This window comes from Castor canadensis, chromosome 17, assembly GCF_047511655.1.
Source record: "Castor canadensis chromosome 17, mCasCan1.hap1v2, whole genome shotgun sequence".
Classification (NCBI taxonomy): Eukaryota; Metazoa; Chordata; class Mammalia; order Rodentia; family Castoridae; genus Castor; species Castor canadensis.
This window is the reverse complement of record NC_133402.1, coordinates 187,611-295,405: the sequence shown is the minus strand read 5'-3', so window position 1 is coordinate 295,405 and position 107,795 is coordinate 187,611. Positions and strand designations below refer to the sequence as shown.

Genomic DNA, 107,795 nt, shown 5'->3' with positions numbered 1-107,795 from the left:
AGTGCTGCCCAAAAAAAAAAAAAGGATAAGGTCTTTGTAGCTCAGATTGACTCTCACAGCCCTCCCTCAGCCTCCCAAGTGCTGGGATTATATGTATACACAACCGTACCTGTCTTTGACCTATAAGGTTTCTTGTGTTAAACTCTTGGCAACCCAAAAGGTCTAGGCTGGTCGGAGGGGGATATAGTCACAGCAGGGTACGGGCCAGCTGGGCTGTGGATCTTGGGGTTGCATACTCCAGCTTCTGTCTCCTTGTTGGCAATGATGGGCAGGCATTCACATCCTGCCTTCATTGACTCTTAGAGCCTGAGGGCTATGGAGAGAGGGCCCAAGCTGGTCATTGGTGTAGCTGCCAGAAGATCTGAGTGTGGCCTCAACAAGTCACTGCCAGTCACCTCCCATGAAGCCTGAGGATATGTCACCTCTCAAGGGAAGCCAGGAAGGACTTAGGTGGACTCTGGGTACGTCCTTTGCGTTGGATATGGAAACAGCCCTTTCCTGGTGGGAGGCAGCATGGGTTTCATCACATTCTCACAGACATCCCTGAATCAGAAAATTATAATCCTCAGTGAATGACAGGCTCACAAACCCAAAACAACAGTAACTCAGGTCTTAGGCCCACCACACTGCTGTTACTTTGTTCTGTCCTCTGGGATTGAGCTTTGAGCTGTGGGAACTAGTCTGGGGAGTGGCTCTCTCTGAATTTTCCTGCCCTCCATATATCTCACCCCTACCCCTCCAGGCCCTGGCCATGCTGGTTTTCTGAGCCACCCTTCTCATTCCTAACTTCTGTTCCTCTAAGACTACACCTGAGATTCTCTGTGTGTCTGAGAGCCTAGTAAACTGTAGAAGGCAGAGACACCCTGTGCTGACCTGAGCCCTTGATGTACCATTTGGATCTGACTGGCTCTGGCCCTCTCAGAGCCCACAGGGACTGAGCAGCTATGTATCCCAGGGATTGACTGAGCCCATGTGTTTCTGTGAAACAGCCTGAAGTTAACCTCAATGTTAAAAGAAGGTGCTGTAGCTGGGCTGTGAAGATGAGGTATACCATTGTTGCTGCCCCTTGACATGGGGCCCTTGGGGCTGGACAGTGGAAATCTGAGAAGGGGTGATCCTATTCTATGTAGGAGTGACACAAGACCAAGAAGGCCTCTGTTAATCATGGTGGAGGGGACATGAGGCAACCTTTAGGCCCACTCCAGAGCTCTACACTTGATCCCTCACTGTGAATAACTATCTCACCTGCCTCCTGAGCTCTGCTAAGGTAATCAGGGACTGCATCATGGTGGGAGAGGGCACGTGGCCCTGCAGGGCTGTCTGAGCACTTTTGACGCTGTCCTGCACCCCATTGAACTGCTGGGAGCCCAGGGAACAACCTGAGGCTCGCTCACATGCCACATCTGCTTGTGCATGGTGCTATCTCTGTTTTATATCTTTCGCCATCTTTCCTCATCTTTGGTATCACCACTTTCTGCTGATAAACTTGAACCTTCCTGGGCCCCAGACACACAGGGTCCCTCTTGTTACTCCTGAGCTACCCCCAAACTGGAGGCCCAGGCTGTATTAGCTCACTCAGCAGCATAGGCCCCATGAAATTCTGGTTCCCACTGCCACAGTGTGTAGTAGCCTCCCCAAGCTCACTGTGAGCCCCAGAATGGACCCCTGTTCCCAGCCACTCCAGATGATCCAGGCTGCTACTTCTATCCCACCCTCCCTTTGGAGGAGACCTGACTGCAATGGCTTCCAGCATGGTAGCCATTTGGGGAAGCCCTTGAAGGCAATGGCCTCTCTGTTGTGACAGGGCAGCCCAGTGGCACCAGCCCAGGCCACTGTGAAGTCTGAAGCCACATCCGTCCAAGCAGAAGGAGCCTGTGGCTCTGAGATCAGCCACAGTCCCAAACCAGTTGCACTCAGACCTATCCCAACTCCAATTCCCTAGACCAGACCAGCCAGCCTTGAGCCCACTCCCTTGGACATGGGAGGCCTCTGGACCCATGTACCAGCACCCCCTAACTCAGATCCCTCTGGCTTTGGCAGGGGCCTCCTCACTGACTGCTTGACTCCCTGGGACCTTCTGTAGTCCTGGCCTTTTCTCAGCAACTGGAGACTCACACCTCTCCTTAAAACTGTGAAGCTGCTCACTGCTACATTCTGGTCAGCAGGTGTAGTCTGAGTTTGAGCTCGGAAGGCTAGAGGGCCCCTGACCAATTGTACTGCTCTCAGGGATGATTGGACAGGTCAGGTTGTTACCGGCTGTCACAGAGATGGGTAGTGGTGGCTCCAAGGTTACTCAATGGCCTGAAATGCCCATGATGGTCAGTCCATGGAGAGATTATGACCATCATGCCTTTGCTGAAAATCTCTGGTCTTTGGAACATTTGGGAACGCCTGGCTGAAGCTGATGCTGGTGGGCCTTGGGGGCAGAGAGTTCTTCGTACACCAGAGGGCGCTGTGGTCAAGGGATGGGCAAGTTCAAAGTCAGGTGTGTGGCTTGTAGCCAACCTAACCTGTCTGCCAATCTAGTAACCATGTCCCAGAGTCCTGCCAGTGGGGACCCAAGGTCCACAAGGAGCAGGCCATGCCCCAGGACCTTGAAAAGTTCTTGAGAGGGGGTCCTGGGAGCATACCCATGTGTTCAGCAGGCAGTGGCCAGTAAGAGTGGAGTGGAGTGGTTTGTGGGCAGAAGATAAAGCTGGAAGGCTCTTTGCTGCCTGAGGTAGGTTGAGAGCTTTGCTCTGCCCACCTGGGGTGGGAAGTTCTTCCTGCTCTTCCTCCCACTTCCCTCACTCATTTTCTCACCAGACTGAGCCAGGCCTTCAGCCCCTGGGGCAAGCCTGACCTGAAGTCCTTCTCTCAGCAGGAACTGCAAAAGGACTGCAAGGTCACTATTCCTACCTCAGCCAGAGTGTCAAGCAGGGCATGGAGTGACCTGGGACAGACCATGAGAGGGACGGAGACCCATCACAGTAGACAGGCATGAGAAACACACACATGAAAATGCTTAATGGCTGGTATGGGAGCGGCTACCACACAGCCACACCTGATTGCCTCTCTGAGGGAACCCTGGCATGGGCCCACTGGCGGCACCGCCTGCTCCCTCAGCAGTCAGGAGTGGCTTGGGGGTGGCGGTGTCTAAAGGGGCTGGTTGCCATGGCTACCATAGGGTTCCGAGGCCCGTCATCTGGTCCCTGCCTCAGCCAATCGGCGGCGGGAGCCCGAGCTGCAGCCTAGAGTCACGCTTCTGCCTCCCAGCCACACAGTGGCCAAGAGCAGGGACCTGCTTCCTGGAGTGGCTGAAAGTGCTCGGACAGACAGCCAAGCCCATCATGGCGGACAGCAGGACGGTGGGGCCTGAGCAGGCGTATGGAACCAGGCAGGTGAGGTAAGCCAGGCGGGTGGACAGATGGATGGACAGACAGGCAGACAGGTGGATGTAGGTGGTCCTTGCAGCCCATTGTTCTTGTGGTTGCGGCCCTGCCCTTGGCCCACCCCACCCTCTGGCGCATGCACACCCACTTGCACCCTCACCCTGGACCCTCTTCCCTCATGTCCCAAGGACGGGTCAGGGGAGGAGACAAAGGAAAGAGCACGAGGCAGAATGAAGCCCACTGTGCCACAGACCTGAAAACCGCCCTGGTAGGTCTCCCACGTCAGATTTCACATGGAGGCGGCATCAAAGACCCCCAACTGGTCCCGGCCTTCAAAATCCTGGACACTGCCCGGGCTCAGCAACAAGCAGTGTCAAGTCAGCATGGTTTAGGGAGCGTTTTTTTCGAGAAGCAAAAAAAGCAAAAAAGAAAAGGAAGCAATAGAAAGAAAAAATGTCCACCTATAACAGGGGGAGCGGGCAGCCAGATGGATCAGAAGCACAAATCCCATTACTCGGGACTTCAGAGCACAGCCCCTCACAGGCAGCTGCGATTAAGAGCTTGTCAATGGAGTCCCCTTTGGAGATCAAAGGGGGGCGGGCATGTGTGTGTGTGTGTGTGTGTGTGTATACACGTGCGTATACATGTGTGTACGTGTGCATGTGGGCAGGAGTACATGCTGTGAGGTGACAGCGGAGGGACCAAGAACCTCAGCACAGTGGAGCCTGGTATATCACCTGCCTGCCGTGGCAACCCTCCATGTTGTTCTGGTCTTTGCTGCTGCATGTGACATGCGTGAATGCAGTAGGGGCCGGGCCGGGTGCAGGCGAGGCCTGGTCCCCGATGCTCACACTCTTTGGAAGATGGTCCTGGTGAGGCCTAGACCTCTCACTTGGGCCTCTACCTTCTACCAGCATCTGGTGTCTTTATCAAGTTCTGTGAGAAGTAGCCAAGCCTGTGGGAGCTGGGAATTCAGGCTTGTTTGTGGGCACAGCTGTGTGTGTGAGAATACGCTGGGATTGTATGAATAAGCACTGCAGCCAGGTCCTTCTGCACACAGAGGCGTTGAGCTCTCAGCAAGTGCATCCTGGGGGTTCAAAGGTGCTGTTGACACGATTGTTAGGTTATTGGGTAAACTCTGAGAAGCAAATCTTTTAATCCACTGTGGCTAATCCAGTGCACTTTTGTCTACCACGACAGATTCTACAGCAACAAAGGGGCCAGAGGGACCCCGGCATACATAATCACATACTTAGAACTTGGCCGCAGTGGCCGCAGAGCTCCTAGGCAGCCGAGAGAGACATCTCAGGACAGCAGTGTGGAGGGCAGCAGCAGTGGAGGACACCAGCTGAAGGAGAAGTGTAGGTGGGCCGTGGGTCTGAGCAGTGGCCTGTCTGGGCAACACCTTATCTTCTATCAGTATGCTCCCTGGCCACCAGTTCAAGTCCCTGTGACTGAGCGGGTTTCAGGAGTCACTAGGCTGAGTCAGGTGGAAGGACAAATGATACAGGGTGCAAGAGCCCTGGGCACCTGGAAAGGCCTGTGAAGGCAGAGGTTGTCAGGATGAGGAAGGGCATTCAGGTGAGGGAATGGAAAGGCAAAGGCACTGGAGGCAGGTGTGTCCAATGTAGCTGTGCAGGGAGGTGTAACTTTACTTGCTGGGGCTCTTCATGGGCATGGGGCCCATAGGACCCACCTTTCCTGGCAAAAAGTTTCTGGGGTTGGGACACATCTGATCCAGAGACACATCTGAGACAACTAACCTGGGTTATAGCCAGTAGTAGTTTCCATCCTGCAGCCTGGGCCTGCCCATGGAAGGCTGCATAGTCCAAAGGGTCTGTGAGTGGGTTAGGACCTATACTTTGTCAATGAAGGTACTATACTCAGGCTCAAAGAGATCCCTGCCTCACCCAGACATGGGCAGGCACTCAAGTCTCTAGGAAGGTCATTCCTGCCTGCTCCCTAACATTTTCAAGGCTGCCAAGTTGAGGAGGTAGAGGTGCTGGGCTGGCCGGCACACTGTTCTCTTTTCCTCCTTTCGAGGCCTCTGGAGTTTGGGTGTTGAATGGGCTGACTTGGATCTCACATGCTCTGAGCCCACCTGCTGGTGCTCTCCTACTTGACTGTACCCTAGCATCTGCCCTGCCTTGCTCCTGCACTCCTAGACATGTCAAAAATCCTTCAGAAAGGCAGTGTGGGGGACTCCCCTTTGAATGGCAGGGGTTAGAACCTAGTTGGAGGGTGTGGATGGTACCTGGTGGAAGACTCTGCTTGAGGCCCATCTAGGTAGAGAGCTGGCCCAGCTCTTACTCTACTGTCTGTGGCCACTATTTTCCTGCTGTTTGGGGGGACCTGGCTCTTGACTCCTGAGGCAGCAGGGATGTGGGTCAGATTTGCTGGGAGTAGGGGACATGGGTGTAAGTAGCTCTAGAGCTTGTCCCTACGCAACAAGCATGGTACACCAGTCAACAGGGTCCAGGACATGTACTAACCCTATACACTGATCAAGGGGACAAACAGTGACCACAGTGGCTATTTGTGAGAGCCAATGCCAGCAAGGCAGAGTGGCTCACACTCCACCCCTCTGTGGGAGGGTCCCTCTTACATGGGAGGAGAGAGCAGATATCCAGCTGAGTCAGGTCCTGGGAGCAGGAGCCATCAGGGCCATTTGTTGCCACAGTGACAGTCATATCAGCTATTATTCCTCAAGTTTCAATACTGGTTGACTCTAGAGCCACATTGAGCTATTGTTGTTTAAGGCAAATCTCTGCTTCTGTCCCCCTTGACGCCAGCTTGGTCTTGGGGTCAGCTTTGGCTACAAGACTGTTGGGGAACCCCAACAGCAAGAGTGATGCAGCATGCCAGTTTGGAAGTCACATTTGCCTGATGGGTGACAGGGCAAGAGGACATATTAGTGCTAAGGTGGCTGCCAGTACAGAGTCTGGGTTCAGGGAGGCCCCATTCTGGAATAAACTGCCCACAGGTCAGCTCCATCCTCAGGGTCCTCACCTTTGCTGCCATGTTACTCCCACGGGTTAATTTACACTGATGTGGATGGGAAGATAGCGCCCACTGCAGAGACCTTGTGGCTTCCATGTGATTCTAACAGTAATGTCACTACAGAATTTTTTTTTCGGTACTGGGATTTGGACTCAGGGTCTACACCTTGAGCCACTCCACCAGCCCTATTTTGTGAAGGGTTTTTTTGAGATAGGATCTTGCAAACTGTTTGCCCAGGCTGGCTTTCAACCGCAATCCTTCTGAACTCTGCCTCCTGATTAGCTAGGACTACAGGTGTGAGTCACTGGCACCTGGCTTGTGGAACATTCTTGAAGTGTAAAGAATAAAATGCAACCCACACATAAGGGCCCATGAGAACACTCTGGGATAGGTTTTTGGTTTTCTGCCTTCATAGACACATGCTGCTCCACAAAAACTGGAACCTGCATTTATCTTCTTAGTGCTGCATCTCATGCATGGCTCCATGTCCTCTGTGGAGCACACATAGCCCTTAGTCCCCCTCGCTGAGCTCAGAGCAGATGGAAAATGAAGACTCAGGGATGAGGGAGGCCTGGAGTTGGGCTTATGACCAAAGGGTGACTGATTGGTGATGGGTACTGTGTAGTCCTCACTTATCACAATGGACCACTCAAGGACTTCCTCCTGGGTTTTCTGAGCCATTTTGGATCCAGACATCTGCCCAATTCTAGAATGGCAAATAAGCTGCCTAAAGCCTCTAAGTCTTCCCTTCCCTTACAGAGCCCTCACCTGCCTGCCCACTCCCTACCTCCCATACCCGTGGGCTGGGTAGAAGGGGCAGGGAATGCACAGTAAGGAATGGGCTGAGCCTGAGACCTCCCATCTCCAGATCTGAGATCAGTACTGTCCCTCTTCCTCATCCCCTCCTGAGCTGGTTTGTGGACAGTGGACATTTGTCTATAGCTTGTCCTCTGCTGCGATTTTCTCCACCATGCATTGCCAGGCCAGACCCTCAACACACGTCCTCAAGGTCTGGATAATTTTCTTTGGATCACTTTTCATAAGTGGTATTCCTCCACACATTTAAGTCTTCAAAGTTCACTTTATTTCAAAGTATTCCTTTTTTTTAATGTCTGCATTGAAGAAAATAACTTCAATTTCTGCTCTTAACTTTCATTTCCTTTGTTCCTTGCAAGAAAGTATGAACAAATGTCATGGGAGTTAATCAAATCAAAGTCTCTTGTGGGAAACTCCTGCTCCTAATAAAGGGCTTTTGCATCTTAAAAGACCCTGTTTGTGAAAAGAGGGTGCACATCACTCCATCCCCCAGTGCTCCCCCCCTGCTTGCCTCTCTTCAGAGCCTTCCTCAAGGCCTTTCCAGTCTGGGCCTGAGTGGAGGCCTCCTGAGCTCCCTCCTTTGGTCCTACTTCCATCCCACCTGTTTGGACACTCTCCCACATGCCCATACCACAACCTACCTTAGCAGGGCTGCTGAAGTTTCTCCAGGCTTCCTGACTCCCTTCCTATCCCTGCAGGGAAGGGACCTTGAGGAGCTGGAGGCCCGAGGGTCCTATTCTGGTCCCAGGGCATGGGGATACCCTCCACCGTGGGCTAGGAGGAGGATGGACGTGGACTTGACCTCAAGACCCTGGCCTGGCCACAGCAGCAGCTCTACAGAACCAAGGCAAGCATTGGGGCCCGGGTTTGGGAGTGGGGAGGCAGCCACAGACTAATGCCTGAGAAGTCGTGCTGTCACCCAGGAGTACACCACCCAGGACTGCCTCATCCTTCAGAGGCTGGTCATGCTATGAGTGCTATCTATTGCCTGTGCAGTGGCCACCCACTGTTTCCTCTGAGGCTGAATGGGCTGGGGGATGGCTGCCAGGGTGTTCAGTGCCCAGCACAAGGGACCTGGCTGGACAAGGGTAAGTGTGGCACCTGCTGTCAGCATCCAGGGGAGCTTGTGTCAGCTGAGCAGTACTGCTTTGTCCATAGCCTGGCCCCAGCCTGAGGCACGGTGATGGCCCTAGAAGGGGTCCTTGGCTGTTGAGATGGCCAGTAGCACTTGTCCATGCTGTGCTTTCCCTACAAACAGCAAACCTAGGCATTGGACACTATTCTGAGTCCCTGGAGGCAGGCAGCAGGGCAAGGCCTATGAAGTCTCTGCACATGCTCACCTCAGGCAGGTGCCACTGGTGGGCAGCTGGATGGGAGGTGGCCTGGTGGCTCAGGAGCCCCAATCCAGGACTTCTTTACTTTCCTGGGATCTATGAAGGATGAGGGTGAGCATGACCAAGAGAAGATATGGTGGTAGCCTAAGAGGTGACTTGGGGGGGATCATCACAGTGGAAGCATGTAGATTGGTAAGTGACCACATGCATCTAGAAAAAGGTAGTATGGAAGAGAGACCATCAGGAAGGGTTCTGAAAGGACCATGGGTACTAGTGAGCTTGGAAGGCTTAAGACAGAGGGCAGGCCAGGTAAGGCTGTTTGTCTCAGGCATGGGATGGATTAAGTGCTGGTAGCCTATGGGCAGGAGGGAGTTGAGCTTTAGCTGCAGCCTACTATCTGCAAAATAAGGGGCGTGTGGAGTACCTGTGAGGTGCCAGGCAGACATTACTGTGTAAAGGATAGGGTCCCTGACTGCCATCTGTCCCTGTGACAGATGACATCCTCAGGGGCTGAGATTCCTGGTGCCCACATCCTTCTTGGGGATTGGCTGATGGAGGGCTGAGGCCTGGGTAAGGCCCCCAAATCATGCTGATTCTGACAGGTGGTACTGGCTGGAGCTGGTGCAGGGGCTGCTCCCAGGTAGGGGCTGGACACCCACTTTGCCCTGGAGTGCCCAATGCTGTGAGCCTTGTGTCCTTGCAGCCTGCTGGGCTTATAGACTGACACCAAGATCTCAGCAAGCATGCCATGGGTCCACGGTATGCAGAGTTAGGACATCCAGAAGCCCTCCCACTCAGGCAGGCCTACACTAGTGGGACCTATGGGCAGCAGATGGAAAGAGAACCTGTGTTTGGATTCTGGATGATGCCTGGGAGAAATTAAGGCAGAGAGGCTAGCCCCCTGTGGGGACTTGGCCAATCCTGGCCCACAGCTCTTAGGAGGTTGTGGCTCCTGTCCAAGTAGCAGCCAGCATTTATTGGATGCTTACTGTGTTCCCTGGTCTTGTTTGAGTCCCTGTTAACTGGGGGCAGAGCCCAGTCCACCTTCTTAGATCCTGGCCAGCTGGGGACGGTGGGTATAAAGAAAGGGGAACCTGAGGGGCAGGACATCACTAGAGGCTCAGCTCCTGATCAGCCTAACCCTGCCCATTGGCAGTCCAATCCCTGAGACATCTGGGTAGGTGGTGATGGTCCCTGAGAGACCTTTGGGCCAGGCCTGTCCACCCTGAGGGAAGACAGCCGGGCCTTGGACACCCAAGGTCGCCTTACATAGTTTGGGCCGCAGAAAAGAGTTGCTATCGAACGTGTGCCCCGCGGTACCTACATCGGGCAGCCAGTCTTCTCCGTGCACAGGCCTAGGGCTCACTGATAACCGTAGCCTTCGGGCTACACCCAGAGGTACCTTCCCTACGCTAACCCTCAGTACATTCAGCGGCCGTCGCCCGCTCGGGAGGCCCCAGGTACAGCGTCCTCTTTGCGCCTGAAATCGAAAGATTGCCCCAGTCTAGGGAGGCACGACCCCGCCCCCTAGTTCCGGCTCCGCCCCACGTGTGGCCCCGCCTCACGCCCGAGACTCCGCCCCACGCCGCGGCCCCGCCCCACGTTCTTTACCTCTTCTTGCTCCAGGTCCGTCCCACCCCACGCTTGAAGCCCCGCCCCACGCCGCGGCCCCGCCCCCGCACTTCCGGGCGGCGCCGGCGGGGGCGCTCGGGTGGGCTAGGGCTCCGGGCTCAGGGCTCGGGGAAGCGATCGCGGCCGCCGATACCGCCGCTGCAGAAGGCCGCTCGAGTCGGGCCGGAGCCGCGTCCCCGGGGAGCGGGCCGGGGAGAGCGGACGGCCGAGCCTCGGCGGCGCTCCGCGGCCTGCACCGCTCCGCCTCCGGGCCTCCGGCCGCCGAGTCGCCGCGGCCGCGATGGGGGCCGCCCCGGGCCGCGCCCCCGCCGGGGCCCGCCCGTCCCTCCGCCGCTGAGCGCGTGGGCCGCGCCGCGTCGGGAGCCGGGCCCGGGGCCGCGCCGCCACAGCTGCCGCGCGCCGGTGAGTAGTGTGGGGCTGGCGGGCCCGCTCCTGAGGCGCGGAGGGCCTGCTGCCCTCGGCTGCCGGTGTAGGCCGCGCTAGGCCGGCGGGCGCGGACCCGGAAGAGAGGGGCGCGCGGGGTGCGGGCGGGAGGCGTGTCGGAGCGCAGGCTGTGAGGGACCAGAGAGCGTGTGGGGCGGGGTGCGTGCGGGGAGGCGTGCAGCAGCTCGTGCTGTGCGGACTGGGAGTGTGCGGGGCGCCACGGGTGTGCGCGGCAGGGGATGTGCGGCTCTGAGAGTGCAGATAGGCGCGTGGGCTGCGTTGTGTGCGGGGAAGGTGTGTGGGGTGGGAGACCAATGTGCCAGGGCGGGGGTGATAGGAGGGGATGACGAAGGGAGAGGCCTTGCCATTGGGGTGTGCTAACCGGGAAGGGAGGGGGAGGACCCAGGATTCTGAGAAGGAACGGGGTCTGCAGTTCGGTGAGTTTGTTTGTACAGAATAGTGGTCCATGGGCCTGGGATATGTTAAGGATATGGGTAGGTGTGTACAGAGTAGCTGCTGGGGCCAGGAAATGTGTGCAGGGGTCCTCCCTTTCTCTCCCTGGCCCAGGAAAAAGTTGGAATGAGTGAATCTGCAACCCAAGGAGGTTACTCACTGGGTCTAGGCTGTGGTTTGGTTTGTTGGATACCCAATTGTTCTGGTGTCCGTATCCTTTCAGGTTGGTACCTTGCTGCCAAAGCACAGTTTTCTCTCTTGGGGTTAGGTCTTCAATTCTGTCCTTACCACACACTTGGAATTTAGCCTCTTGTGAAATCAGAGTGCACACTTTTTAGCTGAGTATGAAAACAGTAAAGATAAATCGTTCCTCTCAGGGTTCTTCTCAGCCCATCTCCCAGATAACTGATGAAGAGTTCTTATTGTCCATGCACATCCTTCTTTTTTGCTCACATGCTTGTTCTTTGTACTCATAGGCCCTGTTTCAGAGAACACACAGTCTAACCCTGGCTACCCAGGATAGCAGCACTAGCTGGATTCAGTTTTAGGAGCTTCCTTTCAGGGCAAGGGTGGGAAAGCACATAAAGCCATGTTTTTGTGTTGATTTCAGCACATGTTGACATATCTTAGATTTCTTGTTTTGGAGAAGCTACGTGTACTTTTTTGGGTTAGATAGGTCATTGAGAATTTATGTGATGGGGAAATGGATTAGCTGTGAGCAGTAACCCTCACTCTTCAAGAGTATAATTAACAGACATTTGGGAAAATATTATAGTCATGCTGTTATTTCCACATGCAATGTAAATCGGAAGTTTGGAAGTTATGGTAGAGAAAAATATATATACATGGATATATAGCATCCTCCTTGTTGCCATGGTACCCAGGACTGTATGCCTCAGCAGTGCCTGGGGGAATTTAAAATATGGTATCAGACTTGTATATTCCCTTTATGGAATCACTTTATAGGTGGTGGTTACAGGCTGTCGGCCAGATTCAGTGCTGTGGGCATTGGACTCTCACCCAATTAACATGGCTGCTGTATTTGTGGTGTGTATGTGTGTGCGTCCTAAATGCTAGTGTACTTCTCTGTGGGAGTCCAGAGATTTTGTGAACTGGAGTTTTTCAATGTCAGTAATTTGTGGAGGTGTTCATGTGCTTCCAGGGACACTGAAGGTCTTCTATCAGTCGACAGCCAAAAATAGATGTGAATTATAAGACATATTTCTTCTGGGTTCTGAAAATAGTTTAAAGTGATTTTGATGGACATGGTTCACACATGAAGTAAAGTGTAAGTTTTGAAAGAGAGCTACAGCTCTGTAATCAAGGACTGCATCTTGAATTTGCTGCTGTTTCTGCAACAATAATTCAGCGTCTGTGAAGAGCTCCTGTTTGGCATGTGGGACAAGCGTCTTTCTCCTTTGTGACAACACATTAAATATTTATGGATGCCCGCTGGTTGCAGGACCACGTGCTATATGCTGAAGGTGCTGCTGCAGTGATCTACATGGGAGACACGAGTACCTTGGGAGAAAATGACAGTGACAAGCTTCTTGTTTGAATACACTGCTTAGCTTCTTGTCAGTTTCCAGTGACTTGGTTCTTTCTTAAGGCTAGTGGGCTGTCCCACATCTGTAAGGGTAAGGTCAGGTTGTTGGGGATACATGCCCTCTTTCCTGTGATGGCATCCTGGACAAGAGGGTGGTAGGCATCATGAGCTACTGACATCCAAGGTGCTCACTCCTTGCTGATGGGGCTCACAAAAAGTGACTGCAGTTGAAGGTGTGGGTGTCTGAGCAGCAGAGGGCCCACAGCCCACTGAGGCCTTGACCTTAAAAAACAGGCTGGTCTTGCTGGGGCCAAGATTATAGACTACCTAAGAAGTCATTAGCTGTAGAAATATCATTTGGGGCACATAATTGTGACCCATGCTCCATCTTCCTTCTAACCATCAGCAGCTGTTGGAAGATGTGGTATGTACAGTTTAAGAATGCAGTGGGAGAGGGATTCTATGGAGGCCAAGGGCCAGCACAGTGTGGACTGATGGTCAGACAGCCACCCTTTGTGTTGGCTTTGGGATTTATTTTACAGCCTCTGGCTTGCTCAGTGCTCTAGATGTCTCACCCTGACATATGTAGTTTTTTCTGCAGCCTACTTTTAGGCTGGTCCAGTTACATCATGTTAGGCCGTTGCAGTCTCTCTGTTGGCTCAATTGAGAAGGACACCTGGAGCTCGTGGGCTATGTGGGCTCCTATAGGATACAGCAGGAAAGACCAAAGACCATGACTGAGAGTCCTGTCCATGTCTGATCCAGTATGGTCTCTCTTTTTTTACTTTTTTGTTGTTGTGCTGGGGTACATTGTGACATTTATAAAAGTTCTTAGATATCATAGTTGAATTCACCCCCTCCATCATTTTCCTTTTTCCTCCTTTCCCCATTCCTGGTAAAATTGGAAGTACAGACTGAAGTATTGTTGTTTTCTTTTCTTTTTTTTTTTTTTTGTGGCATTGGGGCTTGAACTCAGTACCTCATGCTTGCTAGGCAGGTGCTCTACCACTTGAGCCACTTCCCCCAGGCCTCCAGTATGGTCTCTTTTGCACACCCCACACAGCAACACAAATTGTACTTCCCTGGCCTCTGCGAGGATAGGTGGTTTGGTTTTCAGCTTAGGGAGTTAAATTGTATGAGCTGTATGCTTCTTAGCTAAAAAACATACTTTATCTTCTCTGTCCCTCCAAGTCCCCAGTTAATCATTTGCTAGCAGAAGAGAGCCTCCTTGTAAGAAGAGGTGTTAGCAACCAAGTGCAGCTTTGTGCATTTCTAAGATTGTCTACATTGGTGATGTACAAACACCTCTGCATGTGGGCCATGTCCTTTATCGCTTGTCCATGTTTTTTTTTTTTTTTTGCAGTACTGGGGTTTAAACTCAGGGCCTATACCTTGAGCCACTCCACCAGCCCTTTTTTTGTGAAGGGTTTTTTTGAGCTATGGTCTCTCGAACTATTTGCCCAGAGCTGGCTTCAAACCTCAATCCTCCTGATTTTTGCCTCCTGAGTAGGTAGGATTACAGGTGTGAGCCACCGGCGCCCCGCTCGATATATGGTATTGAAGGTGACCAGTGACTGACTGCTTCTTTAGGTGTGTGTTGAGAGTTGGAGGGACATCTTACTGTGTGCCCTCATGTTACAAGGCATATCAAATATAAGGTGACACAGTAGGCAGAAAACATAGACTGTGAACTTGGAAGTTACTCACGGTAGTACCTCATGGTCTGTAATGTTCCTCTTTGCCATTTTGAGTGTTGCTAGGGTGATCATTCTTACATGTGAGGCAACAGTGCGGGTTGGGGCTAGAAGCACCCTTCCTTCCTCTAGCCTTCCTGCCCCTTGATCACTCAGTTCTTTAACCAGGATGGTGGTCCTCAGGCCCCTGGTCTCTCTGTGGGGTGCTCACAGGAGGACACTTGAGAGACAGTTGTCCTTTGTGTTCTGGGAATTCACTTAGTATAAGAGGCATTCCTATATTTGTAAGCTTCCAGAAGTTTTCTTGATGTACAGCAAACTTTGTGGCCAAAGTATGTCTCTGCTGGAAACCTGAACCGAGTTTCTGCTTTGAGCGGGAGTGGGAGGGCCTTGCTGCGTGTCTCAGAGAACCTCCAGTTGCTTCCATGAACCACCTTTCCTAATCCTTGTCCTCTTAATGGTTTCAACAGGACAGATTGATTCCCTTTGGAGCTGTAAGTACTGATGTATTAGGGTCAGCGCTCATTGTTCATTGACGCACAGAGTCCCAAAATGAATATCCAGGAGCAGGGTTTCCCCTTGGACCTCGGAACAAGTTTCACCGAAGATGCCCCCCGGCCCCCAGTGCCTGGTGAGGAGGGAGACCTGGTGTCCACAGACCCAAGGCCTGTCAGCCACAGTTTCTGCTCTGGGAAAGGTGTCGGCATTAAAGGTGAGACTTCAACAGCCACTCCAAGGCGCTCAGATCTCGATCTGGGGTATGAGCCTGAAGGCAGCGCCTCCCCCACCCCACCGTACTTGAGGTGGGCCGAGTCACTGCACTCCTTATTGGATGACCAAGATGGGATCAGCCTGTTCAGGACTTTCCTGAAGCAAGAGGGCTGTGCTGACCTGCTGGACTTCTGGTTTGCCTGCAGTGGCTTTAGGAAGCTTGAGCCCTGCGATGCAAACGAGGAGAAGAGGCTGAAGCTGGCTAGAGCCATCTACCGGAAGTACATCCTGGACAGCAGTGGCATCGTGTCCCGGCAAGCCAAGCCAGCCACCAAGAGCTTCATAAAGGACTGCGTCATGAAGCAGCACATCGATCCTGCCATGTTCGACCAGGCCCAGACAGAAATCCAGTCCACCATGGAGGAGAACACCTACCCATCCTTCCTCAAGTCTGACATTTATTTGGAATACACAAGGACAGGCTCAGAGAGCCCGAAGGTCTGCAGTGACCAGAGCTCAGGGTCAGGGACAGGGAAGGGCATATCTGGATACTTGCCTACTTTGAATGAAGATGAGGAATGGAAATGTGACCAAGATGCAGATGAGGATGATGGTAGAGACTCTGCTCCCCCCAGCAGGCTTACCCAGAAGCTCCTCCTGGAGACAGCTGCCCCGAGGGCCTCCTCAAGTAGACGGTACAGCGAAGGCAGAGAGTTCAGGTGAGTCTGGCACAAGGTGTCCATTTTCTGTGCTCACCTCTGAGATCTGGAGAAGAAGCAAGGGAAGAGTGTTATGGGTGGCTTTGTCTTTTAACCCAACCAAACTGAATGTACTGCTTTATTATCTATTTATGATACCTTCGTCTTTGTCATTAGATTTTTGTTGTTGTTGTACTGGGAATTGAACTGAGGGTCTTGCAATTTCTGGGCAAGCAATCTACTTTTTGAGCCTTGCTCCCAGATAGATTAAAAAAAAAAGAAAAAAAAAAGTACACTGGACCCCATTGTTCTCATTCTAGAGACAACTCACTTTCAGCCCTTAAAAGCATAATCCTTTCCTAATAAACTTTACTCTTACTTTTACTGTAGAAAAAAAAAAAAAAAAGAATTGTAAGCTTGGGCCATGCTCAAGTAGTAGAGCATTTGCTTTGGACTGAAGGTGTGGCTCAAGCTGTAGAGCACCTGCTTTGCAAGCATGAAGCTCTGAGTTCAAACCCCAGTCTGACCAAAACAAACAAATAAAAAAGAGCACTTGCTTTAAGAAGGTTTTTTTTCTTTTTTTTTTTATTGGGACTGGGATTTTAACTCAGGACTTCATGCTTGCAAAGCAGGAACTCTTAACACTTGAGCCACAACTCCAGTCCATTTTGCTCTGGTTGTTTTGGAGATAGGGTTTTGTGTACTGCTTGGGCTAGCCTCAAACTTCCATTGTCTGGATCTCAGCCTCTCAAGCAGCTAGGATTACCTAGCTGGTGTGAGCCACCATCATCTGGTCCTGCCTAGTAACTTTGAGATCCTGAATTCAGTCCCTGGTACTGCAAAAACAAAACAAAACAAACAAAACACCTTCATTTGCTGGGCAAGGTAGCTCACATCTGTAATCATAGCTACTTGAGAGGCATAGATCAGGAGGATTGTGGTGCCAAACTAGCTTGAGCAAAAAGTTCCCAAGACCCCATTTCAACCAATAAAAGTTGTGCATGGTGGTATGCACATGTCATCCCAGCTTTTGAGAAGTGTAGATAAGAGGATCTCAGTCTAAGCCAGCCTGGGCATAAAACAGCAAGACCCTGTTCAAAAGCTACCTAAAGCAAAAAGCGCTGGTGACATGGCTCCAGTGGTAGAGTGCCTGGCTGAAGACCCTGAGTTCAAACTCCAGTACTGCCAAAAAAAAAATGTAGAGAATATTTTTTATCAAGAATGGCCTTGTTGAGTGTGTGGTGCATGCCTATAATCCAGGGTACTCAGGAGACTGTGGCTCATGGATTGCAAATTCAAGGCCAGCTTGGGCAACTTAGTGAGATTCTGTCTCAAAAAAAAATAAAAAGGGTTGGGAGTATAGCTCAGTAGTGTGAGTCCCTGGGTTCAATCCTCAGTACTACAAAAAAAAAAGCACTAAATGGCTTTGTGAATCATTTGGAAAATGGGAATGCTTAGAAGTCATAATGAGGCTTAAACTTTACCCTTGAGCACTAAAATTCTTGTCTTTTTAAATAGAAGATGGATTTTTTTTTTTTTCTTTTTGTGGCATTGGAGTTTGAACTCAGGGCCTCATGCTTGCTGGGCAGGCACTCTACCACTTGAGCCACTCTGCCAGCCCATAGTAGATTTTCTTGTTACATTTGTTAGAGACATTATCCTTTGGGCTTAATAATAGCAGGAAAGGACCTTCACATACATTGGTACTTAGAGAATTCTGTTGGTTGCTTTTTGTAAGGATCTTCTTGAGATTCTTCCTGGAGGCTGAAACAGTGGGGGAGTGATTTTTGTGTGGTGAATTGTCCCAGCACTCAAGAGAACTTTGGGGAGCTGCTCTTGGAGCTCCAGGATTGGACATTTTGCTTTACCAGCAAAGCATTAGGGTTGTGGTGTTGTCAGTGCTCAGTAGCCCAGGATGCTCTGCTTTCAGGAGTATGTGAGTAGGGACACTCACAGCTTTGGGAGGAGCAGTGATCTATGGAGAAGTTGCTACCACTTTGAAACCCATTTCTTCACTTTTTCTTCTCTGTAATCACTACATGGTTACAGGAAGCTCATTTGGCTTTTGTGTTGGCATCTGTTGCACTTGTGAGCAGAGTACTTGCATTTCCCAAGAGCTGGGGACTGGGGGTTGGGCCTGCCATTGACCACTGCTGACTTAAGCATAAGCTGAAAACTTGTCCTCAAGTGCTGAGACTGGTGGAGTTAAAAAATGATACCACCAAAAAATAAATAAATAAAAAAACGGGACCTGGGAGCTGGTGGAGTGGTTCAAGTGGTAGAGCACCTGCCTAGCCAGTGTGAGGCCCTGAGTTCAAAGCCCAATACCTCCAAAAAAACTAAGACACCAGTTCTTCAAGTTTTCTGGGACCATAGCACACCATGAGGAAACTGAACACTGGTAAATCAACAGAGGGTTAGACTTTTAGACTTTTTTTTTTGGCGGTACTGGAGTTTGAACTCAGGGCCTACACCTGGAGCCATTCCACCAGCCCTTTTTGTGAAGGGTTTTTATCAGGTAGCTAGTCTCTCAAACTATTTTTCTGGGTTGGCTTTGAACTGTGGTCCCCTGATCTCTTTCTCCTGAGTAGCTAGGATAACAGGTGTGAGCCACCAGCTAAAAACATTTTTAAGATGGTACTACAGGCCAGGCATAGTAGAGCATGCCTGTAATCTTCCAGCACTCCTAAGAGTTAGGAGGATCACAAGTTCAAGATCAGCCTGAGCTATATAGTGAGACCCTGTCTCAAAAAAAAAAAAGATGGCACTAAATATGAGGGCTGGGCTGCAGGGAAAAGATTAGCTCAGTTCTGATTTCTAACTTTAAAAGCTGCTGAGGGGCTATCAGAGTGACTCAAGTGGTAAAGCACCTGCTGCCTAGCAAGAGTAAGACCTGGAGTTCAAACTCCAGGACTGCAAAAAAAAAAAAAAAAAAGCTGCCAAGCTCATGCTGGAGCCAGCCCATTGGTCTACTTTCAGTTCTTGGTCATAGCAGCAGCTCTGTTGTTTCACTTTTTGGTTTGCTTTATTTGTAATAAGCAACTTTTGCTGCAAAGTTAATAGCACATGTGGGCTGCTTCTGTTAGGTAGTGCTTAACCCTAAGGGCTTTGGTACTTTTTTTTTTTTTTTTTTCAGTGCTCGGGTTTGAACTCAGGGCCTACACCTTAGCCACTCTACCAGCCCTTTTTTGTGATTGGTATTTTTGAAATAGGGTCTTGTGAACTATTTGCCCAGGCTGGCTTTGATCTGCAATCCTCCTGATGATCTCTGCCTCCTGAGTAACTAGGATTACAGGCATGAGCCACTGGCTCCTGGCTTACAGTTTGGTTTTATTTGCTGTCAGGGAGTTGGTGGCAGAGAACTCTGGAGTGCAAGAGTACTGTTGGACACCTATACCCTCCTGCTTGAGATTGCCTGTGGTGTAGTTTTGTGGTTTGGAGGTCTCTGGTGTTGGGGGTCATTTATTAGCACTGACATGATACAGATCCAACATGGATTTTTTGGGGTTTTTTTTTTTCTTTCAGTGCTGGGATCTAACCCAGGGCCTCACACATGGTAGGCAAGCACTCTACTACTGAGGAACACTCCTCCCCCAAGGTGCGAATTCTCATTTGAAAGCATTCTGTTTGTCACACAGGGGTGCAGTTAGGAGGCATTCAGTTGGGAGTAACAATCCAGCACACCTGGGCTTAAACAGGGACAGGAATTGGTTGACTTTGTTCATGTGCTTTAATCAGGACTTCAGCCCTTTACTTTATGCGCCACTGACCCTAGCTCCTTGCTGACTGCCTTTGTTGGCTCCCTTGTGCTGGAATTAGCTACTGCAGTGAACTTAGGCTCTGGGCGCCCTTGTTTATGATTACTTTCCATAGCACCTAAGGAGGGCTCTGCATTTTCTCAGCATGGGGAACACTAATGCTGCTGTGACCTGCATGTCCCAGCATGCTGAAGGCTTGAGGCTGTGCTGTTGTGCTTAAACCATGTAGGGCCATCTTGGATGAAAAGTGAGGTGCTCCATCCAGACAGGATGGCTTGGCTGTTCCTCAGTGAGGGAGAATGGGCTCTCAAAGAATGATGGGGGTTAATAGGGAGAAGAAAAAGGAGAGTGGATGCTGAAGAGGTGATCAGCAAGCATTGATTGGGGAAGGAGGCATTAAAGCAAAATCTATTTGGCTAGGAGACACACCTTCACAGTGGACAGCAGGTTAATGAAGTACAGAGGGCCAAATCTAGAACAGCACAACATGGAGGGAATTGGGGTACTGGCCTCCTTGCTATGTGTCCCTGTGGTGTGGGGCTGCTCTGCTGTTCTCCTGTCCTTATTTGTGCTATGTGTGCTGATTTTCATGTAGGTGATTTGAGGAAGGTCAAAATGAGTCTTTTACTTAGCTCTCTATCGAAACAGAGGAATGAGATACATTGGCTGTTTTCTGCATTTGCATGCTCAACATGCATGCATTTTGAGCCTGTGGGCCCAGGCTGCCCAGAACTCAGCTCCCTCCTTTGCTTCTCATAGGCTTTTTCCAGTTCTTGTTGCCTGTTGTCAGTGGAACTTGAATTTTGATCCTAACTTGGGTTGGTTCATATGCATCTTTTTTTTTCCCCCTCCCAATCCTGGTGACCCTAAGAGGTGTGGTTTAGTTTTTGTTTTTTTTTTCTTCTTTTTTTTTTTTTTTTTTTTAAACTTGCTGGGGATCTAACCAGGGCCTGGTGCACACTAGGCAAGTGCTCTGCCACTGGTCTATATCCCCAGCTCAGCCAGTTTAACAGGTGTGAATTAGCAGAATCTGGCTATTTACTTAGTGATTTGGCAGTCAGGCCTAGGACTGGGACACATTACCTCTGAAGGTGGGCCTAGTTCACAGGTGCCATCCAGGGCTGGCTGGTCTTCTGCCAGGACGTATTGGTAAGGCCTAAAGCCAGCCCAGCTGCCTCAGCCTCCAGCTATCTCGATGCTGGTTTATTTATTATTACTATTTTTTTTTTTGATACTGGGGCTTGAACTCAGGGCCTTCACCTTGAGTCACTCCACAAGCCCTATTTTTGTGACGGATTTTTTAGATAGGGTCTATGGGCTGGCTTCGAAACGCGATCCTCCTGATCTCTGCCTCCCTTGTAGCTAGGATTACAAACGTGATACACTCCACCGGCATCTGGCATGCTTCTGGTTTTGACTCTTAATGTTTCAGATGCTTTCTTTTCATTTCTGTTTGTTGCCCTTAAAGTCCTGCCTTTCTCTTACTGCTGTCCTTGAGGCATGAAGCTTGAGGGAGAGAGTATGTTCCCAATCATCTTCCACATGAGTGTCTGGTCCAGGGTGTTGAACTCCTTTCCTGGACAGATGATCTTGGAACAAAGGTGCTGGAGGTGTTCCCTGACAGGCTTAGTGTGCAGTTGTGGGGTTCTTAGGTGGAGAGTTTGTGAGTGTTCTTACTCGCCTCATTGGCTTAGATGGCTCCCTGTCCCTTCTAGAACTCATGTTTTGTTTTGTTTTTTGGTGGTACTGGGGATTGAACTCAGGGCCTTGCCCTTGCTAGGCAGGTGCTCTATCACTTGAGCCATGCTCCCAGCCCCAGAACTTATGCTTCTTGCTAGCAGGTTGCGCTTGGAGAGATGTCCAACCAGATAGTGATCACTGGTCTTTCTGCCCTGGTGTGCTACTTTCTCACAGAGTTTCCCTTTCTGTGTATACTTTGCCTATTTGATTTCAATCTAAAAAGAATTATTTTTGTTTAGGAATGTCCAGTGAAAAGGGTTAAAATTATTCCTCAACCAACCAAGTGAGTGGAAGAACCATCTTTCCCCACTAAGCTGTTTTTTCTGCTCTGAGAATTTAGGAACCCTAGCTCAATGACTTTGCAGGTGGTATTTTGTGGGGTATGACCAAGAAGAAGTGGTTACATCTTTCAGTGCTTATCTGTAAAAATGGGAACAGTGCAGTGAATATCTGATGAATGAAAGTGCCGTGGAAATGCCACAGATAATGCCAGGGAGGGGCTTAAGCCCTCTGATTTCATCAGGCGCTCATTGGTTTCAACTTCAGCTGTGCAGTATCTCAGTTTCCTCCAGACATAGCTTCTACTGGGCACTGGTAGAATTCACATCTGGGTTGCACATGGTTGCAAAGATAGGGCAGTGACTGGCACATTCAGATTTTAATGCCAGACTTCCTTAAAGTGAGGTGTATTAATCCCTCACCCAGATATGATCCTCTCCTAAGCTTCCTTATCCCAGAAGTGGCACCACTGTCAGTCCAAACCTGCCTCATTCATTTACCATTCAGTGGAATGGTGTTAGAGCCACTGTATGCCCTTTACCTTCCCACCACCCTCCTGCCCGTATTCTGCAGGAACCTCTTGACAAGGTCTCTGCCTCCCCAGTCCTGCAGCAGCAGAGGGTCTTTTATAGACGCTGTTCCTTCTACCAGTGCTGCAGGGCCTTCCCATTCCCTAGGAGTGAGACCTGAGGTCCTCAGGACACAACATGCTTCACTGGACTCACTGTGCTCTCTGCATTTATGAATACCCCTCAGTGGAGGTAGAACTCTGAAATTATATATTCTCTGCTTTATCATGTAAGGCGCAGAGTCTAACATCTTTATATGGAGTCTGTGAAGTGCTGTGGTTAGCTATCAATAAGACTGAAGAATTCTGGAACAGAGAGAAAGGCCCCTTTGCCTGGGTCGACTCCAGTTCTGAGTTTCTGGGAGTGGTGATGCTGCAGTGTGTTTATGAATGGAAAGGCTTACAGATGGCACATGAGCAAACATTATTTATGGAGGCTGTCTGCATGAACTATGCAGCCATGGCCCTGGAAGGCAGCAGCTGTTTCAGGATTGGTGTGTTTGGCTCAGGGTGCTGGCATGTGTGTATTTCATTGTGGGAACCATGTGAACTAGCCTGGAACTCCGCTGCAATAGTAGGTCAGCTGCCTAGTGATCTGCCCTATTTCTGGGTTTGTGTGCCAGTCAGTATCAGAGATTCAAATTTGGTTCTGGTCTGTCAGTCTTTCTAAAATCCCAATGTCATGTGCCCCAGTTTACTCTGCAGCTCTTGGGGACTGTTTGAGTCATGATGTTGTTGGGGAGCAAGGCTGTCTAATCTTTCAGCCTTGTCCACTTCGAGATTGCGTTCTTGTGTGTGGAAGAAAACAAGCTTTGCTTATTCCGCTGTGTCCCCTCAGTAAGAATGCACTGCTTTGTGAGCCATTGTAGTTCCTTTCAGAGCCTGAGAATTCCAAAAAAGTATTTGATCTGCAGAAACAACTCAGGAAATGTTTTTGGTCCCTTTGGTTGCCGGGGGCTGGCCTTCTGACTTTAAAATAAGTGCAGCCTCCTACCACTTTAGAACCTTCCAGGAAGTGGTAAGCAGACGTGGCAGTGAGGGATCAATGTCCTCTCTCTGGCTCCATGGAGAGCTGGACACTTGCTATGTGGATTGTAGTCTCAGATCCAAGCTGTCTGTGAACCACTGACCCTTCTCATAGCAAGTTGGTGCAGCTCTGTCGTTTGGATGGTTGTCAGCCCTGTGTTGTATGTCTCGGTGATTGGTCATTACATGCAATCCTTTTTTTTTTTTTTTTGGTGGTATTGGGGTTTGAACTCAGGGCCTCATATTTGCCAGGCAGGTGCTCTACCACTTGAGCAATTCCACCAGACCTTTTTTGTGTTGGGTATTTTCAAGATTCGGTCTATGTGAACTATTTGCCCAGGCTGTCTTTGAACCACAAATCCTCCTGATCTCTGCCTCCCAAGTAGCTAGGATTACAGGCAAGAGCCACTGATGCCTAGCTGTTTTGTTTTGTTTTTGAGGTAGGTTACTGCTAACTTTGCTCAGGCTGGCTTTGAACTTGAGATCCTCCTGTCTCCACCTCCTTAGTATCTGGGATTACACATATGCAGTATCATACCCAACTTTCATTTGACCTTAATGACTTCTTCAGTCCACGTGCAGCTGCACTGGGGGTTAGGGCTGCTGCATGTGAACTGGGGCACAGTCCCTTGTGGCATCTGGGTTGCACACCTGCCTTTGGGTTGTCACTTTCAGGCCTCTATTGAGGCCTAAAAGATGCATGAGGCATCTCTTCCACATGCCACCTTACACATCAAGATTCGGTCTTTTCATTCCTGAGCCATGTTGGGCCATGCATTTCCTTTCTCGTGCTTTTTTTTTTGGTACTGGGATTTGAACTCAGGGCCTATACCTTGAGCAACTCCACCAGCGCTTTTTTTTGTGATTTTTTTTTTTTTTTTTTTTTGAGATATGGTCTCAAACTATTTGCCCGGATTGGTTTCGAACCTCGATCCTCTTGATCTCTGCCTCCTGAGTAGCTAGGATTATAGGTGTGAACCACCGGCGCCTGGCTTTTTTTTTTTTAATTGAGGTAGGGTCTTGATACTTAGTTTAAGCCAGCCTTGACCTGTCACGATTCTCTTGCCTCAGCCTCCTGAGTACTGGGATTACAGATGTGAACTAACCATGCCCAACTTCTCTTACACAATTTTTTTTTTTTGGTGTGGTACTGGGGTTTGAACTGCAGGTCTCACATTTGCTTGGCAAGTGTTCTACCACTTGAGCCATTCTGCCAGCCCTTTTTCTATTGGGTATTTTGGAGATAGGGTCTTATGAACTATTTGCCTGGGGTGACTTTGAACCTTGATTCTCCTATTCTCTGCCTCCTACGGGAGTGATCCACCAGTGCCTGGCTAACCCTATTTTTGTGTGTGTATTTTTGTGTTAGTTAATAATTGCTTCACCTCCCATGCCCTCCATCAACTTTGTAACGTACATGTAAGTGTATGTCTACATTGTAACACCTGTTGGAGTAACTACTTTTTCCTGGAGACGTGTCCTGAAGCCTTCCATATTCCTACTTCAGTTGAAATGGTTACTCCCCATGCATCCTGTGGTACTAGGTACTATGGTGCTGGGCCTATGTCATGGTTGTGTTGTGGTGCTGGGTGCTCTGATACTGCTATGCTGTAGTGTTGGGTGTCACTGGTATGTGTGATGCTGGGTGCTGTGCTAATGGTGCACGTGGTTGGGTTGAATTTAGGTTGAGTGTCCCTTGAGTCTGGAGCATTGTCCTCTGTGCTGACATTGAGCTGGATGGGTCTGATCCTGCTCCTCCTGGCCTGTGGCTATGAGTTCTCTCCCAGAATGTGTCTGGATGCATTCTTTGTTGGCACTGTTGTTTCATAATGCAGTGTTTTGTTCTGGGGCTTTTTTTTCCTTCATTGCACTGAAGACACTTGTCCTTCAGTTCTGGGATGGCTTTCATGCCGTTTCTTTAATAATTCCTTCCCTTCTATCTTCACTGTTTTCTCATTTTAGAACTCCTGTGATTCATATGCTGTGCCCTCTGGAACAACCCTTTACATTTTAAATCTCTTGTTCCTATCTTCCATTTGTTTCTGCTGTGCTGTCAGATCTTTCTATCACGTTTTCCCTACCCTTTTCTGAATAAAATCATCCTTTAGTTGTGGGTTGACATTGAAGGTCTTTCCAGAAGAGTTCGTTGTGCTTTCTTTTCTTTTCTTTTTTTTTTTGTCTGTCCCCTCACTTTTTTTGTCTGTCCCCTCACTTTGACGTAAAGATAAGGCTGTGGGAATACCTTGAAGACTGTTGTTCTTGAAGTGCTCAGGCTACCTCAGGCTTTCTTGGTTGGAGTCCCAGAAGTTAATACTGTAGGTCTTTTTCTGGGGGTGATTTGCTTACTGAGAGAGCTGCTTCTGTCTCATTCTGTGGGACTATGGGATGTTCTGGGTCAGTGTTTGGACATAGACCTCATCTCTCTTTTCAGACCTTATCTCTAAATCAGGAGCCTGTCATATTAGTTTCTAATGGGTTGCCCCTTCTGTGCCCTGGAGGGTATGTGAAGCCAGGCCTACCTGTGAGACACGTTGAGTATGGTCGAGGACCTCCCCTGGACCTACCCACTCTGCATTGCTGCTAGACAATACCCATTCCTGGCATCTCACCCTGCCTGCCCCTGGGAGGGAGGCATTGGGTATTTATCTTCTTTTTACCATGAGATTTAGTGGAGGAAATGTGCACCAGCCAGTTAGAGAGGGTCTCTTGTGACTCCACACAATATGTAGCTGGAAGTGATAGTATTACGAAGGTATTTTTTCAGGGAAGTTCACTTTGGGATGCTTGTGAGTAAAAATTCCATCCTCCTCAGGAACACATTCTGTGCAGCTGGTTTTCTTGTGTGGGACACAGCTGAAGTGGTGGTATCTTGGAGTAAATGTGGGTGAGCAGCTTGGGGATTTTGTTCCTGGATCCTCCTGAGGACCTCTGTTCATTAGAGGAAATCAGTCCTTCCCTGGCAGTTACAGCATGTAACCATGAAGAAAAGGAGAAGGGAAATGTTGCACATGGCCTCAGAAAAACTGAGTCTAGACAGGAAAAAGGCGTACTGTGTGGCCCAGCGTACACACCACTGGCAGGGACATGCATTCATTGAATGTCTGCATGCCAAGTCTTCTCCAGGCACTAGACTTCACCAGGAAGCAAAACAGTCAGAATTCCCTGCATTCATGGAGCTACCATGCCGAGGAGGGAGAGATACCACGTAAGAAGAAGATGAGTGACACACAGCAGGGGACAAGTGCTGTAGGAAAGGCAGTGTGGTCTGGCAGGGGAGGGCTGCAGTTTAATAAGTTGGTCTCAGAGGGACTTTTTTTAAACTAGTCGTAATTTTCTTTTTTTTTTTATTACCATATTATTGTATTGGTGGTACATTGTGACATTTACAGAAGTTCTTACAATATATCATAGTTGAATTCACCCCCTCCATCATTCTCCTCAGATGAACTCAGTGTAGGATCCATTATTTCTTAGGTCCCTCCCTTTAGTCATCAGTTCATTGATGGTATAATTTACAGTCCTAGGTGAATGCAGACAGCAAAAGAAGAGGTGCTGTGAGTCTCTATACTGATTTGGGAGATGGAGCAAGGAGGAGGCTGAGAAGTCCTGCTGGGGAGGTGGGAGGAAGCTAGTGGTATCACATAGCTTCATGGAAGCCAAAGGAATAAAGTGTCTCAAGAAAAGCACAGTGAGTTACTGCTGAGCCTTGCCAACAGGTGAAGACAGGACTGTCCAACCATTAAGTTCAACAATGTAGAGATTATTAGTGACCCTGAGTCATTGGGTCCCTGAGTTTTGGTGGAGTTGGGTAGTAAAAGCTTATTTAAAATAACTTTCAGGGTTAGCTTTACACAACTTGGAGCCCTTTGAGAACAGACTGTGGACTGTCTGATTTGCAACCTTGGCTTGAGATAATGTCTTGCAGCTCTGCTTTTGTTAGATTGTATTAAAAAGGACTGACTGTAGCCATGATGCAGGAGTGTAAGACCTGCAGGATTTGGTGTCCTTACATATTTGCTGTAGCATTTGAATCTCACTCCCCACCTTTTTTTGGTGACAGGTGCTTGCTTTGTGGTCCAGGCTAGTCCCAAATTTGAGATCCTGCCTCTACCTCCCAGTACTGTATTACAGTTATGTACCACCACACCAGCTTGTACCCCTTTTCTCAGGAGCTCATCTTTTAGGAAGGTGGCTGCTGACAACATTGTAGCTGTGGTCTTAGCTAGTAGCCACCTCTGCAGCATGGTTTTCCTCTTTTGGCCTCTGTCTTTGATGAGGAAGTAGGTAATTAAAATTTTTTTTTTCCCCAGGCCCAGGTGGCCTTGAACTACTGGACTCAATCGAACCTCCTGTTTCAGCCTCCCAGGTAGCTTGGACTGCAGGTATGAACTACTGTGCCTCACTGGCTCCTTTTTTTTTTTTTTCAGTACTGGGGTTTGAACTCAGGACCTCGTGCTTACCAGGCAGGTATGCTCTACCACTTGAATCATTCTGCTAGCCCTGGCTGACTTTAAAGTTTCAATTTTGGTTTTATGCATATACATATACAAGTTAATATGAACTTGTCCTTTTTGCTTTTATTATTTAATACCTTTTCAACAATCTTTTTTTTTTTTTCCAGTGGTTTTGGGGCTTGAACTCAGGGCCTCATGCTAGGCAGGCACTCTGCCACTTGAGCTACTCCACCAGCCTGCTTTAGTACTGTTTAAAGTAGAAATTTTTCTTAGCTGGAGATTGAATGTAGGCCCTCAAACACACCAAGCATAAAGTAGGAATTAGAAGTAGGTGTGACCTAAAAATTAGGCCAGTCACACAGAATATAGTATGTATTGAGCACAAACTCTATACATAATCTATTGCATAAGTATTCACTTTTTTGGGGGGGTTGTTGCAACTGGGGTTTGAACTCAGGGCTTCAAACATGCAAAGCAGGTGCTCTACGGCTTGAGCCACACCTCCAGTCCATTTTGCTCTGGTTATTACAAAGTAATTTGTCTGAACTGGCCTTGAACTTCGATGCTCCTGATCTCAGTCTCTCAAGTAGCTAGGATTATAGGCATGAGCTGCTGGTGCCTGGCTCTTTTTTCCCATTTTGCAGTGTTAGGGATTGAACACAGGGCCTTTGCTTGGTAGGCAGGGGCACTATACCACTAAGCTACACCCCAGCTTGGATTTTGCATTTACTCATGAATCTTTTTTTTTTAATTAAATTTTTTTGTGGAACTAGGGTTTGAATTCAGGACCTTGAGTTTGCCCAGGCAGTTGGCAGTTGCTCTGCCACTGAAGCTAGGCTTCTCCAGTCCATCATGACTTATTTTAAACTGTTCTTTTTTTTTGGTGGTACTGGGGTTTGAACTTGGGTAAGCTTGCTAGACAGGCGCTCTATCACTTGAGCCACTCCACCAGGCCTGTTTTGTGTTGGTTTTTTTTTTTTTTGAGATAGGATGTCACAAACTGTTTGTCTGGGCTGGCTTTAAATCTCTGTCCTCCTGATCTCTGCCTCCTGAGTAAATAGAATTATAGGCCTGAGCCACCAGCACCTGGCTATTTTAACTCTTTATTTCTGGGATTTTTTTTTCTTTTCTTTTTTTCTTCTTTCTTTTTAAAATAGTACTACACAAGAAAATTTGAACAGAAAAGCAAATTACATCTTTACACATTTCCTAATGCTGTGTTCTCACTCCAGAAGCTGTCTTACAGTTACTTTTGTTGTTTTGTTTTTGTTTTTGTGGCACTGAGGATAGAGCTCAGGGCTTAACACATGGTGGGTAAGTGCTCTACAAATGAGCCAAACCCCCAGCTCTTTAAAGAGTTAAACTTGTTTTCCTTGTGGTCATGCTGCTGCTGGTGCTACTGGCATTTTAAACTGTTCCTGGCTGCTTGCTCCAGGGCATTGCTGGCCTGGCACAGTCTAGAACTGCAGATGAACCCTGGTACTCTCAGCACTTCCTTAACTGGCTGCTGTCATTGATATGTGGCCATGGAAAGTTGTGCACTGTGAACTCCCAAGCAGGCATATGAAGAGGAGTGGGAGTGTCACACTGTGCATGAGGACACTGAGACCTGTGAGGTTATACAACTAACTTTGCATCTGCCTTAGCCAGGGTCTGATCCCTTAACCACTATGAGGCCTCTGGACTCTAGAGGTTTGAGCAGGGGTCCCATGACATCTGGCACTCCAAGATCCTGGTGGCAGAATCATGCTTTCTTGGAGATTGCAATGATGGCTGAACAGAGGGATGGAGATGAAGGGTCATTCATGAGACTTGCACCTTGCTTCATGGAAATTCTGTTGACTTAGGAATGTGAAGTTTTGTGGTACCAATGTGGAGTTGTGTTGAAATACCTCAGGGATAAAACATTTTGATTGTGAACAAAGAGATTATAAGTAAAAGCAGTACAGATTGTGTTGGTTTTGTTTTTGTCTTCTGCATGCCATTTGTCATCATGTGTTCAGTCCTTCCAGGAACATTTGATGGTGCTGTGTGGTCAGCTTTCTCGTAAGGGGGTCGTTACTGGTTCATTTGGGTAAAGTGAAGCCTCTTGAAAAAAAAAAAAAAAAAAAACCCCTAAAACATTTTGAAAGAAGACCATAAGCAGGAAACTCAGATAACTCTCAGGAAAAGAAAAACAGATGTTCCATTTCTCCATTGGCTCTGCTCTTCTTGGACAGAGGCTTTCTTTTCCTTTATGCTCAGAGTCCAGAGCACTAGACAGAGGTGCCAGGTGAGAGGGAGGTGTCAGGTCAGCTGCTGTCCAGAGATGGTCTAGAGAGTCACCCAGATAATCAAGTTAGAAGGTAGAGAAGGTGAGCCCAGCTTGGGATTTCTGATTTCTGAGTTACTTTCAGGAAACGGTCTATGAACAGAATTTTGACCTTGACTAAGTTAATAAATGTAAGTTTTTTAAAGTTGTTAATAAACCATGTTTTTCAAGTCATTATTTTGGTCTTTTAGCTTTAGCTCTGAGAACTGGCCTTTTTAGGTGAGTCTTGTGCCAGATGGAGGGGTCACGTCTGTGAGTCCCTGGTTTTGGTGTAATCGTGGCTGCAGCAAGGTCTGTGTGCTCAGAAGGGCAGGGCTGGGTATAGTCAGCACCTCCTAAGTGGCTGCAGTTTGTTGGGAGTTGCTGCTGCATGGCGCCTGCTTGTGCTGTGACTGAGTCTGTAAAGGAGCATCTGCTGGGGAAGTTCATGGGTGCAGTGAGTGTTTCTGTAGGACAGTCTTCATTTTGCCTTTTTTTTTTTTTAAAGACAGGATCTTGCTTTGTAGTCCAGGTTGGCCTTGACTTTGTGATCCTCCTCCCTCAGCCTCCCAAGTGCTGGGATTACAGGTCCGTGCCACCTTGCTCAGCTCTCTTAGTTCCACTTTTTTTTTTTTTTTTTGGTGGGGGAGTAGTGGGGATTAAATCCAGGGCTTTGCTCCTGCAAGGCAAGTACTCTTGAGCCACCCCCCCACCCAGCCCTTTTGTTTGTATTTTGTTTTTGTTTTTGATTCAGGGTCTTGCTGCCTTTGCCTAGGCTGACCTAGAATTTGCTGTCTTCCTGCTTCTGCCTCTCAAATAGCTGGGATTATAGGTATGTACCATCATGCCCAACTCTTTGTCCCACTTTTAACTTTTTTTTTTCTTTTGGTTGTACTGGGGATTGAATTCAGGGATTTGTGCTCTATCACTTAAGCCACTCCACCAGTCCCTTTGTCCTACTATATAAATCTTGCCACTCTTCATGAGGTAGTGTTTCTTCATCAGATCTGTATGCACCTAAACTCTCTTCTGAGACCATCTGTGTAAGTCTGGGTCCTGAAGGATTTCTACTGACCTTACAGACATCTGCAGTGTAGGAAGGACGAAGTCTCTTATTTTAGGAACTCACCACAGTTGAGTCCTGACTTAGCAAGTTTCATAAGTGATATGTGTAGGGCTTTGTCATTTCAAAGTGCTCTTTATATATATTAGTTCATAATTTTCAGAGACTGCTCTGCAGTGATAGCATACAGGACACATGGTCGCTAAAGCCATGTAAGAAACACATTTGTTTCAGAAGCAAGAAAATATAGATAAATAAAAGAGGTTTGTACCCTCTGCCCAGACATGGCTATGCTCTGCTTGGACCCCTCTTAGCACATATATAATCTTTAGGTTTTTTTCCTCAAAAATGGGATCCTAATCCATGTTACCTATCGTGTGACTCTTTAACAGTTATTTTAAACAGTTACTGGTTTGAGTTGTCCAGAAATGTGTAGAGAGAACATGATGCCTGACCTGGCCCTTACCTGCCTGCCTTCTGCCAAGCAGTGGCTGTTGGATGAGTGCACTGCTGAGAATCTCCAGTGTGTGGGCTCTGGGTCTGCCGTTTTCTGACTTCAGAGCCTTTAGTTACACATTTCTGTCAATTTAACTGTGACTTGCAGCCGTCACTACCCTGTCCTCCTTCCAAGCAATGTGTGAGACACTGGGCCAGGGACAGCATGGTTGGTGGTCTGTGTTAAGGGATTTCTGCATTGTATGTTGAACTCTTACATGAGCACTATGGGTGCTATTTACTAAGATACTCAAAAATCATATAAAAACTGTTGTCATTTCCACTTTGCAAGTGAGGAAATGGTAACTCACCCCGGGTCAGTAGCTAGTAAGTAGTGGTGATGGGAAATTTGGCTCCAGTTCTCCTAGGTCAGCCTTCTGGAGGGCAAGTGTGAGTGGCCTTGCTGTTCAGTCTGCTACACCTGCAGAGTCTGTAGAGCACACACCCTCCCTGTCCCACTGTGTGATTTTGACCATACTGGGCCTTTGATGTGTGGTGCAGCCAGACTGGGTGTGCAGGGTACACCAAAGGTGTCATAAGAATAAACAAAATGCCCACAGGGGAGTGAAGCCATGTGGCCAGCCTCCTAGGCATGGATGACAGGAAGCACCTGCCCTTGCCACCCATGACTCATTCTGTCAGTCTTTCATGTCCTCACATCCTGTGGAGTTAGCGCAGAGCTCCAGTCTGCCCATGCAGGGTGCATTTAGAAGCTACAAAGAGAATGTGATGCCTGACTTAGCCTTCACTTGCTTACCTCCGTTTCTGCTGAATAGTGGCTCATGGTCAGTGGTGGGCCAAATGGAGACTTTGAGGTCATCTGTGGTGGCGACCCCCAGGGGGGTCCAGCATCTGCCTGACTGGTATATATATAGGCAAAACCCTCTGCCTGGTGACTGTGGTCCATCACAGGATAGAGGCCAGATTCCTGAATGTGTTGCAAGAGGCAAAGTAGAGATTAACAGCTGATGATGGCCTGATTTTGATTGCTTTTTTTCAGTATACTCTTTCTTTGACCTGAAGTGCAGAGGTAGGCCTGACTGCATCCAGGAAACAGATCTTATCTTTGGGCCAGTGTTGTGCTCAGATGCTAATTTAGAATTTTTGTACAGATGCTAATTTGGAATGAGGAAATATTCATTCCCTTATCACCTGTGGTTCTGAAGCCTCTTGATGTGAGAAAACAGAACTCCTGAAGAGGGCTGGGGGCATGGCTCAAGTGGTAGAGCACCTGCCTAGCAAGTGCCAGGCCCTGAAGTTCAATCCCCAGTGCAACCAAAAAAGAAGGAACTCTTGGAAGAGAAGTTGCCTTGGGAAACCTGTCTCTCTTCTATTTTCCTTTCCATGTCTGAGATAGACATAAATAAAAGGATTGCCTGGCAGAGCATACTCCAAAGACTGGTGACATCTGTTTGTTTAGGTGACACCTTCTTGCTGGGTTGTCAGTCTCTTGAAATTGGTGGAAAAGAACTCTGGCCTGGGAGCCCTAGTCCCACACGCCTGCTGAAAAAGCAAGAGGGTGGTCAGGGGCCTGGCCTCTGCTTGGCTGTTGGTGTTATGGTGGACTGTGCTAGCTGTGAAGTGCCATGTGTGGTGCAAGAGTTACAACTGTAGGAGGCAAGCTCCCCTACACAGCCACTGCCAGGTAACTGGCATAGCAAGCCATGGAACTTCACACCACAGAACACCACCTAGGTGGAACCTCAATTGAGTGACAAGTGAAAGAAGGCAGACCAAGGGAGTTTAAGTTCTGTGTAACTTTAAGTCCATTTTTGTAGAGTAATAGAAATGCAAACTGACTGCTGATGGAGCAGGACAATGACAGGACTGGAGCAATGGGATGGATGAATTCCAAGGGGGCTTCTGTGAGGTGAAGGGCGCACATATGTTTTTGTAATGGTGATGGTTTCCTGGGATGGTCACAAATTAGAACATCCACAACCTGCTGTTACCTGTGAGTGGACAGCTTCAGAACTCAGTGGCTCACTGTCATCCATGAGGGCACAGTTTCAGAACATTGATGGTCCACTATCATCTGTGAGTAGGTGGCATCAGAACACTGACCATCAATAACTGTCATCAGTTATTGAGCGTTGAACATTGATGGTATGCTGTCATCCATGAGTGGGCAGTGTCTTGTCATTGACAGCATGCTGTTGTCCATGAGAGGTCAGCATCAGAACACTGATCATGGACAATGCAGTGTCATCTGTGAGTGGGCAGCTTCAGAACGTCAGTGGCATGCTATCATCCATGTGAGCCGTGTCACAACATTGATGGTGCACTGTCATTCCTGTTGTTCCTTCTGTGTGATTTCGGCTTTAGTAAGCTGCTTTTAGAAGGCATTTTCTTGCCTTGGTCCACCTGGGCCCTGGGCTGTAAGACCTGAGAGTGTGTGGCAGTGTCTGTTTCCCTAATGGCTGGGGCAGATGCCAGCTGATGGTGTGAGTGGAATGGGCTCCTGTCACTTGAGGGTCTTTGTGATCAGTGGTGTTGAACCCAGAAGGAAAGCTGTGCTCACTGCTTGTGGGGCATGCACCTCTTGTCCTCTTGCTGTGCTGTTCCCCTGTAGGATGCAGATTGATGCATCCAAGGCAGAAGCTGGTCTGAATGATGAGACTTAAGGAAGACCTGAAGGCAGTGAACTTGGTTACCCTCCACACCCCATATCCTGTCCCCCAGCAGCAAGGCCTTCTGCCATGTTGCTTCAAGGCTGGCTTCTGCACCATGCTAAGCACCAATCCTCACTGCTACTCTCTCAACTGCAAAAGCTAATGGATGTCACAGGAGCCAGCAGTTCTGTGTGCAGAAGTTGTCCCATCAGAGTTAGGACTCTGGGACAGAGATGGCTAGGGACACAGGGCCAGGGGTCCTGAGGGACGGATAGACCATCTCTCCCAGTCCTCATAGTCACCTGCCCAGTGCCATGTGTCCCATCTGCCTCCTGGTAGATTTGACTCCAGCACTAGAGTACGGAGCTGGGTCTATGTAAGCCAGCCCTGGGGTTAACCACATTTGGTAGCTCTTAGCTCCTTCATGCTTAGTGCAAGGTCAGCCTTACAGGACATGCCAGTGACAGAGCTCAGGTAGGGGCTTCTGGAGGGGCCCAAGGGGCCTCTGCTTCTTGAGTGGTCATCTCCCACCACACCAAACTGCTGAGCCAGCACAGTTCCCTCCTGTAGGCCCTGCACTTTGGGTGGGGGTGGGTTTACTGCTTCCTCAGGAGACTGGGCCATGACCAAGTGACCACCTCTGCGCACAGGCCTAACAAATCAAAAATCCCCAATGTGTCAGAGGCTCCTGGCGCTGAGCCATGCTAGGCAAGGGCTCTACACCTGGATACACTCCAGCCCTGCTATTAGGGATGGGGTGGAAGGAATTGAAGGTTTCTGAATGATACTGTCACAGTGCCACTTTGTAACTTTTCAGTTTAAACTTTATAGGCCTCTATGTTGTGTTATTGTGTTGTCCTCTCATATGCAGCACTTGTTTTTTAGGCATTTGTCCCTTTGCAGTTTGTTTAGTTATGATTATTGGATAGGGTCTATGAGTGAACTTTGTAGTATGCCAACAGCAAGTGAATGAATTTGCCGAATATTTTTAGAATAAGTGACCATTTTCATTGGCTTGTGGTAGAAAGTCACAGGGGAAGCTTCAGGGAAGGGTATTTAGATCCAAAGTTGTGTCCAGCAGGGAGAAGAGTGAGCACTGAGCAGGGAGCAAGGTGTGGAGGGCCAGGTGGAGTGAGTGTGAAGTGTGGGGATGACTAAAAAGCACCATGGACTCAATGACTGTGTATTGTGTGTACTCTGGGGTGACCAGAGGTGCCCAAGCACCAGCCAATACCTTTACAGTGCTGGGCACAGGTGGCTCACACCTGTAATCCTAGCTACTTGGGAGGCTGAGATGGAGAAGATCATGGTTTGAGACCAGCCTGGGCAAATAGTTTTAGATACCCCATCTCCAAAATTTACCAGAACAAAACAGACTGGAGGTGTGACTCAAGTGGTAGCTTGCCTGCTTTGTAGGTGTGAAGTCTTGAATTCAAATCCAGTCCCACTAGAAAAACAAAACAACAAAAAAACCCTTGGTGGTGGTGGGAGAGGAGTGCTGAGTGCTGGGAACACCAGAGAGTGGATGGACTGGGAGTATGTGCTGAGCACAGGTGAGCAGAGGCTATGTGGATGGGGTGGTGGAGCAGCACAGAGATTCTGGGAGTCATGGAGGTGAGAATGGGGACTGAAAAAGCTGTTCCATTTTGAGGTAAATTTTGTATAAAATATGAGATGTAGGCTGAGGTTCAGTTTTTTGGCCTGTGCACATCCAGTTGTTCTTATCACTGTGTTGTTCAAGGCCATTAGAAGAGAGCCGGCCAAAACACCCTCCAGAGGGGCAGCAGCTAGAGGTTGGTCCCGTCAGTACAACAGCACACAGTTCAGAGGTAGAGTCCTGTGTGAGAGGGAAGTTGACATGTGGCCAAGAGCGCATTTAAAGTTGTTGATTATTCTTATTCAGTATTAAGTGGTTACAATTATTTGTTAAAAGACTATCTTTTCTCCATTGAATTGCTTTTGCACTTTTGTCAAAAATCATTTGGGCATATTTATGTGGCCCCCATTGAGTTTTTATTTTGAGAACTTTAAAAAGTTGTAGGGGCTGGGCACTGGTGGCTCACGCCTTTAATCCTGGCTACTCAGGAGGCAGAGATCAGGAGGATCATGGTTCAAAGCCAGCCCGGGCTAATAGTTCACAAGACCCTATCTTGAAAAAACCCTTCACAAAAAAGGGCTGGTGGAGTGGCTCAAGATGAAGGCCCTGAGTTCAAGCCTTAGTACTGCCAAAAAAAATAATAAAGTTATAGGGAAGTTGGGAAACAAATTCAGTGAGCCTCTTGTGCTGAATGTGTCTCTGTATAGTTGCATACATGCACAGGTTCATACGTATTCCAGATGTGTGCATAACACAGGCGCGTGAATATATCTAATGTGTGCATAACACAGGCGCGTGAATACATCTAATGTGCAGAGACATGCACGCACACACTACGCACAGGGCTCTCAGGCAAGCACTGTCGCCTGCAGGGTCCTTCCCTTGCTGGTTCTCAGCCCTTTCTCAGGAAGAGCCCTGCCACTTTGTGCAGCACATTCTCTTTTACACATCGTTGGCGTAATGTTCTCTGTCATGTTAGCCAAGTAGCTCCTCTTTTTTAGAGGCTGGAATATCGGGATGCTGGTACCTGTGCACCAGAACCAGTGCCGTTGTCTAGGATTTTCAGATGCTAAATAAGCAACTGGCAGTTTCCCTCTTTGCTTTTCTTTGATCTGAGTCCTTCTATTCTCTCCTCTTCTGGCCTTGGGGCTTCTGTACATAGCAGAGTTTGCTCCACATTAGTACTTGTGGGAAACAGACTTGCCATGAGCTTGAAAGGTCATCTGGGACTGTGAGTTGGAAGGGAGACAGGTTGGACTTGTATACACGTAAGGCTCTGTCCTGCTGGATGTGGCCTTTTCTAAACCAGCAGTATGAGAGTCCAAAAAGCGGAGGTGGGACATGGGATGCCATCTCTTTAATTTTATTTATTTATTTATTTTGGTGCTGGGGTTTGAGCCACTCCACTAGTCCCTTTTTTGTGATGGGGTTTTTCATGATAGGATCTCGAACTATTTGCCCGGGCTGTCTTTGAAACGTGATCCTCCTGTTCTCCACATGCTGAGTAGCTAGTATTACAGGCATTAGCCATCCAGTGCCTATTTCTTGAAAATTTGACCAAATGAGTGTTTATAGAAGGAAACCAAAGTTTAATATTCTTGGGCTGATGGAGTGGCTCAAGTGGTAGAGCACCTGCCTAGCAAGTGCAAGGCCCTGAGTTTAAACCCAAATACTACCAAATAAGTAAGTAAATAAATAAATATCTTAATAACAACATCCAGACTTAAGAATAGTTTAGGGGTTGGGGGTATGACTCAAGTGGTTGAGTGCTTACCTCTAAAGCACAAGGTCCTGAGTCCAAATGCTAGTACCAACCCCCTCCCCACAAAAAAAAATAAAATAAAAAAGAACAGCACTCACCCTGGGACCTAAATTTTACTTTGGTGATAGTTTTAGTGACAACATTGGTGACTAATAAGTAGCTGTGGGTATAATTTTTAAGGAGGAATAACAGAATCCTTTGCAAACTATTTCATGATACTTAAAGCAAAGAATATGAAGTTGCAAGCTGGCAGCATTGTGTCTCTTATGTCAGATGAGGGGTGGGGAATTAACCCCAGATACACCCTGCAGTCGGTGCCAAGTGCCCATTTCTCAGCTATGTCACAGTCACTTGCTGTGGGGTCCCTTAGCTGGCTATGTACTCCTCAGGCTGAGGCTATAAAGTTCTTGCTTTCCTGACTGTGACATGTTAGTGTTCTAGCATGAGTAACCTTAGGTAGCAGTGAGTGGGTCAGAAAGACTCTCTGACTGGCCTTGACAGGAACTTATCCTTGCTGAGTGTGTTTCCCAGTATGGTGGCCTGAGGGCCTGAGCAGTGGCCAGGTTACCAGGTGGACTGACTGTCCCACCGCTGTGGTTTCCCAGTGTGTCATCCATGACTAGAGTAAGAGGAGCATCATGACGCGCTGTTCTAACAAAAGGCCCGTATTTGTGTCTGTGCCCTCAGATGCTGGACCCTCCAACATGCATAGAGGTGGAGGACCAGGCTGTGTGCCCCATCCTATCCCCAGGCTCTGTGTGAAGGCCTCTCTTCCAGCTGTGCTCCCTGGCCCAGCTCATGGCCCATGTGTCCTAGTAACAATGGTCTGAGATTCTTAGATGCCTGATCCCCTGTTTTGTTTAAGGGCCTTCCAGAGTTGGTAGAATCAGGGCTTTCTGGAAGATTCTGTTCATCTGAATATGGGTGTCTACAAGGAAGCCTGTCACCTTAGAAACTAGCCAGTTCTCCCTCCATCCACACCAAGGGGTCAGTGCAGAGTATCCGGCAGTGAGTGCACCCTGTGACTCACTGCTCAGAGAGTACTTATGGACTTGGCCGGCACGTAGTGGGCTCCAGAGAGACTTTGACCCAGAGCCTAGAACTCAAACAGCTGAGCCTCCTGAGCAGTGAAACACCCATTGTGGCAGCCCCAACCCAGTTCACTAACTGTGGAGAAAACTGCATGTAGTGCTCTTCAAAGCCGTCATCGGAGGAGCAGCAGCTAGAGGTCTGTTCAGTCAGCACAACCCTGCACAGTGCAGAGGTAGATTCATTTATTTTTTGTTTTTGGTGGTACTGGGGTTTGAACTCAGGCCTCACATTTACTTGCTAGGCAAGCACTCTACTACTTGAGCCACTCACCCAGTCCTTCTTATGTTTGGTGTTTTCAAGATAGGGTCTCTCAAACTGTTTCCCCAGGTTAGCTTCAAACCATGATCCTCCTGATCTCTGCCTCCCGAGTAGCTAGGATTATAGATGTGAACCATCCATGCCTGATTGATTATTCAGTATTTTGTGCTAACAACTGGCTGGCTGTCCATTTTGGTACCAGGGAATGATCAAGCTAGATTTTACATGAATGCAGACAATTCAGGTAGAGATCCAATTTTTTGTTATTGTTGTATTGGAGTTTGAACTAAGGGCCTTGTGCTTGCTAGGCAAGCATTTTACCATTTGAGCCAAGTCCCCAGCCCTTTTTATAGGGATCCAGAACTTACTGGACGCCAAGCATGATGGTGCACACCTGTAATCCCAGCACTCAGGTAGCAGAGACAGGAAGATGTGAGTTCCTAGCCAGCCTGGGCTACATAGCAAGAATCAGTCTCAAAAAAATTTAAATAAATAAAATTGTCTGAACCATATAAAGAGAAAGAGTATGTGAGGAGGCCTGCCCATGCATGACACAAAAGGGCCAGGCATGGCACCCAGCCCCATGGGGCAACTGAGGTAGGAGGATCAGAAGTTCAAGATCAACATGGGCAACTTAGCAAGATCCTGTCTTCAAACAAAATAAAAAGGGCCCGGTGTTGGTGTCTCACAGCTGTAATCCTAGCTACTTGAGAGGCTGAGATTGGGAGGATCGAAGTTCTAGGCCAGCCCAAGCAAATAGTTTGCGAGACCCATCTCCAAAATAGCCTGAGCAAAATGGGCTAGAAGTTTGTGTAGCTCAAGTGGTAGACTGCCTGCTTTGCAAATGAGAAGTTCTGAGTTGAGTCCCATCAAAATAAATAAATAATAATAAATGAGAAGAGCTGGAGGTATAGCTCAGTGGTAGAGTGCTTGCTTAACATGTGTGAGGCCCTGGGTTCCATTCCCAGTACTACAAAACAAACAAACCAAACTATAAAGGAGGGGCTGATGGAATAGCTCAAATGGTAGAGCGTCTGCGTAGCAAGAGCAAGACCATGAGTGCAAGCCCCAGTACTGCCAAAAAAAAAGAAAACTGGGAATTCTGATTTTGTAGAAATTAAAAAATTTTGTATGACCCTAATCACCCTAAACAGAGTTAAAAAGAAAAATGATATTCAAGGAGAAAATATTTTTCACACATAGAAGCAGAGACTAATAGAATATTTAAAAACTTTCGTAAATCACTAAAGTAGGCAATGAACAGATAAAGAGAAAGAAATTTAAATGACAGCTATCCAAAACTGCCAGCCCTGCCATTAGTCAGAGAAATGCTGTTAAAAATTAGGTCTCATTTTCTGGCCAATTGTGGCACCAAGTGGAGGCGAATTCCTCTAGGGAACATGTGGGCACCACCACTCTTGGAAGGGGTGCTGCAGGGCCCACACATACCTTCATACCTTGGTCCATCTCCCCTGCCTGTCCAGGAGCAGATCTCATACATGGATGGGCACAGGGGCTAGGATGGCTGTGTGCTGTTCATGTGGCAGTGTGGCACTTGGAGCCCTAGAGCCTAGGCTAGAGTCCTGGTGCCCCTAGCTGGGAAGCCACTACTTGCCGCTCCAGAAATGCTGGAGGTTGTGTGGGGAGTCTGCGTTACTTTGTACGATAATGGACTGTCTCCAAGTGTGCTCTTTAGAGAAACAAACTGTTACATGTGTAAAAACCAAACCCAAACAATAATTTGTGTATGTGCCCATAAATGCCCAAAAAGCAGAGGAAAGATCTAGAAAGATATCTAGGGCTTTAACCATTCCATTGGGAAGGACAGGAGGATGGGGGACAGGGCAGTCTTTTCTGTTCTCTTAATTTATGCTATGTCTTAATTTATATGTTGAGATCCCTTTCAGCTATTTCTGAAAATGTGGATTAAACAAGAGAATGTTGTCCTGCTGCCACTCACGTGCCCTCATTGTTCACAGGTATGGATCCTGGCGGGAACCGGTCAACCCCTACTATGTCAACTCTGGCTATGCCCTGGCACCAGCCACCAGTGCCAATGATAGTGAGCAGCAGAGCCTGTCCAGTGATGCTGACACCCTGTCCCTCACAGACAGCAGTGTGTAAGTCATGCCTTTTCTGGCCACATGCTTCAATGCTCTGTGCTGACTGCTGACTAGGTTTTGTCTTCTGGTTCCCTTAGAACTTGGCTTAAGTATACCTGAAGAACAGACAGGCTGCTGTGAGCAGTGTCCTTCAAAACCCAGCCCAAGGCTCAGTGAGGCCCTGGGTTCAGCACCAAAACCACAAAAACAAAACAGGCAAACTCAATCTAAGCTAGAACTGAGGCATGAATTAATCTTTCTCTAAGGCCATCACTTCCTAGAGTTTTTGAGATAGGAGAACCCAGAGGTGAAAGCTGTGACAGACCCTAGAGCCACCCTGTGGGAGGTTCCAGCTGCCTCACCAGTTTGGCAGGGCAAGTGATGCAGTCCCTGGAAGGTCTCATGGCTGCACAGATGTGCTATTCTGTGTGTGCCCTTCTTATAGAATCTTGTCATGTCAGGTGAGCAGTCCCTGATATCTAAGTAGCTTCTTTGTGCTGAGTGCAGTTCCCCATGGCTCAGTGATGGCCTGGGACATGCAGCCTGGTGATAGAGCTTCAGAGTCATAGCTGAGCCTATGACTGTCTCCTGCTGTCATAGAGACAGTTATGAGCTCGTTCTTGCATTTTCACACTCTCAGGAACCCCCTTGTGGAACAGCCTGTCCCTTCCCTGCCCTTTGACCTGCTTCCTGCACCTCAGCAGGTGGCTTCTGAAACCCAGCGCACATTAGGTATTGAATGGTGCAAACACTTGTTGCATTGGCTGACCACCCTGCTGGGGTTGTTTGGGGACTTGGCTTGGTCACTCATGAGTCCTAGATGTGCCCAGGCAGGTCTGTTCTGGCCCTAAATGCACCCTTTATTCTGTTCACTGTTTGCCATTTGAGTACCAAGGAGAGCCAGGGCAGGGCTGAGCCCCAGGTATGCCTGGTCCTCGTCTGGCCACATCAGAGCATTTGAGGGAGCCTCTGGCCACAAGTGGCAAGCAGGAGGAAGCCTATCAACTGCCACCTCCTGTCTATTCCTGACCTCACAGGGGCCTGGATAGGACTCCCACCAAGCTCAGTGCTTGTCGTCTAGTTGTGGGTACTTACTCCCTGCTAGCTTGTCTTTGTTTTTGAAATAGGCTCTTGAAACTTTGCGTGACCTGGAATTGATCCTCTTGTCTCCCTAATAGCTGGGATTATAGGCTTGTACCACCATTCCCAGCTGCGAATTGTGTTTTTAAAGGGTGGTCCCACTTTATGTACCATTTTTATTATAGTTTGCTCTTTTCATCTGCCTGCCTTTAAACATTCTTCTGACACTGACTGTCAGATGTACCAAGCAGGCCATCACATGCAGCTCTGGGCTCAGGTTAGACAGCCACATGTGACACATCTTGGGCTATTTTGTTTTTTTTCACTATGATAATGGGTGGTTGCTGACACCATGGGTGGATGGCTCCCCCTTTGGATTCAGTTCTGTGTGCGGCACTTGTTTCTTTCAGTCTCCTTTCATTTTGAATCTTCATGTAGAGTGTTGGCATTTGGGCAACATCTTTTTTTGCAATTACTGGAGTTCCATGTGGCACCTCTCAGGTGCAGACCAGTGGCAGCAAGGTTGTGCGTCTGCAGTTCCTGGTTTTCCTTGTCCCTGGAACTGTGTCCCTTGATGAAAATTATCCTCCAATGTAATTTTGTCCAAGAAAAGGGCATATGTTTCCCAAAGGGAGGACCTAAAATAAAGACATTTTTTTTCTCAAATACCCTGTTCATCTGGGTTTGAACAGAGAGCCTTAAGAATCTGGAGCTGTAAAGTTGCTGCACACATTTGAACATAAGCCATGGGGAGGAAGCGGAGTGGTGCATTTCATCGTTTCTGCTGGGGTAGCTCTCAGGCTTCTCATGGGGCCCCGTGGGTTCATGCTCAGTGGCTCAGCAAGGTGCTTCCTGGAGTGCTGACCTTGAATGTGGAGGATGCTGATGATGTGCTTAAGTCACAGAGGCTGGGGAGCTTCAAAGTGCTCCATCTGAATATAGAAGAAACAGGTGTGAGTAGGTCTTCAAGATACCTAAGCTTACCCTGAGGGCTTGTGTAAGACATGTCATGTGAGTTTTAAATTCCTGTTCCTTGCCACCTGTCCTCTGTTGAGCCCTAACCGCCTGGAGGCCCTGCTGCTTCCCTCAGCTCCAGCTGGTGGTCTGACCCTTACTGAGGCCACTCCTGCTGACAAGTAAGAGCAGCATTGTTGGGGCTCCCCAGCCCAGCCCCTCAGTGCCTCTCCCTGAGAGGGCCAGGATGCACAGATGCACAGACACATACCTTCTTAACTGCCCTCTAGAAGATGGAGACTGAGGCCTTTTAGTAGCCAGATGATTTAAAAACTTCCCACCTAGTGAGGAAGTCACAGGCCCACCCCCATCCCCATGTAATCAGAGAGCTGCAGTGAGAGAGACACAGAGCTGAGACCTATCATCCTCCATTTCCTAGGGCTCTGGGGCATCTTCTTTTTTCTTTTTTTTGGGGGGCAGGGGAGGCATCTTTTTGTCACTGGTCCCTGTTGCTGCTGTGCTTCCCAGAGCAGCTGTCATAACTGGAAAGAGGGTTGGGCAGTTTTCAGAGTGTTGAATTTGGCATCTGTGCTGAATGAGCAAGAGCGCTGCATTTAATGATCTTGGTCCTGGGGTATGTAAGTATCCAAAGACTGTTATGTATATGCTTGTCATGAGCTTCTGAAGGCTCTAACTTGAAGCCTGGATGTAAGAAGACTCACTCGGTCCAGGGACAGGTGCTGCTGGTTCACTCCTGTAATCCTAGCTACTTGGGAGGCTGAGATCAGGAGGATAGTGGTTTGAGGCCAGCCTAAACAAATAGTTTGAGAGACCCCATTTCCAAAATAACCAAAGCAAAAATGGACTGGAGGTACAGCTCAAGCAGTAGAGTGCCTGCTTTGCAAGCAGGAAGCCAAGTCTCTCTCTCTCTCTCTCTCTCTCTCTCTCTCTCTCTCTCACACACACACACACACACACACACACACACACACACACGCCAAAAAAAAAAAAAAAAAGACTAACTTAGGCATCTCTTGGAGGTCTTGATGCTCTGCCAGCTTACTTGGAGAGAAGCAGAGTGGGAGAAGTAGAGAGGTTTCCTGGCTTCCAAGGATCTTGGTTCTCTTGCCACTCTTTTTGCTTCTATCTTGCACACCGTGTCCCTGGCCTTGGAATTAAAATGGGGTCACAGCAGACATTTCCATGACGGGCCAGCAATAAATACTTTAGTGTTGGCAGCCACATGCAGTCTCTCATGCATTCTACCCCACCCTACCCTTTAAACATGTAAAAACCATTCTTAGCTGTCAGACCTTCAAAAGCAGGCCTTGCACTGCAGTTGACTGACTTGGGGTTACATAACACTCGCACAGCTGAAAATGCTCAATAAATGCTAGCTAGAACATTCCAGGACTGATCTCCTGGGCTTTGCTGTCATGTATGAATTGTGTGCACGTGTGTGAGCATGCACATGCTGTCCTTTGTACGTGTGCATGTGTGGTGCTGCACCTTGGGTGTGGTCACCACCACCAGCTGATTGATGGTGGGCTGGAAACCATATGATACCCACTGGACCATGTTTCCTATTTGAGCTTACTGCCCCTTTTGTCTACACAGGGATGGAATCCCCCCATACAGGATACGTAAGCAGCACCGTAGGGAGGTGCAGGAGAGCATCCAGGTCAATGGGCGAGTGCCTCTACCTCACATTCCTGTAAGTACCACCTCATAGCCCCTCTTCATCCAGTCTCCCAGTGCCTGCCTGTTCCCCAACTTAGAGTTGGCCACTATGGTACCAACAAGTAGCTGAGACATAGCCTGCAATCTGAGTGATGCTTCAGTGGCAGAGTGGCAGGTGACAGGCCTCAGCAACCTAGTCTGTCTAGAAGAGCTCCACTGGGACACATAGTCACCAGCATGGTGGCAGAAAGTGTCTTCCATCAAGCTCCCTCCTTCGTGGTCTTCCCTTGTCACTGTGCAGCGAGATGCACCCCTGAAGGAGAACAGCTGTTAGTTAAGAGATTGTGGCTTGGAGCCCAGCCCCAGCCGATAAATGACTGCCTGAGCCTGTGGTACTGTCAGATAGCTGTATTGTGCTGCTCAAGGTGAAGCGCCAGGTACTGGCCTTTTGTTGCTGAGCAGTGGGCATGGCCACATGAACACTGTGGCTTGAATGCTGCCTCAGCTTTGTGTCTTGGGGAATGGCAGTGGCTCCTTCCTGGGACTTCATTGGTGGCAGGTCAGAATGGAGTATACACGGGGGTCCCTACTGAAGAGTCCTTTTGGTGATGAGCAGAGCAGTTAGTGTTCCTCATTCTGACACATAGCTTTGAGCAGAATGCCTTCTATGGAGAATTGGAGAGTTTGTGGTGGGTCTTCTCCCCATGGCTCTGATCTGGGGGTGAGAATGTGGTGCTGTGGGGGAGGGAGGGTGCTTAGGAGCGTCACACACTCCTTTTTTGTTTGGCAGTACTGAGGTTTGAATTCAGGGCCTCATGCTTGCTAGGCAGGTGCTCTATCACTTGAGTCACTCCTCCAGCTCTCATCATCATTTCTTACTTGGAGTCTTTCAACTTTTTAGTAGAACCCTCAATTCCCAAATCAGGAAAGTGACATTTGTGGTTGAGAACAAAGGGTGCATGTTTATTCTTGACTCTAAGGAAAAGGATGGTCAAGCACATGTCACCTCCCAGCTATCCCTCAGCACAGATTTATCTTAACTAGGCACTAATGGTATCCACCTGTCAAAAAGTGGGGCATAGCTGGGCACTGGTGGCTCACTCCTGTAATCCTAGCTACTCAGGAAGCAGAGGTCAGGAGGATTGTGGTTCAAAGCCAGCCCGGGCAAATAGTCCACAAGACCTTATCTCAGAAATACCCAGCACAAAACAGGGCTGGCAGAGTGGCTTAAGTGGTAGAGTGCCTGCCTAACAATTTTAAGGCCCTGAATTCAAACCCAAATACCACAAAAAAAAAAAAAAAAAGTGGGCTATAGGGCTGGAGGTGTGGCTGGAGTGGTAGAACACCTGCCTAGCAGGTGAGTAGCCTTGAGTTCAAATTGCATTACCACCGAAAAAAGAGCTGAGCGCCAGTGGCTCATGCCTGTAATCCTAGCTAGTTGGGGGGCAGAGATTGTTAAGTTCAAAATATTTAACGAAGCCAGGGTAAATGAGAAAGAAAACGAACCGACCTCAACAGACTGGATGGGCCTTTATTAACGCCAGAGAGGGGCACTAAATACACCTGGATGAATCCAGAAGTAAGTGGTAAAGCTCAATCCTTAAGTAGGGAGGGAGGAGGAAAAAAGGGCACTGGGTAGCTGGTTCCAGGAAGGGAAAACAGGTGTCTGGGTGGGTGAAATATGTCATGTTGCAAGTCGTGCAATGGTTCAGGGGAGAAGAGAAATTTTGAGGTAGCCTCAGGGCAGGGTTATTTGTTCAAGTCTTTTGTAACCTTCCAGAGATCAGGAGGATCGTGACAAATAGTTCTTGAGACCCTATCTCAAAAAAAATCAACACAACAAAGGACTGGCAGAGTGGCTCAAGTGGTAGTGCGCCTGCCTAGCAAGCATGAGGCCCAGAGTTTAAACCCCAGTTCTAAACACACACAAAAAAAAAAGAAGAAAAGAAAAGTGGGCTACACCTTGGGCCATTCACATGTATGGGGCATTCTGAGGCTGAGTGGAGCATTTACTACTGGACCAAGTTGGACAGTCAGCAGAAGCAGGAGGTCTAGGAGGCCAACTGTACAGGGCTCAGGCAGCCGGTGGGCCCCTGTTCGAGGAACACAGTGGTCTGTGACTGCTCTGCCTGACCCCTCTTGTGTGCACTGCACTCTTGTTTTTGTTGGGGTTCTTTGTCTTGTTTAGTAAGTGCCTGGGTCTGAGCACTAGCACATCAGGTTTTCTGAGCCTTTATGTGATTTTCTTGTCTCACCCTACACTGTTTTCTGAGACATTAAGTACTGGTTTTTTGTTTGTTTGTTTGTTTTTTGTTTTTTTTCTTTTTGTAGGTGAGATGTTGGGTTGCACCCAAAGTCAGGGCCCACCACTGGAAAAGCAGGAGTGGCAGAGCACAAGGTGGCAAGGTCCCCCACCCCCACCTATTTCCCACTTGTATCACCTCAGAGCAGACCTGTCTGCCATCAGGTCACCTCCCTTGTCTACCAGTACCCCCTTCCTGCTCCTGGGTCAGGAGGGAGCTGCTGTCCTTTCCAGCTTAGACCTTGGTGACTTAGAGTTTTAAGTATATTTTGCCACAAAGGACATTACTGGCAAAATTGGAGTAAGATGCACTGTTTGAAAACAGCACGGTCAGCCTTCTACTGTCCATAGTTCTATGGTTAGAGAACTAAACACCCTAGCTGGTTTAGAAAGGAGTGTGTACGTGTATGTATGTCCTTGTGAGCATAGTAGAGCAAATGTGGCAGAGGAGCGCACACACTGTGTGAGCAGTCTTGTGAGTGAGTGGGAGTGACTGCTACTATTTTTGCAATTGTTTACAAGTTTGAAATTATTTCAGAATAAAGCTTTTCCCCAAGGTCATTCCACATGTTGCTGTAAAATATATTGCAGATTTATATTCTTTTAAAAAAGAAAGCTCTCCAGAGTTCCAGAGTTTTTCCTGTACTTTTAATTTTATGTCTCCCACCCCTATAAGGGAGCCCCAAGTCCAAACTTCACCAAATCCAAATACCCTCCACCCCATACACATGGGTGAAATGGCATGGTTAGGACCATGTCCCGCCATGGTGTTTCCTGCCAAGAGGTGAAAACCTATCATGAAGCTTTGGGGCACTTGGTGTGGGATACCTCTGGTGAGGCCCTGGCTGCTATCTGGTTGGGAACATGGGCAAATGCTCAGCTTGAGTGCCTCAGCCTGTATTAAGAGGCCCTGACCTCCTCTGGCTCTGTCCCCAGATACTAAGTGCTTGGCCCTACAAGCCTCTATGTGTATAGTTGTGAGAGGCTGAAAAGAAACAGATCCACTTCTGGATCAGTGATGAATGGAAGGGATGAGAAGGTGATGAGAAAGCTGATGCCCAAGTGAAAGGAGAAGAGCAAGAGGAACAAACACCTAATTTAAAATAAGATAAGGTTCCCATGCTGCATCCTTTCACTGAGTGCTCTGTTCTCAGCAAATGATCCACCATGTGGTGGCAGCACCTGCTAACCATTGTGTCTTGCTGCAGCGCACTTACCGAATGCCAAAGGAGATTCGAGTGGAGCCACAGAAGTTTGCAGAGGAGCTCATCCATCGCCTAGAGGCTGTCCAGCGCACGCGGGAAGCTGAGGAGAAGCTGGAGGAGCGGCTGAAGCGTGTGCGGATGGTGAGTGGGCTGCACCCAAGGCCGTGTCCACACCACCTTGTTTCCTGTGTTTAGGGTGGCCACTGTCCTGAGGAGCCCTCCTCACCGTGCTTGGCACTGTGCCTCCTAATGCGGTGCCCCCTGCCCTTGATCCCTGGGTTCCCAGCCCTAGCCCTTTCCCTGCTCCTAAGCTCCAGTAACCATCCCAGCAGCCCCCTTTCCCACCTTTGGAAGCCAGGATGTGTCCTGTGGCCATCTCCCAAGAGGGGATTGCTGAGACTTTCAGGAGTTGAAGAAAATTGTGAAGCTAATGCAATCACCTGTGTGCCTTTCCCTTTGGGAGTGTCAGTAGCTAAACTGATTCATACTGTAGGCCATAGCAGGAACACCTGTGAGTTGCAAACTCCTCTCATGCACAGGGGCCACTACACCCAAGGTATGACCCAAATGCCATGAGTTCCGCTGCAGGTTCCATACTGGACCTTCCGCACCCTCAGAGTTAGCCTGGCTCACTGAGACACTGCACAGTCCTCAGATGTCAAGGCTTTTCTGTGCTAATTGTGGAATGGCCTCATTGCAGTGTGTCCCATGCTTTGGTAGGACATTTAAAGGCAGAGATGACTAGGTGTTTGTGTGCTTTTCTGATGTCTCAACCTTAGAACTCCCTCAACTCTGTGGAGTCCCAACTATGGCTAGATGGGGTGGCTCTGTCCCCAGCAGCAGGGAGGGCAGCGGATGTCGATGGTGTCCCCAGAGCTAGCACCACAGATCAGAAAGAGGGAGGCTAGCCCATTGCCAGAGCTGAGCAGAGCAGTGTTCTCTGACTTAATAGAAAATATTAAAATGAAAGCTCAATGTATTTTTCTCATATCAGCTTGGAAAATAATCTGTGGGCAGATGGTCTCCAGCTCAGGTGGGGTGCCACGTATACTGGTGGCCTCTGAATGTGGTACCCAGACCTTTTCTGGCTGCATCTGGGCTGTGCTTACCTCGTCTTGACTGCTGATTGTCTACTGCTGAACGGCTGGCAGTCTGACCACAGGCTGTCGAAGTGTATGATTCTGTAGTTTGTATGCATTATTACGTAGATTATAGGTTTTTTTCCTCAAAAGAATAACCTCATATTTTTAAAATAACTTACTTTCATTATTAGATTAGAAAGTAAAAACATAAAGAAGATAGTGAAAACCATTAGTTGAACAGTTAAGTTAACCAATACTGTTTCAAAACCGTACAGTTGGAACTGAGGGTATATATGGTTCAGTGGTAGAGTACTTGCTTAGCATGTGTGAGGCCCTGGGGTCCAAAAAATAAACAAATAAATGAATAAACCCTACAACTGACTTCCTACATGTGCAGAACTATTAAGAAGAGCTGGGTCTCTCAAGGTTGTCCTGTGGATTTGGAGGTAACCTGTTCCTTGGTCTAGCCTTAGGGATAGTGGCATCAAAACTTGCAGCATTTTTAGTCCAGAGAAAATCCTCTGCTAAGAACTGTCCCCGCATTCCCAAGCCCCATGGGCAGCTAGTGTCCAGTAGAGGTACCCTTGTCTGTCCCCTTGGCTCTTTCCCCACACAGCCTCTGCATCAACAAGTGAGCCTCAAGCCTATGCACCCCATGGGTCTGGTGCACTGGTTCTGATTGCATTTAGGTTCCTTTGGATTTATGATTAATTTGGTACTTAACGTTGAAAAAAATTTTTATGTTAAAATAGGCTATAGCCAAGCATCAGTGGCTCACGCCTTTGAACCTAGCTACTCAGGAAGCAGGTATCAGGAGAACTGCAGTTCGAAGCCAGCCTGGGCAAACTGTAGTTTGGGACTCGCCTCCACCTTTGTAGTTGTGCCAAATTCACTCAGTTTAATAAGATGAGAAAAAATGTGAAATGTGAGGTATGATTCATTATCTGTTAACTCTTGATTAATTGAATGAAATTCCCCTAGCTTATTAATGTGAGAATTTATCAAGACGTATATATGCAAGATATGTAAAAATCAAGAAATTCTTTATAGGGGCTGCATTCTCTTTGACAGTATCATGTAAAATATATATGGGTAGTAAAATGAAGGAATAGAAAGATTCATTTGAAAGAGAACAGTAATATTTATTGAGAAACAAAGGAAAACTAAATTCGCGCAAAGCTTTTTCAGTGGCTACCACTAACACTGAGTCCCAAGTCCCCTCTTTGCCCTCAGCCACAGCCCAACCTAATGGGAACTCAGTCAGCAGGGTCAGAGGAGACTCCTAGGGCACTCAGAATCAAGCACTCAGCATCTGGGAGTCAGGTGCCTTTTGTGATCTGGCTGCATTTTGAGCAGGGGCGCCTCTGTCCTGACCTCCTGAACCAGGCACATTGCTCTGCCAGTCTTCATTCTTGTGTTTTCGCGAGTGGGAGATATGTATGTGGGGCTGGTTATGACAATACTTCCCTGTCTCCACAGGAGGAAGAAGGCGAGGATGGTGACCTGCCTTCTGGCCCACTGGGGGCGAGTCACAAGATGCCTTCTGCCCCAGCCTGGCACCACTTCCCACCCCGCTATGTGGACATGGGCTGTGCTGGGCTGCGGGATGCCCATGAGGAGAACCCTGAGAGCATCCTGGATGAGCATGTGCAGCGAGTCATGAGGACGCCTGGCTGCCAGTCACCTGGGCCAGGCCACCGCTCTCCTGACAGTGGGCATGTGGCCAAGATGGCCGTGCTGGGGGGTATGGCCTCAGGGCATGGGAAGCATGTGCCCAAGTCTGGGGTGAAGCTGGATTCAGCTGGCCTGCACCACCATAGGCACGTCCACCACCATGTTCACCACAGCGCAGCTAGGCCCAAGGACCAGGTGGAGGCCGAGGCCACCCGCAGAGTCCAGGGCAGCTTTGCATGGGGCCCGGAGTCACACAGCCACACTAAGCCTCGCAGCTACTCAGACAGCACGGGTGCCACCCCCAGTGCTGGGGACCTGGCCTTTGGGTGAGTTTTGTGCCAACCCAACCTTGTACAGTAAGAGTAATGGTGTCTTTGTATCTGAGCTTTGGTCATGAACGTGTTTTAGAGAAAGACCAGCATACAAGACCATGTCCCTGTGGAGTAAAAGTTGCAGGAAAAGCCGGGCACTAGTGGCTCATGCCTGTAATCCTAGCTACTAAGGAGGATCGCAGTTTAAGGCCAGCCCGTGCAAATAATTCGAGACACCCTTTCTCAAATACCCACACAAAAAAGGACTGGTGGAGTGGCTCACATGGTAGAGCACCTACCTAGCAAGCATGAGGCATGAGTTCAAACCCCAGCACCTCCCAAAAAAACATCTCAGAACGGGAGCAGGAGGAGGGCCCAGCCATGGCCCAGTCTGGGTGGAATGGGGCCAGCTGAGCCCTGATGTGGGAGGTTAAGGTCAGGGCCTTTGAGCTCCTTTCACTAACTCTTTCTGAAGTGTTTGTCTGTGTGGGTTTGTCTTGTGCTGTAATCAGCACAGCTCTCCCAGTTTGTCAAAGACAACACAAACCCCTGATGGCAGACATTCACAGAGGTCTCCACAGTAGGGTGCAGGCCCTTCCATTGGGGCTTGAGGGCTCAGGAGGCAGCGTGGAATGCCAGGGTGACTTTCCAGGCCGTACTGTTATAGGGGGAAGGCAGGTATGCCCTCCAAAAGAAATACCAAGAAAGCCGACTCTGGGAAGAACACCAGTGCCGAGGTACCAGGCACTGCAGAGGACGCTGAGAAGAACCAGAAGATCATGCAGTGGATCATTGAGGGGGAGAAGGAGATCAGTAGGCACCGAAAGACTGGCCATGGGTGAGTACACAGCCCAGAACCTGCCCTGCTCAGGTGGGTTCCTCCCACCACAGCCTGCCATCCCCCACCCCAGAGCACCTGGTGGCCCTGGTCTCAGAGGGGGAGGGCCCTTGTTCTCTTGCCTCCAATACCACTGCTCTCTGGAGATTATTTCTGGCTTCTGGGTCACACATCACGTGAGAGTTCTTGTCACCTGGGAAGTTACATAAGCGAGCCGCCGTGGGAGAGCCTTCTGCCCTCACACCTGCTCATCCCCAGTCCTGAGGGGCAGAGGCTTTTCTGGGTGTATAGAGCAAGGGCTCAGGGCCAGTCCCACACAGAGTGGCTCTACGGATGTCATCTTACCTGTCTTGTCCCCTGTCCGTCTGTGCCTATACTTGGTCCCGGTGCAACAGAGGAAGTGCCACCCCTGTGTTATTCTTGGGTGACCAGAAGCAGGTATACTACCTCAGTCCCAAACTCTCCTGGTGTGCCACATGCACCCCATACTTTGCCCTCCACATGCTGGAGGTGAGAGTGGTGTCTGTCTGTGGGAAGGGAGAGCAAGAGAGGCATCTCGGCAACACCACCCTGTCTTTTTATAGCCACAAAGCCTCTCCTTGGGAGACCCTGTAGGAGGCTTCCATCTAAGCCCTGGTTGAAGTGAGGAGGGAGCTCTTGACTTCTGAATTTGTCTCTTCTAGGTTTTCTTTTTTCTTCTATTTTCTTTTTTTGAGATGGGGCTATGTAGCCCAGGCTGGCCTTGAACTCTTTATGCTGGGATTAGAAAGGCATGTGCTACCACACCAGCTTTTTTTATAAGGAATGGACTCTATTCCAATTGTTCCATGTGAACCTGGGGTTTCTAGTGGTTGAAAAAGGAATGTACACACACAGTCTGGGTAGGGTGCCGCTTGTAGGTGGGCATTCCAGATGAGGGTCCAAGGACTTTGTGCTGCTGTCCTGCCGGGGCTTTAAATAAACATCAAACACCAATAAGGAATAGTCTCCCCAGGCCTAGTGGCTCATGCCTTTAATCCTAGCTACTTGAGAAGCTGAGATTGGGAGGATTGCAGTTCAAGGGCAGCCCAAGCAAATACTTCTCAAGGCCAAAGTAACCAGAGCAAAATGGACTGGAGGTGGGACTCAAGTGGTAAAGTGCTTGCTTTGCAAGTGTAAAGCCCTGAGTTCAAACATCATGCCCAGCAAAAAACACAGCAAAACACTGGCTTGTCTTCTGGGCTCCCTGTCTCTGTTTTGGGGCTGTGCCTGTCTTAGGGTGCTGAGCCTCCACCATGGCCAGGAGGCTGGGATCTCCACTGGGCTCCATTCAGGTGTTGAGTGATAGGATACTACAGATGGAAAACATATTCCCAGGGTTTATAACCAGGGAAAGACTGTGAAATAATGTTAAGTTGTACAAAGCAGAGACAGTTACATGGTTTTTTTTTTTTTCCCTATTTTCTGACAGTTTTGTTAAATATTTGTAATGGAAGGGAATATATCAATATACCAAGACTGGTTATTTCTAAATTATGATACTGTGGACTATGTGTATTTTTCTTTAAATTTCCTGTACGTGCCAGGTTCTCCACCATGAACATACACTTTAATTTTGTTTGTTTTTTTTTTTCTCCATGCTGAGAGGATAGAACCCAGAACTTGTTAGGCAAGCACTCTACCATTTAAGAACATCCCCAACCCCAAAATTTTTTAAAAAACAGTAAAAATGGTAACTTTAGAAAAAGTCTGAAACTGGAGGCATGGCTCATGAAACCGCTAGTTCAAATCCCAGTACCACCAAAAAAAAGAAAGGAAAAGAAAAAGTTTGTATATAGTATATACAGTTTATATTTCAGCAAAGCTGCAAAAAATAAACTACAGAAAAAGAAACCTGCACTTGGGCACGATGTCACATGCTTGTAATCCCAGCACTTGGGAGGCCAGCCTGAGCAACTTAATAAAATATTAGGAAAGGGCTGAGGATGTAGTTCAGTGGTAGAGTACTTGCCTAGCATGCTCAAGGTCCTTATTAGAGCCCCCAGTAACACAGAAAAAAAAAATCTGTAAGAAAGGAAGAGACAAAACTGAGTGGCCGTGGCTCATGCCTGTAATCCTAGCTATGCAAAAGGCAGGGATCAGGAGGATCGTGGTTCAAAGCCAGCCCGGGCAAACAGTTTACAAGACCCTGTCTTGGAAAAACCTATCACTAAAAAGGGCTGACAGAGTGGCTCAAGCAGTAAGAGTGCCTGCCTAGCAAGTGAGGCCCTGAGTTCAAACCCCAGTGTTGCAAAAAAAAAAAAGGAAAAGACATGTCTGTGTGAGGTCTGAGGAGGCTTACGTGACTTCATGGTTGGAAATGGACACACCTGGCTTCTCACATTGCTCAGGCTTTGTTCTTGCTCCCCAAGGTCTTCTGGGATGAGGAAGCAGCAGGCCCATGAGAGCTCCAGACCCTTGTCTATTGAGCGTCCTGGAGCTGTGCACCCTTGGGTTAGCGCACAGCTCCGGAACTCTGTTCAGCCCTCTCACCTCTTCATTCAAGACCCCACGATGCCCCCCAACCCAGCACCCAACCCCCTGACACAGCTGGAAGAAGCCCGCAGGCGTCTGGAGGAGGAGGAGAAGAGAGCCAGCAAGCTGCCCTCCAAGCAGAGGTAGGACCACAGCACAAGGTGACCTCAGAATGGGCCCAAGGCTGGAGAACTACAGAGGGTCCCTTCCACTAATAATCAGAGTGAGGTGGCCCTGGATAGGGCCTGGGACAGTTAATGTCCTCACTGCCCTTCTTGGAGGAGGAGGAGGAGGAGGGAATCATTTGTACAGCTCATGGCTGGGCTTGTACAGGAGGCTGTGTAGTCCCAGCATGGAAGGGATGGGATAGCCAAGCATGTGATCAGATGACCAACAGGTACTAGCAGTCTAGGCTCAGTGGCGAGTGTTCTGGGGCATCCTGGCCCCTTAGTTGACAGCCACAGCAGCATAATAGCCCTGAAGTGTGCACAGATGTAGAACTTCTCTGGAGACTCAAGCCCCCAGCCTTCCTCCCTCTGTCCTCCTTAGCCAAACTCTGTTCTGTTCCCTAGGGAAGCATATTCTGCCCCCTTTTAGATGGCAGCATTTTCTCCCCAGGACAGAATATGGCTTCTCTGGCTTTGAGGCCAGTTTCCTGGATGTTCTGGCTAACTGAAATTACGGATGGATCGAGGTCTTGGCAAGGGTCCTAGAAATGAAGACCCAGTCCCTGGGACCATGGTCACACAAGGGCCACTGTTCCCCTCAGAAGTCACTGGCTCCTCTCATCCAGCTTAATCATGTAGGAACTGGAGTTCAAACCCACTTTTCCAGGTCATTGCTGTTCATGAGTCCAGGGCCTGTGTCTGACAGACTGTGTTGCCCTGGTCTGTATCAGTGTTGGTATGGATCCCTTCTGAAGGTACACATGCCTCAGGAAGCCTGCATGTGTCCTTTGGTCATTGAAGGTCTTCATGGATCCATACCTGGCTCTGAGTCTGCAGCAGCTGTGGGGCTCAGAATGGGTCACAGCTAATTTGAACCTAAGGGACCACTTTGTCACTGGCCGTGACACCCTGTGCTCTTCTTTTGCCTGCTCAGTGCAGGAAACATCTCCTGTGCTGAGATACTGCGTGTGCTTGGTGAGGTCTGGGACCTGGTGGGGTCTGGGACCTGGCAGGGCATCATGTGAGCCTGGAAAGGGTTGTGCCCTCTCTTCCTGCTGGCACCCAGCAGTCCTCACATAATGACAGGTGCAGTTTTCTCCTTCTGGCCAGTGGCACCAACCGAGCCGCAAGAACATTCTGGGCCTGTGTTTTGGGGGCCTGGTCTGCTATGAGGTTGCAGCTGGTGCCTGTAGCATCTGCATGTGTGGGAAATCCAGAGTTGTTGTCTGTCCAGGGACCGGGAGCTTTTGTGAGCAACTGCAGGCTCCTGGGGCAGAGATCCCACCCTCCCACACCAGACAGTGGTGTGCTGGGCCCTGAGACTTTAGGTCCTGCCCAGGCAGGTCAGAGTAAAAGCCAAGTCAGTCACCCCAGCAGTGTATATGGACAGGGTTCACATGGGTAGGCCTCAGTTGCATTATATGGGTCCCCAAGGGACAGACAGAGCTGTTGCCATATCATCCTCAGAAAGTTCATACCAGAGAACTGCATAGGAAGAGCCACACCTCAGTGAGGCAGCCACAGACAGGGTCTTTCCAGAAGTCTCTGCAATGTGGAGAAATCACAGCAGAGAGATGAACAGACAGCTTCTGGCACCCAGATCAGCAGTTCCCCAGTGTGTTCCAGGGAACCCAGATAACAAAGGTGGGTCCTCTGGACTGGGCTACATCTGTTGTCAGGCCTCCTGACTCCACAAGGACTAGATGTCTTGCCCTCCTCACACGAGTATGAACCCTTAATGGGTGGGTCCTACAGCCCCTGCTCGTGTTCCCATTGATCAGTGTCCCACAGCGCTGGCTACAGCCCCCTCCCCATTGACGTGGGTTGTTCCCTAGGTATGTGCAGGCGGTCATGCAGCGGGGACGCGCCTGTGTCAGGCCAGCGTGCACGCCGGTGCTGAGCGTGGTGCCAGCCGTGTCGGACTTGGAGCTCTCCGAGACAGAGTACGTGCGCCCCAAGGGTCCTCCTGGTACCGCCAACCTGGCCCAGCCCCAAGCCAAGTTCCAAGGTGTAGCAACTGCCCTGGGATGTGAGCTCTGGCACTGTGCCTGGAGGCACTGGGACTGGAAAAGTCCTGCTGGGTCTGGGCCTCTCTCCTGTCCCATCAGAAGAGATACTGACCAGTGTGATGACATGTGACCCACAGACCTGAGTGGCAGTGCACACAAGCATCACAGCTTGCCCTTTATCCTGCCACTGCCCTCTTGAGCTTTCCAGCCAGGCCTAGGACTCTCAAGGGTCCACAGTCCTGCATAGGGTCAGCTGTTGTTTGGTCCCCTTGAAGTGGCACCAGAGCCTTAGATACTCTGACCTCCAACAGGTTTTGGACAGTGCAACTACTTGGACATACATGGGTAGTGTGGACACTGCTGACCACTCTTCCTGTGCTTCTAAGGCAGGAGGATTGGGTCCCCCAGAGCCCCTTAGGTCTTGCTGAACTGACCCAGAGCAAACTCTGTGAGCAGGGTGCTGTGTGATCAGGGCCTCTGCTCCACAGTGCTCCTCAAACTACCTCCCTGTGTGCTAGAGAAGCAGACCCCAGGTCAGCACATCTCTGACAGTCTCCAGTGGGCTCCCAGGACCCAGTGCTTGGGGACAGTCCAAGGAAGCAGGTGCATAGAAGCCTGGTGTGTGAGGTGGATCGTCATCCACCAAGGTGGTCCACTTAGCTGGGCCAAGGAAGAGATGTCCTCACACAAGGCTTTCCTGCTGTGAGGAATGTTCTGGAAACTTCCAGTGTGCTCAAGGGTCAGATCCTGCTTGGCCTGGGGCAGCTTCTGGTTTGGTCAGAGGATTTGGGAGCACAGGGGACACAGCCTGTCATCCAGATGCACAGCCACCACAGCACTTTGAGGACCTGGGCAGGAAGCAGCTCTGGCCTTACACCTGCTCTGGAGAGCCAGCTGGCCTGGCCTGTGGAGCATTCACTTTAGCTCTGCACGCACTTCTAATGAGACTGACCAGGGTACAGGTAGGCAGATGGCCCACACTGCCACCGTGGAGGTAGGGCTGCATAGGCTCAGTTGCCTGACCTGGCTATTGTGAGAAACTGCGCTTCCTCTTCGTGTGGTCAGGTGGGGAGTGCCCCCGCCCACCCCGCCAGCCAGACCCAAGGTCATGTTTACGGATGAGCATTCATGCAGGGTCTCCAGGGCCACATGGATGGGTGGCAGGGCCTGTGGACAGACACTATGTTGCTGAGTGAGGTGCTCACTCTGGGGCTTCCCTGTCCTCTGGTGGCAACCAGGGGAAGAGGAGCACTTCTTAATACCATGGTCTGAGCACAGTGTCTACCTCTGTCTCTGCCCCAGGACAAAGTCACAGAAGAAGGCAGGTGGCGGGAGCATCCAGCAGTGTGACAGCATTGTTGTGGCCTACTACTTCTGTGGGGAGCCCATTCCATACCGGACCCTGGTTAGGGGCCGTGCAGTCACCTTGGGCCAGTTCAAGGAGCTGCTGACCAAGAAGGGGAGCTACAGGTGAGAGGAAGGGCTGGAATTCTGGGGCCTCAGAAGTGCCTCTGCAAGGGACACTGTTGGCCAGTGTGGAAGGGAGACTGTTTGCCCTGTTTCCTACTTCATTTAGGCCCTACGTGCCTTTTTTTTTTTTTAAACTAAAGGTTTATTTTAGTATAGCAGATACATTTCTTCCCATGTAGGAAGATTCCAGTACTTGTCCTTAAGCCCACTTCTCCCAGCCTTGGGTGTTGCCTACTTCTCCATGCTGGGCACATGGGGAGCACACACTGTCAGGGCCTCATCGTAGAGCTAGGGAAACAGGCTCAAATAGGTCCACTTGCTGGTTTGACCTGGTTTGACCTGGGTTGGCCTTAGCTCCCACCTCACCTGAGCTGGGCCCATGAGGCTCCTGTAGCCCTATGGAGAGCACTAGATGTCCTAAGTGTGTCCTGATCTGATAGTCTGACAGAACCTACTGTGTTGAGCCCAGGGTGGGTTCAGAGTGGTTTCCTCTGTCCATGTACTCACCACAAAACTGCCCCTGAGTATACTGGTTGCTGGAGGAGAGCCAGGGCTAGGCACCGTGGCCTCTGCTTAGCCCAAGTCCATCGCCACCCACTCCTTCCTGCAACACCAGAGGCCAGGGCCATGGTAAGGGTTTCAGGGTTGTGCAGCACTGTAAACTCCTGACTCCAAGATGAGTCTGGGTTCACCCCATAGGTGGCAACCACACTTGATCACTGTAGCCCCATCTAGGAAACAGACGCCAGGCAGAACCAAGCTCTCAGGCCGTGGGAATGTCCATGTAGAACCTCCAGGGTGACAGAGGCAGGTAGCCCTCTGGAGCTGGCTCCCCTTGACAACCTCTGGGTTTTTCTATTTCTAGATACTACTTCAAGAAAGTGAGTGATGAGTTTGACTGCGGTGTGGTATTTGAGGAAGTGCGCGAGGACGAGGCTGTCCTGCCCGTCTTTGAGGAGAAAATCATCGGCAAGGTGGAGAAGGTGGACTGAGTGGGAGGTGCCATGCCCAGGGTCCACCATTTCAGTGCACAGCCATCACAGCCAAGTGGACGGCCTTGTACTCAGGAGCCTGGTGTGAAGGGACAACACAGGACTGTGTGTCACATCTGCACAGACACGGGTCCTGGGGAAGGCCCAGGTGTGCTGCATGCACCTCAGTCTCTCTGGGTGTGGACAGAGTGGGTCCCTCTGAGTGGTCCCACAGGCTTCTCATTGAAGAGGGAGCGCCACCCACCCCACAGAAGTACTCAGAGCTTCCCACTCAGCAGAGCAGCCCACCAGGAACCGCCCTCATGACTTCTAGCGGCCCCTGCTACTGAATGCAGGGCTGACCCACGGACACCTCACCCTGGGTTCACATACCAAGTTCTCTTCTCCCTCTGCAACTCACTCTCTATACCTGGTTGGGCCCGGGCCTGGGTGCAGAGGGCCCTGTGGCGGCCTCTGTAAATTGTACATGTCACCGAGTGCCTTCAACACAGCTGTCTCTTGCCTGCCACTGTGTGAATTTGGCGAGGGAGTGCCGCCAGCCCTCCTCTGCCTTTCTCCAGCAGGTTGGCCCATCCCTCCTTTGTAAGAGCCCATGTAAATATGTACATTTCTCAGGCTAGGGCCAGCAGGGGGCTGCCCTGAGTCCATTTTTCATGCAATGACTTGTACAATTATCTTTTCAAAGGTACTTGGATAATGAAATAAAAGAGTTTTTGAACCTGATTTGGCTATGGGATACACCTGTATGTGGCTGGTGAGGCCTAGCTTTCATCGAGTCTAGCAGTCACGGAGTCACACTGGCCCACCAAGGACCTGTGTATTGTGTAGATGAGGGCCCACAGAGAGGGCAGTCTGAGCTGCACCGCCCATGTGCTCCCCTGTCTACCCAGGTGGGCCCCACACCCAGACAGCCAGGGGAGCCCACTTAGGGCCTGGGCCCCATCCAAGAAGGAACAGACCCCAGAAGGCTGAGACTGGGCCAAAAGACCAGGTGCCAGGCTGCTCAGACCAACAGTTAGGGTTGCTCAGAACCACACAGAGTGTAGGACACAGTCTTTATTCACAGCACACAGCTCTCTCCAGCATCAGGGAGACCGACTATGCCTGATGTGGGGCAGCTACAGCTCCTCCTTGGGCGCCACAGTGGAGTTGGCCAGTGGCTCCTAGACAGGGTTACAGATGCCCAGTTCAGAGCCCTGCCCTTGGCCCTCCCCTGCCCGCCCTGCCTGGAGAGGACCTATCCGCATGCTAGGAGGTGGTCATCCTTGAGTCTAGTAACCCCAAAACGGAGCACCCACCAGGAAGGGGGCCTCAGGCTCCTCCTCAGGCTCCTCTTCAGGCTCCTCCTCAGGCAGCTCACCCCCACTATCCAGGAACTTGGAAAAGGTCTCCAGGTCCCTGGTGCTTCTGTATTCAATCACCTGAGGAGGAACAGCAGGGCCTGAGGTCATGCCCTGTCTACAGCCTGAACAGAGCACCATCTGCTGTCTCCCTAGCCCACCCCCCTTACCTTCCGATCAGGCCCCGCAGGGAAGAACTTGAGGGTGGGGAAACCATGTATTGTGAAGGCCTCCAGCTCGTTGACTGTGGCATCCAGCTCAGCGATGGTTATGTCCTCATGGTCCTTGTACCTCTCAGCCAGCGCTTCCCAGGCTGGAGCCATCTCCTTGCAGTGACTGCACCATGGGGCATCTGGGGAGGGATCGGTGTCAGGTCCGGCCAGCTGGGACCTCCCCGCTCTCAGCCCCCAGCCACCTACCTACCACCCTCAGCACTCACAGAATTTGACAAACACATTCTTATTCTCATCAAAAGCCACCTGCTCAAAATTCTTGGCCACGAGTGTCTTGACCGGCCGCTGGTCCCAGTCAGGGGGCAATTCCTGGCTCAGGAGGTAGGGCTTGGGGGAGCAACAAGAGCTCTGTGGCGTCAGCGTCCTAGGGCAGTTGCTCCCACCTCCCTCCCTCTACCCTGGAGGTGGACACTGAAGCAACAGACCTTGACTTCACCGTGGAGGACCGCATGGCAGAAGGCAGCCACAGAAGCTGCAGTGACAGGCCCCTCGCCTGCTGGCGCATACTTCTTGGTGGTCTCAACATTGATCAAGCGTAGGGTGGGGGCCTCATCAGCCTCGAGGCCAAAGTACTGCAGCACGTGGTCATTGTCAGCAGCCACGTCCACCACCACAAACAGTACCTGCCCCCGGAATGGGGGAGCAGCCTCCCTGAAGCCTGCCAAGAGCTCCCGATGGGAGGCCAGTGTCTGGTTCACAAATAGCAGCAGGTGGTTGAGGATCCTGGCGGCGAAGATCTTGGGAGATGTCTGCAGGAGTGGGGTGCTTGTGACTCCCAAAGGCCCCAACCCTAGAGCCCCCGGCCTGTACCTGCAGTCCCACTCACCTGTCTGTTGAACTCTGTAACCAGGTGCATGCTGTGGGTGACGAGGAAGCGAGACAGATCCCCCAGGTCCAGGCCGAGATCTTCGTCTACCGGAAAGTCGGCCCGCCCCTCGTCGAACTAGACACCAGGACGGTCAGCAGGAGGCACAGCCCTGATCCCAGCTCCCACCTCACCTGCCACCTACCTTCTTGAAAAGGACCACAGTGTCCTTGGTGATGCCAAACTTCTGAAAGAGCTGCGACTGGTCAGTGAGGCCAAAGGTCATGTCCAGAACTTCACGGGCCAAGGCCAGGAAAGTGAGCACATCCTCGTCCTGCAGGTCCTAGGGGCCCAGCCCTGTGAGGCTAGAGTATGCCACCAGCGCTGCCCCACTCCTCACCCCGCATCCAGCTTACCTGAAAGAAGCCAATGACCACCACATCCCCGGCATCCATCAGTGCCTGGACGCCCTCCTCGTCCTCCAGCCGTGTGGCGCTGGGCCCCACCCGCCTCCTCAGCCACTCAACGATGCCCTCGGCCTTCTGAGGCCCTGTGGAGAGCCTGCTCAGCCCAGGCCCGACCCTGGTCCCACCACCCAGGCCACGCTCGCTCCACACCTGTGTACTCCTCCGGGTTCGTGCGGCTCCCATCACGGAAGAATTTGAGTGTGGGGTACTGTGTCACATCAAACTCTTCGGTCAGCTCTGGCTCTGCAGGCCCGTCCACCTTGGCCAGCGTGACTGCGGCCGACTCGGCTGCTAGCAAGGCAGCTGCCTTGCTGTACTCAGGGGCCAGTGCCTGGCAGTGGCCACACCACGGGGCGTCTGGGGAACGAGGCTGTGAGTGCACAAGGCCTCTACAGATCCAGTGGCAGCCCCTCCCTTCCCAGTAGGAAGCAAGAGTGTTCTCTTCACACCCTGTTTCAGGGGTCCACCCTGGGTCTTGGCCACAAGCCAGACAACACAGAGACTCTCAAGGACCCTGGGCTCAGGTTGCAGGCACAGCAAGGTTTGGGAGAATTTGACAAGAATCCTGCTTCAGGGTGCAAAGCCACTTGAGGCTGGCCAGCCAGGAATGGTTTTAACATTTGAAAAGGGTTGTAAGAAGCCACAGAAGCATATGCCACAGGTACCACAGCCTGGACACTGAAGACTTTGTCACCAGCCACTTGGAGAAGTGACCTCCAAAGCAGTGACATCAGTGTGCAGCTACAGCTCGCAGAGGAGGGTGTGGTTGTCCTCGTGTCCCCTGGGTGTCTCCAGGCCCGATGTCTACTCAGGCTGGAGCCCCTGCCCGGCCTAGCTCAGCCCCAGGGCTCCCTGTTCAGGACCCGTCAAAGGGAGCCTGGGATTCAGGCAGCAGAATGGCAGCAGGGAAGATCCCCGAGATGAGGGGGCAGGGACTTGAGCCCCTGGATGTTTCATATGGTCCCCAAACCCTGTAGCCCAAGCACTCACAGAACTCCACCAGCAGGGCTGCGTGCTCCTGCAGGGCCAAGCTGAGGGTGTGGTGGCTCAGGACCAAGACCCCATCCTCCTTGGGAACTTCCTCTCCAGGGAGCTCCTCAGAAAGCTCCCCCGAGGGGCCCTCAGGTTCCTGTCCCTGTGGGCCTGAGGCCCCCAGCAGGAGCAGCAGCAGCAGCACAGGCAGGAGCTGGTCGTTCATGGCGGTGCTGGGTCCTGAAGGCTGGGGCAGATAAGGGGACTGGGGACCAAGCAGCAACAGCCACGTGGCACGTGGCACCTGGCTGGGTCTCAGGGAAGATAAAGCCCGAGAGGCGCCCCCTCGCTCAGGGGCGGAGGGAGGCAGAAAGAGGCAACACGAGGACGGAGAGACAGGGTGATATTTAATGGGACTGTCAGGGTGCCAGGCGAGAGGGCAGGACAGAGCAGGTGGGGGTCTGGTCACTGGCTGGGGGTCTGGGGAATGCTTGGGAGTCCCTGTGCAGCAACTGACAGAGGTGGGGGACATGGGCCCCAAGCGGGCTTCAGTCCTTCCAGTCCTGGCCGACGTGGAGGCCCCACTCCCAGGACAGGTGGTCCGTCCTGTCATCATCAGTGAAGAGGGACCTGACGACATAGGGGCCCCGAACCAGCATGCCCCTCGGTGCCTCCTCCACCGGCGTCACAAATTCGTACTCCTGGGCCCTGGGGCCGTAGCTGCCCACCATGTAGACAGCCTTATCCACTGCGGGAGGGGAGGGTGTCAGGGGCTGCCCTCCGCCGCCCACCTTCCTTCCCCTCCCAGGCTGCCCTTCACGCTGCCCTCACCGCGCAGGCCCCGGCGGTAGGTGTGATGCAGACACTTCAGGCCACTGACGATCTCCTTGTTGACCTGAGGGAAGGAGGGTGGGTGTTAAGGGGCTCCTCAGGGAGGCTGGGCCACGTCTGGCTCCCCCACTGCAGCTGCCCTCACCTTGAAGGTGATCTTCACTTTGTAATCAACGCCTTCCTTTAGGACAAACACCTGGTTTTTCACTGCAGCCAGGTCCCCTGTGGGGTAACGGCAGGTACGGTCTGAACTACTGGGATGGGCCAGACACTGCCCCAGGAGCCCCCGGATTGGAAGCGGTGCCCATGAAGTGGTGGTGATGGGCCCAAGACCTGGGACAGGGTACAGGGGTCCTAAGGTCTCCACTCCAAAGATAGATTTGTGGTCTACAGGAGGAAGTTACCTGTGAGGTCCATGGTGATGGGCCCTGGAGCCTGCTCAGATATCAGCGTCAGCCTGGTCACCTGCACGTTGGGCAGGCTGGGGTCTGAGGAGAAATATTGTCCACAGGGTGCCCCACCCGGTCCCACCCCACCACATCCACCTGGTTGCAGCCCTCCAGGCCCAGGGTCCAGGCCCATACCCACTGCAGGTGGCAGAGTCCCCAGCAGTGCCTGCTTGTACTTGGCCAGACTCTCATCCTCTGGGTCCAGCTCCCAGATTTCCAGCATGCTCTTCTTTCCTGGTGCCTGGTACTCCGGCAGGGCTTCATCCAGCACCTCCTCTCCTGGGGTTGGCCCACCTTCCTTGTCAGCCAGGAGGACTGGGCGTTGGGGAAGGTGCGTGAGCAGTTACCACCAGCTGAACCTCCCACAGCCCAAAGGAGCTAAAGAACCAGCTGACGGGGCTTGGAGAGAGGGTGGTCAAGGACAGCTCTGAAGATGCACAGTGGCCCACGCCTGGCCTCTTCAGGAGGGGCCCTGGCAGCTGGAAAAGGCTCCCAAGTGTCATCCCTGGAGGCACCAGCTTGCTTCTGGTCAGCTCTCCATTCAGGGCCGCTCCCTGATGCTGAGGGCAAAGGTGGAGGAATGGAGACCCCAAGGGACTACGGGCTACTGGCTGAGAGTGATAGCCCTGGGTCCTCCAGGGGCTCCCCAGCTCTGTGCTCTTCCCATAATGCCGTGGGCCCCTCCCATGGTGCCTCAGGTTGGGGTCTCCAGAGCCCCTTCAGGGTGCCTTGGGGCAGGGGTCTCCCCGAGCCCCTGCCACTGCCCTCCAGCCTCAGAATGGTGAAGAGCTGGCGCCTCAGCCCCACCTAAGGAAGAGACCCCTGCGTCCTCGGCTCCACATACACTCCTCCACTCTTGGCTCCCTTCCCTGTGAGGGTCGCGTCTGAATGAAGCCCCCATCCCTGGTCAGATGCTGGCTGGGATCCGCGCCGCGAGGTCCCCACGCGCCCCCAAAGTTGACGCGGGGAGGGACCCCCACCCGCGCCACCCCCGCAAGCCCCCAGCGCACGTGGCCGCCGCCCGACCCGGCCGCTCACCTCGGGCGCACAGCGCCAGCCGGAGCAGCTCCAGCAGCTGCGCCCCCAGCTCGCACGCGTCCAGGCCCAGCATGGTGGCCGCGGCCCGCCGCGGAGCCGCCGCCCGCTCGGCTCAGCCCCGGCGCGACTGCGGTGAGCTCATCCCGGCCGGGAGCGCCCCCCGCGCCCAGCGCCGCGCCCGCGCCGCGCGCCCCCAGCCGCTCCGCGGACCCCGCGCAGCCCGCAGAGACGCGCGTGTCGCCCGCACGGCGCCGGCACTGGGTCGTCCCCGCCGCGCCCAGACGCGCTTGCCAAGGCTGCGGTCGCGGTCCCGCCGCCGCCCGCCCCGGCTCAGGGCCGCCACACCCCTGTGGGGAGTCTGGGGTCCCCCGGGAGCCCCTTGGGCGGGGTGGGTGGGACCGGGACGCCAAGTGGAGCAGGTGCACCGCCCCCACGTCCCCGGGCTCTCATTATCAGCAGGAGGCGAGGCGCGGGCCACACCTGGGGCCCAGCAGCCCTCCACCTGCCCCTTCCCATCCCCCCGCCCCAGCCTGTCTGGGCAGAGGGGACTCTTGGGGCTGGCTAACTTCAGGCAGGGTCAGGCAGCACCCTAGGGGTCTATGATCATCAACACCGAGGGCCATGCTGGGCTGGGAGGGACTGTTGTGCCCTCAGGCTGAGCGGCAGTCTGGGCCACACCGTAACAGATGTTTATTGATGTCCTGAATGCTGGTGGGGGTGGGGAGGGATGTGTTCTGCAGGGGCCTGGGAACCCAGACAGTTCCCAAAGCCCCTGTGGGGGAGAAAAGGACACTGAAGAAAACAGGGAGGGGTGCTGAGAGGGTTCTTGGTCTTGGCACCTAAAGAAACCTGAGGATAGGGTGGGGATGGGGGATTATGAATCAAGGAAGATGACAGGATGAGCAGGGCCTTAGACTGGGGATAGCTGGACCAAAGGCCTGGGTCTGTGTAAAGGAAGCTGTGGGAAAGCACCAGCCTGAGTGTCCTCTTAAACATCCTTGCCTCATCCCCATTTCTGGGGATACCCAGGAGTCAGATCCTCCCTTGTCTACAGGGCCCTTTGTCTGAGCAGAAGGCCAGCATTGGGGCTGGGTCCTCACCTCACCGCAATCTTTCCAAAGCGAGATCCTGCAAGGGAAGCCCGGATGTCCTGGATACCCATCCTTGCTGGTCTTTCCCTGAAGGAAGCAAAGGTGATTAGGTCACTGGACTCCAAGCTGGGGACAGCTCCAGCTGCTAATGGCCTTCCACCTCGGCGGATGCCTACTCATCCAGAGAGGGTAGTCAGCTATGGGGCCAATCTAACCTTGTCTGTGGGGGCAGGTGAGCTAGTATCTACGGGAGAGGGTACCGAGGGTGGAGCAGGATTCCCCTCCAGCCCCCACTCCCTCTGCCCCAGCAACTCCTAGACCTGGCCTTAGCAGCAATGGAAATGGACTCAGATGTCCATGTTTGGAGGTTCCTGGTTCAAGGCCACCCCCAACCCCAACTGAATAGGGAAGAGAAGCAAAGGATATTCTATCTCCAAGAAAGAAGAAAAGCCCCATTATACCTCTTAAAAATGGGTCAGTGATTCATTAAACATCCCTGCCTTATCCCCTTTATGCCCACTGAGGCCTAAAGAACCTGGACATAGCTGGGGGAGTCTGGGGTAGGCGTGGCCAAGCTGTTAGAGGAGGGACCAAAACTGCCTGGACTGGTGTCCCTGAGTCCAGAGGCTGCTGCTGAATTTGGGAGGGGGAAATGTTGAGATCCTCATCCCCAGCAAAACCCCCTCCCAAGGTCTAAGGGCACCCTGGCCAGGGTCTTTGCCTATTCTCCAACTGGCCCACTCAGGCCCTGTGCACCTGAGGGGAAGTGAGCCATCCAAACTCCTCTCAGATTCAGGAGACCCCTGGTCAGGGACCCACAGCAGATGAGGGATGTGCCAGGTCACACATTCCCAGAAGTGTCAATCTCTCCACAGTGCTGAGCCATTGTAGAAACACCAAACACGGTTGCCTACGACCTCAGACTGCTAGAGTCACAATGTGCCACAGGACCTGGCACAAGGACTGCAACCTATGACACCACACAGGCCATGCATGGTGCCCCATGTTCACAGGGGACACCTCCTAGGGCAGCTAAACGCCATCCTGACCCCTCAGCACAGACTACAGTTGGTCCCTGAGGGCAGCACACAGGCTAAGGGACGGGCTACCAAGGCCCTAATGTGCTCTGGCTCGCAAGGCTCTGCGATGGCAGCCCATCTTGCCGGGGCTCCGCCATCAGGTGCGCAATTCCCTGGAATCAACACTGGGGCCAGGCCAGGACCGGGCCTGAGAGGCTCGTGGGGCGACTCGGCCCCGCGGCACGGAGGGTTAAACCCTGGCAGGCAAGGCAGGCGCGGGGCGGGGCGGCTCGGACATCCGCCATGGCCATGGCCGCTGGCCGCGCATCCAACGTACGGTGCCCCCGCGTGCAGAGGCCACACCTCAGCAAGGTGGGCTGGGGTCAACAGCATGTATGCATGGGGGAGAGAGCGGGAGAGGGGATGCGGGAGCGCAGCGGATGCGTCCCAGGAACCGCAGTGGGGGAGGGGAGCGAGGGGGCCCGGGGACCCGGCCTCGCTGGTGCGCGCCTGTTGGTCCTGAGCTGACCCCAAGAACTTGGCTCCGTCCACCTCTTCCGCTCAGATGGAGCGGGTGGTCGTCAGCATGCAGGATCCAGACCAGGGCGTGAAGATGCGGACCCAGCGCCTGTTCATCGCCGTCATTCCCCACGCGGTGGCAGGTGAGGCGCGGGGGAGCCCCGCGGGGGGGTGGGGGAGTGGGGTGCGGGGGCTTCTGCCCACCCAGCCTCCCCCACACAGGCAGCGACGTAGTGGAGTGGCTGGTCCAGAAGTTCTGCATCTCCAAGGAGGGTGAGGGCGAGGGTGAGGGTGGGCCCTGCCTGGGTTGGGGAGGGCAGGCTTGGCTGAGCACTCACTCCTGCCCGCCCCCCTTGCAGAGGCCCTGCACCTGGGCACCCTCCTGACGCAGCATGGCTACATTTACCCGCTGCGTGATCCCCGAAGCCTGGCGCTCAGGCCAGATGAGACCCCCTACAGGTTCCAGGTCAGGCTCAATGGGGATCAAGGGGGACCCCTTGCCAGCCCACTTCTGTCCACCGAGACCAGGGCTGGTGCTGGTGGGGGCTCTTGGGAGCTCGCTGGGGAGCATAATGACAGCACTGGGCTGGTGATCCATGGCCCCCTCCCCAAAAGGCCTGGACTGGAAGTGTCCATGTGGGGAGAAGGATCAAGTTAGGGGACGGAGTTTGTTTCCCGGGGACTACATTGGACCCAGATAAAGGGCAATATCTGAAGAGGATTCTGCTGCTTCCTGGGCATCCTTGGGTTCCCACGAGACACAAGGAGACTGTGCTGGGTGTGAGGACAGGCATCATTGCACCTCAACATGTGTATGCAAGTCCCCTTCCTGCCCTCCCCAGCCATATCAGGGGCCCAGGCCCTACCCCAAGGTAGAACTGTGATTACATTCTTGGATTATCAAGTTCTCACTTCCCCCAACCCAAAGGGAAGTCTTAGGATGCCCAGAGCCAGCCCCTGGACAGGGCCCAGAGGGGTGAATTGGCCTCAGTCAGGTGGAGAGAATGGGCGGTAGTCAACTGAGCTTCCCCAGAGGGGGTAGAGTCAGGAGAGACACCCCTTGCCCGATCTAGTCTCTACAATTTAGGGAGAACTGTGAGGGCAGGTTGGTACCTAGGGTGGAGAATTCTCAGGAAGTCTTGGACACCCTTCTCCCTGCACCACACCAGACACCGTACTTCTGGACAAGCATTCTGTGGCCAGCTACTGAGCTGGACTATGGTGAGTAGGGAGGGTGTGGGGTCAGCCTGGGGACAAGTTCCCAGGACAGGTGGCCCCAGGGATCTGGGACAGGGTAGGGGCAGAGCTTGTCCCTCTGCAACTTGTTTCCTGTCCTTCCAGCCATCTACCTGGCCAAGAAGAACATCCAAAAACAGGGGGCCCTGGTGAACCATGAGAAGGTGGGACTCCAGCAGTCTGAGTTCAATCAGAGGAACCTAAGCCTCACCCCTTGCCCCAGAGCCTCACAGTTTTGCCCCAGAGCATACACCCAGACCCCAAGATAATGCACACACAGCACTCCCTGCATAGTCTCAGTTGGGGAGCCCAATCCCACCATGAAGGGGAATCTTAGGGTGACCAAAGGCAGGAAGGCAGCCCATGTAAAGGGCTCTAGAGTTGGCCTCAGTTCTAGGTAGAAAGATAGCCCCCACACACAACACTCACTCCCAGCAGACTTCCTGGGGAGGCGGAGGTGGAAGTTCATACCCCTGAGCTGGGCGTGAGAGGGGACACCCATGGAAGATCTTGCCACCCCCAGGAGCACTATGACCAGCTGCACAAGAAGATTAACCACACGTGGGACCTGGTAGTGATGCAGGCACGAGAGCAGCTGCGGTGAGACCCTGCCCTGTCCACACCCAGCGGACAATAAGTGCAGATGCTCAGGAAGCCCAGCTGTATGGACACAGCCATGACAGCCCCGGGACCAGGAACAGCTCATCTTAGGCTCTGCTGCCCGCCCAGGCCCAGGCCTGAGTGGAGGAGTGCTATGGAGGGCTCAGCTCCCCCAACCTCTGCCTACTCCTCCCAGGGCAGCTAAGCAGCGCAGGAAGGGGGACAGGCTGGTCATCGCGTGCCAGGAGCAGACATACTGGCTGGTGAACAGGCCCCCGGTGAGCCCCTTCTGGAGTAAGGGGGTGGGGGTCGCCTCCAGCAGCAGGGGTCAGTGTGCTTCCCATGAAAGGTCTCTCAAAACCTCCTACTTGAAGTTGTGGGAAGGATGTACTTTTCAGGGTACTGGAGGGTGACCAGGCAAAGTGTTCTTTTATGACGCAGAGGAGACATGATCAGGTCAGGACCATGGAACCAGCCAGCCTTCCTCTAGGGTTAAAGGAGGGGCACAGGGAGCCAATGTAAGGGCCCATGGGGGAGGGGAGGTGGCTGCTGAGCTCAGCTGCAGTTGGAGGCACTGGGTTTTGGGGACTGCTTCCTGGGAAGGGTGAGGTTCTGGCAGATGGCTTGAGGGCCCTCTACTATCTGAGAGACCCTTTAGGGGGTGGAGTGAGCAGAGAGAAGATGGAGGTCAGGACAAGGTCAGGACTCAGTTCCTGCGTACCTTAGGTCATCTTCCACAGCAAAGGGTGAAGGGTATTGGGGTCTGTGGGAAGGGGCCTTAGTGCCCTATATCTCATCTTTCTTCTGCAGCCCGGGGTCCTTAACGTTCTGGAACAGGGTCCAGAGAGGGGATCTTGCATGGCCCGTCAAATGCAGATGGTGAGCACTGGCAGAATCACTCCAGCCCCCCCGCCGCCATCCTGCAGAAGCACACATTGCTCTCCCCACCCCACCCAATGTGAGGGTCTTTGGGCTGCTCATCCACTCACCCACCCATCCTTTGACCTCACCCCAAATGCTCCTGATGCAGCCACTCCCCTGCTCTGATGTTGGTCTCATCCCCTCGTTTCCTACCCTCAGAGCATTGTCCTCTTTCCCCTCCCATCTGCTATCTTGGGTACAAGTAAGTGAAATGACCCCAAGGGAGGGGGTGCTCTTCCCCCAGGCCAGATGCATTAAGAGGGGTAGGGGTGACAAGCAGGACTATGTCCTGGGGGACCTGGGCCACAGCCACCTCTCTCTAGGGCCTCTGGAGGCCTCCAGACCAGAGGGAGCAAGACCAGGACAGACTTAGCAGCAGAGCCCTTTGCTCACATCAGTCCCACCCACACCCACACTCTAGAGCAGATCACGTGTGTCTCACTGATGGGCCTTCTTGCTAATTTCAGCCCTCTAACTCTTCTGTATATAAAGGCAATCAAAGATGTGGGACAAAAATCAGAAATCAGAGCATCCTCCACTTACAACTTCATACCCAGTGCTGGTTGTGGAGAATCAGGACCCTGGTCGGTCAGGCTACTGGGTTCAGCTTCTGCAGCCCAGCCATGAGGAGCTGTCTGGAGGGCTGCTGGGTTCTGAGTTAAACCTTTTCCTTCCCAGTGTGATCCCAGAAGTAGGATTTCTCCTGTATATGTTGTTAAAAAGAATAAATACATTTGAAAATATGACAAGTTAATCACAATTGGGGACCTTCAAGGCAACTTGAAGACCCTGGGGGTTCCATGGAACATTCTGAAAGCCATTGATGAAAGGCTTCAAGAGGCCTCCTAGGGTTAGGGTTAGACGATGGGTCTCTGAGGTTAGGGGGAGTCAGGGGGCTGTTTTCTGCTCAGTCCTGTGGGAGGTGGGGAGGTGGGATTTCCTGCCTTGTAACTATAGCTACCTGTGCCCTTCTAGACCCAGAGCTCGGATTTCTATAAACAGGAGGTAGGTCCTGGGTGAGGATGGAGTGGGGAGATGCCCATATCCAAACCCAGGTTCCAACTTGCAGCTCGATGTTGTAGATTGAGTGTTACAGGAAGGCGCTGGGCAGGACCCGGGTGAAGTCCTCTATCTGCCTTGAGGCGTGAGTGTGTGGGGGGACCCCCCAGCCCAGACTCTTTCTGGAGCCTCCTCACCTCTGAAACCTGTCTGCACTGGCCCCTGGCAACCCCAGGTACCTGAAGTTCAGCAGTCAGCGTGGCCCACATGACCCCATCATGTCAGGGTGTCTGCCCAGCAACCCCTGGATCACAGAGGACATTACCTACTGGGCCATGAATGCACCCACGTAAGCCCTGGGCATGAGCGTGACACTGCAAGTGTGTTTCCTACCTGGGGACTGGTATTAGGATCAGCATCCCAACCTGTCCCCTGCCTCCACCCCTCTTTTCCCAGGGTGGCTGCACCCACAAAGCTCAGAGTGGAGCGATGGGGCTTCAGCTTCCGGGAGCTCCTGGACGACCCTGTGGGGCGGGCCCACTTCATGGACTTTCTCCTAAAGGAGTTTAGTGGTGAGAAGTCCGCCTCCCTGCTTTGGCCCCATAAGGGACTCTGCTGCCTAGAACCCTTCCTCAGGTTTCCTGCCCAGCCAGTTGGGAGTCCCCAGCCCTGACTACTGCTCAGGATGGGCCCCTGACTTGATGCCTGGCCTCCAGCGGAAAACCTCAGCTTCTGGGAGGCGTGTGAGCAGCTTCGCTTTGGTGGACAAGCCCAGATACCCACCCTGGTGGACGCTGTGTACCAGTGAGTAGGATGGGGTGGGCACTGGTTGGCAGTCGGTCAGGCATGCCTAGCCTGGACCCACTGGTGCTGTCCCCGTGCCCAGGCAATTCTTGGCCCCCGGAGCTGCCCGATGGGTCAACATTGACAGCCAGACAATGGAGCGGACCCTAGAGGGGCTGCGTGAGCCCCACCGCTATGTTCTGGATGACGCACAACTGCACATCTACATGCTCATGAAGAAGGTGGGCAACAGCTCTGTCTCCACTCATTAGAGCCCTTCGGATTCATCTTCAGCTATCTGGCTTTTGTCAAGAACCCTTACTTCAGGGGGCAGGCGGTGTTTGTCATGTTCCTCATCAGAGCCATGCACGGCCTTCTACACTCAGTCCTGGTCTCATTAGACTGTAGTGTGGAGATGTTTCAACCCCACGGCTGTCTCCTTGTGTGTGGTTGCACACTTCCATGCACTCAAGTTGTCCAGAGTTAATGCTGATTAATCACTTTTAAGAATAATGATTTGGAGCCAGGCGCTGGTGGCTCACACCTGTAATCCTAGCTACTCAGGAGGCAGAGATCAAGGACGATCACGCTTTGAAGCTAGCCTAGGCAGATAGCTTGTGAGACACTATCTCAAAAAAAAAAAAAAATCACAAAAAAAGGGCTGGTGGAATGGTTCATGGTGAAGGCCTTGAGTTCAAACCCTGGTTACCCCCCCCACACACACACAAATATTGATTTGGAACTGACAGAGTGGCTCAAGTGGTAGAGGACCTGCCTAGTAAGTGTGAGGCCCTGTGTTCAAACCCTAGCACTCCCCCACACTGCAAAAAAAAATAGGAAAGAATAATGATTTGCACTGGTGGAGTTGCTCAAGTGTTAAGAGTTCCTGCCTAACAGTCATGAGGTCCTGAGTTCAAACCCCAGTACCACCAATAATAATGGTTTGGAGCCAGGAACAGTGGTGCACACCCATAATCCCTACTGCCTACTGGAGAGGCAGAGGCAGGGGGGGATCTTCAGTGCAAAGCCAGCCTGGACAAATTTAGGGAACCTGTTTCAAAAACAAAATGAGGGCTAGGAATGAGGCTCAGCTGGGACAGAGCTTGTGTGAGGTCCTGGATTCTGAATTCAATCTCCAGTACTGAAGGAAGAAAAAAAAGTTTGGACCCTTAATGCTGTCCAGAGTGCTCAGTGAGATTTGTATGTTAATCCCATCTTAAACTCACTAATTTCAACATATTCAATGGGTTTCTGTCCACAATCATTATTCATTTTTTGAGATAGGGTCTCATTTTGTCTGGGCTGGCCTTCAACTCCTGGATCATCCCATCCTCCCATCTCAGCTGAACAGCTGTGACTACAAGGTCAAGACACCTTGTCCACTTTTAGTCATTATTAAGCAGTGTGGCCACCTGCTCTCTGGTACATAGACTTGTCCTGCCCATACCTGGACTCTGCTTTGCCACAGGAAGCCCTAAGCCCTGGCCCTTTGCAGGGGTGGCATTTAAAAGTTCTAACCTGTGCACCAGAGGCGTTCCTTGTTCCTGGGATGCCAGCTTCCAGGCCTTTCAAGGAGCACAACTAAAAGTATGCATGTTTTATTTTGAGTGTTATCTTTTGGCGGTACTGGGGTTATTTTTAAGAGTTTCATTTTATGGCTAGGTCAGCCTGGATCTCATACTATTTATGCTTCCCGCCATAGAACGACAGGAGCATTGCCACCACACCCATCTTCTATTGGTTAAGATGAGGTTCTCAAACCTCAATCCTCTCCATCTCTGCTTCCCAAGTATCTAAGATCCTGGCTTGAACCACAGCATGTTTATTTAGAAAAAAAAATTGAGGCAGGTCCCACTATGTAACCCAATATGGCCTTGAACCCTGGATCTCTTGCTTCAGCCTCTTGCGTGCTGAGAATTCAGGCATGCCTCCTCGTGCCCTAATAGTATGCATGTTTTAGGTAAGATGCCATGGGATGGGCATGGTGGTACATGCCTGTAATCCTACATACTTGGGAGGCATAGGTTGGAGGATTAAAGTCCAGGCTGGTTGGGGCAAAAAAGCATGAGATCCTATCTGAAAAATAACTAATGCAAAAAGGGCTGGTGGTGTGGCTCAAGTGGTAGACCACCTGCCCAGCAAGCACAAAGCCCTGAATTCAATCCCCAGACCCAAAATAAGTATCAGGAGTGCACACTGGCACTTCCAATTTGCATTGAGGTTAGAGACTTCTCAGCCTCTTTGACCTGGGGCTTCTGCCTCCTCTCACCCATGATGAAACCTGGCTTCTGCAGGTGGTGATGCCATTGCTTTTCTCTCCTTACTTCTCCACCAAGCAGCACAGCACTGCCCTTCACTCCTCCGCCACTGAAAACTTAGTTTTTCCTTTTGTATGCATCCAACTCAATTTGCCTTGAATAGTTCTGCCACGCGTGACTTCTGCCACTCTACTTTCAATGTCTGGGAATTGCTTTGTGTGTATTATTGAAGATTGAACCCAGGGCTTGCATCACCTACTTAACTTGAATTAAGCCCTCAGTCCGTTGTTTTGTTTTTGAGATAAGGTCTCCATAACTTCCCTGGATAGCCTTGAACTTACTATCCTCCCACTTCTGCACCATCATGCCTGGTCTCTTTACTGGTAGTCCTGGGGTTTGAACTCAGGGCCTGACACTTTCTAGGCAGATGCTCTTACTGCTTGAGCGACTACACCAGCCCTTTTTGTGTTGCATATTTTCAACATAGGGTCTCACGAACTATTTGCTGGGGACTGGCTTTGAACCATGATTCTCTTGATCTCTGCCTCCTGAGCAGCTAGGATTTATAGATGTGAGCCATCAGCGCCCAGCATTATTTTTTAATTATGTAAAATATCTAGTTTCCAAGTTCAATCTATAGAGCAAGGCACACTTAAATAAATCTAGCTTATATCCTAGCCCCTCCTTTCCACTAGAGTTAATAATTCAAAATTTATTATTTCTCTTCCTTTGAAAATACAAGCAATGCTGGCCACAGGATCCTCTCTACTAACACTGTGCAGTTTGACCCCATATCCTTTCCCCCCTCTTTAGAGATATAGATACTCCGGCTTCTTACTCCTGGCTGTAGGTTCCACCTCCATGTGTGGACGCAGTACCTCTTGCCCATCTTTTGCTCTTATGGCCCACTGGGTCTGACCAACTTGGTTCGGGCAGGTCTGCAATGGTTGCTCCAACTACCATGTTCTTGAGGCCTATGCTTGGCTGGACCTGGCTAAGAGGTAAGGAGTAGAATAGGGAGCTGGATGTTGTCTCTTGCAGGACTCCTACCCGAGGTTCCTGAAGTCTGACACGTATAAGGGCCTGCTGACAGATGCTGTGATCCCACTAGAGACAAGGCGGAGGTGAGCCCAGGCAGTGCCCTGTGTCCACAGATGGTGAGGCCCCTGCAGAGGGGGGACAGGGCCCTCTAGCCACCTGCCCTCAGTCCCTTCTCACCCACAGAGCATTCCCATTCATGCGGAAGCCTTGGCATGCAAGCCCCAGCCTTGCTCTCCTTCCAACCTCTGAGGAGCCCACTGCAGCCAGCAGCCCTACAGGTGGTGATAGGAAGGCCTAGATGGAGCTCACCTCATTGCCTCTTGCCCTGCTGCCCCACACCCTGTGTGACTCTGGGGTCACACTTCCCTGAGCACTGCCGAGTCCCCAGCACTAATGTCCCAGTGCCCAGAGGTCCTAGTCACACCACAGTAAGGCAGAAGCCTCTCACCAGATAAACCCTCCCCTGTCCAGAAGGAAATGATCCAGCTGATTCCCAGGGAGGGAGTTCATTGGCTCAGGTTGGCTGGGGCAGGATCCGTCACAGGAAGAAGGGTGAGGCCAAGGCCCCTCAGATCACTGGCATTCTGTGGTCTTCAGTTCAGCATTGGGTGTCATTTAAGTTAGTCAGGTACACACACTTTTCATGTGAAGAGGAACCAAAGGTCTAGGGGTACCCTGCCTGTTCAGGAGAGCTCTGTCACCACCCCCGTGACCCTATTTCAACTGAGGACAGGTTGAGTGTCTTCTCACTAAGCAGACTGTGCCAGCAGGTACCACCTTCACCTGTTGCACATGGTGTCCTTTTCCATCTGGCCCTTGCTTCTATACCAGATTTGTACATAGGTGACTCCATGTTGTTGGCTTGACCATGATGCTCCCACTCGTGTGGTGGAGCTGGTACACAGTGTTCCTGTCCAAGCCATCCTTTGTGCCACTGTCATGATTCCCCCTCCCTGAAGTGCTCCCTGCCATCATGCCAGAAGTAGAATGAAGGTGCAGGCTGGCACCTTTCTTGATGCTGCCCCACCCACAGGGCTTGGCCCCACCCTCTTCTGCACAGAAATAAAACTTGGGCCCTTGCTCTGGGCCCATCCTGCCACGGGTCCAGCTTGTGGCCTGTATGCATGTGTGGTGTGCTGCTTGTGTGTGTTGTGTGAGGTGAGGGCGTGGTATATGTAATGTGGTAGGAAGCAAAGACCGATGGCATGGTTCAGGTGGGAAAGCACTCCTGTGGAGGGACCTGGCCTTCTCAGCTTCAGCTGGACCTCCGTACGCAGACTTGGGGAACAAGTGAAGAGACAGTGAAGCATAGTCTGTGCTTTGGCACCCAGGTAAGCAAGGTGTATGAGCACACCAACAGAGCCAGGAAGCTGTCAAGGGAGCTGTGGGGGGAGGGGCTCCCACCACTGACCCAAAGTCCCCTGGGGCGGTTGTGCTTAGCTGCTCTGTGGCCCCAGAACGACAGGGGGAAACACCACGGACAGAGCCCCAGTGTCCACGCGCACTCTGGGAGTAAGGGAGGGACATTCTGCTGGCACTTTAACTCTCGAACACAGGCTCCTTGTCTTCAGGTGACCTGTGGGGTGCACCTCCATCCACAGCTGACTCTGGGTCCTGGGGCAGCATCCTTTTGGGCTCTTGCAGCCCCAGGGGCAACTCCCCATTGCCCCCTGAAGGTTTTCACAAAGGCAACCTGTCCCCATGGCTCATCTGTGCTGAGGGATGTGTGAACTGGATTACCTTTTTTCTTAGGGACAAGGGACCCACTTCCTGGCATGAGGACACCCACCCACTCTGCCTCTTCCCTTGTCCACACCCAGGCTTTCCCAAAACCAAGAAGGCTTTGCCTGAGCAGCTGTGAGGCAAGGCTGCTACTTAACCACCACAGCAAATTCATGCAAGGCTCTCCAAAGGACAGTAATGCATTCTCAGGCCAAGCTCACCTCCAAAAAGCCCTCCCAGATTCCTCCTGCCCCTCCGGTGGCCAGGGCTAACTCTGTCCCCTCCATGGAGAATACAAGGGTGCTGAGACCACACTCCATCTGTCCCAGATGGAGCTTCATGTTCTCGGGGTTGGTGCCTGTCCTCTCTTGGAAACCCTGCTGAGGCTGCGGGAGGACTGCAGGCCATTCCTATTGGGCAGGAGCACTCACCTCCACTGCTCTTCCCACCCTGAGTCAGAATCCTGGCCAGCAGCTCCTGTTCACCATTCCAGGAGCAATCCACTTTGCTCTCAGAGGCAGGCAGGCAGCAGGCTTATACATGGCCACCAGGGCTTTTCAGACAGTGCAAATTGTTTATTCTGTTGTTTTTTTGTGGTGGCTGGAGTTGTAGGGCTGCTCTGGCTACAAAGCTTGGGCTCTGGTCTGGGCAGGGCTGCTCTGCACAGAGCACACAGCTGCCCTTGGCCTCAGGAGCAACAAGGCACAGAGGTGAGTCCTGCATCAGGTGAGCACCGGGAAGTAGAGGAGTGGAGGAAGGAGGTGCCTGCCATGTCCAGGGTACAGGGGCTTCCTGAGGGACAGCAGCCCTAGTGTGCTGAGAGGCACAGACTGACCATGTACCTTGTGGATCTGAGATCCAGAACAGACCCCCTCCACCTTGTCAGAATCAACCCCTTATGATACTTCCTCTCTGCTCTGGAAAGGAATAGGGGACTTCATGGCCTTTGGTCAAAGCTGCCGCCCTCAGGCCACCCCCAGGGCCCACCACCCTCTGAGCTCCATCACTCCCAGGACATGGTAGATAAAGGGCAGAATCAGGAAGGAAGAGGAATTAGCCACAATAGTGGCTTCTCCATTGTGGCGGCTGATGGTGAGGAAGGCACCAGGTAAGGGTGCCTTCCCCTAGGGCTGAGCTCTGACCAAGCTGGCCCAGGGAGACAAGGAGGCAGCCTGACCTTGACAAGACCCCACAGGCCATACAGTGAGACCACAGAGGGCTCAGGGAGGACATGGAGTTCTGGGAAGGAGGACAGGTACACCCCCTTGCATATCCCTGGATATAGCTGGTAAGGCCATTAACTTCCTATGGGAGTCTATCAAGAGGGTCAGGACTAGGGGGTCACTGTGGGGGCCAAGGGAAGGGCTGACTCCCCAGGATGCTTAACTTCCATGTGCTTCAGTTGATGCTGCCTAGGCCTTGCTCCGGTACCGCAGCCGGGAGAACCGATCCCTGATGGCCTGGTCGCTGTCTGACCTGCCCTCACCCAGGCGGACCACTCTGCTGCCTGGGACAAGGTCCCGCACCTTGTGCTTGGTCACAGAGACTAGGCCAGGCTCATCTGAGCTTGCTGGGCCTGTCAGGAGCACGTAGGCAGCATGGCGGCTGGGCTCAAACAGGACCGCTGTCAGGGACACATCATCAGTGACTCTCAGGACCAGCTAGAGGAAAGTTGGGGTCAGGGAGACCCAGCCCATAGCCAAGGCCACACTTACCATCAAAGGCAACAATGTTGGCAGACACGTTGGCCAGCTCCAGCAGGACACTGGGCAGGGTAGGGTGAAACATGTACAGGCTGTGCCGTGCCTCTATGGGTTCCTGGAGTGAGAGCCAGCAATGGGTTTCATACTCCTGCTACGCCCAGCTTAAGTTGGGCCTGGTCTACAGACATCATTCTGGACAATGCTTAGGTCACCCCCACAGACACTGTCAGAATGACCATGCCTAGTGCTCTGGGTTCATGAGGGTCACACTGAGGACCCTGCCAACTCTAACTCTACACCCACCTGCCATCCCCTCCTTCCTCCAGCTTGAGCCTGGGTCTGGTCCCTGCTGGTGTCCATCAACACCTGCCTTCCCCATCACTGGTCAGCCAATGTCTCCTAGATCCCTCTCACACACCTTCAGAAAGACCCCTTGGGACACTTCCTTCTTGGCCTGCAATGTCTGGGACACACTCTCTCAGCTTCAATGGACTGTGGTGGTCCAGTCATCAACAGCTTCTAGGGGGACCTGAGCTTGGCGTCTCTGGCCTGAGCCCCAGGTAGGGGATGCCCTGAGTGTGTGCCCCATACCATCTCGCTGCTGCCAACCAGCTCGTGGAGGCCCCAGAAGAAGAAGGCTGAGCGGTGGTCTGCAGTTGGCAAGCTGGTAGATGGTGGGCCCCCGGGGAGGCTTGGGAGGGCCTGGCTCCACAGGATTGTCCCAGTGCTGAGGTCCAAAAGCATGATCTAGGGAAGGAGGGGATACTGTGAGGGGCATTAGGACAACCTCTACTTGTACAGGCACAGGTCCCAGCCTCACCAATGCTGAAGGCAGCTGCCCTCCGAGGACAACCAGAACCTTCTCACTGGTTCTGAGGCGCTCTGTCTGCCCTGGACAAGATGGAACCCAGAGGCACAGCACACCTGTCTATCAATGTTGGTTCCATTTTCGATAAGCACGGCCAAGGTGTCTGGTTTGTAGTGGCCAAGAATGGGTTTTCTGTGAGGAGAGTAGAGAAGAAGAGTTCACAAAGATGAAGGAAATACCTGGGTCAGACATGCAACTCAGTCCTCTGTGGCTGCACTGGGACAGGTCTAGGGCTGCCCACATCCAGCCCCAGGACATGGAGTGGATGCCCATAATCATGGTCTCATGGCCCCTCCACAGGTGCACTCAGAACCAGGACAGGTGGGAAGCCTCTGGGAGAAGCACAAGGGCCCCTCCAGCTCATTCTCCGTGGGGTGGGCTGGGGAATGCCAGAAAGGCCTGTATCTGCTATGGGGTCTATCTGGCTTTGGAAAAAGACCCTGTACCTCAGGATCTGGGCTGTGCTGAGGGTCCATCTGGGTGTCAGCTCTTGCCCATCCAGTAGCATACAGGCCTCTGAGCTCACAAGGAGCATGTCCTGACCAGCCTTCCCTGGAACGTTCATCAGGTAGCGGACTGCTCCAGAGCTACACAAGAAGAGTGGGAGGAAAGTGCACAGGGTCTTTGGGATGAGTCTCACACCTGGGGCAGGCCTGTTGGGGGCTGCTTCCCTCAGGTCCTCAAAGTTAAGAACATAGACAAGACCCTGGTTGTGTGGGATGAGAATGAACACCTCATCAGGACTCTCCCCTCAGTTCTTACTAGGCTTTTGTTTGCCCACTTCTTATGTTTGAAGGCAGACAGCCTCATAGTACAGCAAGGCACCAGCACCCTCAGCCTGCTTGGCTGTCCCATGCTCCCTGCCAATTGTCCCTGACCAAGGCCCGTGATCTGTGGGACAGATGCCTGTGTATGTTAGACCAACCTGTGCAGAAGTCTTCTGTGGATGGAGGAATTTAGCATGTTCTCCCAGAAGGGGTCTTTCTTAAATGGGCCATCTTTCCCGGTCACCTTCTCATAAAGGCCCTTCACAGAGGAGCCGCAGAGAGAACTTGCTATCCAAAACAGAGAAGAGCTCAAAGTCACAATGATTGCCCCCAAGGCCCTGGGACCAAGTGTGTTCACCAGCCCCACTTCTAGGAGCACATGAGCTCCCTGACTAACAGTGATTAACTGCAGCTTAGAATAGGAGCAGGAGCCAGGTACCAGTGGCTCACACCTGTAATCCTAGCTACCCAAGAGGCAGAGATCAGGAAGACCATGGTGCCAGGCAAATAATTCGTGAGATCCTCTCTCAAAAATACCCAATACAAAAAAGGGCTAGCAGAGTGGCTCAAGTGGTAAAGTACCTGTCTAGCATGTGTGAGGCGTTGAGTTCAAACCCCAGTACCACTAAAAAACAACAACAAAAAAACAATAGGAGTGGAAGCTGCCAAGCCCAGTGGGCTTGCCGATTTCCTCACACGTGGATTTCTCCAAATGCTGAGCCTGTCGTTAAGCCCAGTACCACCTTGACAGGGAAGCCTGTCCTGGGAACATGGAGGATGGCATACCACAGGGCAGGAGGATGTAGTGTGCACCCGTCCAGGTGACATGGAGGAGGGCGCTGCAGTCTCCATCTCCATCCACACCAAGGCTGCCTCTGTGACCAATCTGGTGCCCAGTGCTTCCTGAATAGATGTCCCCACTAACCTGCAGTGATAAAGGGCAGCAGGGGAGAGACAGACCTGGATCCGCAGGAGGGAGAAGGGTATTTCAGGGAGGTGTCAAAGCAGAAGGTGGTCAAAATTCTCTTGGTTTTTGGGAATGTGTGCTTGAAGTACGAGTAATTGAAAAGGAGAGTCTGTGGCTGCATATTGCACAGCCTGACTGGGAGGTGCGGGGCAGTCCTGGGGCCTGCAGTTCATCTTTATCTTGCAATGGCACAAATGAGAAGTGTACTTCCTGCCACTCTTGCGGAAGCTCCGCAAGCTGTCTATAGAGACAGAGCCATTTCAGCACACTATGTCTACAGGCCTCAGGAACAAGGGGCCCTGGGTGAATCCCAACAGGCAATCACCCAAATGCTCTCTGGGTAGAAATGGATGAGGAGGCAGAAAAGGGGCAGTATGGCAAGTGGGCCTGGGTGATGGGAGGAGAGCTTGTTGATCTGCACCTCCTTTCCCTCCTGGGTGAGAAGCAGCAGGTCTGGGGTGCCATCACCATCAACATCAGGCAGCTGGAGTAGAGGGCTCAGGATGGAGGTATTCCCACCAAAGCTGCCAGGGTGGCTCCACAGGGTATCTCCTAAAACCAAGCATACCATCACTTCATGCAGCCCCAAGTCCCCTTCTCAGCAGTCACGTGGCAGACTCACATGAAGGCCTCCACCCTCCAGACCCCAAGGCTGACCAGGAGCGTGGTCAAGTAGACCTGATGGTTCTACACACACAGCCAAGTGAGAAGAGACTGGTGGCCACATGAAAAAATGTGTAGTTTCTGAGAACTGCCATTCTCCCTTCCTCATCTCATGTCTGGAGTCCCTATTATCAGGCCATGAGCAAGGGCTATTCTACAACACCCAGGGCCAATGAGATGCTTTCCACTCAGGAGACAGGATCTGACCTTAGCCAGAGCTTGAGGTCCCCAAGACCCCTGCCTCTGCCTCCTGAGTGCTGGGATTACAGGTATATGCTAGCACACCCAGCTCTATTACTTGATTCTTCAAATTTTTCCAGCCTGCTCTTTATTTTTCTCTAAACCTTAAAACTACAACCTTCAGGTTGGATGTGTAGCTCAGTGGTAAAGAACTTCCCTAGCATGTCCCTAGGTTTGATCCCTAGCACTACACACATAAAACAAAACAACACAACAACAAAATACCCCTAACAACTTGTAAGAGAAATGCCAACATCCACAAAATCTAGGCACAGAATGTTTTACAACTCCAGTGAGGTACCAGGGGCCAACCCCAAGTGCCCCACTGTGCCTTCCTCACCTGGTGCTCACACAAGGTCAGTTATGCTAAGGACAGAGATTTATGCCCTCAAGTATAAGCACCAACAGGTCAGACTAGCAGCCACGTCCTTCCTCCTCATCCCTGCTCACATCCACTGCTCCTGCCAGAAGGATGCAAACTAGGTGGGATAAGACACCACTGCCACATGCCAAAGCGGCAGAGGCAGCCATACCCTTGCCTGGGGGTCTCCCACCCAGTCAGCCACCTTCCAGAGTGAGTGACACCCCCATCACCACCTACCTGTGAATAGGTCAAGTGCAATGCGAGAACCAGGTCTTCCCATGAGGATGCAGGCAGAAGACACCTTGCTTCCTGACAGCTGCGACACAGTGCACTCCATGAGGGCTACGTCTTGGGCCACAGGCTTCTCCCAGAGCACACTGCCGTTGGCTCCCGACACAGCAGCCGCAAAGGTGCAGGGGGTGGAAAATCCTGGAGGGGAAGCCCAAGCAACAGGCCGGCTTCTGATCAGTTCCTGTCAGGAACTGGCCTGAGATCAGCTCCTGTCTTCCTCAGCCCTATGCCTGCCTGCGCCCCTTTCCTTTGTACCTGGCCCTATAAGCCCTCAGACTCAGAGGGTGCTTGTGTTGGCCCCATGTGGGGTGAGGGAGCTGACCCTGTCTTCTTGCCTCTGCCAAGTCTTTCTAGGAAGGAGGAGTGATGGAATGGTTCCCAGAATCCTCACCATTTTGTTCCCCAAATATCACAGAAGTGAGAGTGTGACCCAGAATCAAGGTCCCTCTTCCCATAGGGAGCCCCTTCTTTTACCTTCATCAGAACAGGATCTGGTGAAATTGTTACTGCTGTTGATGTTTTTATAAAGAAAGAGAACATCCTGGATCCTGTCCTTGTTGATGTCTTCCATGGCCAAAAAGTCATAGATGACTGAAAAAGAAAGTCAAGGTTATGTTCTATAGGCCATACCTGTCCAGAGGCAAGGTCAAGGGTCAAGTCTAATTACTCATTTCTTGCTCTGGGGATGTGGGGCCCATTGGAACCTGCCTCTGTAAGGTCACCCAGCAAGGGCAGTGTCTTCCTCACTAGGAGGAGCCATATTCTGCAATTCTTCAGAAACACAGCAAATTCTTCAAAGGCAAGAGGATGGGAAGACACTATCGGGTGTTGTGTGTGTGTGTGTGTGCTTGCGTGTGTGAAAGGGTCTCACTATGTACCCAAGCTGGCCTTGAACTTTTTGATCCTCTTGCTTCAGTCTCCTGAGTGCATTATTAGGTGTCAGCCATCAGAAAGGAACAGCAAGACAACTGGGTATTACAAATAGGCACTCTGAACACCTTTTGTTCAGGAGAGAATCTTAGTCCAGCAAGGGATCCAGAAAGCCATACTTGGTCCCTGTGAGGGCCTGCTGTTTCTGTTCATTTAAGGTCTCAAAGGACAGAAGGATGAAGCTGGCCGGCCACAGTGGCTTATGCCAGTAATCTCAGCTACCTAAGAGTAAAGACTGAGTAGATCATGGTTAGAGGCCAGCCCTGGCAAAAAAGTTAGTGAGACTCCATCTAAACAAACAAGCAGGGTGTGGCGATACACATCTGTAATTCCAGCACTTGGAAGGCAGAGGTAGGATGATCACAAGTTTGAGGCCAGCCTATGTTACATAGGGAGACCCTTTGTCACAAAACCAAAACCAAGGGGAGTAGGGATATAGCTCAGTGGAAAAAGCAAGTGGTAGCATGCATAAGCCCCTGGTTCAATGCCCAGGGGCTTAGTAGTAATGAAAATTACTACTAAAAATCTTTAAAAATATATGTAAAGTGAAAACAGTCATACAAAGGTACCCAAATGTATGATTTCATTCATATGAACATCCAGAAAAGGCAACTCTGTGGAGACAGAAAGCAGACAAGCAGACTAGGACCAGGAGAAGGAGAGTGGGAAGCAATGGCAAGAGGTGGCCAGGAATCCACAGGAGTGAAGAAAATGTTCTAAAACCGGATGCAGTGACAGGTACAAACTCTGTACAGTGACCACAAATCACTGATTTATATCCGTAAACCAGTGCATGTTATGGTACTTAAATTTCTATAGAAAAAAAACCCAAGAAAAGAGAGGAATACAGATTACTACCTCCCTCCAAAGTAAGCACTAGGGCTGGTGGTGTGGCTCAAGTGGTAGTGTGTCTACTAGCAAGCATGAGACCATGAGTCCAACCCCCAGTACTGCAAAAAAAAAAAAGTAAAATAATGAACCACTAACTTCTGAACAGAACTGCCATAAGCAAGGCTTCAACAAGAAAGATTCCGTATCCTACCAAGAGAAGGTAAGTCTGTACAAAGAAACTTCTGAGGCTGGCAGCTCTTGAGCCCACCAATAGGTGAGAAACACTGTTCCCCAGAGTGAAAGCTCACTCAGTTGCTTTTCTTTCTTTCTTTTCTTTTGTTTTTAGTGGTACTGGGGTTTAAACTCAGGGCATCATATTTGCTAGGCTCAACCACTTGAGCCACTCTGCCAGCCGTTTTTTGGGTTGGAGAATTTTTGAGATAGGGTCTTGCTTTTGTTTCCTGTGTTGGCCTCAAACCATGATCCTCCTGATCTCTGCCCTCCTGAGTAGCTAGGATTACAGACATGAGCCACCAGCGCCTGGCTTGCTTTTCTTTCATAAAGGCCAATTTTATGGGCAGGAAGGAAGGTGCACTTCAGTCCAGCTCTCTTTTGGTAGGAGCACCTTGGAAAGTCTAGACCACACCATCTTCTGCCTGTTTGTCACATTTTATAAAGCCATCTCAATCTTTCAGCTGTTTAGCAAATAACTAAATGGGCCACTTTCGCTTATTTGCCCAACTGCAGTGCTTCCTGTTTCATTCAGAGGCTGCTCAGTAGCTCCCTAAGGACTGGGAATGTGGCTCAATACAGTACTGCAAAACAACAAAACAGTAGCTCCCTAAAATCCCAGGAAAGCCACAGACATAGACTTGGCAGACGCTTACAGTAGACTTCCTGACAAAGACCCATTCCAAACCCAAAGACACACAATACTGATCCCGGAGAACAGGGTCTGGGCTCACCTGCTGCATTGTAATCAATCTTCCACATTCGCTCTGACACTGGTCGGTCTGGACATGGGATGATGAACGAGACCACAAATACCACGAAAAGGCAGATGAATAATGAAAGGAAAAATGCCACCGTTCGGCATCGGGATAGCCGGGACTGTGGAGTCTTGCTTTTTAAGTTATCTTCATTTTTCAACCGGTTTCCCAGATTTTCCTGTGATTTTCTGTCTTCATTCTTCAAGGGGTGGATCTCAGCTTCTAAATCCTTATTGTCCACCATCCTGTGCACATTCCTAGGGTTGACTCCTAGTCACTGTGTCAATAAAACAAGAGGGGGTTTAAGGCCAGTGGTCTCACAGCAAAAAGTTGCAGCATATAGCAAATGTTGCTATTTTCTTAGGAGTTTAGTTGTAGCTGCCACTGTGGACCATCAGCCCAAGCAATAAATGCTATAGAAGCTAAGTATGATAGTGCATGCCTATAATCCCAGCCCCTTGAGAGGTGGAGTCAGGAGGATCACAAGTTTGAGACCAGCTGGGCAAAGTCAGTGAGAACCTATGTCAAAAACAAAATAAAAACAAAAGGATTGGGCGCACAGTTCAAATGGTAGAATGCCTGCCTAATAAGAGACCTCCACACACACAAAAAAAAGAGGCCATGGGTTCAATCCCCAGTACCACCAGAAAACAAAAGTATATAAACACTTGGGATTCCAGTCTCAATGACTCTATTCAAGAAGGTCTCCAAGTAACGCAGAAAGGCAGATTGGTTGTGTAGCGAGAACAGGCAGGACACTCTCCAACCCTAACACCCTGGAGCTTCTTGCCTGCTTCACCAGCTGCGGCAACAAAACCCACACATTTACCATTAACTAAGCCTGCTTGCCCACCTTTGGGTTTACTTGACCGGCCTCTGGCACAGGAAAAGGGACCCACATGAGATTTGGTGAAGTCAAAATTGTCCCACATGACTCCTTGAGTGCTACAGACACCTTTTTGCTTTGGTTGTTTTTGAGACAGGAGCTTGCTTTATGCTGGGCCAGCCTGCACTGCGATTCTCCCATCTATGCTTCCCTGTGTAGCTGGGGTGACAGGCATGTGCCATTGTGCCCAGTCATTGGTTAATATGAGCTTTCTTGAACTTTTTGCCCAGGCTGGCCTTGAACCATGATCCTCTCCATCTCTGCCTCCCAAGGAGCTGGAATTACAGATATAAGCCTCTGAATCCGGCTTCAAAAAATCTTAAGTGAGGTCAGGCACCAGTGGCTCACACCTCTAATCCTAGCTACTCAGGAGGCATCGCGAATGGGTAAATATCCAACACAAAAAAGGGCTGGTGGAGTGGCTAAAGTGGTAGAGTACCCGCCCAGCAAGTGTAAGGCCATCAGTTCAAGTCCCAGTACTTGAAAAAAAAAATCGTTAAGTGAAGATGGGCTCTAAAGTCCCAACCTTGCTCTTAGTATGTGTGACCTGGGACAGTGATTTGACTTGACTGTGCCTTAATTTCCTCATTGGTAAAAGGGACACAGCACCTGCTTTAGAAGACTGTATGCATATAAAGCATTTAAACCAGCATCTGGCACACTGCAAGCACCCAAACATTAGCTTTTTATTACTAATAGTAAGACACAGTATGTGGAGGGAAGAGCCTGCTTTCTCCTTGCCAAGTCTGCTCCTGCCACTAGACTATGTGATGTATAAACCTGGAGTGGCCTCTCAGAAGCCAGAACAGAAAACACTCTTCAAGTAAAAGCCACAGCACAAGAATGACCACAGATCCCTTATGTCTGCAAAGTACCATGTCAGTCCTGACTCGTTTCTGCTGTGCTATGTGTGGAAACAGACTCCTGCCTTGCCTACGCAAGATATTTGTTATTTGGTCCTTTTAAGCAGTCAAGAAGGTGTTTTACCTAACACAAATTACATGGAGAGGTGGCAGGGATTGTGTGGATCTGAGTGAGTTTTGACTATAATTTACCCGAAAGGAAAGCCAAAAGTCTATGATTCAAAGGGTGGAAGAGGTCATGCCAGAGGGTAGATGGAGGTGACCATCAGCAGACATGGCCATAGCTGCATTGGCTGCCCTCAGGGAAAGGTCAGGAAACAGACGGAGACATCAGACTGCTCTTTTTTGTTTTGAACTTTTAATTTTTGACTTTAACTATTTTTTTCTTTGATTTTTTTTTTTTTTTTTTTTTTTGGCAGCACTGCGGTTTGAACTCAGGGCCTTAAGCTTGCTAGGCAGGGTCTCTTACTGCTTGAGCCACTCTACCAGCCCTTTTTTGTGTTGGGTTCTTTCAAGATGGGGGCTTGTGAACTATTTGCTCAGGCTGGCTTTGAACCACAATCCTCCTGATCTCGCCTCCTGAGTAGCTAGGATTACAGGTGTGAGCCACTGGTGCCTGGCAGGATCGCAATTTGAGGCTAGTTCAGGCAAAAAGTCCACAAGGCCTCATTTCAACCAATAAAAGCAAGGTGTGGGTGGCAAGTGCCTGTCATCCCAGCTGCAGGGGAAGTATAAAAAAGGAGAAATCACCTTCCAGCCCAGTCCAGGAATAAAAATGAGACCCTATTTGAAAAAAGGCTCAAGCATGGCTTGAGCAGTAGAGCATCTGCCTAACAAGTGCCAGGCCCCAAGTTCAAACCCCAGTACTGACAAAAAATGTTTTTAAAAATGAGTGATGGCGAAATCAGAACCTTCACACATTGCTGGTAGGAAGTGGCACAGGTGCTGTGAACAATAGGCTGCCCAGTTCCTCCAAAGCAATTCTACTCTGAGATCTATACCCATAAGAATTTAAAACAGACTCAAAAGCTTGTAAATAAGTGTTCACAGCTTCATTATTCACAATGGCCAAAAGGGGGAAACAATGAATGAATGGATAAACAAAATATGGTCCCATCTAAACAAGGGTGTGTTACTCAGCCTTCCAGAGGAATGAAGTTCAGACATGTTGGTGAGCCTTGAGAACATCACACTAAATGAAATAACGCAGACTAAAAGCTCACATATGGTACAGCTGCATGTATATGAAACATATAGGGTAGAAAAACCCATGGGGATACAAACAGATGAGTGGTTGCCAGGAGCTGGGAGGTAGGGAGTAACCACTAATAGGTCTGGGGTTTCCTTCTGAAATGATGAAAATGTGCTAGTTACAAAACACAGTGAATGTAAATGTCACTAATGGGAAATTTTATGTTATGTGTGGTTTATTTTATTTACTTTTGAGACAGGGTCTAATGTGGTCCAGGCTGGCCTGGAACTCCTGACCCTCCTGAGTACTGGGAGGGTCACCAGCACTACCACACTTTGTGTCTTTTACAATTACAAACAAATCTGTGTGCATTCTCCTTAGTGCTGAGGCATAAGTTTTAACATCTTGACTGTCAGGAGAGGTGTTCCTGTCAAAGGTAATGAGTTGAACACAGGAAAATCAAACAATGAGTCATGCTGGGGACCGCATTAAGCCCAAGCACCTGAAATGGAGGTGGGAGGTATGGCAGAGGCTGTCTGGAAAGAGGTAATCAGGGGAAAAGGTAGCAACTGGACTTGGTAGTGGGTCACCAACAGGGGCAAGGGTCAGCACACAGAGGGCAGGAGAGCACCTTACTAAGCAAATCCAGCTACCAAGTCCCTGAGGAAGGGCCATTTGAAATGTTTAAAGCATAAATTCCTTTGGTAAAGGAAAGAAAACTGAAAAACCAGAATCCTAAAGTTCTATATTTTTATCTTTGAAGCACTATTACTTAAAAGCCTTAGCACTCAGGCAAGAAACTCAAGCATTCTGAGCCTTGGCTGTCTTCATTTGCCAGAAGCCAGAGTATCTTTGGTGCTGGGCAGGCAACCATCCTTAAAGCTCACATACCATGCAAGAATGAGGGCACTGTTCAAAAGGACCCCAGGACTCTGAGATAAGGCCCATCCACCCTCTCCCAGGACTACCTGGTCGTGGGGGCACTTGCAGGGCGTGTTCAAAAGCAGCTTCTGGCCAGCCTTTGGTGCATCTGGTCACCGGGTTTGGACGGGGAATCCGTGTCTTCATAAGCCCAGGTGGATCTAGGGAATCATAAAACCCTTGGAAAACACATCACAGGCACTATGTTTCAGGTTCTGCCACAGCTGGGATTCTCAGCCTTGGCTCCACAAGAACTATTTAGGTGCTTTTAAATTCCTCACACCACACCTCAGACCAAGTAAATAGCCTCTTTGGATGGAAGTCTAAGGCAGGAGCGCAGTTAACACTTTCCCTGTGACTTCCAGGAGCAGTTGAGTGGAGAAATCTGCCATGTTCATTCCATGTCAACTCTTGGAGGACGACTAGATTTCTCTGACCCCTGGAATGGAGACTCATCCCTACTGCCAGTCTGGAGAGAAGCACAGCAAAGGGAGGAATGACCCCTCTTGAATCAAGCTGCCCAAGTACACTCTGAGTTTTCTCTTTCTGGGAACTCCCAGCAAGCTTAGCTGAGACAAGTGCAGACCTGAAACCAGTAAACAAAATTGCAACTTTTCTTAAATGATCTTTGAATCTCAAAACTATATGGATCCTAAAGCTAAGAACAAAGGACAATGCAGAACATCACTATCAAGCAGTTTGGATTTTTAATTTTTAAAAATCAGCAATAAATAGCTGGGTGCTAGTGGCTCAGACCTGTAGTCCTAGTCACTCAGGAGGCAGAGATCAGGAGGATCGTGGTTTGAAGCCAGCCCGGGCAAATGGTTTGAGAGACCCTCTCTCAAAAATAAAAGATCACAAAAAAGGGCTGGTGGAGTGATTAAAGTGGTAGAACACCTGCTGAGCAAGTGTGAGGTCCTGAGTTCAAACCCCAGTGTTGCCATAAAAAAAAAAATCAGCAATAAATATAGAAGACACAACCTTTGAAAGGCATAAAAGGGTAAAGTTCAGAAGTGAAAGCATATAGCAGTTTCTTACAGCCCCTCCCAGAAACAGTCTGTGTATTGGCAGCCACAAGCACAAAGACTGCTTTGTTAAAATGTGACTAAAATAGTGAAGCTGTAAAGGCAACCTCTCAGAATCAAAGGAAAGAAACTTGTAAATCTACTGCATGATTTATCATGTAAAATCAGACAAACGAGGAAGTCCTTTGGCAGGATGAAGGACTACTGACATTTTCCTTTTCCTCCCTCAGAGTCTCGCTGGGTAACCAGACTAGTCCCAAACTTTTTTTTTTTTTTTTTTTTGCAGTACTGGGGTTTGAACTCAGGGCCTACACCTTGAGCCACTCCACCAGCTCCCCCCCCCTTTTTTTTGATGTTTTTTTTTTAAGATAGGGTCTCAAACTATTTGCATAGGCTGGCTTCAAACCTAGATCTTCCTTAGTAGCTAGGATTACAGGCGTGAGCCACTGGCGCCCGGTTGTCCCAAACTCTTGATCTTCCTTCCTGCCTCAGACTCCTGAGTGCTGAGATTACAGGTGTGCACAGCCATAGTTGGCTTTTGATTTGGAGAAGGAGCTAAATGAAGAAACACTGCCCCACGCAGCTGCCCATCTCTTCCATGTGACTTAGAAGCAGAAAGGAAAAAACTCTAAATGCTCTAGAGTAACGTTGGAAAGTCAGATAACTTGCCTCTTGTCAGCACCTAAGACTTGGCCAGATGCTCTCAGGAGAATGAAATAAGACAAAGGCTTTGAAAGGCAACCCCTCTTTGTTAGAAGCAAACTAATGCAGGTAACTTGACTCAATCAAATGAGCACCTGTTCTGGACCAGCACTGAGCTGTCTGGAGCACCCCAGGCGGTAGAGTCCCAGAGTAACCCTGGGCTGACCCAGCTGGGGAGCAAATTACAGTAAGCATGTTTGTGAGAACCATCATTCTAACTGGCAAACAACAATTTCTAAAACTGTGAGCCAGCTGTTTGTGAAGGACACAGACTGATGGAACATCAAAAAGAAATTGTAAGAGACTAGATAACAAATCATCAATAAAATTCCCACCTAAACCAGCACCAGTGGTTCATGCCTGGAATCCTAACTACTCAGGAGGATTGCAGTTTGAGGCCAGCCCATGCAAATAACTCGAGACAGGGTCTTGCAAACTGTTTGCCTAGGCTGGCTTTGAATTTCGATCCTCCTGATCTCTGCCTCCTGAGAAGCTGGGATTACAGGTGTGAGCCACCAGTGCCTGAACTTTTTTCTTTTTGAGGTGCTGGGGATTGAACCCAGGAGGTCCCTCATGCTAGGCAAGTGCTCTATCACGGGGCTACAGCCCCCCTACTTCAAAATTTTTGTTTTCAAACACAGTCTCAGTAAGTTGTCCACGCTGGCCTCGAAACTGTGATCCTCCAGCCTGAGTCCTCTGAGTAGTTGGGATTACAGTTGTGTGCCAGCTTGCTCAGATTGTGTTTTTTTCTTTTTGCCTAATGTTCCAAGATTCTATCATCCCTTTGTTTCGAGAACATCCTTTTATGGTAGGTCAGCCAGCCACACATTGTCTTGAGTCCTTCACTTGACAATGTCTTTATTTCCCTGTCATTCCTGAGGCATAATTTCATCTGCTATGGAATTCAGCATTTGGTGGGTTTGTTTCTTTCAGCACTTGAAAAATGTCATGCCAGGTTCTCCCAGACTTGGCGTTTTCTGATGAGAAACCTGCAGTCATCTTCATTGCCCCCTCCCTGCAAATACTAAGATGTCAGTACTAGCCGCTTTCAGTTTTTTTCTTTGTTTTCAATCTTGAGAAATTTGATTATCATTATCTCAGCATGGATTTCTTTCGATTTTTCCCATTTGGGGGTCTGTTCAGTTCCTCCAAGTCTTTAGGTTTATTATTTTTTGCCCAATTACAGACAATTTAAGCCACTATTTCAGTTTCCTGGAGCAGCAGCACCAGACCTAGAAGTGAGAGAACTGAAGTCCAGGCCTAGAGGATCGGGGAGCAGCAGGTGGGCTGAGCTTGAAACTAAGGGCTCTGGGCTGCAGCAGGTTCCTATTGTGCCCTCAATTTCCTTTGAAAAGTATTTAAATAGAAAAAGTGAGTTAATTAAAGAAAAGTTTTAGGTAAAAATAACTATGCAATTATTTCAAAGACATAGCAAAAATCTCAAGTGGTATATGAATACAGGTGGGGAAAGACTGCTTACTACAGTCCTGCAGGGGCAGGTTAAGCCCCATGGGGAACAAATTTGAGCAGAGAGAGCAGAGCACCCTACAAAGCTGCTCAGGCCTGACCACCTCCTCGTCCTGGTTGTGTTTAGAAGAACACCTAATCCCTTTGTCTATATATCGCCTTCCAAGTGTCTAAAGAGCATTAATGAAAAACTCTATCAAGCGGCTTTCTCCTGCTATACTTACAGGCTACTGTACCTGTAACATGACTTACAGTTCAAGATCCAGAACTGCGCCGGCCCCCCCAACACCAAAAAAAGAAACAGGGAGATGTTGAAGTCAAATTTCTGAAGTTCATGCCTATAATCCTAATTATTCCCAAAGCAGAGGTTGGGAGGATCACAGTTTGAGGCCAGCCAGCACTGTAGTTGGCTTCTAATCATTAGTAGACTTCCAAGACTTCTGTCTCCAGTAAAACTAAATATGCTTTTGTAGGGTTTGGGATGTAGCTCTGTGTTAAAGCACTTGTCTACCACGAACCAAGATCTGGGTTCCATCCCTAGCACAATAAATAAATGATAAAAGAAAGACACTTTAGCCAGGCACTGGTGGTTCATGCCTATAATCCTAGCTACTCAGGAGGCAAAGATCAGGAGGATCCCGGTTCAAAGCTAGACCCAGGCAAGCAGTTCGAGAGACCCTATCTCAAAAAACCCATCACAAGAAAGAGTTGGTGGAGTGGCTCAAGTGGTAAGAATGCCTGCCTACGCAAGTATCAGGCACTGAGTTCAAACCTCAGTGTTGCCAAAAGAAAAAGAAGAGGTTTTATTTTTCATTTATTTAGTTTTATTTATTTAAAAAATAGGTGAAAACTAGGTACTGGTGGTTCACTGCTATAATCCTAGCTACTCAGGAGACGGAGATCAGGAGGACTGCGGTTCAAAGCCAGCTTGGGCAAATAGTTTGCAAGACCCTATCTCAAAAAAAAACCATCACAAAAAAGGGCTGGTGGAGTGGCTCAAGATGTAGGCCCTGAGTTCAAGCCCTAGTACCAGAAAAAAAAAGTGAATGATACTGTGATCTTTCTCTGAAGGTTTTTGTTCTTCCTGAGAGAAAACTGAAGAACCTAGCACTAGGTAGGACCACAGACCCAAATCGAATAATGCTGTTTGCTCTAAAAACACACCTGAGCTAGGCAGATAAAGAGATGAAAGCTCATTCATCCTCAGGAAATGACAATAAATTATATCCAGCTGTTCACTTCTCCCAGAATCATCACCTGAGCTGGTTTCTAAGAGCAAACCACTATGAAATCTGCAGCTAGATCAGGCAATGCAGAAAGGGGTGGTGAAAACACATGTGCTCAAAGTCTGAAGGACATGCTTCACAGTCTAGGATAAGAGTTTGTGAGGGGGCACAGGGAGTCCCTCTGCCACATGGGCAGGTCTGCATCTTAACTGTAGGGCTGGTTGCTCAGTATCTCCCTGTGGTGAAGGTTTATGAAGTCAGACATGCATAAGTGAGTGCAGTAAAAACTGGTGAACTGGAAGGGGTACGATGTGCCTCTAGTTAACCACATGGTCAACTTCCTGATTTAGGTAATTACTGTAGTCATGAGAGGTTACCACCTAGGGACGCAGAAGCTGCAGTACAGCTCTGCACTACTTTTGCAACATCTTTTGAATCCATAATTAGTTAAAAACAAAACATATGCCAGACAACAATGGCTTAAATCTGTAATCTTAGCTACTTGGGAGGTTGACATCAAGAGGATTGAGATTCCAGGCCAGCACAGGCAACAAAGTTTGTAAGACCCTCCTCCCCCAACTCGATGCAAAAAAAGCTGAGCATGGTGGACTGTGCCTGTCATTCCAGCCATGGTGGAAAGCTTAATAGGAGAACTGTAGTCCAGGCAAGCCTGGGCAAAAAGAAAGACCCTATCTCTAAAGCAAGCAGAGACCAAAAGAGAAAAAGAGCTGGAGGTATGGTTCAAGCAGTACAGCACCTGCCTTGCAAGTGTGAAGCCCTGAGTTCTAAACCCAAGTATTGAAAAAAAGAAAAGAAAACCCTTAGCAAGGGGAGGTAGGGTCAGAGGTTCACAAGTTCAAGAGGAAGACCAGCTTCCCCATGGCAGCCCTGGTTAATACCTCAAAACCACCTTACTATGAAGCCACTTTGTTCCAAACGCAGGAAATTTGTTTTGTTTTTGGAAGAATATCGATAATAGCTGAGTTTTGTGGTAACTTGGAGACATACTGAGACAATAGCCTAAACCTCTACAACTCTCTATTTCAAAATAATTACTGGCTTCCTGGAAACTACCCATTGCAATCATTTCTCTTTCCACTGTGGAAAAAGATACAGCACAACTCATTTATAATGATACCCAAAACAGCACAAAGCAAAGGACAGCGCTGAATAAGGGTCAGCTGGGCCAGACCACATGCTGATGACTTCAAGGCCAAAAGGACAGCCCTCTTACTGCAAAGCATCCTCCACACTGGATTTAATGCCTCCAGAAAAAAGGGGATATGTGAAGGCTTAACTCAGATGAGGAAAGCCTTTAGAAAATTAAATAGCTGATCAGAAATTCCCACAGGATCCCTGGGTAAGATTTCTTTCCTAGGAACTCTACTCAACCACTAGAAAACAAGGGTAGTTATTAAAGGCCTCAAGAGCAACACAGGCAAAGACAAGTTTACATTTCACCCAGCTTGCAGATAAGGTCAGCAGGAGACAGGTTCAAAGATTTGCTTATCAAGCTGGGCGTGGTCATGCCCACTTGTAACCCCAGCTACTTGGGAGGTGGAGACACAAGGATCATGAGTTTGAGGCTGGTATGGGCAAAGTTAGGAAGACCCTGTCTCAAAAAACAAAATACAGGCTGGGTGCCGGTGGCTCATGCCTGTAATCCTAGCTACTCAAGAGACAATGATCAGGAGGATCGTGGTTCAAAGCCAGCCGGGGCAAATAGTTCGCAGGACCCTATCTCGAAAATAGCTAACACAAAAGGGGCTGGTGGAATGACTCAAGCTGAAGGCCCTGAGTTCAAGCCCCAGCACTGAAAAACAACAACAACAAAAAAGATCGGAAGAATTGTGATTCAAGGCTAGCCAGGGCAAAAAGTTTGTGAGACCTCTATCTCATCAGAAAAAAGCTGGGTGTGGTGCTACATGCCAGCTACAGAAGGAAGTGTAAAAAGAAGATCAAAGTCCAGGTCAGCCTGGGCAAAATGAGACCTTATCTATAAAATAACCAGGGAATAAAAGGCTGAAGATGTGACTCAAGTGGTAGAGCAGCAGCCTAGCAATCACAGGCTGAGGTTAAACCTCAGTACTGCAAAAAGACAAACAGAAAAGGCTGGGGGTGTATCTTATTTCTAAGCATGCCGCATGCTTAGAAACCCAGCTCAGGTAGAAGCATGCTCAAGGTCCAGAGTGCTGGGATTACAAGTGTGCCCCATCACACCTGGCTGAAAACTGTATTTCTGAAGAACAGATCTTTCAGGTTGCTTTAACAATAAGTCCCCTTCTAGTTTTTAAATTTTATTTATTTATTTATAAGGTTTTGGTGGCACTGAGGTTTTAACTTAGGACCTCACACTTGCTAGGCAGATGCTCTTCCACTTGAGCCATTCCACCAACCTTTCCTGTATGTGTTTTTTGGGGTTAGGGTCCAGCAAACTATTTGCTCGTGGTGGGTTCAAACCATAATCCTCCTGATCTCTGCCTCCTGAGTAACTAGAATTACACTAGCGCCTGGCTGAATTTTGAATTTTATAACATTCTTTTCGAGCTAAGTATGGTGGTGCACAAGAGGTAGAGTGAGCGTACTGCTTTGTAAGCTCAAAACCTTGACTTCAAATCTTCATCCCACAAACAAACAAACAAAAGTAAAAAACAAAGACACTAAAAACCCAGAAAGATGACCTTGCTACTCTGGGACTAGAGGAACAAAGGCAGCAGTCATTCAAAGTCTAGGTAAGAGTAGCACTGTCTTCTTTCTTTCAGTTTGGCAACTCCCGCTCCTGATTCCCTTCACACTCAGTGGCATTACTACTCTAAAGTATCACCAATTCTGTGGAGCAGAGTATCCTGGTTTTTCTCATGTGGTCATTGGACATTTGTGTTCTTTTATTTGGAATTTGCCTGCAGATGGCCTTTGACCACTTAGCTTGTACTATGACTTGAGGAGTAGGGATAGAATTAACACTTCACACATGCCTCATGCCTGGTATACCACTAAGTTAAGTCTTGGCTTAAATACCATAAAGTCTTACAGAAATTTGGTGTGACTCCTGCTGACCCTGGTTAATCACCTTTGACTCAAGGAAATTCAGTATTTTTCTTTCAGAGCACTTTTTTTTTTTTTTGGGAGGGGGTGGTACTGAGGATAGAACCCAAGGTCCCAGGGCCTCACATATGTTAGGGCAAGTGCTCTACCACTGTGCTACACCTCAGCCCCAAAACACTCTACACTTCTTTTTCTGCCAGATCAAAACCTGTTTTAGAAGACAAAGTATAACTCCAGCTTGATTGCATACGGAGTCCTACACACATAGCTGACACTCAAATATCAGATAAATGGACATAAGAGAATTTTATGGAGTTACCGCTAGACAAAAAGATGACTAAGATAACACATTCTCTTTGTTCCGAGGCCTGAGTTTTCAGATTCTTGATATATCATCACTAACCAATCCTATAGCAAATGTGCCCAAATGTTTGTCCTAAAGCTAGGTGTCATATACACAAATGATTTAAGAGTGTTTTTTACATTAAGAAGCCTGTGTCCATGTATTCTGAGGGCAACTGAACATAAGATATTTGAGAGAGACACCCACATTAACCAAGAAACTGAAGTTTTCAGCTGAGCAAAGCAGATATCAGACAACAGTAGCCACAGTATTCAGTTGTTTACAGTGAACAAGAATAATCTTAAGAGAAAGAATAGGCCCACAATCCTTTTCAAATGAGAAAAAAATTTAAGATCCTGGCTCCCTGACAAAGGCAAAGTATCACAGCACATCTAGTCAGCACTTGGAAGCCTCAAAACAAGTTCTTTTCCTTTTAAGTAACCAAGGATGGCATCTCCTAAACATAAGCTGATCATGGTCAGCTACTGGCATTTCAGGTAGCAGCTAATACACAGAACAAGTTTTGTAGGTTTGTCCATGAAATAAGTTTTCTTTCCCAAATGTGATTCCCCCACAAATCAGTGTTACTTATTTTTGTACTGACGTTAAAAAGGGGAGTAAAAGATAAAGTAGAACTGCAATTTTATCAATTTTTATCAACTCTAAAGATAAGTGTATTTCAGCTTCAATTCACTTCTTTTTTTAACCTTTTATCTTTTTTTAAGGGGGTTATTAGTACTGGTGTTTGAATTCTTGATTTTTGTTTTTTGAATTCTTGATTCTCGACAGGCATGTGTTCTACTACTTAAGCCATGCCCCCAGCCCTCTTTTTGTTTTAGTTATTTTTTTGGACAGGGTCTCCCATTTCTGCCCACAGCTAGCAATCCTCCTACCTATACCACCCCCAGAGTTGGTGTTACAGGCACACACCACCATGCCTGACTTGTTTGTTGAGATGTTAACTTTTTGCCCAGGCTGGTGGTGAACCATGATCCTCCCCACATCTGCCTCCTGACTACCTACCACCATGCCCAGCCCTTTTTAAAAATCTTTTTTTTTTTTTTTTTTTGTGGTACTGGGGTTTGAACTCAGTGCCTACACCTTAAGCCATTCCACCAGCCTTTTTTTGTGAAGGGTTTTTTCGAGACAGGGTCTCTCGAACTATTTGCCTGGGCAGGCTTCAAACTTCTATCCTCCTGAGTAGCTAAGATTACAGGCATGAGCCACCAGTACCTGGCACTAAAAATCATTTTTGAAAACCTTTTATTACACCAATGTCTAAATATTCATAATAGCAGAGAACACCAGCTCCATGTACCCATTAGCCAGGTCCAACATTATCAACAGATGGCCAGTAATTTTACCTAGAAGCCAGCAGACTTCTGTGTGCTCCACATCTAATCATTCTAAAATTTGTTCCACTTTAGAGATAAGTCACTTATCTCTCAGCATAGAGCATATGCTTCCTGGTTATTTAGTTAGGAGTTGGCTTTTTTTTTTTTTTTTTTCACATCTTGATAACTAAGTTCCATGAAGGATTTTACAAGTGAGAATGGGAACAAGAGCTGGCTCACACCTATAATCCTAGCAAGTCAGGAAGCACAGATCAGGAGGATCCTGGTTAGAAGCCGGCCTGAGCAAATAGTTTGAGACAGTATCTTGAAAACACTGAAGACACACACACAAACAAAAAGGGCTGGTGAAGTGGCTCAAGTGGTAGAGTGCCTGCCTAGCAAGCATGAGTCCCTGAGTTCAAACCCCAGTACTGCCAAAAAAAAAAAAAAAAGACCAATTTTGAGTAAGATACATGGTAAATTTTGAAACAGCTAAGAAGTCCTATTGGTTTTAACTCATCTATCTCTTCAATTCCAGCCCCTCCTTTTGATGGGCATTGCTTTAGGTCACATTCTGAGACCTCGACAGGATTTCTGGAACCCTCTCAAATCTTCCTAAAATATCTCCTGCTTATGTTACTTCCCTGCTTACAATTCTGCAATGACTCATCGCTACTTCAGAACAAAGCCTTGGTTAGCTCTGGGTCTTTTCACCCTGGCTCCTGCCTGCCTCTCCAGTGTCATCCTCTCCCCAAGCCCCATGCCCACCACTTATCCAGTCCTGTTCCTCCAATCATACTGCTGTCTGCACTAGCCATTTCATCTGCCTTCTTCTCCTACTAGCTCCTACTGTCTACAATGCCCACATGTCGACACCCACCAGGAAGCTTTCTCTGAGGCCTCCTGAACCTCTGGCTTAGATGTCCCTTCACACTTGTTTGGGCTCTCCAGTCCAATACCTCTTTCCAGGCTATAAGTAACTTGATTGAGACACTTGCTTTTACTGCCTTTGATTCTGGGGGCAAAGCATAGTAGTTAGTGCCTGGCAGAAAATAAACATTCATATGTCTGAATAAATTGCCCAGTCCTTGCTATGCTCTCCTCATCTACTTCTCTTGGAAGACTCATTTACTAAGGTGTTCATTAACCATTTTCTTTGAAATCTACAGCTTACAGTAGCAGGTGGCTTTAAGGCACAGATCAGAAGAATGGAGGCTTGAAGCCAGCCTGGGCAAATAGTTTGAGAGACCCTGTCTTGAAAATACCCAACACAAAAAAAGAGTAGAATGGCTTGTGTGGTACAGACCACCACCACCACCAAAAAAACAAAAACAAAACAAAACAAAAAGCCAGAGGGCCCAGATCAGATCTAACTACCTGACACCCATGCCTTCACTTTAGTAACAGCACCTTGATTTTCCCTGGGGAAATCCATCTTCCCACATGCTCAATGTGGTTCTGGTGGGGGTGACCCCTTCCCATTTGAGGGAAAGCTCCTTACCCAGGTCTAGCTTACAAATCAGATTCACAGAATTTAGGGCCCAAATGAATATTAGGTCCAGAACTTCGGTGGGAATTCAAGGACTACACACTTTTTTCCCACAGGAATGGTGAGTGGTATGGTGGTTTTAAAATATGTTCACAAACTCATGTGCCTCCCTTCAGAATGTGAAGTCCTTTGTACACAGTAATGCACACAGAATGTGTTAGACTTCCAAAACTAGGTCATAAAAGGTATAGTGGTATCCAACACCACACCCCCCTTCCCTCTCTCAGAGGGCTCTCTATGACAGAAGACACCATATGAGGACAACAGGTTCTGGGGAAAGGCCCACTAGCCATGTCAGTGAGCCACCTTGGAATTAGATCCGCCAGCCCCATGAGACACTGAGCCATCAAACCTAGGTAAATTACAGCTGAATTCCAGACCCACAAAACTGTTGGATAGGTTGCTTTAATCCATTAAGCTCTGTATATATTTGTTACATGCAACAAGTGCAGTTGATGGAAGCAGGAGCCTGAAAAAAAAGCCAACATAGGCTGGATACTGGTGGCTCACGCTTATAATCCTAGCTCCTCGGGAGGCAGCGATCAGGAGAATCCCTGTTCAAAGCCAGCCCAGGCAAATACTGGAGAGACCCTATATCGAAATACTAAATACAAAAAAGGATGAGCCGAATGCCGGTGGCTCACGTCTGTAATCCTAGCTGCTCAGGGGGCAGAGATCAGGAAAATCGCGGTTCGAAACCAGCCTGTGCAAACAGTTCGAGAGATCCTATCTCGAAAAAAACCCTTCACAAAAAAGGGCTGGAGCGGCTCATGTGGTACAAGACTTGCCTAGCAAGCATGAAGCTGAGTCAAACCCAGTACCAACAACAAAAAAGCCAACACAGTGGGAGAGCTGACAGAAGTCCTAAGCGTGAAGCCCAGCGCCAGTGGCTCACACCTGTAATCCTAGCTACTTGGGAGGCTGAGATGGGAAGGATCACGGTTAGAGGCTGGCCGGGTTTTTTTTTTTTTAAAAAGCTAAGAACCATGATCACACCCCGCACCATTATTACCAGATCCTGACCTCATGCTGCCCTTGTCCTCCTCTCATCCCTGCTCCCTGGACTTTTCCCTCTATGGCGCGAGCTGGCTCTTACAAATCCTCCGCACGTGAGGTTCATGCGGCAAGGATCCGGGAACCGGCACGACGCCCAGCAGAGGTGCACCTGCAGCCAGCCGGGGTCACTCCACGGTTTCGTCTCTCCCACCCGGGACTTTCTCTTCCGCACGCTCTGCGGGCTGCTCGGCTTTCTTACCGCCGTACCCCCCCGGGGAACCGACGCTGCTACCCCGCAGGCCTCCGCTGCTGACCTCGCGCGAGGCCGCACGGACGATGGGCGCCCTGCGCTGCGCACTCGGTCACGAGGCGCCTGCAGCGCGCGCCGGACCCGCCCCCGGACTCCCGCGCCGGACCTGGCCGACTCCGGCCAGCGCGAGGCCTCGCGTGCGGGACGCCGGCGGGTTACCTCAGTCGCCTCCTGATCCGCTCTCAGGACGCTCTCCTGATCCTCCAGATCGGAGACGCGGCACCCCGAGGGCTCCTCACCGTGGTCCACTACCCTGGAAGTCTGCTCAGCAGCGGCCCCCGAGGCCCGCGAGCCACAGTCCTGGGACTTGGAGGCGCCGAGCTGCCGGAGCACTAGGCGCAGAGACCGCGCCAGACCTTGCGGTCCCGCCCCGACTCTCACTTCAATCCCCGCCCCCGAAGCGCTCCAGCCTCCCGTTTCAGGCCCTTGCCCCACCCCCAGACTCCGCTGCGTCACTTCCGGCACCCGAGGGGCTCCGCCCCGCGGCCTGCTTCGGTTGCTTAGCAACGAGGCGGCGTGTCTATGGTGGCTTTGCGGCTTTCTGACAACTGGTTCGGTCGCCAGCGGGCGGCGTCGGTTTGCTCCTCAGCACTGTGCCTGCTCGGGGCTCTGCTGCACCGACCAGCTCTTTTTATTTTTTTATTTTTAATTTTACTACTCATATGTGCATACAAGGCTTGGGTCATTTCTCCCCCTGCCCCGACCAGCTCTTACCTGCGCTGGCTGTCCCCCGCCACGCTGGCCTCGGGAGACCTTGAAGGGCGGCGTCGGCGGGCGAGTGAGCCTCGCGGTGGGTTCCTTCTCGCTGTTACTAACGCTGTTGTGCATCGGTTAGGCCGCTTACGGCCAAGGTGTTTTCTCTGCTCAGAATGTCGGCGCATGTTCTTTATTGAATTGTGTGTCTTTTTCTTACTGTGGTGCTGTTAGGTTCTTGACGGTAGCACGTGCTGTCATGGTCCTCGCAGTAAATACCTATGGCTTATATTTCCACAGAAGGTGTCGTTCGATGAACACAAGCTTAATACAGAAAATAGATCAAGCTTTTCTTTGATGCTTGACTTTTGGTCTTGGTTAAGAAATTCTTCCCTATCCTTAACGGTTTTAGGTTTTGATTTAACATTTAAGTTCTTAACTTAGGTTGGAATAGACAGTGTAAGATAAGGAGACATGAAAAGATGAAATTCATCTTTTTTGTGTGGATAACCATGAATCCTAGTATCATCTATTGAATTAGTCCCTCCTTCACTCTGCAGTGGCCCCTACTCAGTATAGAAAGCCCGTATATGTGAGCTTCCCCTCACTAATTTCATCCTAATTCTCTAGGAAGATGTTCTGAAAAAAGACTGAATTTTCTTTCTTTTTTTGGCGGTACTGGGGATTGAACTAAAAACATACAAATTGCTAAGCTAGCTCTCTACCACTTGAAACACGTCCTGACCATTTTGCTGTTAATTTTAATAGCTGAGATTACAGATGCGTGCCACCACCACGCCTGACCTTTTTTATTATAGAGACAGGGTCTGGGTTGAAGGCATGGCTCAAGCAGTAGAGCACCTGCCTAGCAAATGTGAGGCCCTGAGTTCAAACCCCAGTACCGCCAAAAAAAAAAAAAAAGGCTGGCAGAGTAGCTCAAATAGTAGAGTGCCTGCTTATCAAGCATGAGGCCCAGTACAGCAAAAAAAGAAAAAAAATAGAGACAGAGTCTCTATATAGCCCAAGTTAGCAGTTAGCCACGACTGATTGGAATATACAAAGAAAACCTAAATGGAGGATTCTTCAAGGACTCTGAGAGAAAAAACATTGTAATTAAACTTTACAACTCTTAAAGCCAATGTTAAGATCAAAATGACCTGCTAAGGTTATGGACTGTCACAAGATGTTTTTGAGTCTCTGACCCACTCTAAGGTGGATGGACATCAAACAGTTCCTGGGACAATAGAGCTTTAACTTAACAAAACATGGATCCAAGCCTATAAACCATACCCTAGGGGTCAGGTGGACCAATAATTGTAAATCTATAGATCTACCCTAGCCTGGTGACCCTAACCCTGACTTCAACTTCCTGAGCTAGTCCTGGGGAGGGATTTAACATTCCAAGCCCCTTCCATTTCAATCAAAACCTGTGCTGGGGCTGGGCACAGGGAGCTCACACCTGTAATCAGAAGGACTGCAGTTTGAAACCAGCTCGGGCAAATACTTCAAGAGATCCTATCTCGAAAAAAAAATCACAAAAAAAGGGCTAGTGGAGAGTCTTAAGTGGTAGAGTGCCTGCCTAGCAAGTCTAGCAAGCATGAGGCCCTGAGTTCAAACCCCAGTACCTGTGCCGGGGTAAAAATTATCATTCTGTACCTATCTTGCTCACATGACCCACTTCCTCTTTCACCCCTAAAAGTTTCTCTATTCTAATTTTACTACAGTATTGTTGTTCACACCCTATAGACAACCTGCTTTCAGTCTATTGAAAGTGTATTTCTTTCCTAATAAACTTTGCTATCATTTTCATTACATTTCTGCATCTTGCCTGAATTCTTCTCTAACTGGATATAGATAGCTGGGTTGACTTTCCAGTAATATCCCAGGCTGGCCTGAAGTCGTCATGACCCTTCTGTCTCAATCTCTGGAATACTGGGGTTGCAGACATGGGCCAACTTGCCTGGCTTCCAGAATGAATTTTTTATTACCTACCAGTAATAAGGAGTTGTTTCACCCTTTCACCAGCAGGCCTTATCCCTGAGGCAACACATCTGAAAACTGATGGAAACTTCCTATACAAGTGGCTAAACTCAACATAGCTGAGAGAACGAAGAAAAATGACTTTTCTTGCTTTATAAAGGGGAGAAGGCAGCTGTCCTCCTCTCTTCCTGAAAGGTCTTTTCTACTCAAATCCTTTAGCACAAATAGTAAATAAAACCTTTCCAGCCAGGTGCCAGTGGCTCACACTTGTAATCCTAGCTACTCAGGAGGCAGAGATCAGGAGAATCTCAGTTCAAAGGCAGCCTGTGCAAATAGTTAGGGAGACCAAATCTTGAAAAAAATCCAATACAAGGGCTCAAGGTATAGGCCCTGAGTTCAAACCCCAGTACCACACAAAAGAAGAAAAAAATGACATGAGCCAGGAACATGTGGCTGATACCCATAATCCTAGTTACTCAGGAGGACTGCAGTTAGCAACCAGCCCAGGCAAATAGTCTGAGAGGCAGTATTTCAAAAATGCACAATGCACACACACAGAAAGGAATGGAGGAGTGACTCAAGTAGTAAAGCACCTGCTTTAGCAAGCATGAGACCCTGAGTTCAAACTCCAGTACTGAAAAAAAGAGTGAAAACAACATGAGATAAATGAAAAAGTGGATTTATTTACAGTTTTACCAAAACTGGAGAGAGCTATTGTGAGTCTTTCCCATAGTATTCCAATTTATAGAAAGAGTGAAACAAAAGCCAGGAAATATGCATATGTAGATTCAGATGTGAGTTCTGATAAGAACTGCCCCTTGCCACCATTCTGCAGCCTGAGCTGAAGCTGGTTTCATCCCTTGCAGAACAAAGCCCACTGTTCCTTATCCCCTGCCACCTTCCTTTGCCCACCCCTAGACTTTGCTTCAGCAGCTGGTCTCATCCCTTGCAGAACAAAGCCCCACTGTCCCTTATCTCCTGCCACCTCTCTTTGCCCGTCCCTAGCCCTTGCTTTCTCCCAAATGCTACTTAAGGCTAGACCCGCCGAGAGAAGCTGCTGCGCCATTTTTTTCTTCTCGGCCAGCCAGCCTGCTTATTAAACTCTGGACATGAGATACCTCTTGGGAGCCTCCTTTGTGTGTGGTGTGTGGCATTTTCCAAACACTTTGGTGCCATGACTCAGATCCAGGTGAGCTTCCAACATCAACCTTGCTCTCTCACTGAGATCTGAGCTGCTTTGTCGGGCCCCTGCTTCCAGGTTAACACTGTCATCACCACTCTCACAGGGAACCTCCTCAAGGCCAGTGTGCTCTCATTACCCACCAATGGTTGACTTCCTTGGGGTCCTCCCTTGGTGAGTTCCCTCACTCTTTCTCTCTCTCTCTCTCTCTCTCTCTCTCAGATGGTCAAAATCCTAGTACTAGGTCCCGATTCACATCGGCTCAGGAACCAGGTTCCTGAGGTGTGGACAATCCTCTCAGTGAAGATGTTCCCTTGAGGTCCTCCACTTCTCTGTTTTGTTCAGGAAAACAATATCTTGGGGATGCCCGCCATATTCTTCCTCAGACCAGGTCTCACCATGGGGGCTGGACCTTCCAAAATTCCCTCAGACACTCCTCTGGGCTGCCTACTGGCCAACCTCGAGCCCTTATGGTTCTCACCTTATCTCAAAGTCCAAGAACTCATTTTTCTTTCCAATCAGGCTTGGCCACAATACCAATTGGACAGTGACTCTAAGTGGCCACTAGATGGCACTCTCAACCCTAACATTCTCAGGGATCTCTACACCTTCTGTGAATGCACTGGAAAATGAAAGGAGAGTCCCTATGTCCAGGCCTTCTCTTATCTCTGCTCTAAGCCTTCTCTCTGCACCTCTTGCTCCCCTGCCAAAGTTCTTCTGGCCATAAAAACCCCAATTAACATCCCTGACTCTGAAACCTTCCCTTCCTTTAACCCTGCCAACAAACCAAATCCTCTCCCAAATCTCCTCCTTCCCCATGTAAGCAGACTTCTTGTGCTGCTCACTCTGCTTGTCTCATACTATCTTCCTGAAGTACTTTCCCCATCATGGAGTTAAACAAGCCACTCCTTGCCAACTCTGGCCTCAAGGCAATTCCAGCTCTGGGAGAGTTCATGCTTCTTCCCTGTGGGCTGAGACCAAGCCCCAGATTTACTTGGGTACACCTCATGCTACATTGGCGGAGTCCTGTTTGATTATGTTATCTGACAACTGCTTCTCTTCCCCCCCCACTCCTGTCTAATGTCCCTTTTTCCTGAGACAGCTATCAGAGAATGGAGGTTTCATGTTGCTGAAAGTGTTCCAGTACCAGTCAATGGGAGCGACCTAGAGACACAGGGGATGGCTGATCCCTCAGGCGTGTGTCAAGCCTCCAGGCTCTGCCTTCCCCTCCCTTACCTAAGATGTCAGGACACCTTTTCTGCCTCCTCCATGGTCTCACCACATGTCCTTTGTCTCTGTTTGCCTTCCCCTCCCTGGGTTTTACTGGGACCCTGCCTCCCATGAAAAACTTGTAACATGGTACTTTATGACTTAAATTATTCCAACTAGGTTGCCAGGCTTCTCAATCTAAAGTAACTTTAAATCAGCTGCTTTACAAAAGCACTTACAAAACTGCGCTGCCATGCTCACGCCCTAACTCCGCCCCCACAAGGGGAGGAGGGAAAACAAACTGGTGCACCTGTGCACAGGATGCCAGCTCCTGGACACAGCAAAAATGCTTGCCATAGCTAAGAAAATCCATAGAGAGGACCCAGCACATCCTGGGCCACCAGCCACACTTGGCGATGGCTGCGGCCTGCCACCTCTTCCCCTAAAATAAATGCGCACAGAGTACACAGGAAGCGGGGAGGGGCAACAGGCCACAGCATCAGGCCTAGGCAGACAGGCTCGCTTGTCCCAGGTATGTATGGAGGGAGTGGCACCTGGCACAAGCCCTGCTCCTAGCCCCACCTCACACCTGGCACCAGACCCAGCCCTATAACTCAAGGTTATAGTCCCAAAAATAACACATTACTGTGGTCTCTAAACTTCTCATTTAAGATTTTCTATACTTTTGGCCTCAACATAAATTTTTCCCTCCAAATATTAACACTAGTTGTCCCACATGGTACTGTTATTGGCCTGAAATGCCCTCTGAATGCCCTTCTCTAACTTTACAGGTGATTTACTCCTTTATTAAAAAGGAGCCTTTATTAAAGAGGCTGCCTGCTGTTAGCTAAAAGACAGGATCCTAACGTTTTGTTCTTTCTATATGGGATCTGCACCTTCCAGTCT

At 50.0% G+C, this 107,795-nt stretch overlaps 4 protein-coding genes across 14 annotated transcripts; 2 read left to right on the top strand and 2 right to left on the bottom strand.

Moving 5' to 3' along the window:
• The first annotated feature begins 10,478 nt into the window (after positions 1-10,478).
• Axin1 (axin 1) lies at positions 10,479-59,754 on the top strand. Of its 2 annotated transcripts, XM_020176799.2 has the most exons (11): positions 10,479-10,555; positions 14,740-15,699; positions 40,652-40,792; positions 44,426-44,522; positions 47,999-48,136; positions 50,557-51,077; positions 51,730-51,900; positions 54,291-54,536; positions 56,396-56,503; positions 57,872-58,039; positions 58,905-59,754. In XM_020176799.2, exons 2-11 carry the CDS (start codon positions 14,822-14,824, stop codon positions 59,029-59,031), a joined length of 2,595 nt encoding a protein of 864 aa, XP_020032388.1. In that variant the 5' UTR covers positions 10,479-10,555; positions 14,740-14,821; the 3' UTR covers positions 59,032-59,754. The 2 variants fall into 2 exon arrangements, with proteins under 2 accessions (XP_020032388.1, XP_073916056.1); XM_074059955.1 differs by lacking the exons at positions 10,479-10,555; positions 56,396-56,503 and having other exon boundaries at positions 10,944-15,699.
• Positions 59,755-60,074: 320 nt separating this feature from the next.
• On the bottom strand, positions 60,075-63,743 carry Pdia2 (protein disulfide isomerase family A member 2). Its single transcript, XM_020176254.2, has 11 exons — positions 63,680-63,743; positions 62,867-63,596; positions 62,027-62,233; positions 61,826-61,959; positions 61,615-61,752; positions 61,431-61,547; positions 61,030-61,353; positions 60,811-60,931; positions 60,542-60,723; positions 60,330-60,452; positions 60,075-60,194 (listed from the first exon to the last, which is right to left on the bottom strand). The coding sequence occupies exons 2-11, from the start codon at positions 63,486-63,488 to the stop codon at positions 60,150-60,152; spliced, it is 2,013 nt and encodes a 670-aa protein (XP_020031843.2). The 5' UTR covers positions 63,489-63,596; positions 63,680-63,743; the 3' UTR covers positions 60,075-60,149.
• Positions 63,744-65,942: 2,199 nt separating this feature from the next.
• On the top strand, positions 65,943-76,752 carry Rgs11 (regulator of G protein signaling 11). Of its 5 annotated transcripts, XM_074060138.1 has the most exons (17): positions 65,943-67,648; positions 67,842-67,938; positions 68,018-68,068; positions 68,155-68,261; positions 68,965-69,016; positions 69,137-69,195; positions 69,555-69,631; positions 69,828-69,909; positions 70,442-70,510; positions 71,528-71,557; positions 71,635-71,696; positions 71,787-71,900; positions 72,008-72,123; positions 72,268-72,355; positions 72,438-72,576; positions 75,634-75,716; positions 75,817-76,751. In XM_074060138.1, the coding sequence occupies exons 1-17, from the start codon at positions 67,580-67,582 to the stop codon at positions 75,929-75,931; spliced, it is 1,410 nt and encodes a 469-aa protein (XP_073916239.1). In that variant the 5' UTR covers positions 65,943-67,579; the 3' UTR covers positions 75,932-76,751. The 5 variants fall into 5 exon arrangements, with proteins under 5 accessions (XP_073916239.1, XP_073916240.1, XP_073916241.1 ...); XM_074060139.1 differs by lacking the exon at positions 71,528-71,557 and having other exon boundaries at positions 75,817-76,752; XM_074060140.1 differs by lacking the exon at positions 68,018-68,068.
• A 1,157-nt stretch (positions 76,753-77,909) lies between these two features.
• Fam234a (family with sequence similarity 234 member A) lies at positions 77,910-102,228 on the bottom strand. Of its 6 annotated transcripts, none has more exons than XM_020176819.2 (13): positions 101,987-102,227; positions 89,878-89,991; positions 85,945-86,245; positions 83,693-83,809; positions 83,165-83,356; positions 82,082-82,212; positions 81,480-81,618; positions 80,852-80,981; positions 80,373-80,513; positions 79,983-80,058; positions 79,650-79,805; positions 79,071-79,173; positions 77,910-78,979 (listed from the first exon to the last, which is right to left on the bottom strand). In XM_020176819.2, exons 3-13 carry the CDS (start codon positions 86,210-86,212, stop codon positions 78,768-78,770), a joined length of 1,665 nt encoding a protein of 554 aa, XP_020032408.1. In that variant the 5' UTR covers positions 86,213-86,245; positions 89,878-89,991; positions 101,987-102,227; the 3' UTR covers positions 77,910-78,767. The 6 variants fall into 6 exon arrangements, with proteins under 6 accessions (XP_020032408.1, XP_073916234.1, XP_073916235.1 ...); XM_074060133.1 differs by having other exon boundaries at positions 102,067-102,223; XM_074060134.1 differs by lacking the exon at positions 101,987-102,227 and adding an exon at positions 99,853-100,772.
• Positions 102,229-107,795: the final 5,567 nt, after the last annotated feature.

What these genes read in the sequence shown, in the direction of transcription:
- Axin1 (XM_020176799.2), top strand. Translation starts at nt 14,822, where the DNA reads ATGAATATCCAGGAGCAGGGTTTCCCCTTGGACCTCGGAACAAGTTTC. An exon ending in TGCCTCTACCTCACATTCCT is followed by an intron (nt 44,523 to 47,998) that starts GTAAGTACCACC and finishes GTCTTGCTGCAG; the next exon opens with CGCACTTACCGAATGCCAAA. An exon ending in ACCAAGAAGGGGAGCTACAG is followed by an intron (nt 58,040 to 58,904) that starts GTGAGAGGAAGG and finishes TTCTATTTCTAG; the next exon opens with ATACTACTTCAAGAAAGTGA.
- Pdia2 (XM_020176254.2), bottom strand. Translation starts at nt 63,488, where the DNA reads ATGTCGTCAGGTCCCTCTTCACTGATGATGACAGGACGGACCACCTGT. An exon ending in TCCTCCACGGTGAAGTCAAG is followed by an intron (nt 60,932 to 61,029) that starts GTCTGTTGCTTC and finishes TGCTCCCCCAAG; the next exon opens with CCCTACCTCCTGAGCCAGGA. An exon ending in CTGCGGGGCCTGATCGGAAG is followed by an intron (nt 60,453 to 60,541) that starts GTAAGGGGGGTG and finishes GTTCCTCCTCAG; the next exon opens with GTGATTGAATACAGAAGCAC.
- Rgs11 (XM_074060138.1), top strand. Translation starts at nt 67,580, where the DNA reads ATGGCCATGGCCGCTGGCCGCGCATCCAACGTACGGTGCCCCCGCGTG. An exon ending in CCCTGGTGAACCATGAGAAG is followed by an intron (nt 69,196 to 69,554) that starts GTGGGACTCCAG and finishes TGCCACCCCCAG; the next exon opens with GAGCACTATGACCAGCTGCA. An exon ending in CCACTAGAGACAAGGCGGAG is followed by an intron (nt 75,717 to 75,816) that starts GTGAGCCCAGGC and finishes TCTCACCCACAG; the next exon opens with AGCATTCCCATTCATGCGGA.
- Fam234a (XM_020176819.2), bottom strand. Translation starts at nt 86,212, where the DNA reads ATGGTGGACAATAAGGATTTAGAAGCTGAGATCCACCCCTTGAAGAAT. An exon ending in TGCACTTGACCTATTCACAG is followed by an intron (nt 82,213 to 83,164) that starts GTAGGTGGTGAT and finishes GCTTGGTTTTAG; the next exon opens with GAGATACCCTGTGGAGCCAC. An exon ending in TGGTTGGCAGCAGCGAGATG is followed by an intron (nt 79,174 to 79,649) that starts GTATGGGGCACA and finishes CTCTCACTCCAG; the next exon opens with GAACCCATAGAGGCACGGCA.